Genomic DNA, 101,019 nt, shown 5'->3' with positions numbered 1-101,019 from the left:
TCACAACTCTCCTATATGTGTACTTAAAAATGGCCCATTGCACACAAACTGAAAAGTTCTGTATAAAAATGGTAAATACATCAGCCACTAAATGTATCCAAACATGTTCCACTTCTCACATGAAATGTGGTAATAAAACGAGTCGTTTTCGATTATGTTTGCAACCCTCACCGGGCTAATGTTGTGAAAATAAGGAGAAGCTCTTGTAAACTCACTCATGCGATGGTCTGGACCAAACGTATGATTTATTACAGCATTTTGTATTTAAAGATGAGAATTGTTGCTTTTTTGAAAAAAGACGTTTGCACATTGAAACTCTTTTAAGCTGCTGATGCAATTAGATTTCTCTTTTTTGTTTCTCCTCCACAAGTTCCACACTACTGACTCCATAGTTGCAGGTCCAATGGACCAATCAAATTCCCATTGATAGCTGACGGCTCTTCACCACTTGTAAAAATCTAGTCCCGGAAGATCTGAGCAACTGTTTGACGCGGAGCTCTAATTCCATACCAGTGAAGCTGACTCATCAATAATCAGTGTGATTTGCTGATTGTGGAGCGGTCTTCTCCCGGCTGTGGTGAGAGAAGACAGTTGTACCTGCAATCGGCCCCAGTGGAACAAAACTTGTTCAATAATTAGGTTATCCTGCTGATTCGATTAGAGCAGCCGCGTCATTCATTTCGCTAAAGATGCTCCTCAGCTGCTTGGAGGGACTAATGGAGGAGATGGAGAGATAGATGGGAACAATTAGACATTACATTATGTTTGTGCGTGTGTGTGAATGTGTGTATTTCAAAAAAAGGCAGGTTTGTGCGATTAAGAAGAAAACTCTTTTTCCTCAACATTTACATTGATACACCACACACACACACACACACACACACACTCTCTCTCAGTTATTCTTCTGAAACCCTTGTTCTTCTCCGTCCCTCCCCCTCTTCCGATACTTCAATTAGCCGCCTTGCAATTAGATTACCAGAGACATTACTTTAGGGACATAAATAGTGACCTGCCTCAGCCACAGATGAGATATGAGCTGCCTGGTGTCACGCTAGAGACAAGATGATCCAGAAACCATGTCTCATGCTTTACATCGTGTTCAAATCAAACACATTCTTTTGTTAAATCCTTTTCTGTGCTTTCAATATCAAACTCAAAATGTGTTTTCATAATATTACCTCAATTGGATGTTTGACTTGATGGCTGTGAAAAAAACTCTCCTCCTGGGAAATGAGGGAAAATAGTGTCTTCCAACTTATTATTTTTGGGTGATTTCCTACCTATTTAATGTTAAATAAACATCTTACAATTTAAACATTTTGAAAATTATTTTGATTTAAAATTGTACAGTATGTCCACTGGAGTGGACCACAGGACCATTTTCATGTGAAAAGACAGCCAAATATAGAAGATAAAAAACTAATTATGGCTGTAGAGTGATATTAAACCAATAATATATTCAATTTGATTAAAAAACAAAACCATTCATCCATCTGGATTATTTTGCTTGTTGGTTGCAAGGAGCAGACGTTGATAAATCTGGATTTTGTTTGCTGGTATGAGCCAAACTCTAAAGAAAATGTGTCTTGTTGTACTGCGTCGTCCTCAATGAATCCCAAAGTCAATACATTGCTCTTGTTACATTGTTGATGTTACAGTGTTTCCTCCTCATTAATGTAAGGTGGCATCGTTATTCTCGTCCTCCTATCGAACTCGCGGAACACGGCCCCCCGCTCATCCTTCTGGGTGACTTTAACATCCAGACAGAGAAGTCATGTGATCTCTTACTCTTACTGTCTTCCTTTAACCTCTCACTCAGTCCCTCCCCTCCTACTCACAAAGCCGGCAACCACCTTGACTACATTTTCACAAGAAACTGCTCTACATCTAACCTCACTGTAACTCCTCTCCATGTCTCTGACCACTTCTTCATCTCTTACTCTCTCTCGCTCTCTGGTACTGACAACCCACCCATATCTACAGACTCTGCACCTGTACGCCGCAACATTCGCACCCTCTGCCCCTCCTCTCTGGCCTCCTCTGTCCTATCTGCTCTCCCCTCAACTGACTGCTTCTCACTCATGCATCCTAACTCTGCCGCAGACACTCTCCTCTCTTCCCTGTCTTCATCTCTTGATTCTCTTTGTCCTTTAAGACACGACCGGTTCGGAAATCCTCTCCGGCTCCGTGGTTGTCGGACTCGGTGCGCGCCGAGAGAGCCACCCTCGGCGGCGGAAAGAATATGGCTCAAATCGAATCTAGCGGAAGACTTGCTCTTCTATCAATCTCTCCTCCTCCTTCTCTTCCTCTATCTCTGCAGCCAAAAGCTCGTTCTACCTGACCAAAATTCAGTCTTCCTTCTCTAACCCCAAAAAACTCTTCTCTATCTTTTCCAACCTCCTGGATCCCCCTGTCCCCTCCTCCTTCCACCCTTTTGCGAGCCACTTTGTCGACTACTTTACAAACAAGATAGACGACATACGCTCCTCCTTTACAAATCCATCTTCTATCACCTCACCAACACTAACTTCTTCATTCCCCTCTCTTTCCTCTTTTCCCCCCTTGTCTCCCAATCAAGTTCTTAGCTTGGTGACCTCCGCCCGACCGACCACCTGCGCCCTTGACCCCGTCCGTCTCCCATTCTCCAGGCTATTGCTCCTGACCTTCTGACCTTCCTCACCCATCTTATTAACAGCTCCCTCTCAACTGGCTGTTTCCCTAACTCTCTGAAGGAGGCGAGAGTCAACCCTCTCCTGAAGAAACCCACGCTCGACCCGTCTGAAGTCAGCAACTACAGACCGGTCTCTCTTCTTCCTTTTCTCTCCAAAACTCTGGAGCGAGCTATCTTGAGCCAAGTGTCCTCCTATCTCCACAGTAACAGCCTTCTTGACCCTCACCAGTCTGGATTCAAGGCCGGCCACTCGACAGAGACGGCCCTCCTTGCTGTCTCTGAGCAGCTTCACACTGCTAGAGCAGCCTCTCTCTCCTCTGTCCTTATCCTTCTCGACCTTTCTGCAGCATTTGACACGTGAACCACCAGATCCTGATCTCTTCTCTTCAGGACCTGGGGATCTCAGGCACTGCACTCGCTCTTTTCTCTTCCTACCTTAAAGACCGCACCTACCGGGTAACTTGGAGAGGATCTGTGTCTGATCCTTGTCCTCTCACTACTGGGGTTCCTCAAGGCTCCGTCCTGGGTCCCCTCCTCTTCTCTCTGTACACAAATTCTCTCGGCTCTGTCATTTGTTCGCATGGCTTCTCCTACCATAGCTATGCTGATGACACCCAACTGATCTTCTCGTTTCCACCGTCCGAAACACAGGTGGCGGCACGAATCTCTGCCTGTCTGACTGACATCTCTCAGTGGATGTCTGCTCACCACCTGAAGATCAACCCTGACAAGACTGAGCTACTATTCCTTCCAGGAAAGGCTCCCACCCACGACCTGACTATCACCTTCAACAGCTCTGTGTTGGCCCCTACCCGGACTGCCAGGAACCTCGGGGTGACACTCGACAGTCAACTCTCCTGACGGCCAACATCACTGCGACGACGCGTTCCTGTAGGTACATGCTGCACAACATCAGGAGAATACGTCCTCTTCTTACTCAGAAGGCGGCGCAGGTTCTGATCCAGGCTCTGGTCATTTCACGCCTCGACTACTGCAACTCCTCCTGGCTGGTCTACCTGCTAAGGCCATCCGACCCCTGCAGCTCATCCAGAATGCAGCAGCTCGACTGGTCTTCAGCCTCCCGAAATTCACCCACACCACTCCGCTCCTCCGCTCTCTCCACTGGTTACGGTGGCTGCTCGCATCCGCTTCAAAACACTGGTCCTGGCGTACGTGCTCTAGACGGATCGGGCCCGTCTACATCCGGGATATGGTCACACCGTACACCCCACGTTCGCTCCGCTCTGCAACAGCCAATCGACTTGTGACTACTGCACCTCGAGCTAATCACTCGAAATCCAGACTGTTTGCTGTCCTGGCTCCTCAGTGGTGGAACGAGCTCCCCACTGACATCAGGACAGCAGAAAGTCTCTACATCTTCCGTCGGAGACTGAAAACACACCTTTTCCGACTATATCTGGATTAAAACACAGATTAGCACTTCAGTGGCACTTAGATAGCACTTACTTATGGTACTTTTGTAGTTCGACTATGTTGAGGAAATGTTACTTCCTGTATTCTTGTTGTTCTTAGTTTGTACTCTAGGTTGAAATGCACTTATTGTAAGTCGCTTTGGATAAAAGCGTCTGCTAAATGACATGTAATGTAATGTAACCGGTCCCCTGGGGCCAATGAGAGCATTTGTGTGTGTGTGTGTGTGTGTGTGTGAGACCGCTCCATTATTCTCCCCACTGACTCTATGGGATGAAAAAAAAAGACTGTACCGTGTGTCCCTTCCTTGCTCTCTTTAGAAAAGAGACGGGCCGAAGGGGAACATGTTGTTGTTCAGGGCAGCCATGAGATGAATATATAAAGGTATAGAGATAATGCATTTGTCCTTTTTCTTTGACAATTACTTCATCCCAATTTTCCAACAGACTTTACATTTTCACAACTCTCCTATATGTGTACTTAAAAATGGCCCATTGCACACAAACTGAAAAGTTCTGTATAAAAATGGTAAATACATCAGCCACTAAATGTATCCAAACATGTTCCACTTCTCACATGAAATGTGGTAATAAAACGAGTCGTTTTCGATTATGTTTGCAACCCTCACCGGGCTAATGTTGTGAAAATAAGGAGAAGCTCTTGTAAACTCACTCATGCGATGGTCTGGACCAAACGTATGATTTATTACAGCATTTTGTATTTAAAGATGAGAATTGTTGCTTTTTTGAAAAAAGACGTTTGCACATTGAAACTCTTTTAAGCTGCTGATGCAATTAGATTTCTCTTTTTTGTTTCTCCTCCACAAGTTCCACACTACTGACTCCATAGTTGCAGGTCCAATGGACCAATCAGATTCCCATTGATAGCTGACGGCTCTTCACCACTTGTAAAAATCTAGTCCCGGAAGATCTGAGCAACTGTTTGACGCGGAGCTCTAATTCCATACCAGTGAAGCTGACTCATCAATAATCAGTGTGATTTGCTGATTGTGGAGCGGTCTTCTCCCGGCTGTGGTGAGAGAAGACAGTTGTACCTGCAATCGGCCCCAGTGGAACAAAACTTGTTCAATAATTAGGTTATCCTGCTGATTCGATTAGAGCAGCCGCGTCATTCATTTCGCTAAAGATGCTCCTCAGCTGCTTGGAGGGACTAATGGAGGAGATGGAGAGATAGATGGGAACAATTAGACATTACATTATGTTTGTGCGTGTGTGTGAATGTGTGTATTTCAAAAAAAGGCAGGTTTGTGCGATTAAGAAGAAAACTCTTTTTCCTCAACATTTACATTGATACACCACACACACACACACACACACTCTCTCTCAGTTATTCTTCTGAAACCCTTGTTCTTCTCCGTCCCTCCCCCTCTTCCGATACTTCAATTAGCCGCCTTGCAATTAGATTACCAGAGACATTACTTTAGGGACATAAATAGTGACCTGCCTCAGCCACAGATGAGATATGAGCTGCCTGGTGTCACGCTAGAGACAAGATGATCCAGAAACCATGTCTCATGCTTTACATCGTGTTCAAATCAAACACATTCTTTTGTTAAATCCTTTTCTGTGCTTTCAATATCAAACTCAAAATGTGTTTTCATAATATTACCTCAATTGGATGTTTGACTTGATGGCTGTGAAAAAAACTCTCCTCCTGGGAAATGAGGGGAAATAGTGTCTTCCAACTTATTATTTTTGGGTGATTTCCTACCTATTTAATGTTAAATAAACATCTTACAATTTAAACATTTTGAAAATTATTTTGATTTAAAATTGTACAGTATGTCCACTGGAGTGGACCACAGGACCATTTTCATGTGAAAAGACAGCCAAATATAGAAGATAAAAAACTAATTATGGCTGTAGAGTGATATTAAACCAATAATATATTCAATTTGATTAAAAAACAAAACCATTCATCCATCTGGATTATTTTGCTTGTTGGTTGCAAGGAGCAGACGTTGATAAATCTGGATTTTTGTTTGCTGGTATGAGCCAAACTCTAAAGAAAATGTGTCTTGTTGTACTGCGTCGTCCTCCAATGAATCCCAAAGTCAATACATTGCTCTTGTTACATTGTTGATGTTACAGTGTTTCCTCCTCATTAATGTAAGGTGGCATCGTTATTCTCGTTAAATCAAATTGACCAAACAATATCAGTGCTGAAGCTAATAAGCAAAAATCTGGCACTAACTTGGTGTTTTAAAGTTAAACAAATAATATTCAATATCACAAATCACATTCCCAGCCAGTGGCGCGATACCTGGACCGTCTCCTGCTTTGAGTCCTCTCTCACAGAGGAGACGTCTATTTGAATGCACCGTCTGCTCTCAGTAATCTCATCTCCTCGGATCCACGTTGAGGGGAAAGTGCTCGAGCGGGACCACGATTCCCAGTATCCTTTAATCTCGTCTGGGGAAATAAGCCAGCCAGATAAAATAAAGGAAGGGAAGTAAAAACGGTTCATCTTCACATTTTCAGACATGTTGTGGGTCAAATGGGCTGGAGCCTAAGGTAACTTCCTCCAGACCAAGATGGAAGGTCATGCAGCTGTTCAGTACAGGAGGGATGTTTTTAGTTTGCTGGACAAGTGGATTAAGTCCTCGAGGGTTTTTATTAAATGGAACAACAGGAACATCATTCAGCGACCACTCCATTCAGGCTTTCATAGAAGAGAAGCCCAGTGGAGATCAAAAGCAGGTCTACAATCTGCCCTGGTGTAAAACCAATGCCTCCTGAAAATACATCATGAGAGGTTCTAAAGATATCCAGTTGTGAGGAATGGATTTCTTTTGGTTCACATCCAAATGAACTCGAGCCCAAACCATCCTCCCCTTCCCCAACACTCTCCGCCTCGCTTGTAAAGCATCAAATAAATGGATTGACTTTTAGACAAGCGTCAGTTTTCCTTCATAATTGTAAATTATCAAGAGTGCTCTCTGAGGTACTTTCTATGAATCGAGATGGCATTTTCTCTCTCTCTCACTCGCTCCTCCACCCTCTGTTATTTTTGATGGGATTGACCTTAGTTCTCAAGGACATCAAAAAGGACGCCAGCGATGGAGGGAGGAAGTGCGGTGGATGGGTGGGGCTCCTGCGTCATTCCTGCGCAACAGAGTTGATGGATTTTATGGCGATGGGCGCCAATAAGCTCCACCCCCCTCCATCCCCCACCCGAGTCCATCTTCCCTCACTGACCAGGGGCAGCCACACCCACCGTCGGGTCGCTCCTCCCCCAGTCCCAGATGAGAGAGTACAGCACTTAAGGTAATGTAAATAACCAGAGAGCGAGAGCTATTTTAAGATGCCGTCTTTCAGTGCGGCCGTGGACGGGGACAAAGATGCCAGCCAAGCAATTGTAATGTCAGTCACGTTTTGGGACATGTTCTCATTCTTCAGCTAGCTGAAGGGCCCGGAGAAAAAGACAGAGCCGGGACCGGCTGCAAATTCAACCTGAGCCTTTATCTGAAGAAAGATGTCTTTAAGATGATATAGTTCAAAGTAACAGACATAAATCTGTGAAACCACAATTAACAAATGGGATATTAAAGATAGCTAAAAAATATATATATATTTCTGCAAAACAAAAGGTTTTACTTCCATGACTTAAATTATTAGTAAATATCTTCAGGCCTCAAAAGTTATTGACACAGCACAATCCAACACGACTCACTTAATGGTTGAACCCAAGTCAACATGGCTTTGTTATAAGAAATCATATGCCACAGAACCTCGTTGATCACCATATTTTTCAGCATCATCTTCAATAAAGAAAACAGAAATAAACACATACTAAAATCTAATTGCAATATTCTCAAAGTGTATTTTTAAGTCAGGACACAAAACAAATGTGAAATACCACCTTTGGAGATACCTTGTTCCAAAAGTAGAATTGATATATTTTCCGGAAATATATATTTTTTTATGACATCAAAAATAAATAAACATTTGGACTGCATCTTTTCTGAATAATTGTAACCAGCATAATTTCTTTTCTTTCTATATATACAGTATATATATATCCGTATGTATGTATATGTCCACATTTATACAGACACAACATAAATAAACAACAAATAAAAGAACAGATTTGTGAAGCAAAACTTTCCGCCACATTGTTCTGCAACAGTTACTGTTTCACAAACTAAAACAACAACACAAACATCAATGGAAGTACACGATTTGATATAGTTTGATATTTTTCTAGAGGTTACATTCATCTTCAAGTCTTTGTTCGCTGCAGTCCGACCAGAGTTCAGTCACAACTGTGGAAATAAAACTGTTTTATGAGCTTCATTAAGGCAGTTGAATACAAGATCATTTTAAACACTAATTTACACCGATTCCTATGATTAAAACTGCTTCTACACCTGACATTAAAGAGATTATTAGCTAATGCTTCAAGTCAACTACGGGCACTACTGCTTGTATATTTTCTGCTCAGCACGATACATGGATTGTGTCTTTCTGGATTCATGATGTGTTTATAGTAATAATTAAGAGATGTGATTGCCTCTGAAAAAACTGCGTCAAACTTCATTAGTTTTGGGTGTTATTTAATACTATCTCACGACATGACATTACAGTCCGTTTAATGTGCCACTTAAGTCACAAATCAAAACCCAATTATTTACATATTAATTATACGCAAGATAAATGTATCGGCTAGTTGAGACATATCAAAGCGGTACAATATCCTCTTTTCTGTGATTTGTTGATCTATTTTACTTAAATTCTCTCTCACAATCACATTGTATAATAATTGCTGTTCAGGTGTTTAAGTGTTTGTCGGTTAATGCTTTCATCTAATTGGTACATACTGTGGTTGTGCTTTGAGTGGCGTTTTAATCAACTACCTGCGATCTGCTCATTCCTTGTCATAATTCTGATCATATATTTCAATACTTTTCTGCGGCAGGAACAATTCCCGCATCTCTTATCTCCACTCATCTGGAGTTTGATCTGCTTTTTCTTGAGAGATAAACAATGTGATTATAATTATATAAAGACCGTCTTCTTTACCTATATCTTGAAAGCAGTCCAGGAGAGGATGAATATGAATTACACCCAACTGTATATAAGAGCTATATGAGTGAATGGTTGATGTACTTCACAGAAAGAGAACGTCATGTCCGGACAATCGGCAAGCTGCTACACTAAATATCCTGTCATGTGGCTGTTATCCAATCACCACATGCTGGATGTGGTTCTTTTGTATCGTCCCAACGGAGGACGTTGGCTTCTTGTCTTTTACCTCGTTTTGGAGGATCTGACAGAGTAACCAGTTCTCCGACAGTTCCCTCTCGTGTTCAGTGTATTTTTTTAAAAACACGTCCAGAGTTTGTCATTCTTCATCATGGTGTGAGGAATCAGAGCTGAACTCCTCCTCCTCCACCACCATTTCCTTTGGCAGTGTGTCGCGGCGCGTGAAGGCGGCCGCCAAGCTCACGCTCAGCCGCGGTTTGACGGGCGCCATCTCCGACAGCCCGATGTTGTTGCTACGAGTCACGAGCGTCGTCTTATCCATGATCTCGCCGCTGTGCACTGCGTCGAAAAAGTCGTATTTGTGTGAAATCTTGCCGCTCTCAAACAGGTACTTTGTCAGATAGGAGAAAGCGACGTTACCCAGGAAGGAGGCGAGCATAGACATGGTCTTGAAGGGGAACTTCTGGATGACGACTTCCTCCATTTCTCCAGAGATGTGGTGTATCCTCTGCTCAGTGGTCCAGCCAGGGTAATAAATGAAAGGAGGCAGCTGCAGGTAGGGTTCTCCCCCACCTATACGCAGCACCATGCCAAACAGGTAGCCGGCCACGGAGCCGTACGTGTTGGTGCCTTTGACGAAGAGCACGCTGAGCAGCTGGGGGAAGATGATGACGTAAACCAGATCTGAGCTCAGGTACCAGAGGCCGTAAACTGTCCCAGTCACCAGCGCCATCAACGTGGCAAGGCCGCCGAATACAAAGATGGTAATACGCATCACCCACACGATCTCACGGTCAGACGCCTGTGGAGACAGAGACGAGCACGGACAGGATTGTGAGGTGTGCCGAACCGCCGCCAAAAAGCCCCCAAAGAGCGACAAAAAACATGGATGTTGTGTAAACGTACTTACCGACTGTCTGAAGGTGAGCTGGTAGATGTTCCTCGCAAACATGGAGCTGGCTGACAGGATGGAGGAGTCTGCAGACGACATGACGGCTGCAGACACGGCACCCAGCCCGAAGAAAGAGACGAATGGTGGGCAAAGGTGTTGGAGCACGATGGGTAGAATCATGTCCGCTTGGTCCTTCTCTTTCGGAGAAATAGCACCATAACTGGTCTGGTTCCAGTCTGAGTAAGGGAAAGAATGAATGACACATCTAATATGGACACTATACTTCAACTGTATCATAATAAAAATAATGAGCGATAACCACCTGACCACCAGAGAAGGACAACTGTTTTCAAATTCCTCAACAAAAGAAATCGGGTAATTTGCTAATAAACATTCATATTACTGACAAACTGACAATGTAAGCCATGGCTTACTCAATATACAGTATGAAAATGTCAACGCTGCAACAAAACATGCAAAATCATTAGAAAATAAAATATGATGACATATATATTAGGCTTATTAAACTAGAGACTGAAACTACTGATAATGGGAGAAAGCAACGTTTACAAGAAGTTTAACACATAAAATATAAAATATTGCTGTATCGTCTTTAAAGTTTTTTTGTGGCAGCTCATATTTATGATTTCCATCTTATAACAAGACTAAACAAAGTTGTGTATTAAGATGTTCACCAAGGAATCTGACGCCTAAAAATCTGGAGATCAGATCAAACCTCTAATTTGGTCCCTTGCGTCTCGCTAATGTAATATTTACACAGCCAGCGTGGTTATTAAACGGATTGCTGCTTCATTATGGATGAGGTGAACTAGCTGCTATTTACCAGGCTCTCTCAGATCTAAGGGCAACGCGGACCCATCCAGAGCCGTCCCCCTTCGAAACAAACACACACAGACTGCGTCTGCAGGCTCATGAGCGAGCTCTCTAACCTGTGGAGGCCCCGATGGCCCCGATGAGAACGGAGGGCACCGCCATGACGAGGCACCCGAAAGCGGCCAGGAAGGAGAGAACCTGGGCGTAGTTGGCCGAGGAGGCAGACAGGACTCTCTGGAAATACACCTGCCAGGGTATTCCTCCAAGCATCTGCAGCACATTGAGAGACCAGTGAACAACATTGGCAGAACTAAAGCCAAACAGTGGCCCAAAGAATCACAAATGTGCCTTTAAAAGGCGTTCCGATGTGTAGAGCACAAGACATCCTCTGTCCTTAGTGCCTGCCTGTGGACACAGGAAAATTCTAGAGAATGGTTGAGTGAATGCAATGAGAGTGCATTTTCACTTCATAAAGTTGACACTAACACATTTGTTGAGAAATGGTCCCAGCATACTGATAATTATTTCATCAACCTTCAGACCTTGCTGGTCACAGTGGACTACATTCTGATGATGTGAGGGATGGATAACGCATGGGGACGGTACCAGGAGGCAGAAGTTGTCGATCCAGACCCAGGTGTCGCCCTTGTGAATGCTGCCTCTCCAGGGCGACTGGTACACCTGCTTCACTGCGGTGATGGTAATGTCCGACACCGCAGGGTTGGTCAAAGCAAACGGGACACTGATCCACTGAAGGCGTCCGGAAAGAAAAACAAAAAAAGGTTTCACGGTTATTATAACTTTAAGCACGTTATCATCCCACCGTAAATTATTATTTTAAATAATTTATTGACAATGTGTTCAAAATAAATCTTAGCAGTATCATTTTGTGTCGGTATGTTCCTTTGAAACAGCATTTGTGCGCTATTCATAGAATGATTTGTCCTATTTTAAGTCAAGGTCAAGTATCTTTTGTGCGACCAAATTTTTTTCAGCATCTATTATCAACTTGTGCCCAACATGAACCTACCAGGCCAATAAAGATACAGAAGAGCTGCACGACGTCCGTGTAGGCCACAGAGTAGAGTCCTCCAACCAGGGTGTAAAAGATTGCAATGAGCGCTGAGATAACCACTGATATCTTAATGTTGATGTCCACCATGACACTCAGAGTAGCACCTAAACACATGAGCAAATGTTATTGCATATATATATATATATATATATATATATAGACAAAGCCTCACTTTGATCCTATTGGCCACACGCATCTTTCATTTTATATGTGGTTAGGACCAATGACTCACCGAGGGCGGATAAGATCGCCGCGGACCAGAAGATCTCTCCCATGAGCGCAGGTATGAAGAGGAGGCCTCCCATACGTTTCCCATACTTCTGTTGGAATGGGTCCAACATGGTGACGTAACCTCGAGAGCGCATGGGCTTAGCGAAGAAAAGACCCCCTGGGACAAAGAGGGGACACTTTGAACTGAGGCACCTTCAGGTGTACCTCTAGGTATGGTTGACATCTGCACTGTTTGAAAAAATGTACATTAATGTGGAAACAAGGACACATAATTCCTACGTTATGCTCCTGATCATACATCCTATCAACCTGTATTTTACATTGTTTTACTCACCCACAACAAGACTGAGGGCATATCCAAAGGGAGCTTGAGCCCAAGCCAAGCCATAATCAGGCAGATAAACATACTCAGCTGTGCCATTTATATATCCTCCTCCAACCCAGGTCGCTGAAAATCACACACACACACACACACACACACAGACACATGCAATGTCATTCTTTACTGATGATAGAAAACATGTAATCACGAGAGAAAAACTATGAAAAACAGAGTGAAATATTACATATATTTGGCATTTGTTTTAATGGATAATTAAGAGATGGTTTTAACAAAATGTTGGCAGTAAAAAAAGAGAAAATATACTGACACTTACATTACACACCGAAAAAAAAAACATCCAATCATCCAATTTCAACATGTTAAAAGAATAAAAGATACAACTTGTCAAAACAAACCTAAGTGATATTTGTTTAGATTTCTAAACGGTATTAGCCACTACAATCCCAGTAGGCTACTTGTGAATAATAAAGACATCATTCACCTGTCATGGTAAATCCACCGACAAATAGTCCAATGTCTCTCCCTCCGACCATGATGGTTTCACTGCGGTCGGTGCCCTCCGCCTCCCCGGAGTGTTTGTTCTTCCATGCCGCCCAGATGCCAACGAACAGGATCAGCAGATAGAAGATCGCGATAGCCACAAGCCCCTCTACATGGATGGTCATTGTCGCACCAGTCTTGAGCTAGAAACGGGAGGGCATGGAGACCTGCTTGGCGCAATATTAAGATGACGATATAAAACCAATCATTTGGTATTTCATTTCCTGCAACATCTGACATTTTTAGTTGGCGTGAGATGCACATAAAGTGTACATGTTTATCAGGTTTAAGTTGGATAAGGAGGTCAACTGAACAAACACGTTTGACTGGTTGAAACAGTATATTAGAATAACAACAGATCCACAAGACATATTCCCCTCTGTTGATTTATTTGATTTCATATGCGTCTGTGGCCCTAAAAGCTTTTCCAGGAATTTTACTTTCAACACGGTGCAGGTCATTTGTGGCGCACGTCAATCTTCATCATCGCGATACGTAAAGCAAAAATGTAACACAAAACCAACTGAGGCTCTTTTATGTCGTTTTCGATTCCTTCAGTCAAAGACGCAAAGAACGTGTTTACCTCGAAGCAAAAGCTACTTTTTCTACATGTATTTGCGATGTCAATTCACACAAGTGTGGTATTAGTCCCAAAACAAATATAAATGGATAAAAAAAATATGTGAGAATTGTTGTTAAAATAATGAAAAGGTGTTTATTTTTTCGTAAATGTGCTTTTGAATCAAACGTGTTCTCTCTTCTCTATCTCCTTACATCCGCACACATGCGCGTAAAATTCCAATTACGCACAGCATTCGCTCCAAATATATAGCCTAACCAAGCGAAGTTTGAGATAGTCGTATTGCAATTATATTGAGGATAATGAACCGTCATCTAAATAGTTTCATTTGGGTCATGCTTATATTAATCATAAATTAACCATTTAAGCGAGCCTAACCCGTTTACAAGAGCTGACAAAAGGCATGCAAAACTTACCTCAAGTATTTCTAGTCATGTGCTGGGGCACTTGAGGCAGAAGACAACGAGCAGAACTATAGGAGCCTCGGACCAGTCAAATGAATCTTCGGTGGAGGTCTCCCGGGAGACTTGTGAGGCTTATAAGGGGTCAGTTGCCGTCGGAGAACTGATACCCACGTCAGAGAAACCAAACGTCCCTCTTAATGAGCAACTTGCATGAAAGCACGTCACAGACTGGACGAGATTGGAAGAGATTCCTTTCCTCAATAACGGGGATTTTTTTCACTGAAGTCACTGAATGGCAAGACATGTTTTTTAAGTTTGCATTTGTACACATTAAACAATCTATATTTTGTGGATGAGCAGATGAAATAGGTTATATGCTGGATGTGGCTCGTGCCCCTTAAAACCCTGTGCGTAACAACCGCGTTGTTGAGCAGCCACACTTCGTGTGGCCTTTTATCAGCTTGTCACTCGGCATTTGACCTTAGAACCGCAATTAACTTTGATTTTTTTTTTACAGCAAAGGAGGATGAAAAGCAGTCATGAAGCACTCGTTGCTTTGTACATGAAAAAACTGTGGAGTGGCACATTTAAAAATTAAAAATATTACGAATATTCATCAAGCTTGTTAATCTTTAACTCCTTCTTACGCAGAAGCGGTCCCGTCCACCTCCTGGTTTTAGGCCTATACGGTGACATAATTCGTGTCTAAATGTGCTCTCCACCTTTTAGCAATTAGAACTAAATGAAGTGTATTGCCACCACTTTCTCTTAAGGTTATATCAATGAACTGTGTCTACTAAATGGCCGTCTCTACCTTGAGTCGTTTAGTGTGGGCTGCTCTTGTCAAAACTGACAGACATCCAATTAGGATGGAGCCTGAAGAGCAGTAGGAGAGATTTAATGATTCAGTGAGTCTCACTTATGCGCGCAGGCGCAAACGCAGACGCACACACACACAGTACTACAGGAGACACGTGCTGACTGAGGTGTTTGCTCATAAAGAGAAAGGGAGACATGTTTGTTTGACCTGGTTGACGCGCACAGCGCAGCGGTTTCAGCACCATGGACAGAGGCCAGTAAATATACCTCAGGTCCTGGCAGGTGTCTTCTTCTCATTTCTAATATTCTGTTTTGGTAATTTAGGGAATAATAATATAAACAATATTTGATTCAGTTTGAAAGCACTGTATGTTTTGTCGGGTCCGATTCCCATCCAGAGAAAAAAAATAAGAACAAAATAAAAATGTTATATTTGAATGCGATTTTGCTCGACATCTGACAAGTGATTCTGTGTGACCCAAAACTTCCGGAAGACAGCTGGGATGATTTCTCACTGCATGTTTGACAGTTGGCTACCACATGAACGTGACTCTTTGCATTTATAGCTTCATGATGCTAAATACATGTTAACATGAACATATAAAGTAGGACACAATTTATCAACAACCTGCTGCAAAGAATTAAAACAGAAATCATCTCATAACTTGAAAAAAAAGAATGCTTCCGTTTCACCGAATAAATTCTTCAGGGCTCAAGGGCTCAGGTTTAATGAGCAGCTGTTGCTGGCAGCACTCAAGATGTTAATAAAAGAGCACTAGACGCACACAGAAGGAGAGGAAAGGTATACCAGGCGGAGTAAGATCTAAAGCCACAAAAGTGACATGACTTTGAAAATAATGAAACAATATTCATTCTCAATACAGCATTTATTCTTTGAAAAATAAACACATACATTGTAATGATCAAAACACACACCGCACATTTGATAAAATCAATCTACCACGTCTCTAAGGCTAAAGTAAACTCAAGGCTCAAGGGGTCAAAGTGTTATAAAATAGATGTCTGGAGGATAAGAAAGATGACCTCCCAAGGACACCTTGTGAGGTGACAGAGGGATATGAAACATGTCCCAGTAAATCTAGCAAATTGTGAGACTAGAAAACAATCTTTACAGATGAGACATTTATAGACACGATACAGCAGAAATCAAATAAAACCAGATTATTTTAGATTCATATTTTATCATACATTTCTGTCAGTTGTTCCTTTTTCCATTTAAATTACCCCAACGCTGTGAAACACCTCTCCCTCACTGTACACACTGGTCTGTACAGATTTTTTTTAAATGCAAGCTTTCAGTCAGACTAAAGAAGAAGATCAAAGGTTTGCCTTAAAAAACGTGTGCAGAGTGAGATGATTTTTCTTTTTAGTTTTCTGCCTTTAAATTATTAAAGTACAGAGTAAATTGTGTGACGCAGTTTTTTGAATTATATTTGTATTTGTGAGTGCACAGAAATAAGGCGAACATAAAAACACTGGTTAAACATAGATTTCTAAAGACAAGTTTTGGTTTGGAAGCAAACTAATTTACTTGACATTCATTCTAAACAGATCAGCCACAAATCACAACATGCCCAACATAAGCGAGAGGGTTCTGGAAAACAGTTGTTCGTAATCGTTAATAAAACATGAGCAGAGAAACCGTAAAAATATAGTAAATCTTGTTTTCTATGCGACAGTGAGATGGCCCAATATGCAAGTTTGAAAAAGGCGATGATCACTGGAATGCATGATCATTTTGGTATTGTCAACAAAAATAAAAATTATTCTGCTTTATACTTCAAACAAATCACGAATACTAATGTACAGAGGTCCTGAGAGACACACGGACAAATGATAACAGAAATGGAGCATTTGGCATATTTCTAAAGGACCTTGCTTCAGGTATATGTATTAGCTCATTACATACAGATTGACTCAATTTAACGTATTAACAAAACTATTTTTAGAAATATATCTGATGCATTGAGGCTTGAGGCAGAGACTCTCACCTGCTCTCAAGCTGTGGCAATACAATTGCAGATGGAAACGAATATGAGCACAACACACAAGGGAGTGTAGCCTCTCTGGTGTCATGTGGTGCTGCTCTGAATCAGCTGTGGAACATGTCTTCTCTTCAGGGAAGCTGGCATTTGCCATTTTTCAGACAGTTAAGAGGCTAAAACATAGAAAATAAAACACCCACCAACATCCCAAGTATTCATGCTCCCCAAAATGAAGACAGCAACCATCACAATTCCGTTACTTAAATGCAGCTACAGTTCATCATAATTCCTGTGAGCCGGTTACACAAAGATATTGAGAAATGGATGTGATGAATATAAAATATTGTTTTTCATATTTTACTGCCCCCTGTGACAGCTGTACGACTGGTACCAGGAGAATCCAATCATGAACCTGTTTTTCAAACGAAACCAGACGCAACCAAGAACCATCTAAATACTCCAGTAAAAACATGACTATCAGATGGTACCTCTGAAAACAGGGTCCACTCATCTTTCATAAAACACTCCGATGGATGCTGCTTCTTCCGGCGCGTCCATCTTCATGTCCTCACGTTCTCATTGTTTTGATTTGATCTGTCAACATTTGAGAAATCAGCTTTATGTTAATAAAATGAAACGTTTTTACAGACATTGCGATAAAATGAACGTGACTTATGTTGGCCATGATAATCGCATAGCCTGTTATTGTGACGACCCTGATTGTAGTGATCAGAACTCCAAGACGAAAGTTACAATAACAAAGACAAGTAAAGAATAGAGGTTTGTTTTTCTTAATACATTCTTTTACAGCTATACAGGGACACAACACTTATAATTCAACACACAGTACTCACTGCATGATTTGATCTATGGAAGGATTTGAATGTGCGTTAAACATTATAAAAAGAAAAAAAAACGATGTTGAGGTTGTGGATCAGACTAAACGTTGGTTCTGATCTTTCAGTCAGATATACATTCATACAAAAATATGGTCCATTGTAATGTGGAGTAAAAACAAAGACATTTTCAAAACAAACACATTTCTAGGATTAGCTGGATGAACGTTTTTTATCTAAAAATGTACCCATAAAAAACACGTAAAATACAGTGTACATTGCCGTCATTATATACAAGTTAAAGTCCAGATGCCAGCTCAGAAACTTTGCTTAAGTTATTCGGTTCCTAGACACAAAACTCAATATTTCTTACTTGAAACAGTTTTAAAAACCTATTAAAAGCGTACATAGTGTAGGTAAAAGGTGATTGGATATAAATGTACTCTTCACTTACACACCCACTCCCACGTTCATTCATGTGAACTCTCATCATACCTTGTAACCAGTCCACTCCCTCCTGTAAACCTTCTCCTTTCAGAGCATCGGTGGCACTGAAACATATCAAGACATCATATTAAAAACACACCTTGACATCCTGGCATACTAGTGTGGAAATAAGTGTGCTTGAATGTTCATACCAAATGTGCCAGGGTTTGTCTTTAATGTTCTCCAGACAGAGCAGCTGTGAGACCTTGACAGAAGACACAGCATCCCTGACATCCATCTTGTTCGCATAGAACAGGATGGGGATCCTCCTGTGCTTAATGTCTGGAGTGAGAACGAGAGGGTGATGTGGGAAAGTTAGTGTTATGAAGTAGTAACGTATTAAGTTCAAACTAATTCCAAATTAAGAGATGTAAATGAGTGTACCAGGGTGATATAGTAATGTGTCCAGTTCTTCTTTGGCTACTACCATCCTCAGTTTGTCTGAACTATCAATGACAAATATGATAGCCTGGCCTTCCCTGAGAAGTACAAGAGATCAAATATATGAATATGCATAGTATATCAAATGTAAAATACGTCTGGTGGTTTTGTAACACTGGCACACTCACTTGTAGTAGTGCTCCCAAAGGTTTCTGTACCTGCCTTGACCAGACATGTCAAACACTGTGAAGGAAAGACTACACAAATAGAAGAGAAAACATGTGTATTGGTTCGAAAAAACAACAACAAAGCATCATATATCTGAATAGCGCCAAGATTATATGAATTTAGACAAAAGTATGCAACTATTAGAAGATTACTTAACATTTCTTGAGCTACCAAATGTAAAAAATGAAGTTGTTGTTTTAAACGGCTACCTGGATGTCTTGAACTTCTCGATGCTGAAGCCGATGGTCGGGACGATGTCTTGCGCCTGAGCCTGGAGGACGCATGCAGCATGTTGTAAATAAAAACTTAAATAGGCAACGCTCCTTAAATTCCTTGCCAGTTAACCATACAAATGAACCACATGTAGATAATTATGGGACGATAACATAGATAACTATAGGAAAACCGAGAAAATAAGGAATAGGGATGTGCACAACTCTTGTAATCACTGATTTGACAGATCAGTGAAACTCTTCTACTGTCGTTCTACATGGGCAACATGACGATAAAATGTTACAGCACACTGGGGAGACTTACATTAGAGGGCTTTAGTTGGTTGATGATTGTGGTCTTCCCACTGTTGTCCAAACCAAGACACAGAACATTGACCTCCTTCTTCAACCCGAGCCATCCTGCCAACTTGTCAAACAGCCCCATCGGCGGCCTGTGTGATCTACGATCAAAGAAAGAAACCTTAAACACTCTCAGTCAGGCGGTAACAGCATCCTTTATGACCCATGAGGTTCAGTTCAACAACCCCTTATTTGAAGTTTAACCTGTTGTGCAGTTATTAGTGAATGTGCTCTTGTTTTGTTTGGTAAACGAAGTTCCCTTCCTGTTGGGTTACGGTGAACCTTTTCACGTCACTCACGGTTTCCCCCCCGAGACCACTGAGCAGTTATTCAGCACAACATAAACGAGGGTCTTCACGTACAGGAGAGTAATCGTGAAGAGAAGTTCGTGTTGCGTTAGCTCCAGAGCTTCGTCTCGCTGCTCCTGTTGACGCAGTGACGTCACGCTACATGCGCTCCCCTGGCTCCAGACAGGGTTTAATGTAATTAACGTTAACACCTGTTCACGTTAATCTCTTGTCGTCACTGCTAGCTAGCCTCAGCTAACGTTTAGCCGACTGGTTAACGTTAATCAAGGTGTAACGATACGTGGACAGTCACGTTCACTATCCTGCTAACATGGACAATCTCTCTGCGACATGTTAAACTTCCAATCTTACAAGACAGTCGCAACACGAGACCGCATGAAGTCAGCGAACGCTCAACATGTGTGCAGCCTAACTTTAGCTTAACGTGGAAGCTAACGCCATAAGCTGCGTTATCCTTTCCCAAACGGTGTTGTAGTGCAAGATGTTACCTGCTATTTAGCGTTGAGGTCTTGCTTCAGATTCACTTCCCGCCCCTTTGAGCTAGCGTTAGCTCATCAAATGCCCAGTGTTTCGTTCATGTCTCGTCTCGAGCCGATGAAGCTACACTGACTTATTTACACTGTGTTGCTGGGAGGCCAGTGTGCTGACTCAACTCCGCCACCTGCAGGTCAAACCTTGAAACGTCAGTTAGAAAAATGGAAAAAAAGAGAACAAGTACTGACTAATTTAGGTTAAAGTTTGTAATATAATATAAATAATGTTTGGACTGAGTATAGTCCATCTAATTGCTAGTCATACACATCTTCTATTTTTCTTGAAATTGAACGAACAAAAATCAAAATCGCATGAAATTTGATTATTTATTATCATGATATCCGGGGACTTTTATTTGGGATTTTTCGGGTCAAGGTGGTCAAGGTCAGGTCAAAGGTCAAGGAACAGGGTCAATGTTCTGTGGAAATTTGAATGGATGGATGATTATTTATTGATTGGACCATTATTTTGGGATTTTTGATTCATCAAAGGTCATGGTGGTGAAGGTCAAGGTCACTTTTTTTTTTTTTTTTTACCCATTTTTTGTTTTTTTATGGCACTAAAATAATGCTAAAAAATTTTCATAATTCAATGCCCAATCTTGTGATATGCGAAGGTATGCGCTCTACCGAGTGCCCATTCTAGTTGAAAGATGTATTTGATTCATTTTCTGCAATTGCATTTGTAGTTAACTTTTGCAAGACAATTATAGTGCAAAAGAGGCACACACTTGGAAAACGTGAGCCTAAGGTAAAAAAAGAAGAAAAAAAGTAGTATATCATATGAAATATCAAAATACACGTTTGGCCACTTAAAAAAAAGAAGCTCTTATGGTCTGTATGTCTTTCCATTATAACATACCATAAGCACCCATTTGACAAAATCACCTGACTATTCTTCATGTCCAGAAAACATGTCTGTTTCTTGAGTGATTGTGCGTGCGTTATTGTGTGTTTGAGAGAGTACCTCCATGGATACCTGTGTGTGTGTTTGTTAGTTTTTTCGTTAATGTGCTCAAGTGATTAACAGCTTGCTTCGAAAAGTGGTATGATTTTCACCTTGTGGTGGTTAGAAGTCTCAGAAAGAAAAACATCTTAAAATAGGGTTGTTTATTAAGGAACAAATATACTGAATAAAACATACAATTTCCACAAGACTTTTTGTACAAGACATACTGCATTATCATGAGGATAGAACATACATTTCTATAAAATCTTTTGACATTCAGCGGTCTTCAGTTCAAAAAACGCGATTGTATTTACCATTTTGTTCATTTTTATTCCTGCTGAATTGTTTCATTAACCAGCTGGAAAGCTTGTTATCAAAATCACATACCAGTCATTACTAATATACCCTCTATTCTATCCACTTCTTCTCTGGTCATGAGGTAACTGACTTGAGACCATTCAAAGTCAATAGAAACCATTGGATTGTCACTTGGAAAGAGAAGAGGTATTGGTGAACACTTGAATAGACACGAGCGTAAAGAAGTCCAAAACTCAAGTGGATGCTAGCAGTTGCTAAGCTAATAAAGAGACGGCATTATGCCAACACTGACGGAGGTTGGTTGTTGTGGAGGCTATAGTGATGATGATCTATAAGATGATGAGTGTGTGTGTTAACTAGACCACATGTGTGTCTTTCACATGAGCAGCGTGTGGTACCAGCTACACCTAACAGTCTGGTGTTTGTCCAATTAATTAAATGATGATGCCAAGGAAGTCTGGTTTGCGTCCGGCTCAGTGTGAACACACAGTCCGTCTTGGTGTGATGGTCTCAGACTTGAAAGCCACTCTGTTGCATGTGGTGAAGCTGCAGGCAAAGTGACTGTATGCTGCTTATGATTCTCCTCTGGTGGCCAATCAAACAGATCCCGATGCGCCTGATGTCACTGAAAGGGAGAAATGTACTCTTTTTAATTAGTAGTTACACACAAACAGTAGACCTATTTGAAAACTGTAACACACACGCAGTAAAGTTAATAATCTGCAACAAGCACATCGGGAAAACTATGAGTAATAACCATATTTAGAATATAAGGAAAACATACTGTAATACTGATAGTAGCAGTAATATAGTTTCACATACTGTACAGACTATTGTTTGCTTGATGGTGGAATCACAAGCACAATTTCATAATTGTTCTGTTCCTTTGATGCTCGTTTCCTTTTAGTGCACTTATTTATACTAGAGCTGCACTCTGTGTAATTTGGCTGCACTCACTCTATACTCATTGTTGAAATGGAATCCAGTGTTGTGTATCCTGCTGCAAGGAAGTTGTTCTTATACTGGCTCATTTTGATGGAGTCCAGCCAGTCGCCGATAGAGATGAAAAGAGGGTAATCTGGCATGTCCTCTGGGGAGTCAGGGAAACTGAGACGACAAACAGGAAGTTGAGGAATAAAAAGAGACAAGTTAGCATCTTGTTGATCTGAATAATACATATTTGTTGGATTACAATGCCAGTGTATTTGAACAACAAACTGTGTCTCATGATATATTATCACCTCCCTATAGATACCTTAATGTGCCTTAGAGGTAAGTACTCAATTACAGTCATTATTACAGATTTATTGATTTTGACCCTGAATTATTATTATCTGGTGATATCGCTGTACCACATTTTAAAGAATCCTTTTCAAGATGTCCCCGCTTGCTTGATGCTTGTCCTCTGAGTTTGATATTCTTATACACATAGCACATGAATGCCCTTGGAGGTCTAACATTACATTTTGAAGCATCTCATATGCACCTGAATGCACCAACAAGAGTTTTTAAATTTCGTATTTTAATTGCATCAACAAGGAGTGATGACTCACAAAATCTAAGGTAAATAGTGATTCACTGTGTGGCTTACCACACTTGCAAACAAGTTTTAAGTCAAGATATGCAAGATGATTGTCATTCCCTACTTAAATTGCACCAAATGACTGGAAGCTAGGAGAATAAAGCAGAACAGTTTGCTTAAAGAGCATTATAAAGTTCACACATGAAAGCACCAGTCGGGTCCTTTCAACAAGTATCTGTACATATTGATAGTTACCTCTGCACATCATTCACCAGAGTGAGCAGACTACTGGGATTAACTAGGAGTTTGTCCAGGAATGAGAGCACGTTGTTGAAGTGTGGGCGCTGGTTGGACTCTTTCTGCCAGCAGTGCAACATCAACTGGTGCAGAGTCACAGGGCAGCCCATTGGGGCTGGGAGACGGTAGCCTTCGTCAATTGATAAAATCACCTGAGATGAACAACAATAAGTTAAATACAAATGACAAAGGAAAATGTTTTTTTCTTCTTTTGTGTGTTGATTATGCTTTAGCGGTGATGGAGTTCTAATGTGAGCGGTAGCTTACATCTTGATTGGACATCTCCCAGTAGGGCCTCTCACCATATGACATCACTTCCCACATGACAATGCCGTAGCTCCATACGTCACTGACTGTGGAACATTTTCCATAAACGATAGCCTCTGGTGCCATCCAGCGTATTGGAATCTTTCCTCCCTGACACAAAAGCAATAACACAGAATAAGCCACTGTAATAGGTATCAGATTGTAATATCCTGCAGCAACTGTGCGATCCACACTCACTGGAGCAGTATAGGCTGCTTCAGCGTCATCTTCAAAGACTCTGGACATGCCAAAATCAGACACCTTACACACCAAGGTTTCATCCACCAAGATGTTGCGAGCCGCGAGGTCTCTGTGAATGTAACCCATGTCTGAGAGATAGGTCATGCCCACTGCGATGCCGCGCAGCATGCCGGCCAGCTGGAGCACCGTGAACTGCCCAACGCGTGTCTGGAGTTGTGGTGAGGAAGAGAGAGGACAGGTGTGATGTATGGGGGACAACATTTCCTCAGGAAACAGGTGCACATCTGTGACCATGTATTCCTCTCACCCGGAGGAAAGAATCAAGCGCTCCATTTTCCATGTACTCAACAACTATCATAACTGGTCTGCCTGAGGAGAAGGTAAAAGACAGGAAGTAAGTGACAAGAAGTGAAGATTAAAGCAAATTATGCTGAAAACGGTGCAAAAAAACAACAACCACACAGTGCAGATAAACATAGAGAGCTTACTCCTGGTGACCACGCCCTCCAGCCTGATAATGTTGGGGTTGTCAAACTGTCCCATGATTGAAGCCTCACGTAAAAAGTCTCGCCTCTGTTGTTCCATATAGCCACCTTTAAGTGTTTTTATTGCCACAGCGATGTCCATCCGTCCAGGTATACGCAACCGACCACTACAGACTTCTCCAAATTCACCTGTCAGAACAACACCATAGATAAAAGGATGCACTGTCTGTTATATATCGAGACTGTTCTGCAACTTAATGAAATCATGAAAACAATACAGATGTTCAGTAACTGCTGCCCACATAATGTCTTGGTATTTCATGTTCTTTGCACCGCGTGTACACATCTGTACACACGGCCTCCACCAGATGGAGCCCATGCTGCAGACACTAGAGCGATGGAAGGCACCTTCATAATTACTCATGGGCTAAATAGCAGACACAATCTGTTCGATTTAATGAACCTTTGAAAATTCATAGTCAGCAGTGCTGGCTTTGCTCCTCTAAAGTTAAATACTATGAACTACTTTAAAAATTAGCTTGCTAAGAGTGGCTGAAACAGTTTTATATTCAAACTTTATGAGCTATAGCGATTCTTATCAAATAAAAATATTACTCAACATTAAATGTGACCATTTCTGTATTGCAGGTGCTAGTCAACGGTCGTTGGGACATTTTTTACATTATTACTATGTAACCCTGAATATTAATCAAAACAACACCCAGTTTAAGATAATGGCACACTCAAAATAACCTTTTCCTTCTGGTTACCAGTCATGCATTATACCAATTTTAGTTTTCCTCTCGTACACAGTTGATCCTGTGCTGTTCCTGCCATGAATACAGGAAACACATGTACGGTATACAGTATGAGTTAATACTTGTATACATGTGTGGAGGTAGAGTGTTAATGCGTGCATCTGTTTTACCTGCACCAATCACCCTCTCGATGCATATGTATGAGGGGTCTATCTCTTTGGCAAATTCCTCCACAGCCTGAGTGGGGTCTTCATACGAGTCTGGATCCACATAGGTCTTTATCCCAGAGAATGGGACTGGAAGGAGAATACAAGATAACAACATGAGCACCTGTGCAACCTGATCATATATATACATATATATGTATATATATATCCCAAATTGCCCATAGTTTTAAACTACAGGTTCCCTCACAAGATTTATAAAATAAAAAGGTACTACATTGTACTCAACATATATTACACCTGTACCCATTATCTTACCCATTCATGTTTTTGTGTATTTTGTAAACCACTATGTCATCATTTTCTTAAATTATAAAAAATGCAGAATACATCTGTGAGCCTGCATAAAGACTGCAACATATTCTGATCTATTGGAGCAAATAATGTACAGTTGGTTGAGGCTGTGGGAGAGAAATTGGTTGTCCCTAAGCTGTATGAGACCATCCGTGCTTCTAATATACTGTAAGGTTGCTCTGCTATTTCGTCAAGGGATGGAGAAAAAATGAGCAGATTAAATGCCCCATATAAAGACATCGCAGGCAGCCAGGCTTCAGTATCCTGCTCACTAGCGGAGGCTGGAGATATTGCTGCAGTGAGCACTGTGCATGATGACTGGCACAAATGATAACTTGAAGCAGCCCCTGGTACACGTCGAACAGATGAGCTGGGCTGCTGGGGACTAAATGTACTTTATCGCTCTGTCAGCTCATACTGTAGATGGTTGAAGGCTTCGTCTGAGAGATTCCAGTTTGGAGTCTACTCTCTACCTCTGTCTCCAGGGTGTCTAAGCTCCTATGAGAACAAGCCTTTCCATACAGTTTGTTGAGGCAGCTGGCTTCCCCTGCAGAGGTGATGCTTGTTGTACAGAACCCAACAACAAGGAAAGACTGTGGGAGGCAAGGTTTATTACTATGACAATTATTTTTATTATTTTTATGTATTGGCAAGACTGATAGCATTCTTTATCATGTTCTGCAATTAAAAAACTAGACGACTGATGGTGTCCAAAATTAAAATAGGAAAGAGCAAAAAGAGAAAGCTTGAAGACACACACACCTAGTGCCCACATATAGACAGGCCTTGAGTCTATTTGAGTGTGTGTGTGTGAAGTGGGTATTTGTTACTTTATTTTTATTGACAGTACTTAATGTATTTTTTGGGGATCAATCACAAATCATCAAATGAGGCACACAGATAATAGAATGGTTGCATTTTTTTCTAAGGAGCCACATCTGTGTCCCTGCAGGCCTCAGATCGAATCCTACAAGAGCTCCCACTTAACTGTGTCAGTGAATCACAGGACATCATTGTGTTGCTCAAGAACAACATGCCTCCCCTGTGGTGACAATCAATAAACCCTGTGTTTATCTGCAATTGCCGAACCACGCTGGGGTCAATCTAGTAATTCCTAAAACTGAACAGCGGTTATCCAGTTTTGTGACAATCCAACAATGGGTGTATGAAATACTGTGAGTGGTGGATCAGGATGAAGACTGCAATAAAATAAATTGCAACTCTGAGACATACTGTGTGCTCTTTGTAGAACGCTCTGAGACAAAACTAAAGGCCTTGAGAGTTGGAACATACAGTCTGTTAAGGAATGCATGCTCACCAACGTAAAAGCCCAAACAAGCAATTTTGAAACACACACACACACACACAGCACACAGACAAACTAAAAAGCATTATATACAGTACCATGTCCACCGTGGAAGCGAGTTCTCCTCTTTTCCTCTGACTTCATCCTGGCTTTAATGTACCCCTGACACCTGTACAGGTGGACCACAGAGTAAACATCACCTCATAAAACAGCCATGTACATATGTCCCCTTTTTGTTCATCCCCATTCTTTTTGCAAACAACCCTCTCCATGTTCTCTGGACAACACAGTCAACTATTTGATATTACAGGAGAAGACAAGTGTGACGTTGGTCAGTGCATCATTTGGTCATTACATTTTCCTTTCAGAAATGGGCTTTTAGAAACACACTGCCCCGAGGAAGTTATAAGCAGAGCGAAGTTTTGAAGTCGTTCATATTTTGTTCATGGATCTGTGTCACCTCTTCTTCAACATGCCTGTTGTTGTGCAGAAAGGTAGAATGATGTAATCAAAATGACAGGTTTTCATTTCGGTTTTTACATTTTGTTATACCAATTAGAAAAACAAAATCAAACTATTCATTACATTTGCTCACCCCTTTTTGACCATAACAAAATAAAAGCCCCATGTATTTTCATTTTTTTATTATACAATTTCAATTAAATAACTACTATTTTTTTCGTTTATTCTTTGTTTGTTTCTGGAGAAAAAAAAATCTAAACTACCATAAGATACATGGACCGATGACAAACAACTGAAACATGAACATTTATTCTGACAGCAGGAGCTGCCACCAGTCTTTTGGTTTACAAAGATATCTTTTGTGGAAACAAAGAGTAATGGGCCTCTTTTCTATAACCCATTCATTTTGGGCAATCTTAGTTTGTCCCTTTATGTCATTCTTTTGATTTTCTTCCATTTCTACGCTTTTATCCTATTTACGGTCCCACAAATTCAAGGCTTTCAAAGCTCAGTCTCCATAGAGAGGGAGAGTCAGGACAAACGTAGCAATCAACCGCTCATATTCAACAACAAGAACAATTTGCATTTTCCATACACAAACCATACAGAAGATAAATACAAAGGTGAACTCATCATACCATTAGAAATGTACTGATACTTTGCATCTTCTGACTTTATTTATATGAAGATAGTTGACAAACTAGATGTTTTAAAACAATCTTTAGTGACCAAAGACAAATTGAGAGATTAATCAGTTATTGTCAAGGGTCATTCACATACTGTAGTCTTTATGGCTCAATTTTGAAGCCTCCTCTGTTTAACATCTTCTCTACTTCCACTGGCTCAGATTATCAACACACACTCTAAATTACATAACCATATCACCAGGAAGCCACGGTACGAGTTAGTCCATCGGACAAATCAGCGATTAGATGTGCCAGAATGGTCTTCCATAAAACAGCAATGTTAAAAACCACAAACCAAGACAGGAACTCAGAACTGAATTTCAACAGCCACATTAATAAGACAATTACAAAGTCAAGGATTAAATGATTTATGACCTTGTCCATGCATTTATCTTCATTAGGTCTCCCTAAAAGATCGATTCAGAGTCCTCACTAAGATCACGAGAGTAGACCACATCATTTCTGAGGTCTTATTGGCTTCCTCTCTGTCAAAGAATTGATTTCAAAAGCATACTGATGCTGAATGGTTTCGGGCCAAAAGGCGTCTCTGATCTTCTGCTGCACAATGCAGCATCCAGATTCTCAGGTCGTCTTTCTGTCCTAGAGTCAACACTAAACATGGAAAAGCAGCTCTCGGTTGCTTTGCTCCATATATCTGACACAAACTCCCAGAGAACACAGGTCAGCTGCACCTCTCACATCTATTAAATCGAGGCTGAAGACTCCTGTTTGCTCCTGTCTTTTATGAAATACATAATTATTAATGTTCCTTTGAACTATAACTTTCATTCTTATTCTCAAAACTTGTTTTAATGTTCCATTCTTTTGGCTCTTTAATGACTGCTTTCATTGTATTTGAATGTTGCTTTTGCACTTTGTCTCGATGCCTTTGATGTTTTCTGTAAGCACTTTGAACTGCCTTGTTGCTGAAATGTGCTATAAAAATATACTTGCCTTGCCACAATGGAGGGACAGAAGAAGGTTTCTGACAGACATGTATCTAGTCAGCTGTGATAGAGGATAACATATCATATTGGCGTGTCTTTGTATCCAATGCTGTACAAATATATTCCAGAATTTGTTACATTTAGAGGTATGCTACGGACAAGCAAAAGGGGAAGAACCGAGAAGTGGAGTGGATCTGAGATTTTCTAAGAAACAGCCTTTTCACAAAATGCATTCATTGAACATTATGTAACATGTGTTAAAATATGGACTACACTTCAGGGCACATCTGTGGAAACTCATCTTATTAGATATCACACAAGACCCACTCATACAGATCGATTTGTTCTGAATTCAATAAGTACTTAAATGTTTAGTTTTTTGTTGTTCAAATCAACAGAGGGAACACACTTATATTACTTCAGAATAATTGAAATGCCTTAATATGAGGCAGACTTGAAATAAAACTGGGAGATATTTCTGTTCATGACGCTTTCTCCACAAATGACAGGTATAGAACTTAGTGGCATTGATTATGCTAATGATCAAATCTCACAGACATCAATTTGAAAGAAGCAGTTTTCCGAAAAGTTTGTGCAGTTGAGAGTTTTATGAATGTGACGTGGAACACTTGTGCGAGTAAGTCTCACAAAAAAAATGTAAGAGAGGTTTAAAATAAGAACACAAAAATGTTCTTGCATTAGGCCAATTGTCTACCACTTCGTTTTGAAACTTTTTCCTTCTGGAAAGCGAGCCACATTGTGCCCATTTGAGTTCAGAAATTTTCAGCGTTTGAAGCAAATTGTGTGATCTAAGATTATTGCTTCAGCCTGCTTCATCATTAGGTCGAAATCAGGACAAACTACCAACAGATTCTGGGCCATTTTTCATTATTTATTAATAAGTGCCACTAATGGTAAAACCCTGAGAACCAGAGGCAGAGGGAAGAAAACGGTCTGAGTGAACCTGTGGAAGTTAATGGAATGGAGCAAACTGCTGGTACATGCATTACACGCTGAGTAATTAGGCAGAAAATTGGTTCAACCATTTGGAAAATAAGTGTGTCTGCTTGACGGCAAAAAGAGAGTCCATTAACAGACTTTGGGTTGTAGCGTCACACTGGAGATTATGAGAAGAACAGAGGTGTGTGCGTGCGTGCGTGTGTGTGTGTGTGTTCTGTTAACAGTAAGCCGGCACCGGTGAGAAACAGGGGGTGTCTTACCGTCCAGTGATGAGGAGGAAGAGGGTCAGGATCACCAGCAGGGAAAAGCCTCCTACAGACGCTGTGACGACCACCAGGACTTGACCTTGATCAGCGATATCAGGATCTGAGGAAAGTTTGACCAAAGCAAAGCCAGACAGATCAGGACCTGTTACTATAAGCAGTGTTAAAGCCACAGAACTTAAACACTACTTGGGGATATGAAGATGCAAATGAATGAACACAATCGTGAAAAGAGATATATTTAGTTTATGTGCTGCTTGATTTAAAGGGTACCTGTAGCCCAAAACAACAACGTGCTACATCCATTAGGCGCATCAAATAAATCATATTTTCCCCGCCGCTATTGTCAACAAGTCACGCATAGCCCGAGGCTTTAAATTTCTTTGTCAACATTCCGAGTCCGTGAACGCTTCAGTGCGCAGACATATTGCCAGTTATTTACTCATGTCAAAGGTCACTATGACGTAGAGTCGTTGAAAGGAATTCAGCCAATCCGGAGCCACTTCTACACGCGTTGCTTCTTGGGATAGATCGGTGGCCTCAAACCAGTTCACGTCTGGAGTTCACGCCAAGATGGCGCAGTGCAAGGCGTTCGGTTGTCTAAATAATAAACGGACTCACACCAACTCTGGTGATCGCAAATTAGCCTACAATGTAGGGCTCTCAAGTCTCACGCATTGAGCGTGAGACTCACGCATTTCGGTCTTATCTCACGCACTCCCGCCACACATCGAATTCCTCACGCTGAAAAAACCTCTCGGCTATTTAATGCTTGAATGCAGGGGTGCTCAATACGCCGATCGATTGTTCCGCTGCAGAGCTCCGACGCCGGTCTGCGCGCATTGGGATGGAGCAAAAATAGTCACTAGCACCCCGTCAACAACTCTTTTCGGCTAACGGTCAGCTGTATCGGGTGCTGATGGAAATCTCACGCTTGCCTGTCTTCAAAACTTGAGAGCCCTGCTACATGAAACAACTGGCAAACTTACCGATTTGACAGTTCTGTAAGGGTTATAGGTACTGGAACCCAAAAGCACGACAAACACCGGAATGCAGGAGGAGGCAGTTTACTGTGTGTTTCAGGCAGGGTCAAAACCAGGTAGTCAGTCCAACAGGGCAACAAATCCAAAAAGGGGCAGGCAAAATCTTGAGTCGGGTAAACAGGCAAACAGGGTCGTAACAGGCAGGTCAGGAATAAACTCTAGTAATGCTGGAAGGTTTGGCGGTGACACACAAGACAATCTGGCAGAGGACAAGTGGAAGTGAGGGAGCTAAATAGTGAGGGACTAATGAGGGGATGGGCTGCAGGTGAGAAGGGCGTGAGGACCAGGTGCAGGGAATGAGGGACAATCAGGTGAGGATGACAGGAACTGGAATGACAGGAGAGTTAATGAAACATGTACGCAGGATGACTTTAACTAGGATGGTGGGGAATTCGTGACAAGTTCTCCCTCGGGTGCAGGCCCCCGAACATGTCGGCCGAACATTGCATCAATGAAAGACATCTCCAGCGCTGGCTTATGCGCGATGTAGCTATCAAGCTCACGCTTTTGTGTAAAGCAGATTAGGTCTAATGTCACTATATCATCGGACATAAGTTCGTGTTCTTTACAACAAATGCACTCTATGTCTGTTTTTTGTGGCACACATTTCCCACAACTGCACCAAACGTCCGCCGACTTGCGTGCACGGTCCGCACGGTGAAGCATCTGTACCGGCGGTCCTTCGGCATCAACTTCATCAGAATCATCGCTTTCGCTGTCACAATTAACTAAATGGGGATAGTCTGCTTTTAATGGTTCATACAAGTATCCAGTTGCTGAATCTGACAATCTTTCATCGTCCATATTTCGCCCGTTTTCTTTATTATTATCAAGTTCTCAGCATTTGTATGCGAGCGCTCAACGTTGTTTACATTGGTTTCTGAACACATCCGCTGTGGTTGGCTGTCGATCTATCAACGATGTGACGTCACACCACCGGCGCCATATTCAAGCACCAGTGCAATGAAGCTTGTCGGAGTTGAGGGACTTTGAACAGCCTAAACTACGTATTGTTATTGAATACTGGACCGTCAGTGCAGGAATAACCTTTAGAAACACATTATCTTTTGATCTGGCTACATATTCGCGATCCCAACAGGTACCCTTTAAATGGAACTATTCGCTGCTCCCCTATTTTATTTCCATGACGTTGTGTTTTTGTATTGATATGTAACAAAAACTGAGCGGCAGCATGAGACAGAGGCCAGAGATGTTTGCTGATGTTTCCCTAAATGGACTGGCGTCTCAGTAACATCTGTTGGAATAAACACATTTATTTAGGATTCTAAAGTGCCATTTATTTTACATTGAACTGAGGCTAAACATTTAGATAGTGTTGGACTTCTCCAACAGTTAATATAAAATAAAGTTAAGTAGGAAAACAGTCCAGAAATAGGTAAGTCACTGCATTCCTTGGCATAACGCTATGTGAGAGTGAGCATCGTGTGGGTTATATAAGGTGAGAGAGAGTATGGTACATTTGTAGAAGCACAACCCAACTACATTTATGCACTGGCATCTATTAGACTATGAAGGTGGACATCTTCATATTCATCACCTAAAGTGTGTATTTTGTAGGAGGATGTGCATTCCTGCATATTTCAGGATTAGAATCAGCAGAGCGTAATGTGTGCATCAGGAATTTACAGAGCTTATACACATTTAAATAAATGACTCATGCCTGAAGAAGCACTGATGAGTTTAACTGATCCATAACAGAGAATGACCATAAAATGTACCCCAAGATTTTATAAGGTTGTTGATCAACACTGATGACTTCAAATCACTGACTTTAAACCTCCTTTCTTCCCCGGCGCATTGTTTTAAAGCAAGACCTCTATCCATTGGAATTCCAACACAAATCTAACTGACTGGATGAGTGAACATCAGGGCCTTTCTTTCTGAAGACACAGCAAGTGTGAACACAAATAGAGGCGAGACTTCTCTCATGCTCACAGGCGTACCCTCGGCTGCAGTGGCAAACTCAAACTTGGGGCTGTACGCCGTGTAGCCGGCAGCGGTGCGAACACGAACGTGGAAGACGTAGACAGTTGAGGGTCTGAGGCCCGTCACAACCACGCTGGGGTTTTTGGTCCGCGTTGATGAGTAGCTCAGCTGTTCTTGCTCCTAAAAATGAAAAATATATAAAAGCAGTAACAGATTGCAAGTTTTGGCAGGATAGAAAAACACGTGTTTGCATAAATCCATTATTACAGCAACTTTTGAATCAAAAACATCATTTTAATTTGATTAACTATCAGAACAGATGGAGGTGAGAAAAGTGGAGATAGCATTGCATTGAAGATGCTGTGCACTTACACTTTAAAAATGCAAATTGTTCTGTGAGCAATGATTGTGTTGCGTGATGTGTGCTACATGCCATCACTTGGGGTTCACTTAGGTGCAAACTATTATTACCACGAAGCAATTAACACATGTCACATAAGCATGGTGTAAGAATAAAATCCAACTATTTTATTTCGTCTAATCAAAGATTTTACCTTCTCAAAGTATTTAACTTCATAGTCCACCATGTCTGACGGCAGCTGTTCCACTTCTGACCAGGAGAGGGCAATGCTGTTTTGAGAAGCCCAATCTTTCCTGACTACACCCACCAGAACAGGACCTGAGGATGTAGTCAGAGTGCAAAGATGTCAGCTGTGATTATCCAATAATGAGCTTATTATACGTAGTGACTAACTTATGTACGAAGGGTTGTTCGCTAAAGAGTGGGAAAAAACACAAGCAAGAACAATGGCAAGTTGCAGGAGGACCGAGCCCCTCCGAGTCACCTGTCTGACCGGCTCAAGGGAATGAGGACATGAGTGATCTCAGTCATGTATTGCTCGAGCCACTGCAGTGAACTCGATCACGACTGCAAGACACATTTGAAAAGTCTCTGCAGTCATAACAAAAGAACTATATCATCATTGAACAAAAAGTTTCCGAAACTCCACACTGGAAAGAAAATCTGAAACACAGCTTGAGAAAAGCACATTCTGCATATGTTACTTCTCCTTTCTCCAGTTTGCAGAAAGAAAATCTTAAGAAAAATTACTTTTGAGAAATGAAAACAACCTCATTGCAGTTTGCAGGAGAATTTTTTCTCACTATTATAGGAATACCCAAAGGGAAAGGAGGGCCAGGAAGCAACCATTTGACTGTCCAGCTCCGGTATGATGTGCATCCTGAGAGAGACATTTGGGTTAACCAAACCACTAGACGCACAGAAACTGTTTATCATGTTTGTCAGTATTGCTGAATTTGGGGAACATTTTTGCAAAAGGCTGCTGAGGGGAGCAAAATAAGCCAGGAGAGATTCCAATATTTACCATCAATTATTCATAAAGCCTTCGCTTGAACAGAATACGATCTGACAAACAAATAGATCCAGTCCCAGTGATGTCAAGCGTGCTCTTTTAGAGATCATTGTTGGAATACAAATTCAAACCAAGATAGATGTCTTTCACTGGCCTAATGCTCAGAGAAGCGGATAACCTGTGAAACACAGAAAGCCAAAGGCCAGATGGGGCCCTTTAGAAAGGCTAGTGTCACTGAATTAAGTCAGAAGACTTGAGTTTCACATCTTGTGAAAAGGCCAAGACGTCCTCGCAGCAGCTCGGTCCGGATGCTTCACAGTCCAGCAGCTCTAAGAAAAGGAAGGTGTGTCATATCAATTTAAAACATACACTTCTTGCAGGGTTATCCAAGGAGACAAAGAACACATACAATACGAGCACACACTCTAAACATTCATTATCACACATGTATCACATCTGGATAGGATCCCAATCAATGGACTTGTGAAGTCTAATAAACAGTCTGCAGGCCGACATCACACACCGCCGTGTCAGCCATGTGTCCTCTCTATCCTGGTGGCAGGTGGTGCCTGAGATGCACAGAGTGCCTGGAGATGTTGTGGGAATATATCAAGCCTCTCAGTGTGGCTGCCTGCTGCAGTTATTAATAGCAAACAGCAGACACGCCAACAAAAATAAACACTAAGTATTGGCAGCACACTCGGTGCACAAGTGCACAGACAAGGACGAACTCCAGTGAGTTGCGAATGTCATCCATGCCATACCTGAATGTTTTAGCTCAATACTGACCAGTTTAGAGTCTCCTTAGGAAAAAAAGCAGTCATTACGACAAGGCGCAATATATTAAACACAAGTTCCCTGAAACAAATCTCTCAGTAAGTTGTCAAAGGTGAAATATGACAGTTAGCTGAAAGCATTTCAGATTTAGCTGTGGGTATTTTATCGTTTCTGTCTGATTGGTGTGTGACCACGTCGCCAATTCAATGTGACCACTGTAATCCTTAACAAAAGCTAATTACATTTGCGCAGTAGGGCTTCATCAAATAGTTACTTTCACTAATTCATCTACTGATTATTTATCGATTAACGTATGGTCTAGAAGAACATATCAGATACTGGTAAAGAAAATGCTTATCAATCTTCAAATCCATTGTGTTTATTTAATAATACAAAGCAGAAGCATAATCAACTGATTATCTCAAAGAGAAAAGACAAGAAGCAAGCACTCTTTCTCTGTAATATTTTACTTAATTTACATGAGCGATTGGTTTTAAAAATAGATGGATTGATTGGCCGTCGACCAGTTTAGCAACTTAAAAATGTCAGCTTTGGCACACAGTGCTGACAGATAGAGAAAATGGAAGCGCACCAAACCTGAGGCGAAGATCAACTTATCTGACTGGAAACAGACACAAAATACATATCAGTCCATCAACGACCAGCAGAGATGTCTAAATATGTCCGAAGTTCATGTTTTGTCAGTCATAAAACAATCAAATATGTAGTTATGCATGCATTAAAAACTATGAAAGGATTACTTGCATTAAATCCTAAAAATCCTACATCAACAGACCCCCACATGTAAATGAATAAATGAAAGTGTAACTACATGGGCTCGGGATATAAATGAATCTTTTGAACATACCAAAGCAAAAATGGTGTCCATGAAATGTATGTTTTCATAAGAAAGTATGATGTGGGGTCAGGGGACGGGGTCAGCTTGGGGTCAGGAGGGGGTGAGGTTCGGGAACGGTGTCAATTGGTCTGCGAACAATCTGGGACGATCTGAGTCGGACATCTGGAGACTCTCCCATGAGCAGAGACACAGTCGGAGACCAGGCGGAGAGGGAGAGGGGCGTACAGTCAGAGGTCAAACGTGCGCATTCCTTGCTCAATTAAACGCGTGCACATTCCCTCTGGTTGCGCATTCCTTGGGGCTTAGGGGGCAAACCACCAGTGTGAACGGGTTCGTGGGAACGTTGCAACAATGCGCAAAGCAAAATCTGACCGCAACGTGTTTTGACGAGCCCCCTGTCTGCCGACTGACACTGTGCCTCCTGTAACCTTCATCAGCTGGAGCGCAGACAATCCAGACCAACTGCTGACAACATGCTGACAAGCAATTTCAGCCACACCGACCCACCCACACCTTCCCTGAAGCGCTTTACTAAATAATATTTTCAGTTGGCACCAATAAAACCAGGCAGATAATTATGCATAATCCATTTACAGGATTAATTTGTCTATGAAAAACACATTACTAGAGGGGTTTCTGTCTGCAGCATAGAGCATAATGTTATGTATCTATCGCCATGCATGCATGCGTGTGTGTGTGTGTGTGTGTGTGTGTGTGTGTGTGCTTGAGGTGTGGAGTTTTGTATGCATGGACATTTTTGGTGAGAAAACGCTCTAAAAGCCCTCTGCTCTTGTGCAAGAAGAGCTATTTTAGGTTCAGTATAAATCAATCCATTGGTTAGAAACCTATTGCTATGTATGAACGGCTCAAAGAAAACTATCAAGCTCTTTCTAGTTGAATCACGATTCACACTTCAAAAGATCATTGAGAACAAATGAACTCCACAGATGGTTTATTGTTTGTTGTTCTGAAAATGTGTTAACCCATAACTATGGATGAAAAAAGATAAAGGAGTGGGTAGAAGAGAGAGAGAGTTAACAGGGAGAGCTGTAAAGAGATCCCACACGGTTGCATCGGCCCAGCATCCGAGTTTATAAATAGTCGTCAGCCTTATGCCCACAGCAAAGTAGATGAAAAAAAGAATCCACTGGGGGAAAGGGGAGGAGGACAAAGTCAAAGAGAAGAACATTTCCTGAATCACAACACACACCTTGGGGATTGTTATCGTTTTGAAATAGAAAAAAGGGGTGATGAAGATACAAAAGCTAAAACAAAACAAAAATAAACATTCAGATTTGAGAAAATGTTAATTACGTAAACTTCTCCTCCTTTAACTTGTCATCCCATAGAAAGACATGCATACAGCACACCAGTCACGCTAACATATGCAATATACTATATATGTTTGTACACTTGGGCATTAATCGTGTTCTAATAGTGTGAAACACGTCGTATACGCTTGAAGAAGGGTGATACAAAGCAAATTAACTCACTACAAATCTGGGTTTTTAATCTCAAAACATCGCGCAAGGACACACTCGATGAACCAGCTCAACAATGTTATGTCACTATTAAATAGAGTAAAATATCGAGAATTCTCCTGAAAAGCTGCAACTGTAGTCCTTTGCCATACGCCGGCATTGACGACTGGTGGTGTCTTGATTGTTGCATGAGAAGAAAGACGAAGGTAATCAATTATGAAAACAGCCCGAATTGATTGACGCACTAACACAAACACGAATGCCGTGGAGAGACAAAGGGGATCCAAAGAAAAGGGCCAACATCATCCACTGGCTCAATGTCAGATTTGGCAATCGTAAAACGACGTCATGGTGATGACATGAAGCTGTAATCAAACGGCGTACAACAGGTTTCATCAATGTGAAGTGAAACCTTTTGCTATTGTCAAATATTACCAACAATAAGTCAGCTGACAATGCAAAAACATACGAGTAAACATTATTAATAATAACTTGATCTTGCTTTAAGGACCAGTGTGTTGACCAGTCTACTCGCAGTCAAGCCTCAATTTAACTGAAAGACAATGAGTACAACTCCGTAGAGAATTCCACATTTAAAACGGCAGCTATTCGATTTGGATAATCTCAGAATAAATGCATCATTAAATCTCTCTGAGAATGATTTGATTTGATTAGATATGTAATTCAATAAATGTAGATTATTTCAGACTTCGCAAATATAAAACCTGTGCCACCAACAAAAATACATGAACACTTCATAAGTGTAACCTTTTGTCTAAACCTTTAAAGGCTCAATCGCGTATCATTTTCAGCCAGGACACACACTTTTTATTGTACATGAGGATTACTTCTAGACTCGTGGTTGCCTCTCTGCTCCCGCTGTAGGAGCACATTGTTCCTCCGTGCAGCAAACACCTCAGACAACATTGCACTGATTTCTACGTGCGTCTTTAGAGAATACTTTGTGGGAGGAATCGTCGGTGAGAAATGCTCCGCTGAGCAATAACTCCAGTGTTTTTGAGCCGATTGCAGTTTGCTGTTCATAAGCACAGAGATCGTCCTGCTCCCGCTGCTCTGCATGGCTGCCTTGTTGCTGCCTTGTTGCTCAGCTCTCACTGCCACCTAAACTGAATGATAACTCCAGTGTATCCAACCGTCCACAAAGGCAAACACTCAAAGACAGAGCGAACGTACATATTGCTTAACTGGGCATTACAACTTATCAAGGTTAGACAAGCCCACAGACATTAAGGAGGAGAAGGTTTAGCATAATTAAAAGAATAATGAAACATTAATATGCAATTTACTAACAGAAAGCACGCCGACCGAAAATAAATGGTGCCCCCTCCTTCATTCAAAAAATAAATCCAGTTAATTGCTATTTCTGCTTTTGATTGGCTATCATTCCATCATGAACATAATATCACAATCAATTACATGAATCACCTTGCAGCATCTGTGTTAATTGGCAATGAGCCGGTCCATCCCAAGTCCATCCAAACAGAAGTTTAGAAAAGCACAGATTTAAAACAAGCCTCAATGCGCATTCTACCTCATCTGAATTTATAGTACGTTTTTGAGTGCTGGACTAAATGCTTTGCATTCAACAGTTATGTTAATATGTTAGTTATTAATGTAGGTCGGTTAATACATGGCCTCACCGAGAGACTTCTCGAAAGATTTTCCTCAAATATAAATATTAAATGCTATATGCATGTTACCTGCTCATTAACATTTGTAGAAGTTATTTAGAGGAATTAAGCATGTGTGATACTGGGAATTACCTGTGGACGTAAGTAAACATTGAAGTCCAGACCATATCTGTACGTGGTATACATGGGTAACGCATGTATACCACGTACGCATGTGTGTGTGAATATAAATCACATGTGTATGGATTTGTTTGCCTGCAGGTAATGCAGGTCTCTGTGTGTGTGCATACAGTGTGTCCTACCTAAGAGAGGGAGTTTGACAAGTTAATCCATTCTGAACATCCCAAAGAAAACATCCCCACAGGCTGCTTCTCTTTCTCGACAGATTATTTTGCATTCCAATTTCCTCCCGTCAGTCGAGCTGCTTGTGCCAGAGAGATTGTTGTGAAGTGACACATACACTGCTGACATCTGGTTTCACAGATGATGACAGCAGAACATTTCTAAAAATAATACTTTGAATATCGAATAGTTTTTACTGAATACTAGGGTAATGATCATTGATACCTTCGCAACAATACACTCTGAGAAACTGGGCATGAACACTTATCAATTATCCATCTATACCCCTTATCTTCATTAGGGTCGCTGGAGCTGATCCCAGCTGACATCCAGCTCCAGCGAAGGCAGGGCACGTATCGAGACAGACAACCATTCATGTTCACATTCACACCTATGGGCAATTTAGAGGTCAATTAACCTGAGCTGAATGTCTTTGGGAGGAAACCAGAGAACCCAGAGGGAACCTACGCTGCCACATGGAGAACATGCAAACTCCACACAGAAGATAGATAGATAGATAGATATATACTTTATTAATCCCCAAGGGGAAATTTGTCGTAAGGCCTGGCCAGACTGGGAATTGAACCCACAGGTGAGGCGACTGTGCTAGCCACTACACCACCGTGCAGCCCTAGGAGGCATGACCACAACTATAGTAAATCCTTAAAGAGCTAAAAAAGACAAAAGTGTTGGTAGAAAACGATAATAACCTGATGAGATATTTTTTTAATATTATTTTATTTAACAAACTCTGGTGCTGTATACCACTTTGTTTCCAACTGAAATATATCAACAAATGATTTTCATGGAATTTACTCCGTCCGATCTGTCTCAACCACACAAAAAGTGGAAGAAAAGATAAACTGTCACTTTCTTTCAGTCTGCAGGATACAAATGACAAACCGCAACAATCTTACTGTTACGATTCTGTCAGCCTCTTATCACACACAAAGATGATTCAGCACGATGATAATTCCCTATTTAGTATATATCTGTCTGTCTGTCTTGTTATCAGCAGAATCTCATGGCTTGCCGAGAGGAGAAAAATGTGCGCATACATCCCAGAATAATTTATTAATCCACTCCTTTTCCTTCCTTCATTTCAACCTTTTCCATCAATTATTCCATTAATATTCTTGCCCTTCTCGTCACTAGAGCACTCAGGTCTCAGTGCTTACATGAGGACATCTACAGCAGTTGATAGTGCTAATTAGGACGAGGTTTAGGTCATAATGGTTCCGTCAGCTATTCAAGGGGTCAGAGATGTGCGTCACATTTTTAAACGTCAAGCTGGACGGAAAGAAAAAGACTGAACAAAGACACAGGGTTCTCAGGAGGGAGAAAAGGCAAATCCAGCTGCAAAATAAACAAATGTTCCTGTTGCAGGAGCATATTTATCTCAATATATTTGCATGCAGACACAGTATTCATGAGCTAAAAATTAAGTTTGATGTAACTACAGAATATGGATATCTCAAGCATGCTAATTAAATCTATAATTATATTTTTAAAATGGCTTGTTGAATCCCTCATCAATCTGTCCACCCGAAAGGCAACAAATGGGATCCATAAACTGCAGATGTTTGTAAACAAAACCAAAAAATACTTTTTTAAGAACACCTCAGTCAATAGTGTTCTACAGCTCTTATGCACCAAAGTTAATTTGGAATTTAACTCAAAGCCTTAAGATAGAGTTTGAGGATATATTACCAATAATCACGATACATGTAAGGCACTGGAAGCATTCAACCTAAACTGGTCCCTTACATCCAATCCACAGTTAATCTGATAAATGCCCAAAAAGGTCCAGTGTGGACTACTTTTCCACATCTTGTTAAAAATCAATCCAGTATTTTGGGAAAGATCTTGTTGATGCTCATGTAAGTTATGTAGTTTCTGTTGGTGTAACAGGTGTTTTTGGAAAGCAGAAAGATAAACATGTAAATGAGTAACCTGCTCTCTTTATAAACTATTTTTTACGAGTTTTGCTTGGCTCCCTGCCATCCCACCAGCTGAATGGTCCACCGGGAAATTCCCACCTTTCCAGATGGCCATTTTGCCAATGCCAGCAGTATTAACATGATGAATGTTTCGCAATATGTTGTAGCTTACCATGTACTATATTTAGCCCTGCAAAATGTTTTGAAATTGATTTCTGTCATTATAAAATTCATGGCCCCAACTAAGGACTGTTTTCTTTATAAGTCTTTCAAATATGTTTTAAAGGCATACTTTATTTCGAAAATACTTTTTAAATAAGACCGTGAAGCCCATTGTAAGATCTACAATGTTCACCGTATTTCAATCAGATAGCTAAATAAATTCACTCTCTGTTTAAGCACTGCAAGTCAAGAATATCCATATAATCCACCGCTATAATTATGTCAGAGGTACATTTATTTGTCAACATTGTCACAGTTGGATTCGAAGACCGTGAATCCAACCGAACTGACACAAAGCACCGAAGTGAACAAAAGCTCTGCAACTCACCAGCTTGGTGTGTATTGACGGTAACATTGGCCAGCGAGCGGGCGGACACCCCCAGCCCAGAGACGCCGTTTGCCGCCTCCACATGGAAGGTGTAGTTAGCGTGCGTCGCGAAATCTAGTATTGCCACAGAGGTACCGGTCAGGCTGAGCGGCCGTGGGATGAACCGCAGGTCTGGCTCACATGGCTCACACTGTGTGTCGCCGCCTCTTCCATCACAGCGCTGGCACAGGATGTTGTAAGTGATGTCCTTCCTGCCTCCTGTGTCACTAGGAGGCATCCACTGCAAGAAGAGAGCCGTGTCATTGATCAATGACACCAGCTTCCGGGGAGCCGATGGAGGCCCTGGAGAGAGAGAAAAGACAATTAGAGAGAGAGATTACTCAATGATAACTCACTGATTGTGCAAATGTAGCATTTCAAATGTAGAGGGGTTTGATTATTGCCTGATTAAATAGAGTGAACCGAAACACATGATCTCTGATCACTGGTGACATTTCAGACTCTGTAGACCTCTTGTAGACACTATAGACACTAAGTGTGTCTACAGTTTACCAAAAAAATATGACATATGCAGCAATAACACGATAGTTGTGGAATACTACTGGGCAAAAATTCAGGTTTTTATGTAAGAATCAGTATTATAAGTACAGCAAATACACCACTCATCTGACCTTGTGAATGAAGCTTCACTGAGCACGTGATCACCACAATCTGTCAATCAAAGGACCTTTAGCAGCAATAATGTAAATCTGCAATGTTGTGTGTGTGTGTGTGTGCGTGTGTGTGCATGTGTGTGTGTGATGTGCGTAGGTAAAGCTGTGTGTGGGTAGATGGTTTGTTTTCAACCTATTTGCAGTATTTTATTCAAACAGCCTGTGTATCAATGTTCATGATAATACAAAGATCTGATGTTTTTTTCCAATTTTTAAACTCTATAATGTCTGTATTATTTTGTATTATATAATGTGTGTAGTTAGAGTGGGTGGTAAGCTTTCAGAGTGCCCTCTGTGTTTAATTCCACGATGCTACTTGTCAATTTCATGAATGCTAGTGTCAGAATGTGTTGTTTAAAAAAAAGTTGAGGTATGGAGGAATATCGTTATGGAGGCACAGAGTCTCTTGCTCAAATAAAAAAGTGCAAATGGATTCGGGAGGGATGGGATGACCAAAATAAATTACAGACATTCAAAAAGAAATCCTGCTGAAGGAGAGAGTTTTAGCAACTACTTTACTAACTTGTACAAGCCATGGTGGAGGAGTCTATGATGGCTCTGTAGAAGCCTTTGTTGCAGTGGCAGATGGTGGCGGCTTGGTCATGGCTGGAGCTATGTGGAGGACACTTGGAGCATTCAGTGTTCCCAGCATATGCTTTGAAGAAGCCAGGCTTGCAAGCTGGAGAAAAAGAGAGGGGTATAAGAAACTTAGGTCAAGCCCGATGCCTGTTGCTGTAGACATAAAACAATTATCCCAGTCACTTTCACATTATTAATTAAACACCGGTATCAGATAGGTACTCAGTATCAGTCGATATACAAAGCCCAGGTATCGTTATCGGGACAATATATCAGTCATCCCATAATGGCTTACTATGCCCCATGCTGATGGTGCTGCTGTTCATTGTCCAGTCTAACAAAAGGCAAACACCTGGAATGCCTCTTTCTCCCACAGCACAGTACAGCAGTTTGCTTTAATTGGGGTCTAGCTTGGGTAAATAGGCATTTTTCTATAACGTCAGGTACTCTAGTTGTGAAATAAAATAGGCTGAATAGCAAATGGTTGTGCATGTTAGGATTCCTGATCCAAACGTTCTCAAGGATGTTAGAAGCGTCACCCGAAACACAATTAAGCATTGATCAAACACTCAAGTAATCACTCGAAAAAGTCACTGATAACGTTACATTACAAATGACTTAGCAGGAGGTTTATTAGTCTAATCGTTATTCTTAGTTACTAGTTGCCTTCTAAAATGGTCTTATCCACAGTTTCATGTTCAGTTTCTAACAAACACAAAACGAAGACATTGTGTTTTAGTGAGCTTCCCGAAAGGCAATGAACTGGAGCGGGGGACAATGCTACAACAGGCCCGCCCTCGCCTCAGCGTTGGGTGTATACACTACGTTGTGCAAAATACTTTGCAGCCCCACAAAGGAATGTTGCTATTGTTTGTCTGGCATGTTAAAAAAAACTATTAACATACAAATCATATATTATGAAAATGTAATTATAGTCTCCATTCAGACTAAAACCTCCATCCACTTACCTGGTATTCTGCAGTGTCCCGCCCTCACCCCGGTTTACTTTCCAACCTCATTACTTCCTTCAGTTCTCTCCTGTTTGACCTTTTCATTTCCTTTTTTTCAATCTATTCAATAAACTCTCCTTTTCTTATCCCTCCAATTTTTCTTCAACTGTTTTGCTCTGCCACACTCTCTCACCGTTTCTTAATTATATTTCCTTCTTTCTTTCAATATTTTTCCATCCATTCTCCTGCTGTCCTCTGCTTCGCTCTTTCCCTTAAGGCTTATCAGAAGATGACAAAACCATTGCAGATTGTCTCCTTCTCCCCAGACTGATCTCAGCAGGGAGAAATAAAACACTAATAGTAAGATTATATAATATTCTGGGAATCTGGGGATGATTTTTGTAGAAAGATGTGTATAATAGTAATACATTTTTCGAATTATGAAATAAAAATGTCAGGTATAACACAGTGTAATTAAATTCAATCAAGACTTCATGGCAGACAGCCAGGGGGATATTTTTAATCATTTTATCATTCAAATATTTTCCGTACAATAACTATAAGTAGGGAGCCACAGTTGTTTATTTTCTTCCTCACATCATCAGAGACAGAGAACATATAACATAAGTACTGTATGTTACTTCTCATGCATTATTGTCTCTATTGAGACATAACCACTTAAATCCTGCTGCTGATACAAACACCTTTTATTAGACAGAGATAAGTTTCATACTGCGTGGCATGAGTGATGTCCAGCTGCTACCCAGTATCATGGGTACTATATTTAAGAAAGTATTGCTTGGGCATTGATTATCCTGGTAAATTTAAAGTAAATTGAATTAAATTGCTCCTGCAACTTATATTAATGCAGTAATGGAGATTAAGATTTCATAAATTCAGTAGTTGTAGGAACACTAAATCCCTCAGATTATAATGCAGACCAGTTGATGCAGTATCTCGAGCATCTACATGTTTGTCCTCTCGGGGGAGGACAGGTGGAATGAGGATAAGGCTTCCTACCTCAGGCTAGACTGTTTGTTATGTGAGTCTATACCTGAGGCTAGACACTGTTAGAGTGCCATCAACAATTCAGTTGTTACCTCAATTGATAACACAGTTCACTGTATAGAGACCACCTATCGAAGAGTAGCCGGTCACACCAGCCTGGAATATTATTGAGAAAAGACAAATTGGACTGTCTTGAAAATGTCTCCCATTGTTCCCGTCCCACAGAAATTGATCGTGTTCAGCTTTGACCTTCAAAATGTTTCACCAATGATGAATCCAATACTAGCTAGTGGAATGAATATCTCATCGCTTGTTCCCAGCAATCTGAAATTCTATCACGTTATCACTGTCAGAATAACTGTCCTCCACTGTCTGTGGAAAATACTAACTTTGATTGTCTTTCAGGTGTTTATAAATTGTAGTTAATGACCCCTCAAGCTAAAAAATAGATGTACAAATGTATTGTAAAAAAACTTTTTTCTTCTTGTTTGACAGAGATTTATGAATGTTGCTGAGCTATGACTTTCAAGCAAAACACAAGATATTACTTATTTTCGCCACGGTGCGCTAGTCAGTTTCTCTGCCAATTCTGGCTTTACGCCACCACCAGATTCAGAGCCACAACTAACAATTATCTTCTGTTGTAAATGAATCAAAACAACAACAACATTGTATTATGATAGAAAATCCATTTGACTTTGCTTTCTTTAGAGCTGTTCTGTATTCTGTTTATTTCACATATATATATCCTTGAAACTTGGTGGTCAAATGACAAGCAATGTTCAGTGGTTTTGACTGAGAGGAAAAATGAGAAATGAAGGAAATATGCAAGATGGAAAGAGATACAAGGAAAAAACAACCTGCAGAAATAGGTATTAGATAATCGAGTATAAAGATATGGAAAAGGGATGAGATGAAATATTGACACACCGACAGATTTTCTTGCCAAAATCACATTTCTGCTTAGCTTCTAATGGGAGTGTAATTTGTCACCCAGCTTCCAATTTTTGCGGCTCCTCCTTGGATATTACTTTCCTCCTAGGTTGAGCTCCTGCCAAAGGCAACAAACACACAAGTCATTTCAATTCCCAGCTGCTCGCTGCTGTACGGCGTTCGCTGGGAAGATCACCACCAAAAAGCAATTGCAATACTCATAGCACTATTTCGATCAAAAAGTTTTAAAACAGGCCCCTCCCCCCCACACACCACACACGCATATACACATATGCACACACAGGCACATAATGAGATCCCATGTGTACCCTATCAGCTGTTCTGTCATGGAAGGCATTCTTATTCAAGGAACAATGTTGGCACAAAATAGGTATTCCCATTCAGAGCTGATAATATACAACAATCATGTTAAGAGAGGTACGGTTTCACCAGTAGCATCAGGGCGAAACTAATGATTCATTTTCAATTATTCTGCCAATTATTTAGTAAAATCGTAAAACATGTACGTTATAATTTTTACACTTCATGTCATTATTTTCTTCTTCCAACAGTCCACAGATATTTCATTTACTTTTGGATAAGGCAAAAGAAAATCAGCAAATTCCCGCATTCGAAAAGGAGGAACAATTTAATGATTGGCATTTTTGCTCAGAACATATTTAAATTACGATTAGAGGCAATACAATATATACTTTATTGTCCCGCAAGGACATTTGTTTTGGGCTCCAAGCTGCTGCATCACACAATGCAATTTAAAATTACAATTATACATGCTTAAAAACATGTCATCAAAAGTTACTTTAACATGCAATTTATTTGATGGCCACTTGAGGGCAGTACAACAAGCTGTACACAAGACTGTTATATTATTAACTTAACACACAGCCGGTTGGAGCTATAGTTACACTCTTTTACGGTGGACTTTGTGCCCAAGAAATATCTCACTTTTTTGCTCTATATTGGTCTCCCCCAACTAGTCTACTCAGGGGAGTATGTGGCTCCTCAGCTGCTAAATGCTCCACTGTGCTCACCCATTGATACTCTCTTTGTCTGATTGGTGATGGTAGTGTAAAGTGGGTTTGCAGAGTGTTGTCCCTCAAAACAGCTGCCAACCTGCTGATAACATTGCTGATGAGCGCAGTGAATCAGAACGGTAAAGTTGTCGGTTAAAAAACCCAAACAATGACCTTCAAGATGCTGTCAAGCTCTGTAGAGCTAAGGGGGAACTGCAGAGTCATTATCTCTAGGTTCATAACTACAGGTGATCTCTCTTTGAATTGCACAGTAATGTGATGCATACATACAGTGATCCGAGCAGAATACTTTTCTAAACACTTTGCAGGAATTAAACTTTGGTCAACCGTCCCACTCAGAAATGCATGACATTTAGAACTCCTACAATGGAAGTTCATCAACTGAACATTTTCAGGAAATTAAAGACATGCCAAACAAGAGCTTCTGATTTGTTTGGGTGTGTAGAGTTAGAAGTTTTCTCTTGGCTTTACATTGGCGGAAACAGATGGAGCCAGAGACTGTTTACCCTGGACTCTCAGCTTTGATATGCAAATAGGAAGTTCACAGAGAATGAGTGATGCTTCAGTCTGGCTCAGCTGCGTTAGAGGCCAGAGTAAACACGGCCCTTAATGGACAGTGGAGGGGAACAGTGGCTCAGATAGAGTGAAGAGAATGTATTGATTTCATCATTTCCTATTTCACTCTACCTGAATTCAAGGTCACTAGTTTGTACTTTTCCTGCCTGATCAAGCCTGTGTCTTGAGACAGCAGAGGCCCTCAGCGAGCAAGCTAAGCTTTGGCAATTGCTGGTGAACTGTGACAAGGATAGGTCAAGAGGACAAAGATCAAAGGGAGAATATCTATGGACTTTAAAGTGTGTGTTTCTGAAAGTCTCTGATCATCATTCATCTTTACAGTACGAAGAGAAACCCATCTGTGTGTTCCCATCGACTTCATGAAAAGTACAGGAGGTCTTAACTGGTAAAACTATCAATTAAAAGATTTTGCTGAAACAAAACATTGTAATCGAGAAGATTGTTCAGTTATTGTGTCATCACTTTGCTTGCTGGTGGTTATTTGGTTTTGTCTGCGTATTCATTCGGATTCAAATTGAATTTAGAAAGACGTGTCTATCAGCTTCCCCCACAATTCACAGCTTCCTTTTGAAGAGAATTGTGTGACGAAAGGACGTGGAACAAATAGTGTTCGCACTATGATGCTTTATTTAGGTCATGATATAACCAGCCTATCTCTGAGTAATCCTCTTGTGGCTGACACTGAATGAAAGGAAAAGAATATTAAAACACTCGATTGAGATGTCAAAACAGTCTGGCAGAATGCTGTTGGGGTGGAAAGCAGAGTTTGATAAGCGCTGATGCCTTTGTTTAGGCAGCTGGGAGGGAAAGATGGACGTGTTCGCGCACAGCTCTGCTTATATTTGAGAGCGCTGGGGTTTTCCCTATTTTCTCTCTCTCACTCTCTCTCTCTCTCTCTCTCTCTCTCTTTGCTCTTTCCCCATGCTGCCTCTCAGACAGCTTTGATCACAGTACCCTTTGAAGCAGTGTTCCAAAATGAAAACGAGGAGAAAGCAGAAGTCACCGCAAGTTCACGCCTAAACTTCCTGCATCAACTTGCAAAGTGCACATCTCCATTGCAGGAACTATGGACAATATTCATTAAAGCCATGAATCATTAATTGCAAGGCCATATTGTGTTGTTACTATCGATCACCTCTTCTCAGCAAATGTTAATGAGTTCAAAGATGCAGTTTGAAAATTGCACAGCAGATCAAACTCGATAGATGTTACCTGACTGCTCTGAACCCGACTTTAACTCCTGCCCAGCAAAACGATAGAGCAACTCTGGCTTCCTCTACCCAGGATGCTCAACAGTATTTCAGAGAAGGGTGAATCTGAAAGGGACAGACATTTTGCGAAGTATGCTCATGTACTTTCAGACACAGTGAGACAATATGTTATATCCAGTCCAGAGATAACTTTTGGAAATGTTTAGCAGACACAAAAACTGCTGGTCAAGCTCCGGCAAAATTGAAGACACACGGTTGGCCTCACAACAGTTTTTATGGTTTATTTACATGTTGTATTTAGCTGTACATGCAGCAAGTCTGTTTGAGTGAGAAATGCATTGCCATTACAGACACTGGAATTACAAAACATTAATTGTTTCCAACTCACTAAACTTAATACCAGTATGGCCGTGGCATGTGATGATGTGACCTCTGAATGAAATCATTATTGTGGTGCATTAAATTTCTCTGCAGTTTGAAATCTATTCTAAACTAAAGTTTAGCTGCATTTACTCAGGTTTCTAAACCACACATTATATATCTGTATGACTCAACTCATTTAAATAATTTTTCATAGAAGGAAACTTGAGGCCAGGGATTGCCTACCTTGACTAAATAAATGTACATTGTAGAAACACAGGATTTCATGACACTGACGTCATGGAAGATATCTGATCAATAAAGTCAGTATCACCGTTGATACTGATCTGGCGTATTGGACTGTACATCCCTAGTATATATATTCATCCTGTATTATGGCGTCGCATAAAATTATTGGTATTATATTATACAATTATCTTACTGCTCACCAAATACATTGTGTGACTGTGTGATAGGAGCTGTGTCTGTTAGTCATTGTGAATTAACATATCCAGATGATTTTCCCAGGTTAAAATCAAGACTAGAGTGGCAATACTACTTGCACTCTGAGAGAAACCGAATATCTTATAGAAATCAGCTCCAGTTTGGGTCAACAGGATGATAAATACTGTGAGACTCAGTCAACTGTCAGAACGTTTGCTTTGACGTTAACACTGTGATAGCTGTCCTCTATATGTCTGGCTGTATTAGACCATTGTGATCTGTCTTGCAAATCAACAGCAAAACGGTGTTTGGCAATATTAAATCTGTACATGATTTTTACATGAATGTGATACAATAACTTAATTGTTCAGCTGTTTATTTTTGCTGGATTATCTGAAAACAGACCCATCCATTAGCAGTTTCCAAATAGGTTTGAAGCAATATATATATATATATATATATATTTATATATACAGTATATACACTACCATTCAAAAGTTTGGGGTCATCCAGACAATGTTGTGTCTTCCATGAAAACTCACTTTTATTTATCAAATGAATTGAAAATTGAATAGAAAATATTGTCAAGACATTGACAAGGTTAGAAATAATGATTAATATTTGAAGTATTAATTTTGTTCTTCAAACTTCAAGCTCAAAGGAAGGCCAGTTGTATAGCTTATATCACCAGCATAACTGTTTTCAGCTGTGCTAGCATAATTGCACGGGTTTTCTAATCAGATATTAGTCTTCTAAGGCGATTAGCAAACACAATGTACCATTAGAACACTGGAGTGATAGTTGATGGAAATGGGCCTCTATACACCTATGGAGATATTTCATTAGAAACCAGACGTTTCCACCTAGAATAGTCATTTACCACATTAACAATGTATAGTGGGTATTTTTGATTAATGTTATCTTTATTGAAAAAACAGTGCTTTTCTTTTTAAAATAAAGACATTTCTAAGTGACCCCAAACTTTTGAACGGTAGTGTATATATATATATATATATATATATATATATATATATATATAAAATTGCATTAATCTTCTGCAGTCAACTTGAGGTGTCTGACAACTAAGCTTTGTTGGTTCAAAGAACAAGCAGTACCTATGAGTGAATACATAGCTAAGTGCACATTATTTTCCAAGTGTCAAGTGGGTTCCTGCATCACAAGTTACTGACCCATTCATTGTAGCGGCTGCCAAGATCCCCTAGTTACTGTTGCAGCTACAGTACAATCGAGAGCAGCAACTACTGTCAAAGGGGAGGAGCAGGGAGAATATAGATGCAGGATATATACGAGGGACACCACAAGAGTGCTGTTCCTAAACTGCTGTCTCATCAGTAATCTCTCCTGACAGGCTTCTGTGTTGTTTAACTACATCTGTGAGATGATTGAGAGCAATAGAGAGAAAGGATAAATAGGAACCACAGAAAAGATAAAAAGAAAAATTTCCCCCGCAGAGCAAATAAAGGAGAAATTACAGCCTGCCCCACATATCAACTGTACTAATGACTGTTGGAGCTCTCTCTGTAATAACCTGAGTTAGCATATCACCACAGGGGTAATACACTAATGTCCTCCCAACCAACCAGCTGAGACTTCTGTGAGTCTGCTATTTGTAGCAAGTAACAGGAGGTGCACTTCAATTGTAATCATGCAGGATGGCTCCATTTACCTGCCTTAATTACAACAGCAGGTCTGAGCTTCGTAAAAGTGATGGTTGGGGGAGTTTAAAAACACGAGACGCAAGCTAAGTTAACTGTGAAACTAACAAATGAAGGCAATTAGCCAGCTATCCCCCAGTCTGACAGCACAGTCTAATTGGGAAACCAGGCCAAAGACTAACTGGAACAACTTTTTCTTTACCTTTTTTAAATCTGTTTTGCTGACAAAAAGCCATATTTCGATAATGTTGATATGAGTAATTAGAGACGAGGCATTCGATAAAAAAAGCCTGAGACAGATGCTTTGCATTATTTACCACTATTGCTAGATTTATGTGTGTTTATGAAAATGCTATGTGGGTGAATGTTTGCATTTATCTACCACAGCATGATATGCATCAAGACAGCAACTGACATACAGCAGAAACAGCAGAAAGACAAAAAAGCTTGATATTAAAAGAAATGACTTTTCCATTTGAACCAAATAATTGAAAGAGACCAGAAGGTTTTCTTATGAGAGCCTTTTTAAAATGTCAAAGGAAAGTCCTAGGAGACATACACTTATCTCTTCTTATCCATATTGTTTAGGTTAGGGTCTCATGGCGGAAAAGGATGGCGATGAGAGCCAGCAAGAGTGAGAATTCAAAGGGAGGAATAAAAAGAGAGCAAATAAAGGTGTAAGAAGGGAGGAAGAAGCGGGGGAGGGGGCATATAAGTGAAGCAAAACAAAGAGGACAAGAGAGGAGAGAAGATGATGAGTATCGGGGGTGGAGCTGTGAAGAGATGAAGAAAGATTGAGAGGATCAGACAAGGATGCAGAATCTTAGAATGAGAGGAGGGAATAGCGGTTCTGTAAACTCAGACTGCTGCAGATGACAGGTGAGGCCCTGGAGATCTGTTATGGCAATGCCTCCTCTTCTCTTTTCTCTTTTCCCATTTGATTCCTTCTCTGTAACTCCAGCTTTAGTTCACTGTTCTGATCTAAAATGAGTACAAACACAAACACACTTCTTACCCCGGCAGTCGCCATCCATCTCCTCGTGGCCAATGCTGCAGACACAGCGGCCCAGGGGTACCAGCCAGTCTCCATCAGCGCCACAGTACAATTTGGGTGTGTCCCTCTCTTCTGCATTCTCCACACATGTTCCCCTTACTTCCACCAGGGAGGATGAGTCCAGATGTGGCACCGTGTCTGGAAATGCTGCCAGGTTCCTTAAAGTCGATGGGCAGCGTTTGTAGAACACCTTATGATAAAAGGGAAAACAGGAAGTTGCAGTACTGCCAGTCCTGTGAACATAAGTCACACCACCTCTCTTCACTAACCTTGATGGACACAAGGGCAATACAAGCTCCCACATCCTGGAAGGCTAAGTAGAAACCCGTCTGTGTCACCGGTCCCACCTCTCTGACCTCAGTATTGAGGCGAAGAACCCGATCTCCAAGATCTGTCTGTGTAAAACTCTCATCTGCCGCTATGGTGTCCACCTTGAAGTAAACAGCAAAAAAATCTTCTTGGCAAAGTTCATCGTTACAGAATCATACCAGTAGCATAACAGAGAACTTTTAATTATTCATAATGAAGCTCTGATAACCAACCTTGGCATAGTCATTAGGGCGGAACCGTGTCACTGCAGAGAGCGGTTCTTCTGTCTGCAGGTAAAAGAGGTTGAAGGTTTCCTTACAGGTACCAGACACCCAAGGAATGGAGTTGCAGTCTCTCAGTGTGAAACGCAGCTCCACATACACCTGAGTTAAAATATAGATTCACAAAAAAATCATCCCAAACTCATTTAACATCTCAAATACAGGGCTAGGAAACATTTAGACAGCTCTACATATTTCCTGACCAATAGTAGGCTTTTTGTTCCCAATTTTTAAAGATATCAAGCATCAGAGCAATTCATTAATATAAAGTACGACAAATTGTCAATAGGAAAGCATAACACGACAAACAATTATTAGTACAAACAAATGTAAAGTAACATTTCTTTAAAGTGCACTTAAGTCATTAAAAGATCTGACAAGACGTCAGAAGCCCAACCCAAACTCAAACAGCTCAGTTTTAGGCATCGTGATCAGCAACCCAGTCAATGTGCAAAGAAGGAGTACTGCACCATCTTTGACGTATCATGCACTGTTCTGCATTCACTTCAATAGAATCCTCTCGAACACAGTGAAATCCAGTTTTTTTTTCTCAATACATCTGTCTACCATTTTATTCCCAGAGACTTTGCCAACCTATAGGCAATGTCACACACAGGCCCTGCATCAAGACTATACTTTATTTGATCAACATTTCTTAAATTGCGTCTTAGGAGAGTGATTTATGGTCCAGACCCTCTGTGCAGCCTGCCGCTGGATCCATCCAGACCGGAGCCAGTTGTTCTGGTTTGGCTCCATCACGTGGCAAACCTGGAAGGTGTGAATAGGTCTGTTCTGCTCATCCATCTCTGTGATAGCATCCCACTGGAACATTATAAGCAAATATTAGTAAATATATATATATTTTTGAATTGCCATTTATCAAAAGAGTATTTAGTCAGTAAGTTGTTTGCCTACAATCTGAAAAATTAAAACTAGATGCCATTATCATGTGTGTCCTGTGGGTGCACTGATCATAAGAGAACAGTAATTTGTTGATTGGTGTGAGTGACTAGAATTGGCTGTTATTCACAGAATGTGTTATATTAATTTGTAAAGGGATACATATTAGTATAAAATGTATTAGTAATGACCCCACTGTGTTTGGTGCTTACAATACATGCACACATGAATGCTCTGGTTTTAGACCTGTTCCATAAGAAACTGTGAACCATATATTGCATGAAGTGAAACTTAATTTCTATGAAAACGTCTATGACGTTTGAAAGACACCAGTGTTCATGTTTTCAAACTGTTGCATCAGTCAGACGCTCTCATTCATCTGCTCCGCTTCAACGGTCGAGCTTCAAAAGCCCTAACGTGTATTGAAAGAACTTCTTCCTCACACTTCCTGTGGCAACAAATGGGCAGCGGAGATTGGGTCAGTTACCCAGCTGGACATCATTATATCTCAAGAGCATAAGCTCCATGGGAGAACTTGAATGTGCTTACTATGTGTTAACGTCCTGTCATTGTCTCTGTTTCAATGCAAACTAAAGGAAATTAATTTCCTAAGCTGTGGTTGAACCCACCAATTCGGACATTGCAAATCAATGCTTGTTTTGGTTAAGTCTCTCAAGTATTTCAGTTATATTAATGCAACACTAATGCTCTCAGCAGCTCACTCTTTACACTGTGATCAGGTCAGCTGCAGTGAAGTGTGTCACCATCGGAGACTGGAGTCTCCAAAGGATGCAGCCTGCAGAGAAGGTCTTCTTTCCTGGGACTTAACACGGATCACTCAAACGCTCCATTGAACAAGTCATGCTGCACAGTGGATCGTGGTAGACTGAGGGCGTAACGACGACATGAGCTGTGTCCTCCTAATGTGGGCAAAATAAGGCTACATATCGTTTGGAGAAGTTTTCACAAGGGGACATCATGGCAGCCTATTACAATAGTTTTAATGCTGCCTTGTCTGTCTCTCTTTTTGTTTATCTTTGTGAGAGTCTAATGAACATTGTAAATGTTTTCGAACACACCCACAGCATCTGTACTTTAAAGTGCAGCATTCAGATTCTGGATTTGACCTACCAGTCTCACGAAACACAAAAGACCACATCACAATAAAGGTTTAAATTGAGTTTATTATCATATGAATATGCTAAAATCAAAAAATGTATATCTATACTCGTCAATGTTAAGGGGGAAGGGAAACATTTAGTGTCAGGCTAGCAGGAAAGAAGAGAGTTGGCAGTTCTCATGAAGCCACCGCCATGGACTAGGCTGGCAACACTTCAGCCTTGTGGAAGCCCAACTCTGCCTTCAATCTGTGCACCTTGAGGAGACCCTGGCCTGTACAGTACACAGCAGAAGAATAAGAGCCACTTTTGAATATTCAAATATTCACTTAAACCTAACATACATAGCAAACTACTTGCTAACGTTAACTTCAAATACCCTAAAAGCAACTATATTTTAGAGACATAAGCTTCAAATTACAGTAGAAGCAATTATTTTAAAGCCGTTTGCTAACAGTAGCTTTGAATTAAACTAGAACCAACTATAGTATCAGCACTTAGGATACTGCTCCCAATCTGCAAATAAATGAATGGCTCGGATTGCATAATCAGACCTTGTGAAGGAAAACAATGGGATGTTCAACAGGAGAACATTATTTTTTAAATGCTTTGTTGAATTTGATAAATATACTTTTTCACTCACTCAGACACAAACACACACACACACACACACACACCCGCCTGCAGACACACTGCACAGTCCTTAATGATGAGTACCTTAAAGGTGTTGCACAAAAAGAGAACCAAGGAAGGTAAATGACAGACAGAGTTGAGTTGTAGATGAAATTTAAACAACTGAGGTGGAGTGTTTTCAAATATAAATAATGTAATAACACTTTAACCTTGACTTGAGCGTACACTGCAAAAGCAATTAATCTAATAATAATTAAGCTATCTAAATTAGCTCTATAGACACCCAGTGGCTAATGAATAATCAATCATAATCACTTCCTCTTTCATTTGGAACTCCAGCCATACAATAATACCGTGCCTTTATGATAAGTGGACTCTGAGGTAGTAATCATTGCTGCTGGAACTTGAGAAGCAACTTCTTGGCATTTGATCATAATATATTTAATTACATAACAAGCATTTCATTCAACTACTTTGTTTTATGGTCACATCAAAAATAAACTGTTCTAATGTTCACTTGTCTGTTGTTTGAAGACGGTCTTGAAAAACGTAATCTTTTTCAGTGCTGTGGTGATGCTTTCAGCTAAATGCTCATGTTAGCTATAATGATGTTAGATGTTAGTGTTTACTATCTTAGTTTAGCTTGTTAGCATGCTAATATGTTCTATTTTGCATATTACAGCAGAGGCTGATGGAAAAGTCTATAGTCTTTCAAGTAATGGTCATAAACCGAAGTAAAAGATGAGTTGAAACTTTGACCTGATGATGAACCTATACAGAAAAAGTCAGAGTTTCAATGTGTTGACATATCATTCATAATATGGCTGATTGCTGGTGGTGCTTGAGGCCAGAGTCTTTAACATGTATGGGAAATTGGATATTCACAGCAAATCCCACAGGTAGATCAGAAAGTTGTTGAAATATTTCCAACAGGACCAAAGTGGTTGACCGACTGTCAGACCCTGGAGCCATGCCGCTAGCATGGCTGACAATCTCATCTGTGTTCACTAAAGTGAGGACCACTCTTGTCTTGTACTGTGAGGCCGCTACGATGGATTGCCACATGCCGGTCGTCCTCTCATACCTGAGAATTTCTGCTGGTGAGTAAAAGTGGAAATGATTTGGAAGTCACAAAATACAATTTAACTTTCATCTTTAAGACTCACACACTCGTGAGGCATTTCTCCAACGTTATATATGTTATATTTCATAATTTCCGTTCCCTCCTTGTGGAGCACAAATTAACACTTAGTATCTTTACAGAAAACAGGCTTTTTCGGTTAGCAAAAGATCAGCATTTAGTAATTGAAGTTCCATTATGCATACAAACAAGATAAAATGGTAATTTGTCACTCTGTGTGCCTCAGTGTTCTAAACGCCCCCTTGGGATGTGGCATGGTTCAGAGCAGAGAAAACAAATGCAAACCCGGAGTTTGAAAGATGAGCTGAAGCCCACGCTCTCTGAGGCAATCAGATATGCACCTACTAATCACTTTGCCTATTAGCCCCACGCTTAGCAGACTGTAGCAGACAGATACCAGGTTTTGAGTACAAGTTGTGAAACTAATTAATGTATTAAAACAACACGAACATTGCGATATGGGAGTGCAATACCAGGTTCTCTGAAACTGACCTGCTCACTGTTACTTAGTGTGGAGGGTGCGACATGGAAGGAAATACTGAAAACTACAATGAATACAAAAAACATTTTGGGCCATAATTAGTTTGGCATCGTGACTCTTGAGTTTGTTAAAATGTCCTCACTTAATCCAAAAAGCAATTAAAACACCTCATATCAACACAATGACACTTACACTACAATTAGACCTGCCCCAATGAAATGTCCTATTGACTTTTGCTTATTCAGACGCACTCCACATCGAAAGTGATTTGAACAAAGTTTGAAACACAGCAATTAATGACTGCAGTGTCTGCATACAGATGAGGATTTGAAAGGGAAAGTGGATGAATCACGGAACATCACCATTGCTTCATAGATGCTCATTTACTTGAAGAGTTTGAGTCTATCTTCAGACTTAAAGTGCAAAGAGACAGCAGCTGCTCAGTTCCATGGCAGCCGTATAAAATGGGAGAGAAGTGCTGAGGGGATGAGCACTAGTGGCTGGAGTGATAGTTCTCTTGTGTTAGAGTGGACGATGCTAATCATTTATGCATGGAGGAAAACATACACTTTTCTTGTGCTGTTCTTGTTCTTTCTGATTTGAACATCCTTGTTTGATGCAGGACTGCACAACATGTTGGGATTTGTGTTGCGGCTGCTCTTTGAGCCTCTGCAGCATCATTTGTACGTGCTGTGCAGATTTAACACAAATAAAATATGAAAATCCTATTTGAATCCCTTTTGTCATGTGACCACAGGAGACACTGTATGCACATATTAAATGTGATGATCAGTTGACAGCGCCTTAATTGACATGTACATCTCCTAAAAAATCTTATGATGTTACTTCATTTTGATTATCATTTTCCTTTTGACAATTGGTTATGTAATTGAATTACCACTTAATAATCTGTGTTTCTGTTACTTCTTTATAGTTGATTTATGTGTGCCAGTGACAGCCTAATCACAAATTATTAAAAACGTCAACAAAATGTTGATGCATAATGATTGACTTGGATGCAGCCAGTTTTCTCCTATGTGTCTTTTTTTTGTCGGAAGGACCCGATGGCTCCTGGCAGCTCAAGGTCTGCACTTAGCACCTGACAGGAAACTTTGACAGCCACTAAAGTTGGTCAATGTTGTTCAGCGCTGAAAAGAGACAGATGGAATTGACCCATCATTCAATTTGGTGGTTGAGCCTTTCATTTAGCATTCTCAGATAAATATATCTCGACAATGTATTTCTCTGAGAAAGTGTGACCGGTAATTTAGATGTATTTCTAAATCCTAGTATATTTTACTTTAGCCTCAAACGATGACTGCTTTTCCCACCTACATGCTTTTCCTCGCCTACTAATAGTTTACGTGTGTTATTAAACTACCTTTAAAGAGGTGAGAAGGGAGAGAGCAAAAAAAAAGGGAGAAAAAGAGGTGCCATTTATAGTGATAATGTAATGCTAATTCAGTGTTTTTAATGCCGAACAATACTAAGACCCTCCAGTGGAGGTTTTGCATTTGGCCTCAACCTATAAACTACAGAATATGATCATTTTCATAAATCATTCTAACATTCTGACACTGGCCAATTACTTGCCTCAATCTCAGAGAATATGTGAGAAACAGGTTGTGAAAAAATAAATACATCTGAGCATTCATCAGCATTATGTGTGGATAGGATTTTGGATTGTCAGAATCTACAATTTGTGCAACATACAAGATAATTTCTCCTTGGACCCTCTCATGGGTGATATTCAAATTATATGGTGTTAAAAAGACATCAGGATGACAACCCCCCCCCCACACACACACACACCCAAATTTGCAGACAGACGAATTGTATAGCCGAATGTCGTCTTTCAACCGCTGGCTGTCGAGGTGGTGCCCAGCGAATAATGTGGGCTACGTAGACAACTGGAAGACTTTCTGGGGGAAACCTGATCTGATGAGGAGAGACGGCATTCATCCCACGTTGGACGGAGCGTCCTCATTTCTGAATATGACCAAGTTGATCACCGGACTTAATCTATGACAACCCAGGGTTCAGATCAGGAACCGGAGCAGAGTTGTAGTTTAACACCCTTCTCTGCTCTTCCATTCGAGCAGTTACCCACCCTTGACTTTAGAGTAGAGACTGTGTCTGTCCCACGGCCACTTCAATTAAATAAATCAAAGTAAGCAGAAGAGGAGTACACAATAACCTTATACAAGTTAACACAATTATTTCAGCAGTGCAACAAAATAGGTCTATTAAATGTGGTCTCCTAAATATTCGATCTCTGTCATCTAAAGCTGTGTTACTGAATGATTTAATATCAGATAATCACATTGATTTATGTTGCCTAACTGAAACCTGGCTGAGCCATGAAGAATATGTCTGCCTGAATGAATCGACTCCTCCAAGTCATATTAATACTCACACTCGAGGCACCGGTCGAGGAGGTGGAGTAGCAGCCATCTTTGAATCGAGCCTATTAATTAATCCTCAACCAAATTACACTACACCTCATTTGAAAGCCTTGTTCTTAGTCTTTCACATCCAACCTGGAAAACACTACAGCCAATTCGATTTGTGATTCTGTACCGCCACCAGGTCCATATTCAGAGTTTATATCTGAATTCTCAGAATTTATATCAAGTTTGGTTCTTAAAACCGATAAAGTTATTATTGTTGGAGATTTTAATATCCATGTGGATGTTGATAATGATTGCCTTAGTGCTGAATTCATCTCCTTGTTGGACTCGATTGGCTTCTGTCAGAGAGTACAGAAACCCACTCACAGCTTTGGCCACACGCTTGATCTTGTTCTTACTTATGGCGTTGACATTGAGCATTTGAACGCCTTCCCACAGAATCCTCTCTGTCAGACCACAACCTCATAACTTTTGAATTTATACTACCGGAGTGTACTCCGTTAGTCAAAAGTTTCTACACTAGATGTCTAACTGATAGTGCTGTAGCTAAATTTAAAGAAGCGATTCCTTCTGTATTTGATTCGATACCACGTCTCAATATAACAGAGGACTCCTGGTCTAACTTTAGTCCGTCCCAGATTGATCATCTTGTTGACAGTGCCATAGGCTCTCTGAGAATGACACTGGACTGATAGCCCTCTGAAGAAGAAGACAGTGAGGGAAGAGGAGGTTTGCTCCTGGTATAACCTCAGACCCGCAAACTGAAGCAACGTCACGAAAGCTTGAACGCATATGGCGCTCAACTAATCTCGAAGAATCCCGCTAGTTTGGCGAGATAGTCTTAAAACATATAAGAAGGCCCTCCGTAATGCCAGAGCAGCCTATTACTCATCAATAATAGAAAAATAAAACAACCCCAGGTTTCTCTTCAGCACTGTAGCCAGGCTGACAGAGAGTCACAGCCTGTGGAGCCGAGCATTCCTATAAACCTTAGTGGTAATGACTTTATGAACTTCTTTAATGAAAGATTTTAACTATTAGGGACAAGATTAATAATCTCTTGCCCATAACCAGTGGCAATCTGTTCTCAAGTGGAATGGCCTTGGAAACCGCTGTATGCCCTGGTGTATGTTGGAGGATTTTCTCCTATCAACCGTGACCAATTATTTTCAACGGTTTCTACTTTAACCCGCTACCTGTCTCTTGGACCCCATCCCGACGAGGCTGCTTAAAGACGTTTTGCCTTTAATTGGCAGCTCTCTATTAGATATTATCAATGTGTCTCTGCTAACAGGCCACGTACCACACTCCTTCAAGGTGGCTGTTATTAAACCTCTCTGAAGAAGCCCACTCTGGATCCAGAGGTATTGGCTAACTACAGACCGATCTCTAACCTCCCTTCCTCTCCAAGATCCTTGAGAAAGTGGTCGCAAATCAGTTGTGCGACTTTCTACATCATAATAGTTTATTTGAGAAATTTCAATCAGGATTTAGAAAACACCACAGCACCGAGACGGCACTGGTGAAAATTACAAATGACCTCTTAATGGCAGCAGATAAAGGACTCCTCTCTGTCCTGGTCTTGTTAGACCTTAGTGCTGCATTCGACACCATTGACCATGACATCCTGTTACAGAGACTGGAGCAGTCGATTGGCATTTCAGGCACGGCACTAATTTGGTTTAAATCCTATTTATCAGATCGATCTCAGTTTGTATTTGTAAACGATGACGCCTCGATAACCACCAACGTTAATCACGGAGTTCCACAAGGTTCTGTGCTTGGACCAATTTATTTACCTTATACATGCTTCCTTTGGGCGATATTATCAGGAAACACTCCATAAACTTTCATTGTTATGCAGATGACACTCAACTATATTTATCGATAAAACCAGAGGAGAGCAACCAACTCTGTAAAATTCAAGCATGTCTTAAAGACATAAAACATGGATGACCTGCAACTTGATGTTAAAACTCAGACAAAACCGAAGTACTTTTAATCGCTCTGAGCACCTCAGAGATCAATTATCTGGTGATGTGGATTCTGTAGGCATTGCCCTGGCATCCAACACCACTGTAAAGAATCTTGGCGTTATCTTTGATCGGGACTTGTCCTTTAACTCCCACGTAAAGCAACTCTCAAGGACTGCATTCTTCATCTACGTAATATTTCAAAAATCAGGCACATCTTGTCTCAAAAGATGCAGAAAAATTGGTTCACGTTCGTTACTTGAGACTGGATTACTGCAACTCCTTATTAGCAGGCTGCTCTAATAAATCTCTTAGGTCCTCCAGTTGATCCAGAATGCTGCAGCTCGTGTTCTCACTAAATCTAAGACCAGAGATCAGAACACTCCTGCACTAGCTGCTCGGCACTGGCTCCCAGTAATATCAAGAATCACTTTTAAAATTCTTCTCTTAACCTACAAAGCCTTGATTGTTGATGCTCCATCATATCTTAAGGAGCTTGTCGCACTATATTGTTCCACCAGAGAGCTACGCTCACTAAATGCGGGACTACTTGTAGTTCCTAGAGTCTTAGGTACAAGGCTGTCTCTCTCCTCCGTTAGGAAATCAGACCATGCCGCCATTTTTCTGCTTCCGGGATACCAAAAGATCGCTGGAAGCGGTAGTGACGAGGAACGTGAAGCGGTGGTCTGACCAATCAGAGGCTGAGCTACAGGACGCTCTGCGTCGTCGACTGGGACATGATCCAATCCAGTTCCAGTGACGTCAGCGAGTTCTGGAAGTAGCAATGAGCCTCATAGCAACGCTTAACGGACACCATCGTCCCCACGGTAAAAGTTAGGGTCTTTCCTAACCAAAAGCCGTGGGTTGATAGATCCATCCGTGAAGCTGTGAACGCCTGCATTGCTGCCTATAACTCCGGTCTTGTATCCGGCAACATGGACGAGTACAAGGCAGCGGTCTATGGACTGAGGAGGGCGGTGAAGGAAGCCAAGAGGAAGTACCGAGACAGAGTGGAATCACAGATGGAGCAGCGCGACACCAGGCGCCTATGGCAGGGGCTACGGACTATCACAAACTACCAGAGCAGACCCGCGCAATGGTGAGTGCCGACGCTTCCCTAGCGGACGACCTGCACTCATTTTATGCACGGTTTGCGGCTAGCAACAACAGCGCTAGCTCGCTAACAACAACACCGTTAAGCGTAGCCGAGGTGAGTTCTACCGCTGGGGATGAACACACACTCTCTGTGACCGAGCACAGTGTGAGGAGGGCTCTGTTGAGGGTGAACACCAGGAAAGCTGCAGGTCCAGATGGCATATCTGGGCGAGTACTGAAGACCTGTGCAAACCAGCTAGCTCCAGTGTTCACCACAATATTCAACCTCTCCCTGGCTGAGTCCGTGGTGCCCGCCTGCTTCAAGAGATCCACTATTGTCCCTGTGCCCAAGAATGCTTCTCCAGCATGTATGAATGACTACCGACCGGTGGCCCTCACCTCGGTGGTCATGAAATGCTTGAGAGGCTGATAAAGGACTACATCTGCGCCTTCCTCCTTCCTCCATGGACCCGCTGCAGTTTGCTTATCGCCCAAACAGATCCACGGATGATGCTGTCTCCCAGGTACTGCACACCACACTCTCTCATCTGGACAGCCAGAGGGGGGCTATGTGAGACTGCTGTTCATTGATTATAGTTCAGCTTTCAACACCATAGTCCCTCCAGACTGGCCGGCAAGCTGATTGAGCTGGGACTGAACACCCCTGTGTGCTTGGATCCTGGACTTCCTGACCGCCAGGCCACAGGTGGTCAGGGTGGGCAGACACACCTCCAAATCCCTCACCCTGAACACAGGATCCCCCCAAGGTTGCGTCCTCAGCCCCCTACTGTACTCCCTGTACACACATGACTGTGTGGCCAGGTTCAGCTCCAACACCATCATCAAGTTTGCGGATGACACAGTGGTGGTGGGCCTGATCTCCGACAACGACGAGAAGGCCTACCTGGAGGAAGTTGCTGATCTGTCACTCTGGTGCCAGGACAACAGCCTCATCATGAATGTCACCAAACTAAGGAGCTGATTGTGGACTTTAGGAGGGTACAACAACAGAGGACGTACTCACCACTGGGGATTAACGGGACTACTGTGGAGAGGGTGAGCGGGTATAAATACCTGGGAGTCCACATCACCGAGGATCTGACATGGTCAACAAACACAGACACTCTGGTGAGAAAGGCAAGGCAGCCTCTACCACCTCAGGCAGCTGAGGAAATTTAAAGTTTCCCAGAGGATCCTTCAGTCCTTCTACTCTGGAGCTGTAGAGAGCGTCCTGACAGGAAGCATCACAGCCTGGTTTGGCAACTGCTCCGCCCAGGACAGGAAGGCTCTGCAGAGAGTAGTGCGTTCGGCTGAACGCACTATTGGAACTACACTCCCCACCCTGCAGGACTTGTACACCAGGAGGTGCAGAACCAGAGCCGGCAGGATCATGAAGGATCCTCACCACCCCAACAACAGACTGTTTCAGCTGCTGCGGTCAGGCAGGCGCCTCCGTAGTCACGCTGCAAGAACAGAGAGACTGAGACGGAGTTTCTTTCCTCAGGCCATCAGGACTGTGAACTCCGACCTCACCAGGACCCCCACATAGACCCACACAACTGCCCCTCTTAGGCACACACACACACACACACACACACACACACACACACACACACACACACACACTTACTGTAAATATTGTGTTGTTTTTTATTGTAAATAGTGTGTACTTGTTGCCCTTGCACATTCCTGCTGAGCATTGCCACTTTCATTTCACTGCACACCCTGTGTGTGTATGTGACAAATAAAACATCTTGAATCTTGAATCTTGAATCTTGAATATGTGTCCATCTTGTCCCTAATTATATTCAGGATATAAAGTTTATAAAGGAGTAGTAACACAGTTATCCATATCCCTGATCATTCGTTAATAACTTTATCCAAGTTTCTAATCACCCTGTCTATGGAGGCATGTAATCCACTCAGGCTGAACCTAATTAAACTCAGATATTGTAGTTCATAAGTAAAATCATGTCGCAATGCTCCATTACACGGAAAAGTCCTCAATTAAAAATCCTACTTAAAGCTATATTGCACAATTCCAAAATCAGATCTATGATTGATGGATTGCCTCCACAAAGACTTGTGGCAATAATTGAATGTTTAAAGAAATTAAACATACTCATCCTGCAGGAACATGGCCCATGGGGCAGATATATACTAGATGACATTAATAAAACATGTTATACTTATAAAATCATGTGTAAGCAGCATTTTATGGTTATAGCTGATTGAGCTGGAGCTAATTTATATACTGATATAGTTAGATCAGATACATCTGAGATTATATTATTGGGGTTGAAAATAAGTTAATATTGTGTTCTGCTGCAGAAACTTCTATTTGTTTTTTGACTTTTTTCTGGCTTTGCTTTTTCATGTGGAAATAATTTGACCATAAATTAAACATCTGTTTTGTTCAACTGCAAATAACTCTGGATACATGTGGATCCAAGCCAAGTGGTTGGAAACCACTGGTTAAATCGTTGACTTCTTAGTTAGTTAGTTGACCAGTTATATAGCAGGAGGGTGAAATTACATTCTCTGTATCCTCAGCTTTGACCTGAGTCAACATGCAGACCATGATATTGTTAATCATCACTTTGTTTGTTTCTGTGGCAGTTACTCGAGTCAAAGATATGCATTCTCAGAGTCGTCAGACACCATGAAGCTCGATATGATGTATACATGTAACAGTGTTCCGGTTTCTCTTTGAAAAAGCAGGATCACACATTTCGGTTTCTCAAAAAGTAAGATAAGAATGTATCTGGGTTTCTGAAACAAGGGCATGTTTTTAGGACTTATAAAAACCACCCGCAGAAATTGCAGATCCATTTGCTTTCCCCGTTAAATTAAATGAAACAACCGTCTCCAAACTTGCACGGAATTTTTGCAGTAAAGTTTAATTTATTCGTTTGTGTGCTCACTACTTTCATAACACATGCATCTACTCTAAAACCTTACTATTTAGAACACCTCAGCATAAACAGTCTTGGGCTGGCACAGGCGTGCTGCTTGTACTTGTGGGTCCAGCGTGTTTTAAATAGTACGGTTTTAGCAAAGATGCATGTGTTTGGGAAGTGCTGAGCTAGTTTTGCTGTTGTTGAACCACTTTAATTCATCAAGAATTTCCCCAGTTTTTTGTATCCTTCCTTCACCATGGAGGCTTGCGAGAAAAACAAGAATTCAAGGTAACACAGGATAAATAATTGATATGCAAATGCTCATTTTGGGAGTGAAGAATTCCTTTAAACAGCTTTTCATTAAAATGAAGCAAAGCCTTGTTAAGTCTTTCAACTCCCTGCTGTGCTGCGCTTGGTGCTTCCTTGTGCCGGTGAGCTCAGGGCCTCGACGCCAAACATCAATGCTAATCTACATTTACATCATAATTCATTCCACGTGAGACGGCGGATTGAGGTGATGCACATGTTGAAGTAAAATCTTGGCACACTCAGCACTTTATTCTGGACACTTTAACCTGCTGAAAATTCACTTTGGTCACTGCCTTGTCTATGTATTTTTTTTCCTCTGTATATTTAGTATACAATTTCTCCACTGTGGGACTAATAAAGGAATATCTATTCTAATCTAATATAATCTAAAACATTGAGAGACTGTTGAAAAATTTACAAAACAGTTCCTTTGTCCACCACGTCTAGTTCGGTTTTAACCTTTATACAGAGACATTTTTGACCAACAAATCATCAAATGGATGGTACATTGGTCAAACTACTGTCAGGAATGTTGGCATGTCAAATATGTAACCTGCTGGTCAGGCACGTGCACAGACATTTTGGGGGGCAGGTGCTCAAACCAAAAAAAAGGGCACCCAATGCAAAAAAAAAAATTCTCACAAGAACTCAAATAAATGCCCCGTCGGATATTAAAACACATTTGGGAGGACTTGATGACAGAAAGAGTAACGTTTATTCTTAAATACGGATGAATAAAAAAAAATTGTCTCCAGCAAAAAGGGCACTTTACTCATCCAGGGCAAAGGGGCTGGTGCTTGAGCACCACTAGGGCTCTATCTGTGCACGTGCCTGCTGCTGGTTATGTTTTTAATGAGACCCAAGGTCCTGTCTTCTACTTGTATCTGAGTTAAGCAAAAACGTTAACAACGTTGACTACTCGTTCTGAAGGGCTCAGTTTTGGAAATAAATTGTTGTAGGTCTGGTTAGGACAGTTTGAATGTTAAGGTCTAATATGCTCTACTTAAGGAGTAAATATGGTACATCACACTTTCATTTCATTTCCTTGTTGTGTATGTTTACCAATTTGTTAACTTGTTGGACTGGTTATATATTCAAGTTTATATAGTTGTATATATAGTAACAAAAGTCCCAAACTACCACAGTGAATATTCTTATTCTAAGAGATGCTAATGTCACTCACCCCATTGACAGGATAGGTCTTCCAGTCCAGCTCTCCTAGCACTGTCGTAGTGTCCAACAGAACCACTAGGCAGAGAGAGAGAAAGCGGGGCAATAGAAAGTCATGTAAAATGGAGAAGAAGAGTTGGAAGAACGACAGTATAAGCACAAAGAGTGACAGGAAAGAGCAGACAGTGCGAGAGAGGTTGGACAGTGAATTTTAAAAAGAAGAGAAATAGAGGTGACAAAACGGGAAGAGAGCAGATAATAGTTATCAAGCTGTCAATGAGATGCTGATGGAGCTGTAAAGCCCTTATCAGATTCAACCACCTATGAAATAACAGCTCTTAGGAAAGTCTAGGACAACAGCAACACTAACACAGATACGCCCTCCATCTGGAAGTCTGGGAGATTAGTACTCTGCCTCTCAGAGGTCAGGAGTTGTCTGTGCTTCATGACATCAAAGATAAGTCAGAGATGAATAAAGGGGAAAGATAAAAGACAAATACAGGCAACCTTTATGAATAGCGACCACCCTTTCAGTTATCGTATCATATTCTTCAGAAAACTGAACCAACTGAGACAATTGATATTATTTAATTCACGTGATACAAAAGCCAGAGATTTCGTAATTTTGAATCCCGCAGCTTTTCTTGGCAACACCGAGCTGGTTTTTAGGTTAGATATTAGGGTCAGGATGGATCTTTGTTCGGGGCGTAGTACCCGAACAAATAGGGATTCTGGTACCTGGTGCGAGTGTGAACGTCTGGCCAATCGAAGTGTTTGAATGCTACACATCTTACCAAGAAAAGAAAGGGGGTTTCATAATTATGCCCTCAAAAATCGTTCCAGTTCCAATTGTCAGTGCCAATGCTGGAAGTAGTGTAGCCTCTATATAGCGAGGCAATGAAGGACGGTGTGGAGGTTTAACGGGCGTGTGACAAGTCTTTCATGAGGCCAGAGTGTGCCTTCCGCATTTAACATTTGCTGTTTTACTTATTGTGATCATGCTCTGAACTAAACTATGTGTTTTACAGTGGTTGCCCGACTCTATTATACCTTTACTTGCCACAATCGTTCCTGAACTGTACCCATAAACAGTTGAGATGTATAGATCCTGTAAGAATCCAGTGAGAACTTTAAAAAAAACATCTTTGTTCTAAAGGGAAATGTTGGACGTTAAAAACAAAAACCTTTTCTCGGTAAAGTCACTTGGGGTTTTACAGATTCATCAAATATTAATTTTGTTGTCTGTTATAGCAGTGATATATGTTGACTGAACACATCTGAAGAGGGAAATCTGAAGAGTTTCCTGTTTGACACACAGGTGGATGGACCGACAGACAGAAAAAAAGCTTACAAGCAATAAGTCCAAAGGCAGGCGGGTAGCACCAGGCGGGTCACTGGCAAACAGGTAGCAAGTGAAAAGAAAAACTCTAAATACATAAGATAAACAGTGGGAGATCACGAGGGACAGGTGACAGCAGGGCTGACGAGACACAGGTGAAGCTCATGAAGACAATCACAGGCACCAAAATAAAACAAGGCAAGACAATATGTTATAAGAAGTCACACCCACTTCAACCATACTTGCGTGTTGGGTTAAGTGTGTGTTCCCACCAGTCTGCCTTACACTGAATTCAGACTGAACAATATCTTTCCAACAATGTTATCCAGTGTAATGTGCATTAGTGGAAAATAACAGGCCTAGTTTTTGCATTTTATACGACATCACTTCTGATTGATCCAGTTCTGATAGCCAATCTGAATTTGAAAAACTATAATCGAATCTCAGCATCGGTGTTTGGTGTCTGAGTATGTTAACAACTGTGTTTCTTTGCGTGCAACCGTAAGCAAATTGTGGAAGTACAAGCGTAACAATCTAAAGCTGTCTGCACTCTGGTCACGGCTCAGGCATGAGGAAAACCATTATCTGGCCTTTGCTTAGCCCCCTGAGCCAATTTGATATGATGAATGTGCAATTTCCTTTGTCTCCACACAGCCAGTTAATTACAATCCCCATCGATAAAGTGTTTCCCACTTCAGCGGTCGACACTACAGACCAAGGAGTCACATCTTCAGTCGACCTGTCACTCTCGACTTTGCCAAATCTTGATAAATTCAATGGCGTTGCTCCTGTTTTGAGAACGAGTCAGATAATCAGAGAAGATACAGTTGGATGAGACTAAATGAACCCCTTCAGTTTTTATGGAGACTTCATTAAGCCTTGATCCCCTGCTGGTAATTAAGGGCAGAATTTTAATAAAATGGCCTTGCGTCTGTTTAAAAGGAGGACGTGGAGAGAGGGAGGTACAGAATGCGACAGACAAAGACAGAATGATATTGATTTTGGACAAAATTACAAAAACAATGTTTCATAATCGTGAGCAATGTTCCATGCCATGTTTGATGGAGGCCAACTTTCGCCACCAACTCCCTTTACTGTCTGTCTGTCTGTCTTTCCATCCCTTTCATACTCACAAATAGACACACACTCACACATACGTACACAGTAATGTAGACATAACATAATTAAAGTCCTGCAAACTGTATTTGGAGCCAGGAAATAATAGATGACCCTCGACCATAGTGCTGAATTTGATACACACATTTTCTCACTCAAAGCACACACACACACACACACACACATGCCGACGAGTACTTATCAGGAGGACAAATCATATTATTCTTGTCTGGGTTTTGTGTCTGGAAACATAATAATCTGCAACCTTTCTATAGGACCATAGGAAGAGTATCAAGTTTTTGAAAACAAGGTGCACACAAATAATCTATATAGGGGTCAATCTTTTGATATCTTGTCATTATCTACACTTGCTGACTGAGTGAGGTGTTCAGTACGTTCATGAACAAATTAATCCTAAAGATAAACTGAGTGTATTCAGTTGCTAAAAGCTCAGTGAGAACCAGCACAATCACAATGCGGTAACTCTTCTGTAGAGAGCTGCTTGCTGAGCTATTCATCTGAATAACAATGCTTGTATAGTGCTAGTTTTGAACCAAACAGACTAAACATATGTAGCACCTGACACCAACCAGACACGTTAATGTGTTAATGACACTAGAAAACGATAATTTGACACTTTTAAGATTGTTTTTTGTGTGCACAAACAAAATATGATTATTATGAGAGATTATGTATGGCTTTAGCGGGGCTGGTGGGCAGATGTATTAAATACTGAGAGAACCAGCTTCGGTTTCCAGCTTTTATGTGACGGTAAGCTAAACATCTCCTGGCTGCAGCTTCATATTTACCATATGATAGTAAAACAAATATGTGTATTGCTTTAAATGTCAAACTATTTTTTTATGTAAAGGTTTTTTCTTCTTTTAAACCGACATCATGATCAAGTGTGGTCTATTGTTTTACTTTCATCTTGTTGTAGATTTATTTGATTTATTATTCCCACCACTCTTAGTAATAAATACAACACATCTTGTTGTCCAGTGGCACCAGATGTGTGAATTCTTTATGAAAATCCATCACCTATCAACTGTACATTTAGATTCATTTAGCCTTTATTAAGCATTTGTTTTCTAAAATTGCTGCGTGACACACATGTAGATGACATCGGACTAGAGCTGAATGGGAAATGTTGCCTTTATAAATTCCCTGCAAGAGGCTTATGAATACTCAAGAACTAGGCTTTAAGTTAGAATCCTAAATTATTGAAGTATTTGGCTGAGGATATTCAGGCAGAAAAGCACTTGGCATTTCTATAAGGGCTCTCCTCTTTTTTCCATTTCCAGGATGTGGTTTCAGAAAATCATTGGGAGAGGAAGAATCATTATTTTCTATATGAGATGGTAATAAAAGTGGACAGCAGCATCTAATTCAGCTGATCAAGACACTGATGATGCTGCATGCATCCTCATTACTGCATATTGACAGCAGACACAGCAATATGACCAATAAATACAACATCTCATTTCTGTCACTTTCTCACAGTCTATGGGAACATAGATGCAATTAATATTTAATAGACAACTCAAATATACTGTACAGGACTGTCTCAGAAAATTAGAATATTGTGATAAAGTTCTTTATTTTCTGTAATGCAATTAAAAAAACAAAAATGTCATGCATTCTGGATTCATTACAAATCAACTGAAATATTGCAAGCCTTTTATTCTTTTAATATTGCTGATTATGGCTTACAGCTTAAGAAAACTCTAAAATCCTATCTCATAAAATTTTAATATTTCCTCAGACCAAGTAAAAAAAAAGATTTATAACAGCTGAGTGTTTGTCAAGGCTCAGGAAACCCTTGCAGGTGTTTCGAGTTAATTAGACAATTCAAGTGATTTGTTTAATACCCTACTAGTATACTTTTTCATGATATTCTAATATTTAGAGATAGGATATTTGAGTTTTCTTAAGCTGTAAACCATAATCAGCAATAAATCAGAATAAAAGGCTTGCAATATTTCAGTTGATTTGTAATGAATCCAGAATGCATGACATTTTTGTTTTTTTAATTGCATTACAGAAAATAAAGAACTTCATCACAATATTCTAATTTTCTGAGACAGTCCTGTATATAGATACTGGAAAAATTAACTGCAACGTGGGGAGTTTAAAAAATGAAATATATACATATATATATATATATAGTGAGAGTTTGTGAGTGGAATAAACAGCCACAGAGGTGTGCAACCAAAGAGATGAACGTTGTCTGCTGCATTCATTCCCACGCTCCTACATATAATAAAATGTTCACTCTTTGTTTCATTGCAGCTATTTGTTAAAATCAAAGTTATTTTTATTTCTGATTAATGTACACTCAGCACCCCATCGTGACAGAAACAAACAGAAATGTAGAATTTTTTTCAAATTTATTAAAAAAGAAAAACTGAAATATCACATGGTCATACGTATTCAGACCCTTTGCTCAGTATTGAGTAGAAGCCCTTTGAGCTAGTAAAGCCATGAGTCTTCTTTGGAATGATGCAACACGTTTTTCACACCTGGATTTGGGGATCCTCTGCCATTCTTCCTTGCAGATCCCCTCCAGTTCCATCAGGTTGGATGGTGAATGTTGGTGGACAGACATTTTCAGATCTCTCCAGAGATGCTGCATTGGGTTTAGGTCAGGGCTCTGGCTGGGCCAGTCAAGAATGGTCACAGAGTTGTTCCGAAGCCGCTCCTTTGTTAATTTAGCTGTGTGCTAAGAGTCATTGTCTTGTTGGAAGGTGAACCTTCGGCCCAGTCTGAGGTCCAGAGCACTCTGGAAGAGGTTTTCTTCCAGGATATCTCTTTACTTGGCCGCATTCATCTTTCCTTCAATTGCAACCAGTCGTCCTGTCCCTGCAGCTAAAAAAACACCCCCATAGCATGAAGCTGCCGCCACCATGTTTCACTGTTGGGATTGTATTGGGCAGGTGATTAGCAGTGCCTGGTTTTCTCCACACATACCGCTTAGAATTAATGCCAACAAGTTCAATCTTGGTCTCATCAGACCAGAGAATCTTATTTCTCATAGTGTGGGAGTCCTTCATGTGTTTTTTGGCAAACCCTATGCGGGCTTTCATATGTCTTGCACTGAGGAGAGGCTTCCGTCGGGCCACTCTGCCATGAAGCCCTGACTGGTGTAGGGCTGCAGTGATAGTTGACTTTGTGGAACTTTCTCCCATCTACCTACTGCATCTCTGGAGCTCAGCCACAGGGATCTTTGGGTGCTTCTTTACCTCTCTCACCAAGGCTCTTCTCCCACGATTGCTCAGTTTGGCTGGACGGCCAGGTCTTGGCAGAGTTCTGGTTGTCCCAAACTTCTTCCATTTAAGGATTATGGAGGCCACTGTGCTCTCAGGAACCTTGAGTGCTGCAGAAATTCTTTTGTAACCTTGGCCAGATCTGTGCCTTGCCATCATTCTGTCTCTGAGCTCCTTGGGCAGGTCCTTCGACCTTATGATTCTCATTTGCTCTGACATGCACTGTGAGCTGTAAGGTCCTATATAGACAGGCGTGTGCCTTTCCTAATCAAGTCCAATCAGTTTAATTAAACACAGCTGGACTCCAATGAAGGAGGATCAGAAGAAATGGACAGCATGTGAGTTACATGAGTGTCACAGCAAAGGGTCTGAATACTTATGACCATGTGATATTTAAGTTTTTCTTTTTTAATAAATTTGCAAAAGTTTCTACATTTCTGTTTTTTTCTGTCAAGATGGGGTGCATATTAATGAGAAATAAAATTAACTTTTTTGATTTTAGCAAATGGCTGCAATGAAACAAAGAGTGAACATTTTAAAGGGGTCTGAATACTTTCTGTACCCACTGTATATATATATATATATATAAATATATATATACTATATATATATATAAAAATAAGTTTGATGTATAAATCGCAAGTTACGTATGTAACTATGGTTCTATGAATCCTGGATGACCGCCAGAGGCGGTGCTTAGCACTGGATATCTTCCGTCTTGCGCATAGCAGGTCGAGTATTAATAACAACAAAGTCACCCGTGACCTCGGATGACCCGCCCACCGGGTATAAGTTCCGGTGTCATCCCGAGATCAGTTCTACGGAATCTTCTCGCGAACTCACGAGATTCCGAGTGACTAAGAACTCTGGCGGTCATCCAGGATTCATAGAACCATAGTTACATACGTAACTATGCTCTATTTCATCCTTCCTGACCGCCAGAGGCGGTGCTTAGCACTGGATGACTTATACCAGCAGAGTCACGAGGAATCCCAAGGAAACTACCTCATATGACTCAAGCAGAGGATTTGGACCACCTGCAATGCATGGAGGGTGTTCCCGTTCACTCTGTAGTTTCTGGTGAATGTGCGCAACGATGCCCCTGAGGCTGTTGCATACATATGCACCTATATTCCCTACGGGCATACCTCTTCGGGTCGCCCGTGATGTGGGAACGCCGTTGGTAGAACAACACCCTGCTCTGGATGGCAGAGCACGGACGTTCACCACCTATGCCCAGGCAATGGCCTCCACTATCTAGTGGAACAGGCACTGTTCTGCAGTGGCATAGCCCTTCTTAGATCCACCCTAACTGACTAGTTATGGTGGTCAAGCTGTGCAGGCTGGACAGGCTGGTTGAGACCCGAGCGTGCCAGCACCTTTGGGGGAAGCCACTGCTTTAGGCCGCAGTGTGACACCCGAGCCCTCTGAGTTCCCCTCAGACAAGGCTCATTGACCGACAGGGCGTGTAGCTTGCCTACTTGCTCTGCCGCAGTTATGGCAAGGATGAAAGGTCTTTGCCGACGGCAACCACAGCTCTGCCTCTGCCAAGGGAGGCGAGCATAGGGTGTCCAGTACCCCGGGCAAGTCCCCTGGAGGAGCCCTCGGGGGATAGTCACTGAGGCCCTCCTTATGAAGAGGGACACCAGCTTGTGGCTGTTCCGCATCCTTGTCGGCTTTAGCATGCTGCCCTGAAATGGCAGCTATGTAGTCCCTCAGGATAGAGGCAGTCATGCCCTTAACTAGAAGGGATGACGGAGGCGTGAGTACCGTAGGCACGAGGCACCGATTGGGTCCCTCCGTCCGCTGGTCGGGAAGCGGCTTCGGTCTGCACGTCTCGTAGACGGATGGCACTCCGGCATTTAGAATAGTCCTCTGGACTGATTCTGTTCAGCTGCTTCTGCTGTCCTGCGGCCAAGCCCTTTGTTGGGCACGGCCGGGATCGGGATGGCAGGTCCCACCATCTAGCTGTGCTAGGGGTCCCGCATGTCAGCGAGGCACCGTGGCGTCTCACAGCGAAGTCTGTGCAGCCAGGGGAACCAAGTCCTGGCTGGACACAAGGGGGCCACCAGCAAAATTCGGTGGCCCTGTTGAAAAACCCCGAGTGGTTGGCAAGATCAGTGGAAATGTGGGGAACGCCCTGGTTCCGTTCTCCTGGTCGCTACCTCGCCCGACAATTGGTCAGGTGAAGGGTTACTGGAGTAAGAAAAATCAGAAGGGCACGGGAGCTCAGAGCAGCTCTGCCGCCCTAGGGGCCCCTGGAGGTTCAAGCCAACCCGTGGTTGAGGCGATGTCTCGCCCAACAAGTATATATTCCCTCCCAAGTATGGCAGGAACTGTTTGAGCGCTAGGTGCATGGCCTGTGGCTCCAGACCCAAGTGTCGCGAATAGACTGTCCTCTGGAAGTCCTGTACCGCCAGACTGCGCCCCACCTTGAGAGGCGGGAGTCTGCTGTGGCGACCTCCCGGTGGGGCGGACCCCTTCCCTGGGGATACCCTCTGACGGGTATGCTCTCACCCCACGGGATAGAGCCGAGGGCACCACTGTGACCCCCATCTTGTGCCTGTGGCCCCTGGCGAAGGCTGTTAGGCCCTTCATGCGAAGGGCACCGCGACAGCAGCCCAAGCATTTGCCCCATAGGCAAGGAAAAAAGGGATAAAAGACCACTGCCTGCCCCCTCAGAGAGTATCTACCTGCTTGAGTGACGGGCAGGCCCACTTAGTGGCTGCCTCTAGAGCTATACCAACGAAGGTTGTGCTCCGAGAATGGCTCAGAAAACTCTTTATGTTCACGAAGGCCCAACCGGGCAGCGTGAGAAAGAGTGTAAGACAGCTGATGCAGCTGTCAATTTACCCGATAGGCAAGAAGAGAGGATCAAAGACAGCCATCTGCCCCCTCAGAGAGGGGAAGGCTGCAGAGGATGCTGTCCACCTGTCTGAGTGACGGCCAGGCCCGCTTAGTGGCTGCATCTAGAGCTACACCAATAAAGGTTATGCTCTGAGAATGGCTCAGACAGTTGTTTGTTCACGAAGGCCCAACCGGGCGGCGTGAGAGAGTGCAAGTAATGCACTGTGTGGCCCTAAATGGGTATGGCGCACATAGCCAGATCGTCCAGGATGGCAGTTTCCTCACGCCCTGGGGATTGCAGGCGGCAGTAATGCCCTTTGTAGAAACTCCTGGGGAAGTCCACATGGAAGAAGCCTGGGAATAACGGCTTTGGAAAGCATAACAGAGCAACCGTCTGTGAAGCATTCTAGGAGCCTGACAAAAGGCCTCCTTAAGTCGACAGACATGAGCCGATCTCCTCTGGAGACCACACGAAGGATGTCTGCTGGGCTCAGCCTGAGAAAAACAAGATGTGGCGCCCCGGAGTCTGCGGGCTGTGGACACGGTCCTGCGAAGACCAGATAACTGCTGCCTGGTCTAACCGGCTTGCACCGTGCGCTGCTGCGCCTGTAGAGCAGGTCCCCTGATTTCACTGGGACAGTAGGGAGGTTGTTCCTACATGCCTCCGACAAGGGTGCCTGCGCCGACCAAACAGCTGGTCTGAACCCTGGAGAGCATTAGGCGCCCAGGTTCTCGCGACGTAAGTGCACCTGCCTGCAGCGAAGCATCACTGAGGCTGTAGTCAAGTATGACATATGAGGGGGAGTTGCCGTGTAGTAAGCACGGTAAAATGGTCACCTGAGAACCGACTGGGCTCGAGGGCACCGGTCATCCGGCCTCGGAGTCCCCTTGGGGAAAAACCGATGGATGCGATAGTCAGCTCAATGGATGGCATGGGACGAAGGCCACCTTTGGCCATATCCTGCATGGACGCCGGGGTTCGGTGATCTATCGTAAGATGGTAACCGCTCAGATAGTCTCTGGAGGAGACTGAAAGGTGGCAGGGCCGGAATGCCCTGAGGAATGCACTAGCGTGCGTGGGGTTCCGGCTGCTGTATATCCAGCAGTTCCTGTGCCCTGCGGATGGCGAACCCGATGGGGTCGTCGCCTGGCCCCCACAAGGGGCTACCACTGGGATGTCCTCCTTGGGAATGGATCAGCCGTGGGTGGATCTGATGCTTCAGTCCTCCCTGCACTAGGGTGGCGACTTATCTGAGCTAGTTCTGCGGTCAGCAGACCTACTCTATAAGCTAGCCTGCCCGATTGCACTGCTAGGGGAGCCCCTGCGGCTCCTAGCCGGCGCTTGCAACTGGTCGGCTGGCCTGGAGCTGACCTGACCTGTCTGTTGGGGTCCTAGCAGGAGCTAGAGCGAGCGCACTCTGCTACTGTGGCCCAGGTCCTGTGGAGCAGGACAGAGACAGCCCGTCTAGTGAGGGGAGAGCGAACGCTGCCCTCACTGTACAGTAGCTGTAGCTGCTGGGGGTCGCAGCAGTAGCACTCTGCTACTGTGGCCCAGGTCCTGTGAAGCAGGACGGAGACAGCCTGTCTAGTGAGGGTATCAGCCACCACTGGCCTCGCTCGTCCGGTAGCTGTAGCTGCTGGGGTCACAACAGTAGCACTGCCACTGTGGCCCAGGTCCTGTAGGACCGGACGGAGACAGCCTGCCTAGGAAGGTAGAGCGCGGATGCTGGCCTCGCTAGTACGGTAGCTGTAGCAGCTAGGGTCGCAGCAGTAGCACTCCGCTACTGTGGCCCAGGTCCTGTGGAGCAGGACGGAGACAGTCCGTCTAGTGAAGTGAGGGCGTCCCAAAACACCACTGTCCTCACTAGCACGGTAGCTGTGGCTGCTGGGGGTCGCAGCAGTAGCACTCAGCTACTGTGGCCCAGGTCCTGTGGAGCAGGACGGAGACAGCCCGTCTAGGAGGGTAGAGCGCGGACGCTGGCCTCGCTAGTACGGTAGCTGTAGCAGCTAGGGTCGCAGCAGTAGCACCTGCTACTGTGGCCCAGGTCCTGTGGAGCAGGACGGAGACAGCCCGTCTAGGAGGGTAGAGCGCGGACGCTGGTCTCGCTAGTACGGTAGCTGTAGCAGCTAGGGTCGCAGCAGTAGCACTCCGCTACTGTGGCCCAGGTGCTGAGGAGCAGGACGGAGACAGCCCGTCTAGCGAGGGTAGAGCGCGGACGCTGGCCTCGCTAGTACAGTAGCTGTAGCAGCTAGGGTCGCAGCAGTAGCACTCCGCTACTGTGGCCCAGGTCCTGTCGAGCAGGACAGAGACAGTCCGTCTAGAGCGAGGACACCTCTTCAATACAGTAGCTGTGATTACTGGTGTCCTATCAGTAAACTTAAGCGAGAGCAATCTGTTACTGTGGAAACGGGTTCCGTGGAGACAGTTTAGAAAGCGGTCTAGAGAACAGCCTCTCTCTTAGAGAGAGGGAGTGAGGACACGCTTGACTAGTACAGTAGCTGTAATTACAAGCATCCCACGAGTAGCCTGGGCGAAAGCCTGTGCTACGGGGGAGCAGGTCCTGTGGAAAACAGTCGTAGTGAGAGGGCAGGTCTCTTCGAGGACCCTCTCCACTAGTATGGCAACTGTACTTACTGGTGCCTCCCAGTAAGCCTGAGCGAGAGCTCTGCGCTACTGTAGACGCTGATCCCGTGAACACGGGTCAGAACCCAGCATGTCTAGTGAGAGAGTGAGGACACACTTCACTCGTCTGGTAGCTGTCAGCATTAGCGTGGCATTAGTTAGCCTGAGTGGAGACGCTCTGCTAGCTGCAACAACGGCGATGTCATGGAGGTACATGTGCAGTATGCATCAGTATCGATTTATAGCCTCCTTAGCGTCCCCCCGGTGAGCCTGAGCGGGACGCTCTGCTCACTGGAAGCCGGTAGCAGTGTAGCAGTGTGGCATCCAGCCGCCACGAGCGGACGCGCTCTTTAGCGCTGTAATCGCCCACCAGTAGCCTGAGCGAGAGCGCTCCACTACTTGGGCCGAGGTCCTGTGGAACAGGAGGTAGCTGTCGGATTTAGCGTAGGCTCCGTTAGCCTGAGTGGACACACTCTGCTAGCTATGCACGGCGGCAATGCTACCAAAGTCAACACACACGCTATCTCAATCGCTACAGAGAGCCGGTCGCGCCGGTGTAGCAGCACCGAGCGGACGTGCTCCCGTTAGCACACAGTTAGCAGGAACGAGCTCTGCTCCTGTGGGATATGCCGTCATAGGCAACAATTGTATTCGATCTCACCCGATTGAAGCTTCGCGGTGAAGGCGCTCTGGTGAAGACCGAAAAGACTCGTGCGTTCTCCGTCCGCCTCGACGGACCGCCAGAGAACGCAACGCCCTCCTCCGAGGAGGAGAGCTCGTCGCAGCCTCTGGAGGCGACGGATCGCAACTCCGACCATTTGGTCACAAGGCTCCCGCGACGAGCTGCAGTTAAACTTCAGCCTTAGCTGATGCCTGCTTGCAGAAGATGAAAAGAACTGATCTCGGGATGACACCGGAACTTATACCCGGTGGGCGGGTCATCCGAGGTCACGGGTGACTTTGTTGTTATTAATACTCGACCTGCTATGCGCAAGACGGAAGATATCCAGTGCTAAGCACCGCCTCTGGCGGTCAGGAAGGATGAAATAGAAATTTAGTTTGAAATAAAACATATATATATATATATACATTTTATTTCATTATATTTCAAACTCCTCACATTGCAGTTTTCCCCTATGTGCATCCCCTCCACTTCAAGCCTGTCACCACCACAGGCAGACAGGAATCCTGGGGGGGGAATTGAGCAAACACACACACACACAAGGAAAAACGAAGTGAAGGAGACTTTGGCATTTGGCTAGTGAAAGGGCTCCTGTCGTCTTTGAAAATGTTCACCATAAACATAAAACATTCAGGAAAGAATATTAAACTGACCTCTGCAAATGTGCAAAGTGGAAGATGTCAAGAACAGATTACATTATGGCATCCATTTACCCATGAGTCCGTCTAAGGGGAGATGAAATGATTATGTCCTGTGTTTCTTATATGCAACAGCACACACTGCCCATGTTTTGAAAGGTGGAAAATTAAATATTTCTGTACATTTAGTGTCAATCACTCACCCAACATAATAGGTATAATATAATAAAGTAAGTATAACACAAGTGTCTATGAGGAATCTTTGTGGGACTCTGTGGGCCAAAATCAGTTATACCTCATAATAGAAGAGCGGCAGAAATAGGAAACTCAAAAGCAGAGTATGCCAGAGGCTGACATTTACTGTAACAGTGTGCTGCCATAGCTGTGGCAATGTTCCTGTGCATTAACCCTTGTGTTGCCTTAGGGTCATTTTGACCCGAATCAATATTACACCCTCCCCCCGCCTTAGGATTAATTTGACCCCATTCAATGTTTAATGTCGGTGTTCTTTCGGTAGTCAACAAACAAACATAAAGTGCCTCACACTTAAACTTGGAAAACAATATTAATTCTAATAATGTTCTGGAGGTTTTAATTGCTGGCGTCAAATTGAACCCAAAGGGTAAAATATGTTAGTAAATATAAAGGTAACAGGAGGGTGAAACATTGAATCGGGTCAAAATGACCCAAAGGCGACAGGAGGGTGAAACATTGATTCGGGTCAAAATGACCCTAAGGCAACACAAGGGTTAAGACTTTGCAGGTGAAGTTTACTGTCAGAGCCTCATCCATCATGTGGCTGATTTATCTCAGTGACAGCCAACAGAACCTATAGATATGAATCTTTGCATGTCGATGCTGTAAATGTGTATTTCAGTGTGTTCATTGAAATTCAAAGCAATTGCTTGCATTTTGAGATGAGGTTTGATTAGGTTGAAAACATACTGAAACATGAGTTGAATTGACATGTTTAGTCTTTTTGTGATGCCTGCTCTAAATTGCACAGTATCAGTGATTGTGACTGCAGATATATCCAACTTCTGCATACAATTGAGTAAATGGTCTGTAAATTACATCTACCAGAAGACTGCCATCTTGGTGAAGGCAACACATTTGAAAGCTATACATGTATAATTGTGAGTTTTTCAGAGTAAGATTTAAATATTTTGAAATAAAAGTAACTATGATAATCACTTCCAAAAATGTGTGTTGTAAACTATACATTATATATTAGAAGGAGTAGGTATTGATCAACTGACCTCCTACTAAAACCAAGAAAGAAGATATTTGAGTTAATGTTCATGTTGAGGCTGTACATCTTTAGATTTGCATTATTTGTAAGGTCCAGAGCCCAAATGTATCTATTTTGAGACAGAGTAGCTGTACAAAAGTAACCACATTATTAATACCACCATGTTTAGTCTTTCAGATATGTATCGAACACAGTGAACGGGACAACAGCTAAATGTACTGAAACCCAGACTGGCATATTTTGTTTTATCAACCGTTTGAAGCTCTGTATGAATACATGTTTGTTTTTTATACATTCAGAGCCTGACTCATCTATTATAAAAGATATTATTCATATTGCCATGTCCAGTCCTTTGAAAGCGGTATTGTGTAATTCTGCATGGCACCAAAGATCAGTGAAGGTATTTTAAATATGCTAATTATTTGAAAGTATTTACCATGTAAAACAAATCTAATGATGCTGACAGTTTTGAGAAAGCACTGCAAGTGGAAGAGGACTTTTAAATGGTTCACATCTTTTAAATTGGTGCATCCACGCTTGCTCCAAGTCTGTGGTTTGATGCTCTTTGTAGGCTACTCACCTTGGTTTGTGGTTCCCGGGTCCGACATCATACTTCTAAGCAAGAACAAAAACACAAAGTATTTCCCACTGGAGCTCATCGTGGAGTCAGACAGGAGACGCACAGACTCCTAAATAGATCCCCAGAAGGAAGAGGTAAGGAGGTTTCATGTAACAGGCACTGAAATCTCCCCGGTATCCAGACTCAGAAGGTGCACTCTCGGATCCACACGAGTTCTTATTTAATTATTTGTGAGCCATCCCGGACCCCTCCATGTGAACACATGGAGCGAACAGACGACAGAGACAGGCAGCCATCGCGTACGAAAAGAACCCCGACGGCTTGAGCTGTGCTGCTGCAAGTTAACACAATAACCGGAGGAGTGGTGCGGCTGCTGAGTGCTGACTATCCCCAAAGTGTCCAAAAGCGAACTTCCTGGATGAACGTCTACCCTAAAGTCGGCCTGTTTGTCTTTGATGCCGTTGATTTGATGTTTTCATCCCAAAACGAGAGAGAGGACAACTTCAGCCGGCGCATCCCTCACTGCGCTCTCTCTCTCTCTCTCTCTCTCTCTCTCTCTCTCTCTCTCTCTCTCTCTCTCTCTCTCTCTCTCTCTCTCTCTCTCTCTCTCTCTCTCTCTCTCTCTCTCTCTCTCTCTCTCTCTCTCTCTCTCTCTCTCTCTCTCTCTCTCTCTCTCTCTCTCTCTCTCTCTCTCTCCCTCTCCCTCTCTCTGGCTCACTTTACAGAGCATGTAAAACGCACCTCCACCAGACGGACTGTGTGGGCTTCTCTGTTATTGATTCCAGGGGAGACACTGTGGAGATGGGAGGAAATATGAAGCCATTATTCCATTATGGAAGTCGGTGTATCCCATCTGAGCCATCATGTAGGTTACCTGCATTGGACTATGTTGTAGGAATAGTAATGTGTCTGGGCCAGTTTCTATTTATGGTGGCAGGGGAGGAAGGCGAGCAGACAAATAGAGTATAAGTTGATAGGGGACCTGGTGGGTTGAAGGTGCACACACGCACGCACACACACACACACACACACACACACACACACACACACACACACACACACATATACACTTGTTCCTGTGAGTAACTTAACTTTGGGGGGGGGGGGGGGGGGATGTAAAGCAATAATCTGCTACCTATTCATAAAGTCTAACGTAATGTTCCTCTTGTTCGCCGACATAAATGTGTGCAACACAACAGTGATTCATTAACATTATACCCTTCCAGTAGGTTTTATATTACTTTTATATTGCTGTTTATTTTTGCGGGAACATATTGCACATTAAGTGATGAAAAAATTACAGGATTTTCATTGTAATCCTTTAAAGTGCTTGCACTCCGAATCATATTTTATGGTTGATACTTCTCGACATGGGTACCTGCTCATTATGACGAACCCTCAACACCGTGACATTGCATTTGAGCTTTGGTTAAAGCACGTCCTGAAGACTTTCATCCTTCAACCTGTCCTGACTAATGGCCTGTTTGTAACACAATAGTGAAGATGATTGTTAACAGTCCACATGGAGGAGGTTTAATGACCCTTTTGCCTTCAGAGTCACAGCTCTGCTGTTGGAGGATAACGATGCTCCTCGGAAACACTTCTTGTCTGTTTGAGTGATAGCTCAAATAATAACTGGCTGCATTATGACAATGGAATTGCAGCACATGTGTGGCATATGGTTCAACAAAGTTAAGTTGCTCACAAGAAATTCTATGTCCTGTATGTTGAAAATAAATGGTACAGATATTGGAACGTGGCTGTCTGGGTTGCGTGCCCTGTGCAGACACCAAGATGATTGCTTAACCTAACTTTGTTTCCTTCTCGGGCTGCAACCGTTTTTATATTGTCATAGTGAACCATTTCCTAGAGGCCAAACTAACATGTCTACAAAGTTGGTTCTGGCCTTTGGCATGGGCAAAGTAGGCAAATGCTAGGTGCTCGCTGTTTTTCGGGGGCCGCCAAGGGATAAAATATAGAGAGTCTGCATAAGGTCAATAACAGCTCTGGAAGTGACGACTTCCCAATCAAAAAATGGGCAAAGAAGTAGATTGTTGGTGCTGAGGTGGGCCAGCTTGACCTGGGTGGGTGGGGGGGGGGGGGGGGGAATCATCCCTCCTACAGTTAATGGGGGTATATATAGTGACCAAAACTATTCTTGTACCAGGCTATAAACTGGTGTATTTCTTCTCTGTAACTCTGGCATTTTAGCATTGGGGTCAATAGAGTTAAACTGGCTTTTGGAGCCAGCTTAAAGTAACTATTTGAGGAGCTTAAGTTTTTGGGAACTTCCGAGTTGGCTCAAATTCTTAGCAACGGAGGTTGCCACTTGTCTTGAACCCAGGTTATGAATAATTCATTTTTGAGTAGATGGCAAGTATTCATTTTGCAAAAACTTTTTATTGCCTCCCTGAGTAAAGTTTTCTCAGACAGCCTTTTTTTTGGAAGCTTGGAAACCTGTCTGTTTGTTTATACAATATAAAATAAGATGATTTAATAAGGTATTCACTTTACCTAGGGACCCCACAAACACAAAGACAGCTAGTATTAGTCTAACTGTGTTTCCCCCATTTCCAAATATTTTATTTACCTATTGAAATCAAAGTGTTTTGCACAATTTCCATTCCCCCGTCAGTGTTTCCACTCTGCTAAAATTGATAGGATAAGATGAAAATAAATTTCCAGTACAAGACCATATAATAACTTAACATGACCACATTTTACCCAGTCATTTGGTTGGAAAACTTATGGAATTAACAACTGTACTCAATATTAGCTGACCATAAGCCCCCCTGTTTTAAGTATTTATATTTTCAGTCTCTCTGATATGGAAGCCCATTTCCGAGATACAAATTCATAATTATGATTTACTATCTCATAATTATGATTTAGCATCTCAATAATAAGACTTAGTTACTCCTAATTTTGACTTAGTATCTCATAATTAGGACTTTCAGGATCCTAATTTCTGCCTCACAGTGGTGGAAATGGGTTTCCATACTTTCTCCCTTAGACCTACAGTCGCCGTTTTTCTCGTACCTTGTGTCTGTCAGCTAACCCTGAACTGTGACACACATTTGGCTCTTTCTGCCTATTGTATCAGTGGTGTTATTTATCTCTTCCTAAATGTACTGTACATGCCAAATGTAGCAGCCATTAAACTTAAAGACAAAAGGGGCCACAGAACATCTAACTTTTACTATTTGTCTCTAGACAAATAGTAAAATAGTGTCTGTCAAACGAATGAATGCAAATAAATAACATGGAGCTCTTGGCTGCACAGTAGTTTTTTTTTAACATCCAGTGATGGTTAATACTATAAAATGTGTTTTTAGAAGTGCAAATCCTTTTGAAAGGCATATGTCTGTACTCTAATGTATCTATAATATATATGATCTATAATGCAAAAGGGTGTCTTGGCTTCCTGTTGTCGGGAATAGGTTAACAAGGATAGTGCTCAGCAGCTGGATCATGGGTGGACTAACCATCAATTATGTTAAGGATTAATGGTGAGTAAAGGATTTTGGCTTTCAATCAAGGTTGACAATTACAGTATATCTGTCATGTCAAAGAGCTGTGGCTATTTTTTACCCTTGTTTTCCTGTTGTTGTCCTGTCAGTCAATAGTGGTTTTTTCGGAAGAAAATACACAATAAATGTTCTCATTCCTCATGCTTATAAAAAAACACTTCAAATGGCAGACCGTACATGGGCAAAACATCATAATCAATGAGGAATCGCTTCATGCTGTGGGGGCTTGAATAGAGTATTTGCATGAATTTTAAAATAGAAACTTGTAGACCTCATTAAAATCTTTACATTTAATTCTATAATTGATCAAAAAGTGTTTTTGCACTATTTGTGAGATAAACTGTACATATTTAAACCTTGACACTGCTAATCAGTTTAACATGCATCATGTTTAACATTTAAAAAATTAGGAAAAAGACACAAATCAATGTTCTGCAATATCTCAGCACTGCTAGATCAATTCCCCCTTTCCAGTGAATAACAATCACCTTAAATCCACCATAACACCTTTCATTTTTGAACTGAAAACTGACACATCTTGTTAATCCAAATATTGAAACACAGATTCTGCCTTTTGTCATAATGACTCAAGACTGAATTATTTACAGAGATTACACATTCAGACAAGTTTGTGAAAAGGCATTTTGTTTACAGATATCTTTTCCGTAAAAGACTAATCCAGCCTCTGTGAGATGTTTCTATATGCAGCATGGAGCATCAGCAGAACCACACTGTAGGGAGAGGTACGCTTGAAACAAACTACTGCAGGACCTCCCACTGCGTCAAGTGCCTCAATTGAAGGTGGGGAGAAAAGCCTGCTGTCATGGAGAGACACGATAAGTCAAATGAGGAAAATGAATGCATATTGACTCATTCCTGGAGAACTCATGACGTTGCACAATGTCAGTTTCCGAAAGCTACAGAAATCGTTTGAGGATGATGGAAGCATAAAAATCTGTATGTTTAGATATCATTAAAAAACTTTTACAATTCAGTCTGTGGGCAACATGATGTCTGTACCAAATCACTCTGGATCAAAGCGATGGACCCGGGTTCACCCCGACATTGTCGTCTATAGCAACGCTGCTTGCACTGCTTCAAACTGAGCGTAACACAGTTAATACACTTGCAGATGAAACGGAAAGCTTATAAGAGTAGTAAAGCTCAGCTTTTGAACTGTTGTTTAAGTATCATTCGCTCAAAGTAAACCTCACTCAAGCATCAGAATAGAGAGGACAACAATATAAACCTGTAATGAACTTTTAACATCACAAAGGGAACGCAGTGGACAGAATCATCTAGGAAAGAATAAACCCTTGTTATGTTCAGGATAGAGACGATCACTTTTCAGCTGCAGACTGGCTGGAACCCAGAGAGCTTTAGAGCATCATTTCCAGCAATCCATTTACCTTTATACATCCCCTGTGCTGTAAAACACCACACATCGTGCTGCCTGATTATTCATGTTTTGGTCTGCCTGTCAGTCGACATCATTATTTGTCCTGCACAATTAGAGCACCCATACCTCATCTCCCTTGTCTTCACCTGTCACACTCATGAACCTCTCTCCTCTCTATGTGACCTTCTCTCCCTCCTCAGCCTTCAACCTCGTTGTTCATTAATTCAGCTTTATTTCAACATCTCTTCTGCATTTTCGTCACTCTCTCCTCTCTCCTCTTCCCGTCCACCAACAACCCATTCCCCTCCTTTAGATCTTCAGCTGGAGCATCGAGCCACCTACCCACACACTATTTTTACTCCGTCCATCTCACTCTAGTATGTGTGACCTCTCTCTCTCTCTTTCTCTCTTCCCTCCACCCTCCTCCCATCTCTCTCTCTTGGTGAATATTTCATGATTTGGTGGCCCAGTACTGAGGTGAGGAGCAGCACACATATTTACTTTCCGAGCTGGGTTTAGTTTAGTGTTAGGACAGACCAACTGTGTGTGCGTGTGTGTGTGTGTGTGTGTGTGTGTGTGTGTGTGTTTGTGTGTGTGGGGGTGTTTGCCTTATAAGTAACAGTGATTACATGTGGCATGGGCCCCAGAGGGGAAAGGAGGTCTTTGGTCTCTTCATACATTGATGTTACTGCTCCATTGCAGCCTCTCTGAAGTCTTCTAGAGGGACAGACAGACATATAGATAGACAGATATACAGATAGATAGACATATAGATAGATAGATATATAGATAGATAGATGTACAGAGGGAATAGATAGATAGATATATAAGATAGATAGATAGAGAGAAAGATAGATAGATAAATAAATAGATACATAGATAACTAGATAGATAGATAGAAACATAGATTGGAAAAAACATATAAGTAACATATTTATAAAATTATCTGTGTACAATCTGAATAAAATAAGGATAGAAGAAAGGCAGGAGAAATGAGATGACATGGAAGGCAACCACATAACACACAGGGATGTCGTATGTGTCGAGATTGTAAAGCCCTTTGAGGCAAATTTGTAATTTGTGATATTGGGCTAAACAAAATAAACACTATTTAAATGGAATAACATGTGGGGGAGAGAGTGGGGAATCTCACCGTGCTTCTGCATTGACACATGTCGGTTCTGTTTTGGCTGGCGAGAGTGGAGCTCGATTGCAGGTCTGAAAGAACATCAAAACACAATTAAGGGCTGACATGGAACTGGTCATGCAGAAGACTGAGGACAGGGAAGAAGAAGAAGAAGAAGAAGAAGAAGAAGAAGAAGAAGAAGAAGAAGAAGAAGAAGAAGAAGAAGAAGAAGAAAGTGAGATTTCTGGAAGCAGACAGAGAAAGACAAAAATACATAATTGTATTTTATTGACTATAATTTAAAGAACAAGTACCGTCATTTAGAAGGTGTGTATGTGTGTGTGAATGGGAGGGAATAGGTTAGGTTAAGCTTGTTACTGACTGGTCTTTTTATCACATGAATAATCATTTATTGTGTACAGGAATTATAACGCATTTAGAGAGGCACATTTAATTTTCAACTAAGTGATTCTGAAATGTACTATGCATGAATTATTTTGAAGTGTGCAGACATGACTATCAATTCCTGACATATGTGGGTTCTTCGAAGACCAGATTTCAGTCCCTGTATCATTTGCCCACCTCTTCGGTCTGACGACATGCTTTGCATTTAGTGCTAATAAACCAATGTTAGCACGCTAACATGGGGAGTGTTGAGCTTTCTAAAACATCTCTAAACTCACTAATTCACACAACGTTTCTCAGTCGTTAAATCTATCAAAAACAGAAATAGTAAAACAGTGATTTGTTGTTTTGTTGAGATTTACATGGTGTTATTAGTGAACAACAGTCAAGCTCATTGTATTTATGTAACAGTAGCTACTAAAACTTGTGTTCACCAACATTTGTCAATCACACTACATAATTTTAAAATGAACTATTCCTTTAAACTTTAACATTTCTGCTACTTCGGTCGTCAGGGTTCACATGGACTCCTTTTGTAACGCCCTGTTCCGTTTCTCCTGTGTTCTGTGTCTCCTCTATCTCCTCTGTTAATAATAATAATAATAATAATAATAATAAACATTTATTTGATATAGCGCTTCTCAAGACACCCGAAGTCGCTTTACAGTCCAGAGTCCAGTAGTCATACACACACAGTCATCCCGGTGGTGGTAAGCTACATCAGTAGCCACAGCTGCCCTGGGGCAGACTGACGGAAGTGTGGCAGCCAATCAGCGCCTACGGCCCCTCCGACCACCACCAACATTCATTCACATACGATGCGGTGCATGTCTTTATGATGGTGGGGGAAACCAGAGTACCCGGAGTAAACCCACGCAGACACGAGGAGAACATGCAAACTCCACACAGAAAGGACCTGGAACGACCGTGCTTCGATCGGGATTCGAACAGATGGGCCTTCTCCTCTGTGTCTCCTCTGTCTTGATTGGTTAATTCCTTTCACCTGCCCTCAGCCACTCCCTAATTGTCTCATGTGTACACCTGTTTCCCCCCCTATATATTGTGCCAGTCTTTTCCTTGTCACCTGTCGGTTTGTTGTCTTTATCTCTGTCTCATAGTGTATCTGTTTTGATGTCTCATTCACAGTCTTTGTTCACATGTGATTCCTAGTGTTTTTTTGTAGTTGCTTTCACGCCAGAGTTTTTATGTTATACTTTTTCTTGGAGTGAAGTATTTTTCTTTCACTTCAAACCTGGAGTCCAGCCTGTTTCTCTGCACCTGAGCCTCACCCCGTGACAAACCCGTGGCACCTTAAGTATATCAATGTGTGTACTATTGTTGGTATTTCATCCTACATATTTTTTAATTCCACCCAAAGTTTATATTACAATCGCCCTTCCTTTGTTAGAAATATAATATATTATACATACTCTTTTATTGTGAGTCACAACAACATCTTAGCGTTATGATTTCCATAGGCAATTGTTCTTCCCAGGATGTATCATAGTTGATATGCTCGAAAAAAATGTATTTGAGCTTAGCTTAAAAGTAGCTGTATTGTAAAACTCAGAGCGTTATCTTTCTAAAGGCACAGCAACCTTAAAGCTGTAAAGTCAGTAGGAAGAATCCTAACGTTACAATTACAGTCCAGTGGACGAAGCCCACCTCTAATGTGGCTATGAACCACAACTGCATTGCTATTAAATGGAACAGAGAGCATTGAACAAGAAACTGGGCTTCATGAAAATGTGTGTATGTAAATATCCATTTTAGGCTTGTTCTGCCCTTTTGCAAGCGTGTAGTGTTTGATTGATCAATTTCATTTCCCTCAGGGGAAATTTTCCTTTTAGTAAAAGCAAAAAAGGTCACAATTAACATTGTTTAATATGTTGTTGTTTTTTATCCCCAGGAATAATTGCTATAACTATAGCTATGTGTAAATATATAAAGGGGAGCAAATGGATACACACAAAATAAATACAAATAACATTAAAATCTCTTCTAAGACATGCAAAACTCTTCATGAAGCATCATCACATTGCCCAACAATAAATATCACAAAGTCTGAGTTTTAGTGTGTAAAAAAGGTTAGTTATCCTTTGAGGTTTACCTTATTAATTTAGTCATTGTAGAGATTAACACCTATCCAGATATCAGTAAATCCTATATGTCTTCCTTTTAGTCAGAGGACGTTTTGGGTATTCAACGCCACATCTCCCGTGCAAAGAGAAGGTGACATATCAAACATCTAGAGTCTAGAGGACATCACATACATTTCAGCACGTCCCCACTCGCTGCCTACTGAGCTCAATTCCTTTGTTCTAGAGCTGAGAAAGGCTTTCAGTCGATGCGTGACCACATTTGAACACCTGTGAACACCTGTTATAAGATCGATCTCTGTGGCATGAGGGGAAACCCAGATTTGTGGTTTAAGAATTGGACTGAAGCTGTGTCTAAGAGGCCCAGTGGGATGTTGGATCCCCTGAGTGATTAAGGGATGTAAGAGGCTTCATGCCCTTCAAACGGGTTTTACAACTACAGGTCTGCACACAATGTAATTTAGAGAAACTTCGATGACGATTTGACAAAACTGCATTTAAATCTATGAAAGTGGTGGTTTATGTTGAATTGTTTTATCAAATACAGTTGTCTTGGTTCAGCAGCCTGTATAACAATCTAAGTCTGAGACAGAGACAGTCAGCACAGCAAACTCTGAGCAAGCTAGATCTGCCCATGAAGTACTCAAGCAAGGGACTTTACAATTTATATCAGAATATTTTTCTCAGACCTTGTGATGCGAGGCCATTAATGCAGGATTGGTCAATTATTTGTACGTTGCATATGAACTTTGTTTTCCTCATCTGAAGAAATGAGTGTACCAATCAGAACAAAGCAAACTATCATATTATTGAGTGAAATCGTGTTTGCAAACACTTTTCTGGAACATTTGGTGAACATTCTCACAGAGGCTCTTAGACTGTCAGCTTTGTACCTTATAAAACACGTTTTTATTCATTTTCATCGTATTCTCTTCATCTCTGTCCATTTGTACTCAGCCCAATACATCTTCTAACTTATGGCTCATTGATCGCATTAAAGCTTGGAGGCTCATTTGAGTGTCTTCCTGCTTCCTGCCAGCTACTTCATCTTTACTAGATCTTACACCTCATTACCTTTCAGTTGCATGATTAACCTTACTTCTCTTCAAATTGTCTTTAACAAGTGCCACATACGTCTGAATCAGATTCTGTATCCAAATAATCAAAATAGCCCTTTTGAAAAGACATTAAAAGATATCCAATTGTTTATTTTGTACGTTAACCACTATGTCATAAACTTTAAACCGCATAGCAAAAAAAACACCTTGCACTTCTTATCTTTTATATTCTCTCTTTATTTTGAAGACTTTTACCTTTTGATATTGCAGCAACTATATATGTCTGGTTAAATCTGTTAATTGCCTGGAATGAAATTATAAGAAAACAAATTAAGCTGTCATATTAGATGCTAATATGAACTTATTTGACTAATTATATGGTAATGAAAAAATACAGCTAAGATGTTTTTGCTAAAAAGGAAATCGTTGGTCATTTTTTGGCCATATTTCTCATTCCCTGGACCTATTAATCTGAGCAGGTGCACTCTGGTTCCTCTAAGGCTGTGATGAGATAATGTAGGTAGTGGAAAGAAAATAAAATTTGTGAATATTGACCTGGCCTTGGCCAGACATGGGTTCTCCATGGCTTTTAACAAATGCATGCTGGGAAAGGCTCCATTACACCCCTGATGCTGAATGCACTAAGCAGGGTACGATATGCAGAATGGATATATGGATGATGTGGAATGCTGACGTGTATCTATTAAAGCTTCATTTGGATCTCAAAGCTCATTAATAATTGAAATCGCCTCTAATTTTCTTGGACAGTCAAGTGGAGGAAACGTGACTTTGGAGAAGGAGCAAAGGAAGCTGAAGTAGTACGAAGGAGAATAAAGCTGACCTTTTATTTCAGAGGAACAGCTGGGGAAATAAAATAAAATAATTTTTCACAAGTGGCTATTCGAGTTTTGTTTGTTTAGCCATGCCGATGACTCAGATTCTTCACACTTGGTTGTATTTAGTTCCTGAGCTCATTTGAGCTACTTCTGACTGTTCAGGATGCATCCGTTGCCTTGAACAAGTGTGATTTGATTTATTTTCTGTACATCATCCTTCTGAAAGTGTTTCGCTCTGCCTGGTGTTTCTGTGATTGGTAGCTTTTAAATTTAGTTTTATTGGTACAAGTCTGGCAAAGTGATTGTGCACAATCTCAGCGTCAACATCTCCAACCACCTTTTAATAATGCATTTATAATTCATGATGATAATTGAACTACTTCTGTAGAGCCATTTAGACACCTGCATTATTCATTTAAACTAGCTCTGCATAATGAATGTGGCACAGCAGCAACAACACAAAAGACTGTCTGTTTATGTTTTCACACTTAGACGTACAGTTTGTTGTCGCCCCCAAGACTTTGACATTCATGTTCCTGTGATTGTCGGCATATTTTAACTGCCAATAATTAAAAAACAATCACATATTTATTTAAATGTATCAGTTTAGGGAGTAATCCGAACAGATGGTAAAATGCTAAAGCAAAATAACAATTCAAAGAAAAAGACCCCCTGAGACATGCGAGAATTAAACATTAATTTCTGGTCCACGGTTTGTGGTTCAGTTAATGTTCAGCCATGATTCTCCTTGTTGCTTATCGCTTGTTAACAAGAAAACAAGTGAACATGCAGGACATCGACGATTATGTCGCATTTCCAATCTCACAAAATCTATTGTACGGTTTGATTTACATATAACAATGTTATGTGTTAATAGCTTTATTGAATTCACAAGGAATCATTTAAAGTAGCTGTATAACAATATTCATTCAATATAACTTCAGTATATTGAGTTCCCCAAGACTTATCCCGTAAATATGGTACTTATTGATTTCAGGGAGAAGAAAAAAAGAACCTCATTCAGTCCAGCCATGATATTCTTGGCAACAGCCACCTGTCACATCGCTGTGATTCACCTCCAGGAAAGAGAAATATGAAAACACCACCTCTCTCTCTCTTCTCAGCATCGGTTGAGTCTGTTCACCACAGTGGGCAACTTTGGAAGATACTCAATTGGTTTGTCCAACTCAGTCTGCTGAAGCCTAAAATTAGGTTCAGCTGAACTGTAGAAGTCATTTTTACACAGAACAAGGACAGTGGATTTGTCCCACATTTCTAGAATTGAAATTGCTTCAGCATATGTGTGGACAGAGGAGACATCACAGCGACTTGTATCCCTTTTAGCTACTGCAGATATGGGATACACCTGAAACATGTGAACCTATCCATTGGATTAGCCAGACTTATTAGCAATCAGATGTGAGAGCATTCATCGTGACTCCCTTGTCAATGATTGCGTGTATGTTTATTGCTTTTTATGATGTTTTTCATGATTTTATAATGAGGCCTATATTTGATATCATACTTTTGGCCACATTCACAATCTAAATGAATTATAATGTCTTCACATTGAGTTATCTTGTTGTGTTTCAATATTTGACTCAACATGAGGTTCATCGTTTGAGTTTAAGAATGATTCCTTGTGTTCATTAATTTTGTGGCAGTGTTATTGCTTCTAGTAAGACATGATACAAATGGTTGCTATTAAGTGGTTGTCAAGGCTGCTTTTGTTTGCCGATATTGAGTATAAAGGCCCTTCGTACACATTGTCCACCCCCACAGGTGTTTTCACTCAGAACTCTGGAGGCGTGTACCACCTGTGCTTGATTGACACTTCCCTCCTCTCTTTTTTTGAGTCATTCTTAGATTTTGGTGACATCTCCCAACATTAACCGGATTAAAAGTGTAGTCACCACCAGTCATTTAAAACACTTCTAACGTTAGAGACACTGATCATTTTATAATGGCTAATATCAAACACAACTCCTATCCCAGTTAAGATGCAAAGTTTTAGTATATGAAGAGTAATATTGGAAGAATCAAGTGATCAAGTGATGGTTTGTTAACCTTTTGTCTGTCGAATTTGATGTAGGTTAATAATTACACAAGTTGATCATTGTACAAAAATTAAGTAAAACAGAGAAACCAAATGATATGATATAAGACAGGAAAATACAGTAGCCTACAGCCAGTGGCGGGCCGTGGGCCTGGGGCCTGGGCCTTCAGTGAGGTCCTACACAGTCCCACCCGAATTAATCCACCTCTTATTACTATCATTATGATGTCATGGCTCTAGACCAGGGCTGCTCAATACGTCGATCGCGTCGTAGTATTGGTAGATAGCATGACATTCAAAAAAATTGGCCCGCCCCCGTCATTTTCTCTATAGCACGTCTTTGTTCATTTATTAAACTAAACAGCCGACTGATGTTGATCGTATCTACACAACAGCATGTCATTTCTCTCGGCTCTCCGTCTCGCACGCTGCAGAATGCATCGGGACGGAGAAAAAGAAGAAAAAAAAGTCACTTGCACTCGTTTGTTCACTAAACAGGGCATTATCGCACCCAAAGCAGATTTCAAGTATATGCTCGACCAAATCGACATCTTCTCCTCCTTCCGCCATTGTGGGTTGAAAAAACAGCTTTGTAGTCCGCGAATTAATTCCTTTATCAAATTCAGTTTCCTAGTTCTGAGGTTCTGCATCTACCTGCCCATAGGACCCGCCTCTCAATATTGGTAATCCAATCAAAAGACGTGCAGCACTCCGCCTGCTAGCTGCTCCTGTGCCGGTTCCGGGGCCTTCTAGAAGGCCTACAGGAGCCAACTCTAAAGCTGATTGGTTGACACAACATCGTCATTCCCATTCACTTGAAGCTACCAGCGCCCGCAATGTTGATTCTGAAGGCCTAAGGGCAGATTTTAGCCCCCTGGCAACACACGATGGCTGAATATGATTGGATAAAAGATCTAACATAAAGACCAGCCCTCCAAATCTCAACCTGGCGCTGGCAGCAGCGCAACCAAGAGGAACGCTATGAAATTAAGAGAATAACTCTTACTCTGGGAAATAATTGAATACATATTTGTCGGAAAATATATTTAGAAAAAAATATATATTCTGATGATGTTTAGGCCAGCAGAGAAGGCCTTGCTGGCCCTGACGGCCCGCCACTGCCTACAGCATAATAATCAGTCCAGGTAAAGAGATAAGGATTCATGGTTTTACAAAGGCATCCAAGTCATCAGTGCCCTTACGTGTAACAATACAGGGTTTTGTGGGAATAATATGCCGCTGTGAATGTAGACACTGCACTGAGCGGTAATAGTAAATACTCTTCCTTTCTCCTCCGTCTCATTTCCTCTGGGTGAACGGTCTTGAAAATGTATGTTATGGGTCTTGAGTGCTGAGTGCACTTGTAAGTTTCACAAGAACATCAAAACACAATCAAGTCGTGTGGATCCCTGAGGCTCCGGGCTTGGAGCTATAGCACTTAGAGAAAGAGAGATTAAAGGGGGGGAGGGGGGGGGGGGGGCTTCAGAAACGGGGAACTGACGCAGAGGAAGGATGTGCTGCTGGAAAATAGATGCATGGAAAATGACTTTCATCATTTTACAGCTGAAACCACCTGATAAGATATCAAAACTTAGATGATGCTGCTTTGTTTGTATCAGTTTGTGTATTGGAAGCAGAGTTTATGACTAATCGATCCACTCGATTATAATTCCTTCATTCAGTAGTTTTTACCCTCCTCCGTACTGAGTTCACTGAATTGTTCCAAAGCTCAACTGCAACACAAGTCACAACTCGACTGAAATGGAGGAAATTTAAAGATTTTGTATTTTATTTTTTACCATGAGCAAGAAATCCTGCTCCATTTTGCTCACTTTTGAAGCCCGACTGTGAGGAATGGTAATAGAGACATAACTCTGGGCAAGAGAGAAAGATGAAAGACAGAGAAGTGGAGGTGAGAAAGAGTGACGTAAGACCGGTCCATAGAGAGAGACGAGAGCAAAGCAAGTGCACCTTCTCTGAATTTTGTCCATTTGTAACTATGTTTATACTCACAAAAAAACATTTTTGAGAAAAGACCATGTTGCTACGTTTACTAAGCGTGTCTGAAAAATCTTACTGCAAACTGCTTTTCAAAAAGAGTTATTTGTTCAACAGCTCATCGTGGAGCGTCGCTGACGTTAATCAACTATAATCACTTGGCCAAGCTTCAGGAAGATTGTGGTCATGATTAAGAAATAAAAATGCTGGTGCTGAGGTTGGGGTACGTTGATTAAAAATAGTTATGTGAAGGTAACTCCTAGAAGTTGTAAATATTAATGTTTCGACTAAGGTTAGCAACACATTCTCGACTGGGCAGGTTGGGGGTTTCAATTAGAGGAGTTAAAGAGTTTTATTGTGATTCAATATCAATAACTGACTTCAGTCTCTGAACATGAACTTTTCTGGTTCATTGGCTCTGTTTAAACCATATTTAAAGGTGTATTATTTTCTTTTGGGTGAAGGGTATTAAACATGTCAGTGTGGCAGAGAACCATTTCATATTTTCAGTACATCTCTAACTGTGAGGATTGTGCTCTCTTGATATCATTATTTTTGTGTGACACCCAGAAAAGCAATCTTGGCACCCAGCACAATGGATATTTATCTTAATTTAACAGTTTACTTTATTGCCAGAGACGTTTCATTTGTTTCCCCATTCTCCTGAAATGATTAATGATTCAGAATTTAGGACCACGTAATGACGCCTTGATGATGCAACGTCGAGGATGATATATGCGGGCTGACATCACTCCGGGATACTTCTGATACCTTCTTATATTTACTTATCTGATGCAGCGATATACAGCTTCTTCGGTGGTGCTCTTATCTGCGAAGTTATAATATGTCTCTCAATTCAATTCAATTCAGTTTATTTGTATAGCCCAATTTCACAAATTACAAATTTGTCTCGGAGTGCTTTACAATCTGTACACATAGACATCCCTGCCCCAAAACCTCACATCGGACCAGGAAAAACTCCCAAATAACCCTTCAGCGGGGAAAAAAAGGGAAGAAACCTGGAGGAGAGCAACAGAGGAGGATCCCTCTCCTAGGATGGACAGATGCAATAGATGTAATGTGTACAGAAGGACAGATTTAGAGTTAAAATACATTCAATTCAAGATTCAAGATTCAAGATTCAAGATGTTTTATTTGTCACATACACACACAGGGTGTGCAGTGAAATGAAAGTGGCAATGCTCAGCAGGAATGTGCAAGGGCAACAAGTACACACTATTTACAAATAAAAAACAACACAATATTTACAGTAAGTGTGTGTGTGTGTGTGTGTGTGTGTGTGCCTAAGAGGGGCAGTTGTGTGGGTCTATGTGGGGGTCCTGGTGAGGTCGGAGTTCACAATCCTGATGGCCTGAGGAAAGAAACTCCGTCTCAGTCTCTCTGTTCTTGCAGCGTGACTACGGAGGCGCCTGCCTGACCGCAGCAGCTGAAACAGTCTGTTGTTGGGGTGGTGAGGATCCTTCATGATCCTGCCGGCTCTGGTTCTGCACCTCCTGGTGTACAAGTCCTGCAGGGTGGGAGTGTAGTTCCAATAGTGCGCTCAGCCGAACGCACTACTCTCTGCAGAGCCTTCCTGTCCTGAGCGGAGCAGTTGCCAAACCAGGCTGTGATGCTTCCTGTCAGGACGCTCTCTACAGCTCCAGAGTAGAAGGACTGAAGGATCCTCTGGGAAACTTTAAATTTCCTCAGCTGCCTGAGGTGGTAGAGGCGCTGCCTTGCCTTTCTCACCAGAGTGTCTGTGTTTGTTGACCATGTCAGATCCTCGGTGATGTGGACTCCCAGGTATTTATACCGCTCACCCTCTCCACAGTAGTCCCGTTAATCCCCAGTGGTGAGTACGTCCTCTGTTGTTGTACCTTCCTAAAGTCCACAATCAGCTCCTTAGTTTTGGTGACATTCATGATGAGGCTGTTGTCCAGGCACCAGAGTGACAGATCAGCAACTTCCTCCAGGTAGGCCTTCTCGTCGTTGTCGGAGATCAGGCCCACCACCACTGTGTCATCCGCAAACTTGATGATGGTGTTGAGCTGAACCTGGCCACACAGTCATGTGTGTACAGGGAGTACAGTAGGGGCTGAGGACGCAACCCTGGGGGATCCTGTGTTCAGGGTGAGGATTTGGAGGTGTGTCTGCCCACCCTGACCACCTGTGGCCTGGCGGTCAGGAAGTCCAGGATCCAAGCACACAGGGGGTGTTCAGTCCCAGCTCAATCAGCTTGCCGGCCAGTCTGGAGGGACTATGGTGTTGAAAGCTGAACTATAATCAATGAACAGTAGTCTCACATAGCCCCCTCTGGCTGTCCAGATGAGAGAGTGTGGTGTGCAGTACCTGGGAGACAGCATCATCCGTGGATCTGTTTGGGCGATAAGCAAACTGCAGCGGGTCCATGGAGGAAGGAGGAAGGCGCAGATGTAGTCCTTTATCAGCCTCTCAGCATTTCATGACCACCGAGGTGAGGGCCACCGGTCGGTAGTCATTCATACATGCTGGAGAAGCATTCTTGGGCACAGGGACAATAGTGGATCTCTTGAAGCAGGCGGGGACCACGGACTCAGCCAGGAGAGGTTGAATATTGTGGTGAACACTGGAGCTAGCTGGTTAGCACAGGTCTTCAGTACTCGCCCAGATATGCCATCTGGACCTGCAGCTTTCCTGGTGTTCACCCTCAACAGAGCCCTCCTCACACTGTGCTCGGTCACAGAGAGTGTGTGTTCATCCTCAGCGGTAGAACTCACCGCCACGCTTAACGGTGTTGTTGTTAGCCGGCGAGCTAGCGCTGTTGTTGCTAGCCTCAAACCGTGCATAAAATGAGTTCAGGTCGTCCGCTAGGGATGCGTCGGCACTCACCATTGCGCGGGTCTGCTCCGGTAGTTTGTGATAGTCCGTAGCCCCTGCCATAGGCGCCTGGTGTCGCGCTGCTCCATCTGTGATTCCACTCTGTCTCGGTACCTCCTTTTGGCGTTCTTCACCGCCTCCTCAGTCCATAGACCGCTGCCTTGTACTGTCCATGTTGCGGATACAAGACCGGAGTTATAGGCAGCAATACGGGCGTTCACAGCTTCACGGATGGATCTATCAACCCACGGCTTTTGATTAGGAAAGACCCTAACTTTTACCGTGGGGACGATGGTGTCCGTTAGCGTTGCTATGAGGCTCATTGCTACTTCCAAACTCGCTGACGTCACTGGAACTGGATTGGATCATGTCCCAGTCGACAATACTCAGAGCGTCCTGTAGCTCAGCCTCTGATTGGTCAGACCACCGCATTACGTTCCTCGTCACTACCGCTCGATCCTTTGTTTATACTCCGGAAGCAGAAAAATGGCGGCATGGTCTGATTTCCCTAACGGAGGAGAGAGACAGCCTTATAGCCTCTCTTGAATGGCGTATAGCAGTGGTCCAACGTTCTTTCCTCTGGTAGCACACGTAATGTGCTGGTGAAAGTTCGCATGACTTTTTAGGTTTGCCTTGTTAAAGTCCCCAGCCACCACCACAGCCGCGTCGGGATACTTGTTCTGATGCCGACATAACACATCATGTAGGTCCGATAGTGCTACGACGGTGTCCGCTTGTGGTGGAATGTGACGGCTGTGGTGATGACCGAGCTGAACTCCCGGGAAGGTAGAATGGACGGCATGAGATCGTCAGATGTTCCAGGTTAGCAGGAACGAGAAAGAGTCTTAATGTTCTTGGGATCGCACCACATGTTGTTCGTCATGAAGCAGACCCCTCCACCCTTAGATTTACCAGACTCTTCCGTTCTGTCTGCACGGAAAACAGAGAAGGACTCGGTTGGACATATGGCTCGATCCGGCACCAGCGTCAGCCAAGTTTCCGTCAGACAAAAGATGTTACAATCCCGCATGTCCCGTTGGAATCTGATCCTTGCCCTAAAATCATCCATCTTATTTTCCAGAGACTGGACGTTAGCAAGAAGGATGCTGGGCAGAGGTGGACGGTGGGCTTGAACTCTCAGTCTGTTCCGAATTCCGCTCCGTTTCCCTCGATGTTTTCGTCGTCTCCCCGTAGTAGCGGCTCCACTGCTGTTGTTGTGGTTCGCTCGTACGATCTCTGCCGGCCACGCTGGATCGATGGAAAAAGTGGACAAAAACCCTTGTTTTGCACAAAAGTTTATGTCCAAAAGTGTGCTGCGGTCGTATGTTGTTAGTGCCGATGTGTTTGTGGCAAAGAAAATATTAAAAATAAACACAAAAACTAAAAGAGCGCACAATCTCCGCGGAGCTGCCGCGACGGCGACTGGACACTGCCGCGCCATCGTCCGAGATAATATGAATATGACAGAGAATATGACAGAGAATATGACAGAGAATATGACAGAGTGTATGAATAGTTCATAGTAGGCATATTCCACGATGGAGACCTCCACGATCCATCAGGCAGATGGCGGTGGGGAGGAGGAGTGGGCGGAGTCTCAACAGGACAGTGGCGTAGTCATGAGCAGGAATTCCACGACCCAGACGATCCATCAGGCAGATAGGATCTATGCCGTCTCATAGGGTCCGATGACCCC

General features: G+C 42.0%; 3 protein-coding genes across 4 annotated transcripts; all 3 read right to left on the bottom strand.

Annotated features, from left to right (window-relative positions):
- Positions 1 to 9,466: 9,466 nt before the first annotated feature.
- Positions 9,467 to 13,367, bottom strand: LOC130192930 (high-affinity choline transporter 1-like). The gene is made up of 8 exons (XM_056413133.1): positions 13,184 to 13,367; positions 12,694 to 12,807; positions 12,361 to 12,516; positions 12,084 to 12,232; positions 11,660 to 11,803; positions 11,170 to 11,323; positions 10,238 to 10,455; positions 9,467 to 10,129 (listed from the first exon to the last, which is right to left on the bottom strand). Exons 1-8 carry the CDS (start codon positions 13,365 to 13,367, stop codon positions 9,467 to 9,469), a joined length of 1,782 nt encoding a protein of 593 aa, XP_056269108.1.
- Positions 13,368 to 15,913: 2,546 nt separating this feature from the next.
- On the bottom strand, positions 15,914 to 20,486 carry arl6 (ADP-ribosylation factor-like 6). Its single transcript, XM_056412398.1, has 8 exons — positions 20,351 to 20,486; positions 19,520 to 19,655; positions 19,192 to 19,253; positions 18,943 to 19,011; positions 18,758 to 18,852; positions 18,526 to 18,655; positions 18,383 to 18,438; positions 15,914 to 17,645 (listed from the first exon to the last, which is right to left on the bottom strand). The coding sequence occupies exons 2-8, from the start codon at positions 19,637 to 19,639 to the stop codon at positions 17,620 to 17,622; spliced, it is 558 nt and encodes a 185-aa protein (XP_056268373.1). The 5' UTR covers positions 19,640 to 19,655; positions 20,351 to 20,486; the 3' UTR covers positions 15,914 to 17,619.
- A 1,050-nt stretch (positions 20,487 to 21,536) lies between these two features.
- epha6 (eph receptor A6) lies at positions 21,537 to 67,664 on the bottom strand. Of its 2 annotated transcripts, none has more exons than XM_056412396.1 (19): positions 67,631 to 67,664; positions 54,180 to 54,308; positions 53,439 to 53,588; positions 53,166 to 53,327; positions 52,858 to 53,086; positions 43,574 to 43,729; positions 42,338 to 42,679; positions 33,918 to 34,042; positions 33,381 to 33,543; positions 30,371 to 30,476; positions 27,154 to 27,224; positions 25,402 to 25,527; positions 24,477 to 24,662; positions 24,296 to 24,357; positions 23,982 to 24,195; positions 23,749 to 23,930; positions 23,440 to 23,633; positions 22,620 to 22,769; positions 21,537 to 22,287 (listed from the first exon to the last, which is right to left on the bottom strand). In XM_056412396.1, the coding sequence occupies exons 2-19, from the start codon at positions 54,288 to 54,290 to the stop codon at positions 22,173 to 22,175; spliced, it is 2,844 nt and encodes a 947-aa protein (XP_056268371.1). In that variant the 5' UTR covers positions 54,291 to 54,308; positions 67,631 to 67,664; the 3' UTR covers positions 21,537 to 22,172. The 2 variants fall into 2 exon arrangements, with proteins under 2 accessions (XP_056268371.1, XP_056268372.1); XM_056412397.1 differs by having other exon boundaries at positions 23,749 to 23,898; positions 23,986 to 24,195.
- Between the last annotated feature and the right edge of the window lie 33,355 nt (positions 67,665 to 101,019).

This window comes from Pseudoliparis swirei, chromosome 4, assembly GCF_029220125.1.
Source record: "Pseudoliparis swirei isolate HS2019 ecotype Mariana Trench chromosome 4, NWPU_hadal_v1, whole genome shotgun sequence".
Classification (NCBI taxonomy): Eukaryota; Metazoa; Chordata; class Actinopteri; order Perciformes; family Liparidae; genus Pseudoliparis; species Pseudoliparis swirei.
Note: the sequence above shows the minus strand (reverse complement) of the source record. Positions and strands in the feature narration are given on the sequence as shown.

Excerpts from the sequence above, each read along its gene's own strand:
- arl6 (XM_056412398.1), bottom strand. The coding sequence starts at position 19,639 with ATGGGGCTGTTTGACAAGTTGGCAGGATGGCTCGGGTTGAAGAAGGAG. Across the intron at positions 18,656-18,757 it reads CACATTACTATATCACCCTG|ACATTAAGCACAGGAGGATC; the intron begins GTACACTCATTT and ends TTCTCACTCCAG. Across the intron at positions 17,646-18,382 it reads GGGAGTGGACTGGTTACAAG|ATCAAATCAAAACAATGAGA; the intron begins GTATGATGAGAG and ends AAATGTTGACAG.
- epha6 (XM_056412396.1), bottom strand. The coding sequence starts at position 54,290 with ATGGATGAGCAGAACAGACCTATTCACACCTTCCAGGTTTGCCACGTG. Across the intron at positions 27,225-30,370 it reads TTCCTCCTCATCACTGGACG|GTGTCAGGGGTACATTAAAG; the intron begins GTAAGACACCCC and ends CCACCTGTACAG. Across the intron at positions 22,770-23,439 it reads CTGGTGAATGATGTGCAGAG|TTTCCCTGACTCCCCAGAGG; the intron begins GTAACTATCAAT and ends TTGTCGTCTCAG.
- LOC130192930 (XM_056413133.1), bottom strand. The coding sequence starts at position 13,367 with ATGACCATCCATGTAGAGGGGCTTGTGGCTATCGCGATCTTCTATCTG. Across the intron at positions 12,808-13,183 it reads CGGTGGATTTACCATGACAG|CGACCTGGGTTGGAGGAGGA; the intron begins GTGAATGATGTC and ends TGTGATTTTCAG. Across the intron at positions 12,517-12,693 it reads TGCCCTCAGTCTTGTTGTGG|GGGGTCTTTTCTTCGCTAAG; the intron begins GTGAGTAAAACA and ends TCTTTGTCCCAG.